The sequence below is a fragment of the Xiphophorus hellerii genome, chromosome 7 (assembly GCF_003331165.1).
Source record: "Xiphophorus hellerii strain 12219 chromosome 7, Xiphophorus_hellerii-4.1, whole genome shotgun sequence".
In the NCBI taxonomy this organism is placed as follows: Eukaryota; Metazoa; Chordata; class Actinopteri; order Cyprinodontiformes; family Poeciliidae; genus Xiphophorus; species Xiphophorus hellerii.
Window position 1 is genome coordinate 3,677,532 of NC_045678.1, and position 138,419 is coordinate 3,815,950.

The 138,419-nt window shown below is 40.4% G+C and overlaps 2 protein-coding genes across 8 annotated transcripts; one reads left to right on the forward strand and one right to left on the reverse strand.

Moving 5' to 3' along the window:
- Positions 1-291: 291 nt before the first annotated feature.
- dgkh (diacylglycerol kinase, eta) lies at positions 292-65,489 on the reverse strand. 7 transcript variants are annotated; one of them, XM_032566993.1, is made up of 31 exons: positions 65,244-65,486; positions 64,252-64,419; positions 48,558-48,668; positions 47,090-47,248; positions 42,372-42,452; positions 34,965-35,069; positions 31,267-31,399; positions 25,908-26,014; positions 25,607-25,732; positions 24,331-24,433; positions 20,875-21,037; positions 20,635-20,743; positions 19,057-19,278; positions 18,792-18,883; positions 17,862-17,961; positions 17,431-17,752; positions 16,708-16,839; positions 14,581-14,715; positions 14,363-14,480; positions 13,479-13,589; positions 12,701-12,797; positions 12,203-12,310; positions 10,727-10,840; positions 10,516-10,650; positions 9,242-9,402; positions 9,052-9,157; positions 8,077-8,169; positions 7,815-7,934; positions 5,546-5,651; positions 4,127-4,257; positions 292-2,268 (listed from the first exon to the last, which is right to left on the reverse strand). In XM_032566993.1, the coding sequence occupies exons 1-31, from the start codon at positions 65,289-65,291 to the stop codon at positions 2,182-2,184; spliced, it is 3,903 nt and encodes a 1,300-aa protein (XP_032422884.1). In that variant the 5' UTR covers positions 65,292-65,486; the 3' UTR covers positions 292-2,181. The 7 variants fall into 7 exon arrangements, with proteins under 7 accessions (XP_032422884.1, XP_032422888.1, XP_032422887.1 ...); XM_032566994.1 differs by having other exon boundaries at positions 2,138-2,268; positions 5,546-5,673; positions 65,244-65,488; XM_032566997.1 differs by lacking the exon at positions 4,127-4,257 and having other exon boundaries at positions 5,546-5,673; positions 65,244-65,489.
- A 1,109-nt stretch (positions 65,490-66,598) lies between these two features.
- On the forward strand, positions 66,599-138,072 carry vwa8 (von Willebrand factor A domain containing 8). Its single transcript, XM_032567591.1, has 45 exons — positions 66,599-66,886; positions 68,285-68,362; positions 68,457-68,587; positions 69,419-69,529; positions 75,597-75,764; positions 75,894-76,058; positions 77,298-77,347; positions 77,428-77,536; positions 77,636-77,740; positions 77,834-77,962; positions 79,706-79,840; positions 79,950-80,027; positions 82,430-82,590; positions 82,709-82,822; positions 85,078-85,273; positions 85,363-85,440; positions 85,527-85,642; positions 86,348-86,448; positions 87,384-87,490; positions 89,037-89,108; positions 91,862-91,938; positions 94,879-94,954; positions 95,078-95,213; positions 95,433-95,552; positions 96,395-96,600; positions 98,844-98,995; positions 102,091-102,199; positions 103,469-103,607; positions 104,615-104,802; positions 111,869-111,988; positions 112,130-112,194; positions 112,684-112,809; positions 112,889-112,998; positions 113,076-113,227; positions 113,910-114,114; positions 114,203-114,284; positions 115,128-115,332; positions 123,256-123,364; positions 123,494-123,650; positions 131,053-131,161; positions 132,266-132,391; positions 132,812-132,970; positions 135,193-135,291; positions 135,970-136,208; positions 137,112-138,072. The coding sequence occupies exons 1-45, from the start codon at positions 66,748-66,750 to the stop codon at positions 137,218-137,220; spliced, it is 5,718 nt and encodes a 1,905-aa protein (XP_032423482.1). The 5' UTR covers positions 66,599-66,747; the 3' UTR covers positions 137,221-138,072.
- The last annotated feature ends 347 nt before the right edge of the window (positions 138,073-138,419 follow it).

The following is a 138,419-nucleotide window of genomic DNA, read 5'->3' on the forward strand; positions in this document are numbered from 1 at the left end:
TTGTGATGGAAACTCAGCTACTGCAAAGCTAAAATTAACCAACTATTATTCCCTAGCCTCAGTTATCAAATGTCAGTTTGTATTGGAAGAAATAAAACAAGCTTTATCGTCTGTCTTCCTCTGTTCTTTCATAATGTCTTATAGGCCTGAAATGAAGGGACGGATACAATATATTAGATTTGCACATGAATGTGCAAATCTAATAAGGTGTCATAACCTGCAAAATATTGATTCGTTTTTGAAAAAAAAGCCAAAAAAAAAAAGAGGTAAAAATAAGGATTATTTTGCAGCTGAACTTATACAACTGCTTGCATGTCAGGCTACTGACTGTCTGTGCACACAAATTCACAAACAAACATTATGATACGTGATAACACAACAGTCACGTCTGCCTAGTCAATCCATTCACAGACAGTCTTATTAAGAGTATCATCTTGGAAGCACAAAGGAGCGAATCTACAAACAAATCAACCACTGGAAGAAGTCTGGACCATGTAAGAAACAGCTGTGGGGTCGAACTTTAAAAATTCTCCCAGACTAACAAAATATAGAAACAAAAAACCATAAACATAAATAAAAACACACGTTTTAGAAGTTTTCCCCCCCATAGATAGAGATCATTTTGCAAAGTTTAAGAGAGAGAAACAAAACAAGAGATCCGATATTGCACCATCATCAGATTACAACAAAGTCAACATGTACAAGAGAGCAAAACAAAATCAGCAATGCACGACTGTTTAAGGTGTTTCACACTTTGTCCAAAAGGGGGAGCTCTTCACGAAAGCATGCCAAGTCAGCAAAACTACAAAATGCATAAGGCTACAACACTTACAAACATCGTTTGCATCCACTTGTTTACCGTATGTACAGTGCATAAGTATGTACAAACCTAGCATCACATCTAGAAATATACCCTGTAATGCCATCAACCTTAAATAAACTAACAGGAAAAAGTTTCTATCAACGTGGAAATAGAAGATCAACTGCTTTGTTACATATTCAAAACTGGTTACCTAATTGCTATCTTGCATTAGTTAAAACTGCCAAAAGATACAAAGTTGAGGTGATTTTTTGTTGTTGTTGTTTTTATTGTATGTAATGATATGAGGATTTGCACTTGCATAAAGCAATATGTGAAAAGTGCCTTTAAGGTATTCCTAACAAAAAAAAGCAAAACAAAAAAAAAAACTGAACAACCCTATAATATATTTGTCTGGCCCCTGACCAGCAGCGTCTCCTTGGAAACCGTTAATCCCAGTCTGAGCGGAAGTGAGACCCCTCGCGGTCCTCGAAACAAAATCATCAGGTTTTCCTCCAACATTCACTTTGGTTCTGTTTTCACATCCACGGACAACAACTCCACCAATTCTTACCTCGTCATTCATCTTTCTATGGTGACTGCCGTAAAGCACGTTTTACAACAAATAACCGAAAGTATGGCACTTGACAGAAATCTTTGACACGTCATAGTCATGCTAGTAAAAATAAATTAAATCGAGCGAGAGAGGGGAAAAAAGCACACCATCTTGGTTTCAGTAGTAACAAATGGCATCGTAATACTTAATAAGACATGTAAAACTTCTTCAAGTGTTATCTTGCACACCAAAAAATCAAGACACTAATCATGCAGTTAAAGATACTTAAAAGTTTAGCAAGCGTAGCATGCGACCGCGACCCGATGGCAGATGGAGATGTTTGTTTTTCTGCTTCGGCAGAATCCTGACGGTTGCTTTAATGCTCAAGAATCATCTGCAGTTCAAGCTCAACTCCAACTAAAAGTGAACCCCGAACTCATGGAAGTCTTATTTATGCTACTAGTTCATCAGACAACTAGTTATTAATATGGATTCTTGCATACCTGATAGTGTGCTTGAGTGGTTATTAACTCTGAAATGGCTTTTTTTTTTTGTTGCTATGAATTTTCTTGACTTCCATTTTGAACTTTCCTCAGCTTTCTGGACTGTCATGTTGGCACCGCAGCACAAACACACACACGCAGGCACACCAGCACGTCCTGGTCCCGTCCGCACCGTCACGAAGGCGCTCATGGCGGAGCAGTTAAAGCCGGCTCGACTTGAATACTCGTCTCCTCTCTCTCGCTGTCTGCCTAAGGTGCTCCCAAACTCCCACGTTAGGGGGGAATGTGTGGCTTCCCCGTCTCTGGCAATTATTGCTTCCAGGTTAAAGGTCGACCATGGAGACCTTGGCCAGCTCCTTAGTTCCCTGGAGGATTCTCTTCATATGACCCACCTTCGATATCCCCAGATCCTGAGATCCAACAGAGAGACAAAACAGAAGAAGTCAAGCACTGTGACCAAACACAAGCCAGTATGAGGAGTTGTTAGGGATTTCTATGGTTCCTATTTCCTATTGTGTGTGTAAAGTTGCAAAACACTACCACTATAGAACAAAGGAAGACCTGCTCTGCAACAATGACTGCGTTTCCATGGACCGTAAAATTGAAAAATAGGAATTCCAAAAATTAGCTTAATGGAAACATGCCAATTACAAAAAAAAAAAAAAAAACTTAAAATGTTTTTGCGATTGGATGTGGTGGTTTTTCATCTGCATCAAAATTTGTATTTTTCACAAAAGTGCAGTGGAAAACCTTTCTTGCATCACGTGAGTCACATGACCAACAGCCGGATGTTACCACCGGCGGAAAAGACAAAAACGGCAGGAAGTGGGAGGCATGTTTCTTAATGACTTACTGCGTGAACAAACTGATTTGCATGTGATTTTGATCACGTTTCTTGTTTAATGAAAACACTGGAATTCTGAAATTGTGGAGTTTTTTACAATAGTGGAACATCGACAAAGTTTTGTGTACATTCATAAAGGAAACGCAGCTATTGACACATTTCATGAACTAGAAAGTACAAGCTAGAATTGAGTGCTTTTCTTGATCCCCAGTCATTTTTGGATAGAACATTGCAAAGTTTCTAGACTCAAAATTGTCCAATCCAGGACATTTAAAGTAAAAAATTCTGTAAATTTTTAACTCAACTTTTTTTTTTATTTGGATATACATTGCTTAAATACTCATAATGTGTATCAGCATCAGATTAAAACAATAAACATGAGAAACAATAAGCATCAGTTTATTATTTCTCTGACACATCCTAGACTGATGCAGGGATTTATTCACAAGCACATGTATTTTCATCTTTTAACAGTTGGATATGAAATAATCTCTTTCCCCCCATTTTTATCCAAACCTGAAAGGTTTGTTTTTTGTATTTTGAAGGTTTTTCAAGCAGGAAGGATCACACACCAGACTAAAGGCCCTTTTAGAAGAGAGAAACTCAGTTATTTATACACAAGATAATAATACAAAAACACTTTCGAGTGTGAATTATAATTTAGTTTGTACACTAAAGAATTTAAACAGAAGTAGAGCACAAACAAAAATCCTATAAGACATTTTTCATTCAGTGCAGTGACGCAATTACAATCAGTTATTTAACAGAGACTTAAAACACAATAAACCTGTAAATGAAAAAATATGAATTGGTCAAAAGTAAAAAACAGTCATCTGGCTGTCAGATATTTAACAGAAACACCCTTACATTATTGGTGCATGCTAAATTTGATGTGTTGATACATCTTTGTGTTTTAGGAGGAGCTCGAAGGCGGTGCTCGGTCCAACCAGTCGTTTTGCACGTTTTGCACAGCTGAATTGTTGCCATGAAGGATTTCTCAGGCATCCATGAAAGAGTCAAGGCAACACTCCAGGTATGTTATTGATGAGCGAAAAACATTATAACATGATGTGAAGCTCAAAAAAGATGATTTTACTCAAAACTGCCCCTTTAAACATCACAGGTCATCAGATTGTGGTCTTCAACAAGTCACTCAACCTAGGCTTGAATCCCCTCCCACCCCCCCAGTGTCTTCTGCTTCCCTCCTGGTCAGTAAACACAGCGTTAGTGGGTTAGCAGGTCTTATCACCGAGCAACACCAGACAGTGGAAGCCAAGCAGAGCGATGCAGCAGGGAGACATGGGACAGGCCACAGAGCCATAGAGAAGCAGCACACCGACAGGAGACAGGAAGAGCTGATTGTTGGACTCACTATGAGCTGTAAACACCAGTGTGTGCGTGTGTGTGTGTGTGTGTGTGATTACCTTTAGGTCCCTCCTCTCCAGGTGCAGCAGCTCTGAGCCTCGGATGTCATGCCGTATGAAGGTGTCTCTGTACTCCCCGAGACTCAGCTGTTCCAGCCAGACGCCCACCTCCTCTGTGCCCCACCTCTCCACTACTCACACACACACACACACAAAGCAGAGCAGAGCGGGGCTCAGAGCGCCTCACAGGTACCACTTCACCTGAATCTCTGACTCATTTCACCCAGGATCTTTCTCACACACGCACACACACGTATGGAGATGGTGTCACAAACAAGCACACACACACACGCCCAGTGCACACCCCCACACACAGAAAAGCTCACAGATGGGCTCAAACTGGTAAATTACAGATGAGGAAGAGAGGAAGGATGGAGAGAAATGCAGTGGCGGCGGTTTGGCAGGGAAAGGATGAAGAGGCTGATAGGTGGTAAGAAGGATGCATTCTGTTTCAGGTGAGAGTTTGGGGTGAGTACAGGTGAAGGAGGAGGTCATGCTTCAACTAGGCCTGTCACAATAACAAATTGTCCCAGTAGTTATTGTGATAAACGATAATATTCTTGTCTTGAGACTATTTTCAATTAATATAGTCATAATGCCATAATAATGCAAGTTCACCTGCTAACTAACATTTAACCCGTTAACTGGCGGTATCCTATCCATGGGACAAATCTAGTGTTTGAATACTCTGCCTTTTTCGTCACCAGTTATGGGGTTAATACTGAAACTGGAAGACATTTTAAATATTCAAAATAAATAAAGAAAACACCTAAAAGGAACAAACAAATTGGACGCTCAAGTCTTTGCAAACTAAACAGATTTTTTTTTTTAAAAAGGGACAAATTGAGACCAAAGTACCAGACTGAAGACTTTCAGGCATCTAGTGTTTGGTAGAAAGAGAGAGAGAAAGGAGAACAACGCTGAACCATGCAAATGTTTTTTTAATTCATCATGAGATTAACTGATTTATTGATTATTGCAACAGGCTTAGCATCAACTGGGGTTGGGACACAGAAGACGGAGGAGGAGAGAGGAGGCAGAAGCCTGAGTGGTCTGCAGGAAGTTCAGCCTGCGGTGACAGGAAGATCCAACCCCCCTCCCCCCCAACCCATCTGGACAACTGATCCAGCCTGACGAGCTACAACCGGATCACCTCCGCTCTTCCACAAACCCGGACGGGAGCATGAATGAAGGGGTGGGGGTGCAGGTTGATGGTTCGGGATGTAACACCTCAACCACACGCCGTCACCAAGCATTTCCACCTCTACGTGTCGACTTCATGCATGTCCTTATCTAAAGGAAGCAACGCGGCCTCCAAAACACCATGTTATGCTTCGGGGCTAATTGACCTTTGACCCTTCCTGAGCAGCTGTAGGTACATGTGTCTGCTCAGAGAGGTGACGGTGCGAGCGCCCCTACCTGACTGAGGGCTCGTCTTCTTGGCGGCCTTCTCCTTCTTGAACTTGGGCACTATGCGGAACACGCTGCTGCGACTGTTCCTCTTGCCGTAACCCAGAGAGGGGTCCTGGTACATAAGCACAGTCAACCTATAGCCTTTCATTTAGCTACTCAACTCTCTTGTTCTCTGGAGCAATGCTACATTTTAGCAAGACTAGCAGCAAAATCATGGTAACGCTTCGTGAATTAGATGGGGGAGCTGCACCGTGAAACATTGTCTTTATGGGGCCTGATGCAGCCTTTTCCCAATCAATGGCCGCAGCATACACTAGCTGTGCTTCCGTTACAAATGTGAGAGCAAAACATTGACGATATTACGCTAATGTCGAAAAAACAACATTTTGCAATTGCAGTGTTTCTGTTGAATAAGAAATGCAATCACAATCACATGTGATAAGTTGTTCAAAAACATGCTGCGGCGTCATCCTCCTGCCACTTCCTATCTTCTTCTTCTTCGTCTTTTTCTGCCAGTAACATCTGGTTGTTGATCACATGACTTGTGTGATGTGAGAAAGTGTTTCCATTGCAGTTTTACGAAACATACTAATTTCGATATAGCTGAAAAGCCACCTCATCCTAGTGCAAAGCCTTTTTGAAATTGTCGTGTTTGTTTTCTTAAGTCCAATTGCCGCAATTATTTGGTCAATGGAAACGCAGCTAGTGACTATAAAAAGTATTCATGGCACTTTGATGTCTTATTTTTTTATTGTTTTTGGAAAATCAATCATGATCAACCAAATGTGGCCATTTTGACAAAGAAGTTTAAAAAAATTTTTTTTTTATTACAGTAACATATCTTGTGATTTATGAAGGAAGTGGCTTGCACTAATCAGAAAGTCAAAGCTGAAACTTTACATTTTAAAATAACCTGCAAAGGTACATTAGTTTTAGAGAAAAACTAAATGCTAGGGATGTCCAGCAGTTTTCAAGAATTCCAGTTTTTAATGCTGGACACAAATGTAAACCATACTGGGGCTGAAACGATTAATCGATTGATGAATTGACTATTGAAATAATCAACTAATTTAATAATCGAATAATCATTAACTTGAGTACAGACACAAAAAAGCCAGTTGTCAGATGAATTCTTTGTTATAAATGGTTAAGTGTTCACTAAAGAAATGCTGTGATTGCATTTTAAGAAAGAAAATGTTTATTTTCTTTCTTAAAAAGGAATTGGCTTATTTGTTTTGCACATTTGAAAACATATACTGTATAAAATAGGCATAAGTGGTCAAAAGAAAAATTTGCAGAATATGTAATTTTTTTCACCGATTACTTGCCAGAATAATGAATAGAGCAATCAATTATTAAAATAACCGTTAGCTAAAATAAGCTCGACTATAAAGAGTTCACAGTCTTGCTATTTGGTTCTGTTTTCATTAGAACCGGGTTGTAATGTGTCACTGTTGCCTCAAGGTGTCAGACTGACACTGACCAAGACTTAAGGACCAGACTCACACTAACTGGGTTAAGATGGATCCCTGAGATAGAAAGTTACAGAAACTTCAGCTGGATAAAAGGTTGACAAATATATATATATATATCACCTGTTAAAAACAATTTCTAACATGACTAAATCTTATGGTGAACAAATCTAGCTTAAGCTAAGATATAATGGAAAAAATGCTCTGACGTTGTTAACAGGATTTACACAGTAAACCTTTTAAGGTTTAGTACATTTCTTTTGGTACACTAAGTATTTCATGCTTATTTTAGGCTACGCCACCTGCTGGCATGAATGCGTAACTGTAATTACTCAGAGTGGCAAAGAGGCCAGTTCCATGTTTTTGGATGTTGATTTCCACTCAAACTAGTTTCAATAAAAGGCTCATTTTTAACAGTGAAAACATAAAAGCAAAAAATCTCTAAAAAAACCACAAAAAAAACTAAAACATGTTTTTAATGGCTCTAGGATTAGTCTTTGCTGAATAATATTTTTTATCTCCTTTACAGATTTATATTTTCAGTTTTTAAGAGGACTTTGGCTGTTTTTGCAACATAAGAACAGTTTCTACCAATTTTATTTTGACATCTATAACTAAAGAGTGAGATAAACTTCAATTTCTGTTTGGATTTACATGTTGCGTACGGATTGTAATGGTTATTTGTTTTAGACGAAGGGTTCACCTACTTCCCTACCCTGTTTGTTAACATTGTCTTTTGTTTACGTCTGTGTACATGAGCAGACCTGTCTCAGCTGTGAGAAGTGGGAGCAGAGGCTGCTTACCTCCTCGTCGTTGGGCTGCAGTATGTGGTAGAGCCAGGGGATTTCTCCCAGTTTGCCCAGTTCAACATCCAGACTCTGCAAAGCACTGGACAGCTGCTCCTCCTCAGGCGGGTCTAGTTGCTGCCAGAAGCAGGAGAAGTCAACTTTTTTTTTTGTTTTTTTTTTAAAAGCAATACAACTTGGAATTTTGGTCAAACCAAAACATTATATATCTACAGTATGTATACAGTATATATAGAAGACAATCAATTCCAGAACTAACCAGAGAGACTCGGCCCAACAGAAGAGACTCGGTCTCGTTGTGGAGCGCCTTGACGGTGCTCGCCACCTCGATAGCCGTGTTCCTCGTCAGACTCTGGAGAAGGAACACAACCGGTGGTGAGGCTCACGACACACAATAAACGGTTCATTAAACATCCTCAACATGAGCAACAACACATGTTTCCTGTTACAAGTTAAATAATCTGCCAGTGGAAATAATACTTTTTTTTTAATCAACCTTAAGGAATTATTGATTCAAAACAAACTCCTATATTTTGCTGAAAAATTACTTGTAAGTTAGTTTTATCTTATTTTAAACGCAGAAAGATATTTGCACTGGAAACTAGACAAAAATACTGAGTAACATTTTGTGTCTTTGCAGTGTAGAAACATGAGAAACATGGCTGGAGTAAAAAAGAGGCGCAGTTTAGCTTTAAAGTTGCAGCATGTTATTTTATATATTTGTTATAACAGTGACAGTTTGTTATGAGACAGATAATCGATCTCCTCCACCTCCTCCCTGAACTGCTACTGCCGTCTGAAGAAACACACCTCCGGGTCAAAATCAACCAATCAGAGCCAGGAGGCGGGTCTTACTGCTATCAATCAATCTTGTGAACGCGCTGTTAAATATGCTAACGGTGGAGAAACAGTTCAAAATTACAGGAAAACCATTTATTCACCATCATTGGTGGTTATGCTAATTAAGGAGGAGTGGGTGAGAGGGGGCACGACATGCAAATAGGCATGATTGACAGCACTAAGACCCTCATTCAGGCTCTGATTGGTTGTTTCTAGTTAGCACTGGGAGAAGGCACAGGAGCTTGATTTAGTCACATTTATCTACTGTATGTCGTATTTCTTACAAATACGTAAAAAAATTTATTTTTAGTAAAAGTTACATAGTGCAGCTTTAAATACGCTGTTTTAAAACAGACTGTAGTAATGTGCTGTCCTGGTTGTGTTAGCTGCTTACCTCTGGGAACTTGGGGTGCATTTTGTTGATGGCGTGAGACGCGGCGTTAACAGCATGAGCCAGCTCCTGCTCCAAAAGCCCGTTGGTTTTTGCAGCTTCGCATATCCTGCAGCCACATGGAGAGAGCGCTTACAGGACCGGAGCCAGGGCTGTGGATTCGGACCTGACATTCTGGATCAAGCGTTCCTACCTTGTGATGAGCTCTTCGGCCGCCCGGGCGCACATCTGCATCAGGGCGTTCTCCTCCTCTGTGGCCAGATCCACAGACTGCTGCGGGTAGAGGTGAGGCCGCAGGGGAGGCTTGTCGTACTTCAGTTTGTCCTCCCATGACTTCAGTGTGTTCTCAAACGCCTGCAGGAAACAGTTTGAAAAGATTCAGCATAAGTCAGAGCTGCAATAAAACCAATACTAGCATTAAATACATTTTTGGTTTTTGAAGATTTAAGATTTGGGAAATCTGGATTTTCTTTTTTCATCAAAGCACTCCTTGGGTTCCCATAGTTCAGAGTGATGTCAGCAAGACTAGTGTGGCCATCTTGTTTTACAAGTTGTTGTTTTTTGGGTTTTTTTACTGTTTATATCTATTTGGACTTTGGATTCAGGTCATGACAAAATATAAGGGTCAGGCTAAGTTCATAACGTTACAGGAATGAAGTCATGACAATAAAATTGAAATAATACAAGAATAAACTCTTAATAGGTCTCTAATAGGTCATTTAAGTAGTAATACTATGAGAACTCCAACACAAAAAATAACATAAAATTTAAACAAATTTTTGCTCCTACTTTTTATATGTTCTGGTAAAATTGCATCTTTATTGTGCTAAGATTATGACTATATTCTCATAATTACTCTGTCATACAGAATGGATTATTGAAGCACTGCAAATACCTAAACTCTTACCAAGTATTTTTGTAGTTTCTAGTGTAGATATCTTAGTATGCTTGAAATAAGACAAAACTAATTCATTAGTAATTTTTCAGCAAGAAATAGGAGATTGTTTTAAGTCAATAATTCCTTAATATTGATGAAAAGTACTAGTTCCACTGGCAGATTATTTCACTTACATAATAACATGAAAAAAATGTGCCAGTGGAACAAGTACTATTCATCAACATCAAGGAATTTTTCAGTTAAAACAAGCTCCTATATCTTGCTGAAAAGTTATTTGTATGTTAGTTTTGTCTTATTTCAAGTGTGATAAGATATTTGGCCTAGAAACTAGACAAAAAATACTTAGTAAAATTCTGCAGTATAAAAATCCACGTTTTAAACGTATTTTCTGACACTTTTAATTTCTTTTTGAGAAAATAAATGACAAAAAAAAAAGATTAAAATCGAAAATTGAATCAAGTATGAAAACAAACCAGGAGATTTTATTTTTAAGCCGTGTCATCCTGCCCATATCTCTTCCACATCTCCTGTCTCCATCTCCTGTACATCACCCAGCGTCTCTCCCTCACCCGGTCTCTGGTGAGCATCTGCGCTCTGTTCTTGTGCTGGATCTTGATAACTCCGGGCGGCTGGATCCAGGCCTCGCCGTCCACCTGGATGGGAACGCCCTCGTCTCCCAGGATGGTGATCTTCACCGTTCGACACTGATTCAGACAGAGATGCGGGTTAGATGGGAGGACGCTCACTGTCGTTCTCGCTGTTGTCCGTGTTGCTGCTCACCTGGGCTATGCGATGATGTTGCAGCTTGATGACTCTGGACACGGCCATCTGCATGCTCCCGAACACGGCCACCACCTCCAGGATCTTATCATCAAACGACGGAGCGCAGAAGATCTGCACAGCATCACAGTACAATGTGAGAGATGTGTCTGCACGCCTCTGCTGCATTTGAAGATGTTTCTCAGCAAAAATACTAAATCAATCTGCAGAGATGAAGTACTTTGGTTTTTTAAGATGGCTGCAACTGCAGGTGTGCATTTTTATTCAGGCACCTTAGATGGATCATTTATGTACTTTACATAAGTAAAGTACATAAAGTATCTACTGTTGGTAGGTAAATCAGTTTACTTACGAAGTGTTATACTGATAGGTCATAACTGGAAGTTTTTAAATAACATCCTTGGAAACACAAAAATTAAAAACCATCCTGGGTTTACTAAATGACCGTAAAACTCAAATTTACCAAAGCAGTTCTTCTCTACTTGACTCCTGGAGTTAATTTTCTGACGTTGGCAGCTAGCTGTGCTGCAGTGCTAATGCTAGCCTATTTGTTGCTAGAAACAATATATTGTGATTGACTAACATGAACAGGCAGAAATACATAAAGATAAAACCAAGACCATTAAAATCTGAAAATGAAATATGATACAGTATTTAAAACAATAAAAAATCCATTAGAAAACTGAAAAGTTGAAAAATATCAGCGAAATTCAAAATGAGAAATTTAGAAATGCTAACTAAAATAAATGCCAACCCTTTTAAATGCACTTCAAAAGTAACACAATACATTTACTGGGATTGGAATATAAATAAAAACATTTTCATAGAAAAAAAAGAATGATCATCAAACAGACAAAACATTGGAATATTCTTAAAATTTAAATCCGAGTCATATGAAGTGAATCACATATTATAAAATGTTTGTTTTTAAATGTAATTCTCAATTATCCTCAAATCTAAATCGTCCATGTTTTGTATTTGACAATGTTGTCCTTCTGCACATTTTCAGCTAGAGAGCGTTCACATCATTTGAAAAAATAAAATAAGGAAAAATAACAAACTGCATCAATGCAGGTTCATCTTTTGCATACACATTATGATTTACTCTCAAAATGTATTTTTGGATTGAGAAGTAATTCAAAGTTTTATTTTGAAAGTTTTTTAAAAAATTATTATTATTTATTTCAATTTTGAAACATGTTCTTTTCTTGGATTAATTTTTCTCCTTATACGTCAGCACCACATTTACATAACAGCACAGAGTGTGTGAGTGTGTCTTCTCCGGGGGCTGTTTGCAAAAGCTGACACTTTAATCCTTGGGCAGCCATTGTTCTTTGAGCATTTAACAAACAAGCCCACGTAGCGGTCCGGCCTGCAGGACGTCAGGGTCATGTCAAACCAGCGTCCGTCCGCGCCGGCACTCATTAGCTGGCAAAGGAGGAAAAACAGAGTGGTTTTTACTGTGAATGTACTCACATCATCCTCCTTGGTGCCGCCCCAGAAGTTGGTTCCGCCTGCGTAGCTGGGGATGTTCAACACGGCGATTCCCTGCAGGCTGGGCAGGGGGATGTACTGACCGTCACACTGGAAGACACCAGGGCAAAATGTAAAGCTCGGCTTCAGGTCGCTTCAGCAGCGTCGCTCCATGAACTCTCCATACGATTTTGCAACCCACATGCCGAATTAGTGGGGTACTGCAGGAGACTTGCCCAAGTGATACTCAAATGTTGCAGGAATGACATCGAAATAAAATGACTTAATCTCATTGTGTGGCGTGCAGATGCTTCGCTTGCACTGATAAAGCCACCATGTACGGTACGCTGAACACTTGGAGTGAGTCCAAGCGACGGCAGCCTGATCTGCAACACGCCAAGACACGCGGCAAGCAGATGATAGCTAATGCTAGGGTTCAACGTCCATCAAACACTTTCAATAATCATTTTGAAGCCTATTACAACACCATCGGGTCCTCACCTCCAGCTGCACTTTTTGCTCCAGGTTCTTGTAGGTTCTTTGCAGCAGCTCTTTGGTGCCCAGAACACCATACCACATCATGTTCTTCGTACGACTCCTGGATTGGGAAGGTGTAGATGGTGCATTAGTTGTTTTATTGATAAGGCCAAGGAAAAACATTTGTATTTAATTTATTAGTCTGTCAGGAAAAGGAAGCGCAGAAATTACAGACCACAGGACTAGCTAAAAAACAAAATTACAAATGACAGAAAATATTTTTTAAAAGTGGCTTTTATTACGAGAACATAGTCATAATATTAGCAGAAGAAAGATGAAATTTTACCAGAAGAACGAGAAAAAAGTGTGGATACTCTTTTTGCATATGTTGTTTTTCATATTGGAATTTTTCACTGTCCAAATATTACAACTTTGTTCTGGTAATATTAAGATTCTTTTCTCGTACTATTTTGATTTCATTGTCATATGACTTTATTATCTCACTGTCACTGTATTCCTGTAACTTAATGAAAATAAAAATAAACATTTGTGGCCTCACTCTTATATTTTGTCATAGAATTGAGCTGAGTTCAAAGTCCAAATAAACAGAATCTGTAAAAAAAAAAAAAAACACTTGTAAAACAAGATGGCAGCCTTGGGCATGCTGACGTCACTCTCAGCTATCAAACGTCAAACAGGGCATTGTTTGAAAAAAATCCAGATTTTCCATGAATAAAATCTTCAAAACCCAAAACTTTGATTAATCGATAAAATCGATGTATCGCCCAGCCTGGGGTCTCACCTGCATTTCTCTGGATGCTCCTCTCTCTTGTTGTTGAACTCCAGAGAGATCTTGGCGTCCAGGCCAATGCCAAAGTAGTTGTTCATGACACACTTCTCCATGTAGCCCTCTCTGCCGCACACGGAGACAAAAAAAAACATCTGTAAGCAAGACGGACACTAGCTACATTTCCTTTAGCCATAAAATTGCACAAGTTATGAAAATGAATTCGCTTAATGGAAACAGCAACTTTGGGGAAAACTGATGTTTTCGGTAAAAGGTTTTTTTGCTCTAGCATGAGATGGTTTTTCAGTTATATCGAAATAGATGTATTTCACAAAACACTTTTTTCGCATCACAAGGGTCATGTGATGAACAGATGGATGTTACTACTGGCAGAAACAATGAAGGAGACGACAGGAAGTGGTAAGAAGATGATGATTTGTTGCTTCTGGCTCAATTAGAGCTCTCACAGCATCACAGCTCATAAAAGGTTTTGTCATTCTAACATATTGAATCCATAGTTCTTCTGTAAAATGGCCGACAACAACTTCCTAAAGCGCCACTCCCAAGTACGTGGGGCTTGTCACGCTGCTGCCTGAATAAAACGCAGATTGGCTGATAGATGATGGACGCTAGCACCACGGATAAATAATGATTATATCGCATCATTTCTCTGTCACAATTTTTAATGTCTTATCAAGTGAACAAGCTTATCCACGTGTGATTTAAATTTGATTTCTTATTTAATGAAAACCCGCAATTGCGAAATGGTGTTTTTTGGACATTAGCGGAATATAGACAAAGATTTGCGCACATTTGTCATGGAAACGCGACTTCAGAGAGCAACCAGAGAGAACACAGACGTGTGAACGACAAAGAGAAGTGAAGGTAGTGACTCTCACAGCGAGTCGAGGTCGGGGTCGATGAAGGGCGTCGCGCCGAAAGGGTCGATGTTAGCCAGCAGCATCTTGCTAATGATGGAGCTTCCGGCGATGGAGGCGGCCAGCCCGGCTCGCAGCCCTGCACACAAACACAAAGCATCCGTCAGGAAACAGCACCGGGCTGTGGCTTCTGACGGAGTGGGGACTTTTTGGTGCAACGGGTTGAAGTGTGTGTTTACCAGGGCAGATGATGCGTGTGTTGAGCACGGGGAGGTTCTCCTTGCTGGTGGTGAAGGGTGTGATGGTGAAGGGGCCGTACGACTGGGTGCTGCGGCTCACTCTGCTCTCTGTCGGGGAACAGGGACTCCTAGCGGCTGAACACACACAGAAGCACACAGGAAACGCTTCAGTCTTTTCTCGACAGAACTGAATGGTTCCTAGGGTTCAAAACGACACGCCATGTAAAATATAACCTTTTTCATCTAATACTGAAAACGTAACTCCGCCAGGCGCTGTGATAGCAGTTAATTAAGCAGCCGTCAGCAAGCAGGAGACAACCGAATAAACAAACCCTCCAAATACATGCTAATTTGTACAAAACTAAACGACTAACCATAATGTCTACTTTTACTAAGATGAGAACGATTAGTCTAAAAATAGATAATACATATCAGCTGACAGTGACCTACTTCATAGCAGATACTTCTAGGACAAGATCAATTTACACGTCTATGACTGTTCTTACTGTGACTGTGTCAGCATCTGCTTTGCTCCTAAAAGCTTATCGCTAAACTGAACCGATCCTTCTCTCTCATGTCTTTGATGGCAGAAATAGGACGTCTGTGGACTGAAGAACATGCTCCACAAATAAGCAACTTATAAGATTTCAACTGTGCTGTATCACAAAGAAATGTAAACTGAAGCTGGTTTTGGTGGCCTTTTTTCTCTGAAGGTTAGTGTTGTTTTCTTCAGCTCGAACTGGATGTTTTCTAACCCAGCAAAAATGAGTTCAGCTTGATGGTTTTTATAAAACTGCTTACATCGAGCACAATTTGTTACTTTGTGAAATATTTTTGACTAGGTGTGCACTGATAAATAGCACCCAATTTTTCTTCATCCTACCTGACTAACTTAGAGACTTTTCAGTCAAAAAAAGTGATGGGTCAGAAATCTGCAATCGGTGCATCGCCATTGTTAACTCTAAATACTCCTTTTCTTTTTTTTAATTTCTTGTCACAATAAGAATTTTGATTTATAGTTGTCATGATAAATTTCTGCTAATTTTTAAAAAAAGCTAACTAACATTTTACATTTACAGTTTTCTCATTTTTCTTTTCCCCATGAGAACATCAATAAATACCAGTAAATTTGAAAAGATGATTACCTGAAGTCTCTATGTAATAATCACACTTCTTTACGCATGTGGTGCCTGTTTAAGCCTGTTTCAAATAGGAATGTTTGTTTAAGACTGGCATTTATGTTTGTGATGCCTTTATGTTTGTGTGCCATGCATTTAACCTAAAAAATAAATAATAAATTAGATTTTTATCATAATTTTAATTGTTATTGCAGTAGTACTACAGAATATTATGCTAAAATTCAAAGCCCATATCACACACCCATAGACGTTAGGTAAGAAATAAGATATAAATGCAGAAAGGGATCATTTATCTAACTTAAACACCTAAAACCGTCTTCTTGTTTTCAGATTCCGGTGCTTCCAAGTTAGAAAAGTCAACATGCAGTGAAAGGAAAGGTGGCAACACAAAGCTGAGCATTCGAGTGCTACAGTATGTCGACTAACTGTAATAAAAAGTGAGGAAGAAAGGAAGCAGAACTCGGATAAACAGGAAGGCGTTCTGCCCAGCAGAGGTTGAAACGTCCTGTGGTCGGTCCAGGGGGGGGTGTCTCTATGGTAACCTGTCTGGACTTGGGGGACAGCTTCAAACAGCAGCTCTACCCTGCCGTCAGGTACACTCATTTATCACCGGAGAACTTCTCCGTGTCAACAGGCCGTTGTGGAAAACTGCAGAGGTGAAGATGAACAGCTCAGCCTGAAGCAGGAGGTGGAATACCACAGGAGGGAAGCTCCTCTGCACTCACTTTTAGCACTAATCCCTGAGTTTATTTATGACAGGAAACATGATTTGCGTCAGCAAGAAAATTTTTCCATGAGGCCTCTGATCCCTACGCTGCGATGAGTGGAATAAGCACAAGGTGGCGACATTTAAATTCCCTTTCAGCAACAAGTGAAGTTTTTTTTTTTCTGGAAATCTATGCAGAATCGGTCAGTGAAAGGTTTGCAAGCGGAGTGTAACCTGGACGTCTGGCAGGTCAGAGACCGGAGTGAAGGAGTAAACACTCACACGACACCGCCTCCAGTTCCTTGGTGTCCTCGTCCTTCTCGCTGTCCCTGTTCTCGTCCTCGCTGTCCTTCCTGAACTCCAGCGGCGACGGGAGCTCCGTGTCGTCCGTGTGGGCGTTCTGCTCGTCCACCACTGCAGAGAGAAAGTATTCGCACCTCTTTTACTGGCTGGGGCGGGAAAAAAGGAAGAAGTCTCGTTTGCGGTTTATCATGAGGCAAGGACAGTACTGGCATCGATTTGATTAATTGCTTATCAATTGTTCACATTTTGGGTTTTTGAATATTTAATGAAATTGATTTAATGTGGATTTTATTCAGCAACACACACTTTTAGAGTGAACAATGAAAACCAAAGTGTTTTTTATTTTCATTTTATTTCTTGTTCTTGTTTGTCGCTTTATGTAGCATATTTAAAATGTCGTCCAGGTCTAGAGTGAACAAAATTACAAGTTTATTGGTCCTTGAGAGAGCGGACTCGCATTAACGTCCCACTATCAGTTTATTACTTGGAAATGATCTCAGAAACAACAACATCATCTTTTATCTCAATATCTGCTCGGACAATTTATCATCCGACAAAACTGTTGATGGTGACAGGGCTAGCTGCGAGTGCTCGTGTTTTCTTATAAGCCTCCAATAATAAAACAATATTTCAAACACGCAGAATCCTTAATCATCAGACAAGTTGAACGTGGTTCCTTCAGGAGTCATAAAGTAAGTGCACCTCTCACAGCCTGGTCTATGATCTGCCGGACGGCTTTCTTCAGACTGTTGGCCCTGAGCATCAGCTGCTCCCGGCTTTTAAACAGCTGCTGAGGGGGCCCGCTGCCCCCCCGCCCCTTCTCCGTCTCCTCCTCTTCCAGCTTCCCCTTGAGCTCCGTCAGGCTCTCCTCACTGGCTTCCTCCTCCTCCTCCTCTTCCTCTTCCTCCTCCTCTTGTTCTTCTTCCACAATCGGAGGGGTGCAGTGGGGAAGCTGCGGCAGGGACTGGCATTCCGCGTTCAGCGTCTGCAGGAGGGAGTCCAGCTTCTCGTTCAGGATGGCACACTGATGGGAGGGGGGAGGCAGGCAGTTAGAGACAGTAAGAAAAAAAAGACTAGTTAAAGAAAATAAAACAGGAAAATGGTGATTCTTTTCTCTTTTTTTTTTGACTTACTTTGAGAGACATCGAGTCGCACTCCTCAACGTTCTCTGTGCTTTTTTCATATGCTTTCCCCACTTTGGCAATAAAATCCTTCACAGTTTCGCACAGAATCCTGAGGAACACAAATAAAAATGTGTCTTCATTCCTTTGCTGTTTTCAGATACAGAAGCTGCAATAACGCCAGAGATGTCCCAATCAGAATCGAATCTACTGTATTTGGTCTAATACATTGCAAAACCACAAAATCTTACCAAGTATTTTCAGTCAGATTTTAAAGTTCCAATTGTCTCAATGGGCTTAAATAAGCCTGTGTTGAATTTTTCTTCACTGCAAATCTTACCAAGTGTCTTAGTATACTTGAAATAAGACAAACTTACAAGTAACGTTTCAGAGTGATATAGGAGATTGATTTAAAACATCCATTTTCTAACACCCTTGTCCCTAGTGAGGTCCTGAGGGGTGTTGGTGTCTATCTCCAGCTAACGTTCCGGGCGAGAGGCGGGGTTCACCCTGGACAGGTTTCCAGTCTGTCGCAGTGATTTAAAACAATAATTCTTTAATACTGAAAAAGTACCAGTTCAACTGGCAGATTATTCTTCAAGGCAATAATCTGTCAGTGAACCTACTACTTATTCGCCAGTATTAAGGAATTATATTCTTAAATCAAGCTCCTATATCTTGCTGAAAAGTTACTTGAAAGTATGTTTTGTCTCATTTCAAGTGTACTAGGACATTTGCACTAAAAGCTAGACAGAAATACTTGATAAAATTTACTGTTTTTCCAGTGGTAAAATAAACTTGTGCTCCCCATAACTTGCTTTCCAGACCTGGTTTTACTGATGCAGCAGCAGCTCTTAAATTGTATTTTCTGTTGACATTTAGTCCAATTAAAGGCTCCTGTGAGCTGGTTCACAGACTGAGTTCTTACAGTGGAACACTTACTTGGCAGAAGAGATGACCACAGAGTGCTGCTCTGAGCTGAGGATCTTTGTGAGGTGAGTGGTCACTGAGTGTTCATACGCTGAAATGTGAAACTGCATAAAGAAAGAAACGGATGAATGGTGTCAGTTTGTTGCGGAGGGATCATTCTTATTATTCGTCTTCTTCTTCCTGTTCTGAACCTTAGCTGAAGTGAAGCAGGATTAAAAAAAACAAAAAAAGTCAGGCGCTCTCCGGCCTGTCTGTGCGTGTCGGCCGTTCCGTCTACCTGGCAGTCGTCGGCTCCCTCCGGCGTGGTGGGGCAGCTGTGTTTGGGTGGGATCTTAATCTCGTAGGTCATGATGCTCCAGCGGTCCAGCATCTTGGTGCTGGCCCGCTCCAGCTTCTCCAGGATCTGAGGCAGCTGGGTGTCGTCGTCGCACGAAGGGCCCCAGCCCAGCACTCGGGCCAGATCGTTGCCGGTGCCGAGGGGCAACACCCCCAGCTGGCACTGAAAGGCAGCAGGCACAGGGGTTTACTGGGCAGCGCGGTGACATTGCTGGGGTGCGTTTGGTCATGCATGCTCCGGTTACATGACTGTGCTTTATGGAAGTTGGCCAGCAGGAAAGACAAGCCATCTGCTGGGAGTCCACAGAATGAGGTTCCCAAAAATCCAACATGGTTACAGGTCAGAGGAAGGAAACAGAGCGAGGTTGCTTTGCTCCATTCAGCCATCCTGTTTTCTACTTAAAGCTGCAATATGTAACTTTTGAAATAAATCTTGTATTTTGCATATTTGTTAAGACTGTCATCATGACGTGACATTATGTTATGAGACAGATGAATCTGTGTGTAATCAATCTCCTCCACCTCCTTTCAGTGCTACTGTAGTGATCTACAGAAATTCCAAACTCCCGGTCAAAAACAACCAATCAGAGCCAGAAGGTGGTTCTTAGCGCTTTCCATCACCCTAGTGTACACTGCTCACACCCTCCTCCTTTGCTCTCTGCTGCTACAGCTGGTGCACCACTATGTAGCCTGCAATAAATGTTAATGCTAGTTAGCATAGCCACCAATGGCAGCGGAGAAATGGGGCCTCAATTAGCACATTGAACAGCACATACAGGAGGATGATTAACAGCTCTAAGTCAGGTCAAACCACATAGTGCAATACGATATCACTGGTCAATCTATTCGCCAAATTCTTATATTTTTTTTGTGCTGTATTTATATTTACTTATATTCTTATATTCTATATTCTTATTCCTTGTTTCTTGCATAATTTAAGGTTTTTCTTGCATAATTTAAGGTTTTGGTTACTCACATTTGGTGTGTACCTTAGTATTTAATTTGTATTTTGTATTCTTTTGCACTTTTGCTTACTGTGTGTTATCTTTGTTTTTTGCCTGGGAGCTGCTGGTAACTTCAATTTCCTGAGGGAGTCTTCCCAAAGGATCAATAAAGTACAAGTACAAGTCTAAGTCTAAGTCTAAGTCTAAGTCCTGCCTTCTGGCTCTGGTTGATTGTTTTTGATGGGTGTCTCAGGAAGGGGGTGGAGAAGCTCGATTTTTTTCAAATTCTTATGCCGTCACAACAGCACAGTGACAATATTAACAAATATATAAAAAACATATTTTATAGAAGTCACTTTCTGCAGTTTTAAAGCACACAACACTTTCCAAATGTCTGCTTTTGAAAAGTAAAACAACATATTTTCATTAAACTTCACTTTTGTGTGCGATTGAAGACATAAAAACCTTGATTGGATATATTGAAATATGTGATTATAATATGAGAAACTTCGAGGGTGTTAAGACAAGACTAAGTTCAAACGCATCAGCCCACACATTCCTGTCCTGTGGATTACCTGCTTGTGGAGGTTGAGTTTGTCTATCTCTGACAGGACCCATCCCACGCTGCCGTCCCCACCACACACCAGGATCCGAAAGTTGTCAAACTTCTGGAACAGACGCAGGCTGACAGAAACAAAACCAGTTCAGGTCAATTCAACTTTATTTGCATAGCGTCAATTCACAACTAATGTCATCTGAAGGCACTTAACAAAAAAAACCCCAAAACCCATATAGTGTCGGGTTTATCTCCTCACCCGAGGTGCGGACCCCCGTTGACCAGGTCGAAGACTTGGGCCGGGTTGAGAAGCTGCTTGAAGCGTCGCAGGAACTTCACCCCCTGGTTGTCTCCGCTTTTCGAGTTGACGAAGACCAGGAGGGGACTGGCACACGACGGGGGACAGGTGGCCTTCCAGAAGCCTGCAGAAAATCCACCGTTTCAGTTTGAACATGCCCACCTGCTCCCCTTTATACTGTCAGCAGTTCAGCAACAAGACCGCAAGAAAACAACAGTGCAGTTTGACGAGGGTTTCTTTATGACGGCCTATTTAAAGCGTCTCAATCTGGTTCCCTTTGTGCATCATGAAGTTTAGAAAGCCTTTCTATTTAATCACCTACCGACGCTTTTGTATAAACTGACTTTCCGGCTGATGAAGTGTTGTTTGAAAGGGTGATAAATACGAGGGAGCAAAGTGGTGCAGGTAGAGTCTATCACATGGATCCGACCCTGCTCTCCATCGTTCATCGAAACCGCGTGTGACGGTGACATGAGGTAAAAACACGTGCTATATGCCGATCTGTGGGAGGCAAAGCAGCAAGACGCCCTGATCCTTAAAGAAAACCTTGGCGATGACAGCTTTGTGCATACTACAGCTCCCCTCAAACCCTCCCTCTGTTTTTCCTCTTTAGTGTCTTCATCTGCGCTCCGTTTTGATTTCCCCCCTTCTTTCTGCCTCACTTTCTCTATCGTGCTGTTGCTAAGGAATGGAGGAAGAAGAGGGTGAGTGGTAGGGGAGAGAGAGGAAGCGAAGACAGGGAGCCACGGCGCTCCGGCACGTGCTGCAGCTCGTGTCCCCCCCTCTCTTCCCCAAACAACACACACACACACCACACTCCCTCAGCCAGATAATACCAACAGGGTTGCCAGATCCCACTGACAGTTTCCAGCCCAAAAACAACGTAAAACCCAACCTGACTCCAAAAAAACAGCGTGTCTCAACCTCTAATGAAATTCATGCTGATATAGTCCCAATAATATTCCAAACAATATCCAAAACAGATTTGTAAAGAGAGCAAGCAAACACCACTTAAAAGGAAGTGAAATTTTAAAAAAAAGTACATTCTGGACTGAGACGATTCAATTAAAGGTGTCGGTTTATGGAAGGATCCTGACAGCGAAAAAAAAAACTATAGCTGAAAACTGAATCTCTTTCTGCATTTGCATTGTATTTTTTGTTTGTTTTTTGTGTATTTGAAATTTGTTCATAAAAGTGGGTTTGTTGCAATAAGAAATAAATCAATTAATCACATGCTCAATCATTTCTCAATCATTTCTCTCTTTTCCACCAAAAACTAGATGACAAAAGTCTTCAGTCTGGTGCTTTGCTCTCAACCAGCTCTTTTTCTGAAGGACAGTTTTCTTGACAGAAACTTTATAATCGATTTTATTTGTTGTTTTGTTTATTTTGGATATTTTAAAATGTCTTCCACTTCCAGTGTTAAATGTTCCTTAGAATTTAAAGTTTTTTGATCTCTGAGAATGTGTACTTGCATTTTTGTGCCAATATCATTATATTATTTGAAAATGGTCTCAAAACAACAATATTATTGTTTATCACAGTAACTTTTGGGACAAACTATCGTCCAGCATTTTCACATGAGTTCTTGTCATCTGCCCCATTTATGTGAAAATGGGGCAGATATAAATTTATGTCTCTTTCTGTTCCTCTGCATTCATGATTTCTTTTGGTTGTTACATGAACTATGAAATAAAAATGAAATAAAAAATAAAATGGAATTTTATATATATTTTGACAATTCACAACATTTTTGGTTTTCCTTTATTATATTCTGAACAGAACCAGATTCCGTTGAGACTACAAAGGATTTAACTCTTTGAACGCAACGAGACTTGAGAGATATTTCCTTTGAAATCATGATGTTGCCCTGGGATTTTTGTTTTACAATGCTACTACACAGACGCATGACGAAGAAATGACTAGTGACTGATGATGTCACATTCGACACATTCTTGAGATTTCAGATAAGTGCAATAACATGGCATTTTATGAAAAGTCTTGTGCTTTTCTACAGAAAACCTGCAAAAACACAAAATCCTACAAAGTACTTTTGGTCTGGTTTCTAGTGCAAATATCTTAGCACACTTGAAATAAGACAAAACTAACCTAAGTAACTAAGTAATTTTTCAGCAACATATACAAGCTTGTTTTAAGTCAATTCCTTAATACTGATGAAAAAGTAAGTTAGTTTTATTTTAAAGATATCAAGATGTTTGCACTAGGAACCAGACCAAAATACTTAGTATGGTTTGGTGTTTTTTGCAGTGAATATAATGACAAGTACTTCGAAAGAGCTTTCCTCTGAAACTTTTCTAAAAACTTGCCATAATGTTGTGAAAGGCAGCCCAAATATTAACAACCTGCCCACAGCTGTCCAAACACAGCCCAACTGGGCGGAAACCCGCACAATCTGGCAACACTGAAACCCGAGCGGTCCCTTCGCTCTTCTTCTTCGTGTAAAGCAGCGGGGATCCTCGGCACGTGAGGACAGAGAGATGAGCGCATCGTCGTCGTAGTTTCACCTCTGCGTTACCTTGTCCTTCTCTTTTCATCTGGATGCTCAATCCCACCACTTTTCTATTATTCAGGTGCCACTTAGAAGATGGCAGCTTTTCAGACGCAGCGGTCCGTGTGTGATTGCTTCGGCGGCAGTAATCTAATCCAGCGTGCTTATCAGGGTTCGTCTCGCAGGTGCTGAACTAGAATGGATTCACAGTGAGATCTGGCAGGCTGTCCAGACACCTCAGGGTCAGGGAAACAGAGAGGCTGCCTTCCCACCCCTAACTTTACTTGGATTTTACATACAGGGACACACACACACACACGCACACACACCCCTACACACACACCCACACACGCACACACACAAGCACACAATAGAACATGATTTTAAATGGAAGGAAAATGGCGCATGGTCAAATAAAAATCTAAAGATTGCAGTGTTCATTCGTATTCAGTAGTTCTTGTATCCTATTGTTTGTGAGTGTAATGCTCTCATTTTCAAATCTATTTCAGAACTGTCCAGTCTCCCGTTGTGTCCACTCCAACCACCAAACCAACAAAGAAGAAAGCCATCGCTTAAAGAAAGACACAAGAAGTCTCTTACCACAAACAGGAAGCTCATTAAAAATAACCGATTAAATGATGACAGCCAGCCTGTTCTTAGATTGACAAATAATGACCTTAGAGGTCGTGGATGGGTTTATCGAATCAAATCGAATTCTGCTCTCACACCACATCACTCCCACAGCAGGTCAGAGGTCAAAGAAAAGAGATCAGCAGATCAAATGAAGTGAAAGCTCCAGTGTTCACTTGTGAGAAAGAATGGTTCCTCACAGGTGGAGTCAGACTTTGACCCCCGACCCTTCAGATTGAGTTATTGTACAGGTTACCGCGTGCGCAGTCATTGCCTACCATCTGAATCGATGCTGTTGAGCGCCGTGGGGGGAATGATGGAGACTTTGCATTGACCGAGAGGACACTTGCGAGGGTACAGGTCCATACAGGCTGTATGCACCTAGAGGAAGAAATAGAAAAAAAACTGTCATTCAGCATTCTACAGTCCAGACAGAATCAACGAAACGGACAACTGAGCTGTCATCTTGCAATTAGAGGACTAGTTGATATGCCAAAGATGACTCATTTAAGGCATTTGTAGTTTTATTGGAAAAAAATTACTTGCTGAAAAATATTTATTCCAATAACAACCTCCAAGCTATAGAGTTGTACGGTGACCCCAAGCTACATCAACAAATCACTGAACACAACTATGCATATTCAGAACACACGACGACTTTAACAAAACAAAAGAAGTAAGACTCAGTGGAAAAACCTGACAGATCACTGATTGGACGACACCACTTTTGGCTCTAGGATGAGAAATTATTCCTGAATTCGCTTTCTCTCTGTTTAGACAGAGAGGAAGGCAGTCACAGGAAGGCGCTATGTATTTCCCACATTGTGAAAAACAACAGAGCTGAGATTCAAAGAATGTCTAATGACTCTAAATCAGGGGTGGGCAACTCCAGGCCTCGAGGGCCGGTCTCCTGCAACTTTTAGATGTATCTCTACTTCAACACACCTGAGTCAAATAATGAGGTCATTAGCAGGACTCTGGAGAACTTGACTGCACTTAGGAGGTGATTCAGCTGTTGTATTCAAGTGTGTTGGAATAGGGAGACATCCAAGAGTTGCTGGACACCGGCCCTAGCGGACCAGGATTGCCCACTCCTGCTCTAAATATGGCGGTAGCTGCATTTCCATCACCGGTAACATTTATATTTTCAGCAAATGCCCTAAAGCCAGCATAACATCTGGTTCTAAAGCTAAAAGTGGTGTCGCCCAGTCACCCAGCCAGCATACCTGACCATATCCCACATGGGGCCCATGCAGGCTGGCCAACAATGTCTCAGGCTTCCCACTAGGACCTACCTCTTCCGTTTTGTTGATGTCGATCCATTTTCTTAACTTGTAATTGTGCTTACTTGATGTTTTTGTGTTTTTGAATGTGTTGTGTTTTTCATTATGTGTAGTAATTTGCTGGTGTGGTTTGAACTTCAGGGCAAACATACAGTTGAGATGAAAGTCATGCTAAGATGTTCCCATGCTGCCCAATCTAACATGTTCCTAGACGCACCATCTTCTCTGCACGCTCGCTGCGTTCAGCATGAGGGTGTGACAGATGCCTTACCATGGCTTTGCACCAGAGGCAGCGCCAGTCCTGCAGCCTTAGTACGCTGCCACATGTCTTATCACACACGGCACATTTGGCACTGACAGGCAGGTTGCCCTCCAACCACTGATGAGGCATGGCAATCTGGAGGTTTAACACACACATGTTACAGAACGGGATAAATACTTCTCTTGTCGAGACATTCTTTTTACAATAGGTCGGCATTGAAGGTTGTCTTTGCAAAATGAAAGAAACGTAAATTACTTTGTGATGGCTCTCTATTTAAAAGTTAGTAAGAACTTGCTTCAAACCAACTCACCCCATCCTCATCTTCAATGATGTCCTTCCCTATAGAGGCCAAGGTCGTCCATTTGCAATTGTTAGTGGCTCTTACAGCACAGCGTTTGTGGGCTTTGAACTTGCACACTGAAAAACACAGAAACACGAATAGAACTGAAAAGGTTTCCACACTTTATAGGGGCCTGCCACTCAGCAGCAGCAGCAGCCTGCAGTAAAACATCAGCTCAATATGTCTGGAGGCAGACACTTCAATAACACAAACCGCTATTTATTTATACATAGTAAAATATTAATGATGCAGGGGTCATGTTTCATCCTTTTGTGAATGTATTTTATTTGTGCAGCACTGAAAACCTGTGGCTCAAAAACAGAACAGAACTGAAAATTGTAGAAAATAGACCTGCTGCCTTGATTACTCTCAGAAGAGGTAAAACCAATCAAATAACTCTTTTGTCGGTCTGAATTTATTTTCAGATGATTGTTTATGTATTAAGTTGTACATGTTATTTTAACTAGTGAGATTTTTAGATAAAAAAATTGATAAACATTCTGATGTGTGTTGATGATTTTGGTGATGGCATTTGACAAAATGCAAAATTTGTTTCTGGTTTCACACCTGGTGACTGTGTGATGTCTTTATGTGTGAGCTCTACTTCTACATTCGGCCCAATGCAGAGCATGTCTTTTTAGATATGTGTGAGGAGCGGGCTAAGAAACTGTATGACAGCTAAGCTAAGCTGCATGTCTTCTGTTTGCTTTAATGGAAAGAAACAAGAGGGCTATCACAACCTACTTTTCTGACACAGGCAAAGTGAAAAACACAATCTCTCTTAACTAATTTATTTCGTATTGTCACAAAGTGACTTTGACGTTCATCGGCTGTGTCTTAAGGCTCGCTGGGCGTGAATGAAGAGATGCACCAACTTTTAACGCGTTGAAACCGACTGCAGTGATTAACCGATCAGAGTGGCATGTAGAAAATATAGCGTGAACATTTCCCTCCTACACGCCCCAAACAGAGAGACTGCTCTCGCCTTTTCCTCCAGAAGAGACGAAGCTCTTAGCAGACTCATGAATAATGTCCGTACTCTGGAGAACTTTCCTTCCACCCGCCCCACTCCACTCAGCTCATGTACAACATTAACACACACACGCACGCCCACACATAAACTAATACACACACACGCAATGTTGTCATCCTGCAGACAACACAGATACTACAAGTCCAAGTCATATCCGGGGGCAACAATCAATGTTTCAATCTCATCTACCACAAAATGCTGTTAGAGAGCATTAGCAGAACATTAAGAGAATTCAGGGGACATGATACCACAGATTGTTAATGGCCAGGCGTCCACAGACCAGACTGGAAGCAAATGCCGTCTCTGGGACTATGAGTGTCTGTGTATTAAATATAAAGGGGCAGAGGACGTAGGTAGCACAAATCAATCCCCGCTGACTGCCCTGCTCAGGAAATCGAAGGGAAATTTAAGCCGTGTTGCTTTGCTGTGATTGGTTGCCTGCACTTGAAGTTTGACAAACATATCTCTGCTTTATTTTCTCCTCATGCTGTCTTTTCCTCCAGTTTTATTGAGTCGTCGCTCATGCTGCCACACACTTACCTTTTGCTTATTTTCATTATATAATAAACACCAGCCATGTCTTCAAAAACAGTGTGTTGTGGGATTTAGGCCAAATCTAAAGTTAATGCTTCTGGATCGATATGTTCAATAAGAAGAGATAAACAAGACAAAACGCAGCTAATCTTCTCCTTATAGAAATCTTCTCTAAAACTGGGACAAAGTGTCTATAAAAGGATATTAAACATTATTATTAAGTGTTCAAAAACAGAAAATTGTTATTGATTGTTACATTAAATGAAATAATAAATAAAATCAAACACAATAAAAGTTTTTTGCTCTCCACAATTAAGCTTGATGAGATGACACTTATTAATAATATTGAAGAAAGCTGAGGACCTTGTAACGTGGTACATTTTTTAGATATATAGTGAGTTACAGTTTGTTTTATAAAGAAATACCAAAGTTTTTTTTTTAATGGGTTTTATTAGTCTAAATAAATCTGTCACAAAACCCGGATTCATTGGCTGAGAGAATGTTTTGCAATTTTGGTCTGTTTATGGATAAATTATGGTTTTATTTCACTATACAGTGAACCCTCGCTATATCGCGGCTCACCTTTCACGGATTTGCATCGTGCATTGTGTTCTGCATTCTGATTGGCTAAACAGTCTCTCCGCTTCTTCTCTACCTGTGTGTCAATAACGTTGCGGTTTAATATGTACACGTACATAAAACAGCTTGCCATATTTAACATAATCGATGGTGGCATGTCGGTTTATAAGAATTCTTTTGCCCAGAAGAAAGAAGAGCGACAACAGCTACCGATAACTATGTTCTTCTCTCGAAAAAACACACCTGCACCGCTGGCTTTAGAAGAAAAGAAAAAAAACGCTACAGAGCGGAGTCAGGATGCAGCGGCTCAGTCAAAAAAGCAGTGAAATACACGCGAGTCACAATTTGTCCTACTGTACTTTGTATTTTTTTTTTTCAGAATCATTTTTTTATTTTCTCCCGTTCTAATCCAATGACTCGGGTCACGGTGGTGCGGCGCCGATCTCCGCAAATCGGGAACGGGAATCCGCCTTCAGTTCGTATATATGATTAAAATTATTATTCTACAGTACGGTAGTTATTTGTAAAAAAAAAATAAAAAATTTATACAGTACTTTTATTTGTTAAACAAATGTTTGGGCCTGTAAAAAGGTTTTGTTCTTTGGTTTCAATGTATTATGGAGTATTTTATTGTATAATAATTGTAAAAAAAAAAAAAAAAAAGGTTTCTACTTCGTGGATTTCGCCTATCACTGGTTCTTTTTGGAACGTAACCCCCGCGAAAAACGAGGGTTCACTGTATACACGGTATTGTTATTTTATCCAAGTAGAAAGAAGATTTGTCATCTATTTATCTATTAGTATTAACTCCCTTAATAATAAATAATAGTATCATCATTCTACAGTTTAACAATGTGCATTTTAACAGCAATCTAAAAATTGCAATCGGTGCATCTCTAATGTTTCTAATGGTTACACTTTGTCTAACCATTACAGATGTAAAACATATGAGAATCATCGGCATGTTCCCAACATAATCTTGTGATTATTGGTTTTGTATTTAAAGGGGCAGTACACTTTCACAGTATATTTTGAAAGAGAATTGTTTTTGAGCTTTACATCATGTTATAATGTAATTCCCTCATAACAAACATTCCTGGAGTGTTGCTTTGATTCTTTCATGCATGTTTGAGAAACCCTTTAATCTCCATGGCAACCATTCAGCTGCGCAAAACACCTGGGTGGACCTTCCAGTCAGTGCTATGTTTCAAAGCTCGTGAGCTTCTGCCTCACAGAGTCACTCTCCCCCACGATTTCCCCACTCAGCTCCTTCAGACTAGCTAGCAGCAATTAGCAAACAGCTGCTGGACCCGTGCATCTACTGAGCTGTTTATAGGAGCTACTTCTCAGTGCAATGCTGTAAAAATGTTAAGGGCTTAATAAAGGAGCCATGTTGTGATGACGTCCTGAAGGTGGAGTTTCAGAAAGAGTCGGAGGCTTTAAAGAGACAAAGGCCCATTTTCAAGGCTTTAAATATTAAAATGTTAAATTTCTTTTGAGTCATATTTGACATATGTAGAGCTCTTATAACAACTGAAGGACACACAGTTACTTGATTGTGCTATAAAATGGCATTATGTGGCTGGAAAATGCATAATACTGCCCCTTTATAAAATTGGCAGTTCTCAAGTGCTATGGACCAAACCTGACCTCGTTGGAGATGATGATGAGAACCAAGAAGAAACTAGGTTTCTTCCTCTGATATTGGATGGATGCACTTTCCCACACCTCACAGGTAAAAGTTAGCTAAAATAGCATAAGGAACATGCCGATGGTTCTCATTATGTTCTGCTGCGCATCAATGCCACGTAGCACCAACTACCAGCAGGCAAAAAGAAAAATCTCATTCTCTCTTGTTAACCTGATTCCCTTCAACACCTCACCTTACACTTTCCTTCACAGAGAAGGTGAAGAGGTATAATGTCAGCCACAAGATTAGCAGTTTTCTCTCCGCTAATGACAAAGGGGCATGGTGTGAATGCTAAAAGAGTAACCGAGTCAACGATTATCTAACACACAGCATAACATGAAACCTATATGGCATGGCATGTTTAGTTTTAATGCCAGCACCTTCCTGTTCCTGCACCTCAAGCCGTGATTGTGATAGGCATCCCGCTCCACAGCCCAGAGCGCTGCCAAGGTTCACGCTGGCTTCACTAAACCTAATCTGCTGCTTTCCAGCAGACTTTGGCAAAAATATAAATAACTTCTTCCTCTTTGTGACTTGAAAGGTCTTGTGCAGCAGTGACCTTGCCAAAGTAGCTATGGGTCAGTAGCTTGGCCGTCCTTAAAGATCTGATGCCAAAATGAGCCACCAAGAGGTTGAGCCCTCCTGCAGTCAACTATTGTGTTGGCTGCAGGAGGGCTTTGTTTGTTAGCTGATCCTGTGTTTGCAAGGACAGAACATGACATTGGTAACCAGCAAGGTAGCATTATGGGTAATTTGGGAGTCTTAAATTTTGTGTATGGAAATTGAAGTGATGTATCCAGAGCCCAATAAAGACTAATCTGTTGTTATGGACACTGTAGTTCTACTGGGCACCGCCGACTGCTTTTTTCATGCTAACTCTTTTGGTGCATGGAGTGATGACGAATGTCATTTGCAAAAATACACAGCCTCACAAATGTATTCACACCCTTAAAGTTGTAGTATGTTAGCAGCTAGTTAGCAGCAGCAGCTAGTTAGCAGCAGCCTCAAGCGCGATGAAGATGTCTGTGTGTGACTCAAGCTTCTGTCTAACAGAAAACTACACATCCGAGATCAGAACGTCAAAATGTAAGACCTGTGATTGACATATTGAAGGCCAACTTACTTTTTTTAATGCATCTATGAAAGTTTTATTTTAAAAAAAGTTTTACATATTTGTTAAAACTGTCACTATGTCATGACAGTGAATAGAGAAGTTCTCAAACATGCATGAAAGAATCAAAATTACACTGCAGCTCTGTTTATAATGAGGGCGTAACATTATAAAACAATGTAAAGGTCCAAAAAGTCAATTTTACACAATGCTGCTCCTTTAAGACTGCACATTTCAGCTGAGACTCTTCATGTTGTGCAAATCATTCCCAGAAAAACCTTTTGTGACAAAATATGCAAGTTTGAAACACAAGAAAGACAGAAAGCAATAATCCTACTTTGTTTTTGGCGTGTGTGCGTATGTGAAGCATTGTGGCGTTTACCTTCGCAGGAGAGGCCATGAGATGTGACCCCAGACAAGCTGTCTTTACAGACGTTGCAGAAGGTGGGCCGTGCGTGGGAGCAGGCGTACCAGTTGTGCATCCCTGAGAAATGTTCCACATTAAACTGTGCCGTCTGACAAAGGAGAAGTTAAAACAGGTTGGCAGCACTGAGAAAAAACAGTCAGAGAAGAGCAAGTACAGTGCACTAAGTGATGACAATCAACACATTCTCATTCCCAGCTTGTCATGGGGCGACAGACTGCCAACACCCCCACCCCTGCCCTCAGTTTTAACGCATGGGCTGCTCCTTTCCCATCACTGTCTGATGCACAGAGAGCTGCTCTGCAGCGGAGCGTCGCTAGTTAGCGAGCTGCAGCACACAATGACGTATTGGTCGTGCAAGCACTAAATGACAACTTATAATGCAGGCTGACATATAGCGGACATCTGATTATTTTTTTAAATCTTTCTTCTGCTGCTTTCAGTCGACCGCATAAAGATTTTGAACGATGTTAAAATCCACACGTTTTAAACGCAGCACATAATAAAGTTGAGATATTTCGACCAGTGAAGGGCGCCATGTAACATAGATGTTAGTTAGATGTTCAAATGTAGAGTTTAAACAATGTAAGTCAAATTTAAGGCTTTTTTAGACCTTTTTAGCAACACATTGAATTGAATTAAAACAATCAGGAAAAGCATGACTTTTGACATTTCTGGATATGTGAAATGTATGTGGCTCTTATGAGCAGTTTTGTGCTTTTCACACTTCAAGGTTCCCTAAACCCTAAACCCCCATTGTGCCTAGTTTAAAAGACATTTTGTGCACAGAATGTACACAGGCAAGTGAGCCAGTGGCAAAAACAAACGTCCAGTCAACTGGCGATAAATTTACACTTACCCACGACAGATGCAAAAAACAAAAAAAAAGAAAATGAACTAGCTATTGTATGTTAGCATCTAGTTAGCGGTAGCTCAAACTTTTGCCTGCCAGAAAACTACATATACTAGATTAGAAAGTCCTGCTACAACATTTAAGACCTATGATTGATGTATTTAAGGCCAACTCACATTTAACATTTTAGGGCCTTAATTTTAGATACATAAATTGAAGACTTTTAAAGACTTTTCAAGGAAACATGAACAACCTGAAATGGTCAAGGTTTCTCTGTTTCATGTCTTACTAACCTTTCCTATTTCAAGGACTAGCAGCAAGTGGAGCCAATCACCATCATTTAAAAGAAATCTGTAATAATATTGATAACCAGGATGTATTTGCATCCATTAAACTGTTACCTAGAGGGTGTTAGTGTGTGCTACTGCATAAAATGATGCAACTTTTACAATGTTTTAGATTTGTGGCAGCCATGTTGGATTTCAAAGGCAGAACTCAGATTTTCTAGATTTTTGAGAAGAAATGGAATAGAATCCAGACTGGGTGTCCAGACAAGCTGAGAATGAGATTCGGCAGTAAAAAAAAAACACACACACACATTGTTCCAAGATAACAACGCATGAAATTCTGACACAAAAATGAAATAATTCCAAACAAATCCAGCTTCTGTCAATTCTTTCTTTACTTTGAAGCATTTCCCATAAGATAATAACTGCAGCTCAATCAGTTCAGTTGTACTAGAACATGGGTGTTAAACTCATTTTCATTTTGGGCGACATCAAGATCATGAATGCTCTCAAAGGGTTGGTTGTAATAAATAAAATAAAATAAAATAATAAAATCCATCAGCAAACTGTTAAAATATTAATAAATAGCTGTGTATGCATTTGACAAGTACTACTTATATTTAAATAATAATAAACATCTTTTCACAGTCATCAGTCCCTCCAAGATTTTGTGATTGTTTTTGTGGTTCTTTTTTGCAATCAAAATCACAGATTTTGTGGTGCTTATTTAGAAATATTTGCAAGAACTGTTGCGATATTTGTCCCATACATGAGAAATAGTGAGGCCGAGTAAATAGTTTAGTAGTGGAAGAAGGAAATACTGCCATCTGCAGGTGGGAGTAAGTAGTAGAGGCTGGCATGTATCGTATCGTTTATAACTGATCATTTATCATGTATCATGATACATTTCTGATCAGAATAAGAATTTGTATTTATCCCCCCCCAAATCTATGCATATAGTAAAGCTTGTTAGATTGGCTATTTTCGCCACATTTTTTTTAATTAAGTATCAATAAATTTCAATAAATTTTAAAATATGATAAAATGCAGTTTAGTGATACAAAGTTTTTGTGTTGGTGGAGTTAAGGTTGAGTTGCCATGTAGTCGCATCCAAATCCAGATTTACATGACAAAGAAGTAATAAATAATTCTTATTGTCACTTTTATTATCACAATAATTCCACAAAATACTGTCAAAAAATAAAGTCCACAATGCCCCCGCCCCTTAGTAAGCAGACACTTAGAGCCAAAGTTTTTGACAATTTTTTCAGAAAATCTGCAATAAATTCAGCACTACAAAGTGTGGGGATCTGTTGATTTTGCATGAATTTCCATGACTGGGTAATCGCAAAAACAGGAGGAAATGATTGATGAAAACTACTTTGATTTGGTTGGTGAAATAATAGCTAACAGTTACAGATAACAGTTGTTATCTTGAAAGTTCTCTTTACATGTTTCAGAGTCTAGAGGGTCACAGAAAAAGGTACGGTGGGCTGGATTTGGCCTCTAGGCCTTGAATTTGACATTAGCAGCATAGAGGGTTTCCATCAGGACTCCTAAACGTGTGTAACCCGTGATTCTGCAGGAGCGGCTGGACCCCCGGAAGCTTCCATGCATGTGGAAGTTGGAGACCACAGCGGAGGTGATGCGAGCAGCGCAGCATTCCAGCGTGGGCGTTGCGTCTGCAGCAGTGGGCGCAGCCCCCATCCCAGTTTGGGGGGGGGGGTTTGTTGTAAAGTGCAAACTGTAACAGGTTCCACTGCTAAATGGGACATCCTCACAGCACCACTTTTAAATCAAAGCCTGTCTGGTCCGTGCAGCTCAGCTTGGTGTGTGTATGTGTGTGTGTTGTGTGCAGGGGTGTACATGTGTGTTCCCCGTGGCGAGCCAGCTCTGGGGTTGCTGCTGCACTGCGGTGCAGTGATGGGGGGTCTTATATAAGATCTCCCCTCTGAAATAAGAGCCGCCGCGCGCCTGTGCTCCTGTCCCCCGGCCCTGAGCCTGCCACAACCTGTCACCATCAGTGCTCACATCTCTGTTGACAGCAGGGATTTCCGTACAAGGGGGCTTGATTTTTTTCTTTTTGTATGTGTGTGTGTGCGGGCGTGCGAGGGTGTGTGTGTGTGCAGAAAAACTGCTCAGATAGAACTCAACTGTTGTGCTGCAAGTTTGTTGGAGATGGGATCCAGTGAGGCTGCAACTGCAAAACAAAATTTGCTGTTGACGCTTTTATCCCTTTTTTTTTTTTGTTGCCCACACAGTTTATGCACATGTGAGCACACCAGATCCATGTGATACTTTGAATATCTTCGAACCTCCACACATGAAGCCAGATTTCACTGCAACAAGCTACGGCTTTTATCCCGCTTTTCCCCGACAATATTCAACTGTCAACCGACGAAGCGTCCCACGAGCGGAGAGGACACGCCTTAACGTCAGATCTGCTGTCGCTCTGACGTTTGGAAATCCCAGGACGGGGGAAGAGGCTCGGATCTCGTTTAGAAAGCGCCCCTTACCTCGTAATGCTCCCTGGACTGGACGGACTTGAGCGAACTGATCCAGTCCTCCATCTCTTTCCTGTTCTCGGCGCAGAGGATGAGCCTACGGAACGGGGTGATCACCTGGAGAGAGAGAGGAAGAGATGCTGTGAGGCAGGGAAGACGTACGGACGGACGGCGCTGTGGCTGAAATGACAGGGAAGCTTTTCCGTCGCCTTCCCTCCTCCTCCCAGTGGTGCCTCTGAGCCAAGAGAGAAAGAGAGAGAGAGGACGAGGAGCCCCCACCTTCCTCCTGTCTTCCCTCCCTCTTTTCCTCCAACTCCTTTTAACTCCAGCCCACTCACACCTTCTAGAGTTGGCAGCTTTCTTCGCTTCTGCCAACCTTCTCTCTGCGTCCGCCCTTTCTGGCAGAAATGTCCTGGCAGGCGGAGATCATTAGTGCGCGTTTAAAGGACGCTCCCTGGAGACAGGCCGCCTGATTCAGCTTCCGTTCATCGCTACATCACTTATTCATGCCACTTCTCTCTGGATTGTGCTTCCCTTTTGCACAGCAGTGAGAACAGAAACACCAGCGGTTGACCATAAAATCACGCATATTGAAAGTAGGAAAATAAAATTGCTTAGCGGGCAGTTTCGTAAAAAATAAGTTTTTCTATAAAACGTTTCGTCGTTAGGATGAGGTGGTTTTTCAATTGCATCAAAACAGATGTCCTTGGTAAAACTGCAATGGAATCACTGAATGTGTTGAATACTTAGTGCTTCAGCAAAATCACAGAGAAAGAGCTTGGAGGACGTTCAGTGCCACCAGGTGTTTGCTAATTGCTGCTGGCTAGTCTGAAGGAGCTGAGTGGTGGCTGCTCTGTGAGGCAGAAGCTTGGAAACTGCAGCTCAGAGGAGGAGCTTCGTCCTCAAAGGCGGGGCTAGGATCCACCAAGCGTTTTGCACAGCTGAATGGTTGCCGTGGAGATTAATCAAAGAAACACTCTAGAAATGTTTTTGACGAGGGAATAACATTATAACAAGATGTAAAGCTAAAAAAAAGTTGGTTTTACGTAACATTGCCCCTATAATTTTTCAGCTTCATTGACATCTTAGAATCTTTAGCCAATAAACAATCTTAATACCATGTCTGCCTGCGGTTTTGTGTTGTGTAAATCGCTGATTTCTCAACATGCAGTTCAAGAATTACTATTTACAATAATTTGAAGGCACAGATTCAGCTGCTCTGGAGGTCCATTCTCTAAATTACACTCCCTTTGTGACAATAATTGGAATAAACGTGGGAGTGTGTAGTCCACCTACCCAGCAGCACAAACACACACTCGCACACATAACAAACCCCTGGCTTCTTGACCACAGCCATGTCTGAAGCTGCACCTGAGGCTCTCCTGAAAGTGTGGAGAACAGCAGGTAAACACCATACCGTGTGTGTATGCGTTTGTTTGTTTGTTTGTGTGTGTGTCAGTGTTAGCTTTTCATTCTGCATGCTGGAGGTCACTTGCTAGCCATCTGCTTTAAAGCCACACGTTGCCATCGTGTATCAGAAAAGCCTGATCAGAAAACACGGTCGATAATAAACAAGCAACAAACGGCAACTTAGAAAAAAAAACAAACCCTCAAAAAAAAAAAAATAGTAATCTATTTCTAAGCAACACATTTAAGCTTCCTGAAGAACACTTGGTCTGTTTGATAGCAAAGTCACAAGCTGTGCAGTGCAAACCAGGAGGAAATCATGTGTGAACGCACATATGGCGGAGCGGGGTTACATAAAACTCCCCTGTGTGACGCAGCGTTTATGACATCTTCCTCCACTTTGGACCCTGTGGGCCTGCAGGCCGGTTGCCTGGAGAGTGCCACAGTTTATTGGGGAGTGAGGATTAAAATTCTTGTGATCCTTAGAATTTTTACCTTCTAGTTGCACTGTGACTGCGATTGTAAAAATTCCCTACAGACACGAATGTAGACACACCAATCAGAGTCCATACGGCTGATTTACATTCTCTGCTTTTTGTGAAGCTTTTTTTCCTCCCAAAAATGATTCAGAACTTCAAAATATGCTTCTACGCTGAAATAAAAATGTTTCTTCGAACCAACTTACAAAACCTACTCTATTTTGTAGCAAATTGTATCAGTTTTACTCGAGCTATACGTAATTCTGAAATCACAATTAGGAGTCATTTTCTAAAGTCGGTTCAAAGAAACATGTTTATCATTGCTGTGAGAGGTCAAGTCAGTTTTATTTTAATACTGGAAACAAATGTGACTTCACTATATGTGAGCATGAGAGCTACTACTATTTTTAAACAAAGACAAAAGGATCACATAGTTAACATTTCAAACTATCTTAAGCAGCAGATACATTTTAAGTTATATAAGAGATTTGAAGAGGAGTGGCAAAAGCAAATGAGTTGGATTAGTGGTGCCAACAACTGATGGTGTCATCCAGGACATGCTGAAAAAAGAAAATAGGTGATCCAACTTAAATATATTGGTAATAAGTAATTCAATTAAATTTGTCCAAGTTAACTTATTAAGTTTTCAAACTTGTCATGATTCATGTTCTGTCCTGTCCATGCTGTGCTTAAACACTCATTCAGCTCACCTGCCACGCCAGATTGCTTGCCTGTTCCACCTGGTCCCCGCCCTACTTAAACTCCTCTCAGCCTCTGCCTCCTAGCCAGATTACCAACAGCCATGAGCCAGTAGAGATCCAGCGTTTCCTTTCAAGCCTTCCGTGTTTCCTCGACCCTTTTCTGTCCACGGATTGACCCCCCCTGCCAAGCCCTTCACGGATCCCAACTGTTCTGGATTTCTGGACCCTGACCCAAGCTTTGCCTCACGACCACCGAGTATTGCCTGCTCCTCAAGCTAAGTTTGCTCTCTCTGTCTTCCCGTGTATGACCTCTGCCTGATTACCGTCTCAGTTCCTGGGTGTTGCCTCTTGGTTCTCCTTGTAGAGCGTTTAATTGATTCCACAGCAACCTGTCCTACCTGGTTTCTCTGCTCCACCCGTCCACTGCACTACAGGTCAGTTAAGCTGAACATTTCTAAGTTACCCCTCCTTTATCAGTGCATCACCAGCCTTCTCCCCTCTTTTCTCAGTGCTGTGTTTGACATCCTGAGCAGCAACCAGAATCTGAAAATTAAATTAAACTTGTTTTTTCCTTTGCAAACTCCTGTGTGGTTGAATTTCCGGGTCCCCACAGAGTGTCCTTACAAAACTTCGTTCAATCACTTGAGCCCAATGAACACAAATTTTTTTTTAAAGTTGATCCTTATTTCTCTTTTTTTCTGCGCATGTTACCGTGGAACATGAGCTGCAAACACATGCATGTGTGACTGCTACTGGAGGACTTTCCTGCCCACAGCGTCACCACTGACAAAAACTTTTTGAAGATAAGAGTGTTTTTGAAATGAAACTTGTTGAATTTATCGATTGCTTTCATTCTTCTGTTAACCAACTTTTCAGTAGCACCTGAGAGCTGAAAGGAAAGTCTTAAAAACTTCTCCAAACAAACAAGGTTTTTAAGCACCAGGCGTGTTTTTGTCATCCCTCCCTTTGGTAACAAAGCTAATTATATTAGCTTTCTTCCTCCGTTAAGTGGAGACGACGACTTCTGAATTACTGACAGTGACACTCCATTCACGCAGCTCTGTGTCTGTGCATGTTAGGAGAAAATGCAGGCATTCAGTCGGCTACAATGCACAAGTGGCTGTGCTGTTCTGCCCGCCTTTCCCCCCTCGTTTGTCTCTGTTGCTCCTTAGAGAAGTCGCTCTTTTGTTTCTCCGTCATCACAACACGTCCTCACTTCTGAACAGTAACCGGGAATGTTGGCGTACACGGCATGCATTCCTGTTTGCGTGTGCGTGTGTTTCTTTTCTGATGTGTCCGACGTGTGGAACGGAGCGGTGATAAGTCTGGTTGCCAGGGGAAACTGGGAATGGCTGTTTTGAAAAAAAGCAATGGTGCCAGGCGTCCCTCAAGTGTAGAAAAGCACTCTTGATGAGTGACCTTCAGAGATGAATGGGTCAGACAAGTGTGCATTGTGCAGTAACAAGTGGCGCCAAAAAGAGGCAAACTTAGCAGCTCAGGAATCTAATGAGAGAAGCTGCTGTGAAAATGAAAACTTTCAGTTCAGCGTGTTTTTTTGCTAATATTTGAGAAAAACACAGCTGAGTAATATCAGCTGTGTCTATGGCATAGATTTCCATAGCAACCCAATAAATTACAACTATTGACACTTAACCACCCCCAAAAAACTGTCCGCATTATTTTGATTTATTTTCTGAACTGTTCAATGAGCGCCATCATTAAATTTGAAAATAAGATTAAATGCAGTTACTGTGAGCAGCTTAGTGACACAAATCACACTTCTTCATGTGACTGGCGTCCATAAGAAGCGTATTACACATCGGAATGTTTTTCAAGTGCAGTGTTTGTGTTTGTGGGGCTATAACTGCTGTGACACAATCGCAAACATACAACTAGCTAAAAAAGAAGAAACAAATACCTCTTGTCACTTTCATCACAAGAGGCTCACAAAATATTGTGATAAAACTTGAAATCTGTACCACCCACCCAAATAGAGATAACGAATGACACCTGCCTCATCAACAGGGAACCCGTGTGAGCCTTTTAACAATTACTCAAAATCTTTATTAGGTTCTTGTAAAGATACTAAAGTTGAATGCAGTGGATGATCACAACTCCCTAAAAATAACTTATTTCATAGCAAGAAGGTGACTGGAAAACACAGAGGAAAACGGAGCGCTTTGTTGTGAATTTCCCTGTAAATTCACTAAGGGCCGACGTGGAAGCCGAGAGGCGGGCTTTCCTGCCCACAATCTGACCACTTCAGTGTTTGGGCTGGGCTGAGTGCTGCTCCCTCACGTGGAGCTCAAGGTGCTCCATCTACAAGCTACAACAGCCTCATCAATACACACACACACACCCCTACACATACTGTAGCTCTGCTTTAATCCATGCATCAATATTATAGCTTAAGAGAGTAAATATGATGAAACAGAGAAACCATGGGCTGAGTTTACAGGGAAGACTACTTCAAGTCAGGTCAGGACTCGCCCGGATGGAACATTTTGTTCAGAGGCTTCACCCTAAATATCTAATAACAAATAATTTTCTCAACACATTACATTATTCATATTAGTACTTTATTACTATTACTGTGTTTGTTTAGTTACATAAAAACTGTTGTAGGTGGAAGCTTTAATAGGTGAGAGTAGAATGATTTGTGTCTCTGTAACTTGTATAATACGGTTTCCTGATGTTGTTTGCACATTCAGAATGTCCTTGCTCTGCCCTGAGGAGACTTCTGCACCACATGCACACACACACACACACGGATGAGCATGAAGCGTGAAGCATCTCTGCACAGACATGACTCAATGAATTCTACCAAGCAGCAGCACCAAGCAGCGCAGAGAACGGCGGAACGTCAGTCATCCTCTCGACGGCGCAGAGCAACACAGACAGGCTGTGCGGATTTCCAGAAGGCAGCCGTGTCTCTGCTATGAACAGTGAAGCCTGGTGTTCCCCTGGTCGGTCGGCATGCATAAGAAAATATTAAAAAAACAAAAAAAAAAACAGCTGCAGGTGAACAACAAATCCGGCTGCGTTACCTCTCTGCTTCACCATTCCTCCTCTTCCGTCTGTCTTTCCCTTCCTCTTCCTCTTCATCGGTCCCCTTGCTCTCCCTTTTCTTGTCTTGCCGCTCGCTCCCGCCGCGATCTGGCTCGAGACTCCTTTCTCTAACGTCTGCCCCCCCCCCCCCCCCCCCCCCGTTACACACACACACACACACACACACAGTCTCTCCTTTCCCCTCGGGAGCATGTGTACGAATGCAGTCAGCGGCAAAGTGACATCACTCCAGGATTTCCTTCGCTGCTCTCCCTTTCGGAGTGTTAGCCTTTGCACCAATAGCACGTCCAGTAGGCGCTTCCATCTCTCAACATTCTTGCTTATTTTTTGTTCACTCTCTCCATCACTTCCTTCTTCTCTTCGTTCTGATCACCTTAGCTACTATTTTACAGTATTTACTCAACCTTTGCCAAACCGTGACTTTCCGTTGTGGCTCAGCTCCATCAACAGTATTAAAACATCCGTGGATTTTCTTTCTAAATATCTAAAATATTGAACTGACCATCAACATCCTGCCATCCCTGTGCGTGATCCCCATCATAACACGCATGTAGCAGGCACACTTAGGCACTCAGCGGAGCGTTTCAAGGCAATGCTAAAAATAGCCGCACGCTCCCCTTGGGGCAATGCTCCCAAGCCTTCCTCCTCCTCCTCTTCGCTTCTTTTTATAGCAACATCCCTGGGGAGGAAGAGTCATTTATAGAAAGCAGAGGGCACCGCAAAGTCTTTCACTTTCTGCTTTTATCCTCTTTTTTTTTTTTTTTTTGCTCATAATTCTCAAGTTCCTCCTACACGCAAAATGAGCAACAACTCACATGGCTTTGTTTCCCTCCAGAGGAAATGTCTTGGTGAGAAGCGTGTAATGAAGTTATAATGGGAAATGTAACAAAATGTCAAGCAAAGCCCATTTTCCTGTGCGGCAGCCTGATAAAACCCCACCTCAAGGCGTAGAGAGACTGAGAGAGAGCGCATTCTGACGGAATAAAGGCTGACGACATTTGATGGTACATTAAGCCAACGTTAAAGGGGCAGTATTATGTATTTTCCAGACACATAGTACCATTTCATAGCACAATCGAGTAACTATTTTACATTCAGGTCTTATAAAAATGTTGTCAATTTTCTAAAACATTGGAAGAGATGATCAACTTTAAACCGGGCCACTCAGGGCTGTCTCTTCTTTCTATGGAATCGTTTATAACAGTGCTAGTTACAAACAATCCTGGGCTGATGAGCTTAACATAGAACTGAGTGATGAAATATGGGAAGAATGTTTAAGAAATATTCATAAATGTTACGTAAATGCCAGACGTAACCTTATGCAATTTAAAACGATCCACCCACTTTATTTTTCTCAGGAGACGTTACATAAACTCTATCCTGATGTTTTCTATTCATGTAATCGTTGACAGGTAATCTGGCACATTCATAATCTTTTATTGCTGTGTTTGGTTACCTGGAAGTGTTTCTGCTGTTACTTGTTGTTTTAAACCAAAAATAGTGTCTGCAGATCAGACTAATATTGAAACTAGAAGTGGTCTAAAAAATGCGATCGCTATGAAAAACCAAACAGGTTTTAGAGTCTAAAGCTGGCGTTGGGTAAGGTTTCTATTCCCGTTTCCCCCCAGACTGCAATGTAAGCCCACCAAACCTTCAAAATGTGAGGAAAATGAGTCGAACAGTTGGTTGTGACTGTCTTCATTTCTACTGTAACTCTGTGTGTGTGTGTGTGTGTGTGCATTAACACAACAAGAAGCACTCACCGTGAAGCTGTTGTTGACATTCTTTGTGCTGGACTCTGCAACACTGGCATCTGATAGATCCACCTCATCGAAGATAAGGGACTGCAGCGAAGAGAGGGGCCAGGCATGAAGAGGAAGGAGAGAGATGAGACCGAAAAAAAAAAGCTTTTTTTGCAATTATGTACAACACATCAGGTTAAGCTGAGCCTGTTGTGATCTGCGGTATGAGGACAAATGTGATGCAAAGCGTAGAAGGAAACTTTTTAGCATAAAATGGAAACTAATAAATGTCAAATATTAAGGACAACACTTTCTGGACAATACAAAAAAAAAATCTTAAAAACATTTCTCACTGTCTTCAAACATTTTTCTAAGCCAGCATAAGCTGAGTATTATTGCAATAGTTTAGTTTGTATCATTAATTTCAACAAATGCAAAAAAAAATAAGCCATAAACAACACTAAGTGAACCATAGGTTTCACTTACTGTCATATTACACATTCTGGACTATATGGAGTCCTCCGTGATCAAAACTAATCTCATAGAAGGGATCAGGTTATGGCCACATATCATTAATTGGTGCCATCTGTTATGATATTGTCAAACTGAATCAGCACACAGCTTATTATTAACCACCCACTAGCAGGATTAAGCTTCCTTACTAGTCACTGTCTCTTAAACTAAATGAAGTTTTCGTAAATGTGACACAGAGGTAATCCTTAACACAGGGGTGTACGAGCTTTTTGTGACATGGGCCAAAATTGTCAAAAGGAAAAGGGAGGGGGGGAGAAAAGAGGGAAAAAAGGAAAAACAAAGTACAGTGATTTTTTTTTTTTTACCTGCTCAACAATAAACAAAGCTGTAAAACTTGAATTAAATCAGTAGTCACAATTTTTGTTAGAAAGGGTTGTAAATTACTGTCGAACCGAAACATAAAAAGGGTTTTGAAGGCTCACCCCTTTAGAGGAGACGGTCCACTTTGTGAATTTTTAAAGGACTTTTAAAGCTCAGAATTATCTAAAAAAAACTAGAGCTTTTTCGTCAATTCTGAGCAACACAAACAATATTTGTGTCACTTTAATTGAAAAGCCAAGTTGAATAAATTCATTAAAAGCAGATCGGGGTGCATCCAAGCCTGCTGGATAGATGTGACACAAAAAGCCTGGTTACTGAATACTTTGTGCTGTAGCCTATATTCTATTGTAAAATGTCTATTTTATTTGTAATTTTGCCCCGATAAGAAATAAAAGATCTTCAGAATTTGTATCGTTCTTGAATTGCCATCTTTGGACACCTCTGGCTTAAAGGAATAATTCAGATAGTTAGTATTTTTTAGAAGCTTTGACGACTAAGTATTAGCGTCTTTGCATTCAGAAAGCAGAAATTATTATTTAGCTAACAGCTAGCAAGCAGAAGAAACAAAGAGTCTCAAGAAGTGTTTGATATTAATGCTTTTCACAGCAATAAACCTTCACATTGCAGGGTTTTTTTTTTAACAAATCAGACCGTGGTAGGTCACAACCTGAAAACCTAACATAAAAGTTTACAATAAGTGAGAACATGTTAGGTTGTTAGCTGCAGAAATGTTCACCACAAATTAACACCTTTTGAGGAGCTAGAGCTCCCTTCTATGTTGTTTCGCCTCTTTCCCTGTATGACAATGGCCTGCGTATGACAGTGGTGGATGGGCCTTGTGTTATTAAACGTTGGAGCTGGAGCTGGAGTCAGGCATGGAGGAGAGCCGGCGACTACAAACAGGAACATGATATGCTACGTGTGCTGTGATGTGTAGGGCATGCCACTGAGCTGAAACGGCTGTGGGCCAAAACCCGATGCCGTCAAAGGAATGCCCTCTGACTCTGTGTGCGTTTGCGTGTGTGTGCGTGTATGGGTGTGTGTGAGGAGTGAGCTGCTACAGCTGTCAGAGGGAATGCCCAGTCAACAACACTCTCCACAGGCCTGGCTGGAGAGGGAGGGATCCCAGCCAACACTTACTCTGTGTGTGTGTGTGTGGGGGTGTGTGTGTGTGTGTTTGGGTGTGTGTGTGTGTGTGTGGGCGTGTGTAGGGGTGTGTGTGTGTGTCAGCATTTCCACATACAGCTACAAGTGTGTTCATAGAAGTTGCTGGGATGACTGTGAGCGTGGATGGTGGCTGTATGGAAGAGACATGTTATTGTAACTTCTCTTGTTATTTTTCTATGAATGTTCTCACCGTCATGCCACCAGCGCTACTCACAATATCACACACTTATATATGTGTGCATGTACTGTATGTGTGTAAAGCCGTGGTGAAAGTTGAAAGATGGGTGGACAGATGCAGACATTCAGACCTGTGTTACCCATAATTCCACAGTTGCGCTCAGTGGCAGCATGTCAGCAATCAGAGCTAGCCTCCTTTCCTTCATCCTTTCAGCTTTCACAGCTTTCATTCTGCTGGGGACAAAACCCGGATACCGGCCTTCTGGAATGGACTGTAGAACCACTGAGGCTCCAGTACAGTCACTAACTCGGACGGACGGACTGATGGATGAATGGATAGGTTCTTTGTTGTCATGGTTCTTTTCCATGTTGGCTGTGTGTTTCTTTGCACTGAAGCTGATTTTGTGTCTAAGTCAGGAGATGCTTGATGAAGGAGAGGAGGACGAGTTGAAGGCTGCTGAGATGAAGCCTCTGTGAGGATCAGTGAGGAGGTTAGAGTTCCTCTGTACGGCAGCACAGCCAGTCAGGCCATCTTAGAGACACTAAGAGGATGGATATGTTGGACAGTGGACACTAACTACAGCTATACAGAAGGACAGAACCAGCTCGAATACAAGATTTTACTTCCTTTTACATTCCACTTAAAATTAGTCTACAGGAAAGTTTGGAGGTTTTCTGAAATGCAGTAAGACAAACAAAATCTGTATTCTCTTAAATGTTCTAAGCTAGCATTTATTTATTTTTTGTCTTCACTGACCAACTGGTTTGGCTCATAAATTTTTAGAACAAATAAAAACAAATTTTTTTAGTCACACTTTCTTATTGGCTGAAATTTTAAAATAACAATAGGCGGATTTTTGCAGCTTTTCAGAAAACCTAAAAACTTTTCAGGGAACAGAAAAACTGTGCAGCAACATGGGTCAAAAAGAAAGACTACTGAGAAACCAAATGAGGCTAACAGTGATAGTTCAGTAGTGGAAGACATGATTTCTACATTCTAAAGGAGTCTGAATAATGAATGAACGGCTTGTTGGGTGACTTTTTCATTTGACCTTCAGCTGATCTCTGGCACTTTTGTTTGACCTTCACAGACAATTAAAACTAAAAAATAATTGTTATCTAAGCTTTGTTTTAAAGTCATATCAAACTGAAAGTATTTTTCATAGTTTTTATGACTTTTTTTTTTTTTTACATTTTATAACCTTTCAAATTTAAATAAAATGTTCCTTTCATACATATATTTGATTCTAGATGGTTTTGTTTCTGGACTGACTGCTTTTCCAGTATGTACACCATCTCTAATTTTGTTCCCAATTCCCATCTGAAGGAGGCTTGCTGTGCCTCAATTATACTGTTGTTTGTTCCTATTTTTGTGTCTTGGATCAAACATAAAATCGATAGTGAAACAAACAGCCACTCTCTCAACGAAGAGCTCCTTACACCTGCTGACACACAGCTGTGTGTCATTATGCGTTTGGAAATATTGTTTTTACTTATTGATAATGGGGTTTGGAAAGAAATGAACAAAAAGCTGGGAAGAAGCAGAGTAAGGATGTTAATTTCTTAGTATTTTTTTTTACTGACATTTGATCAATTATTGTTAGACTGACTGATTTATTATTTCATTTATTCGTTTTTATCTTCATTTTGATACCGTGTTAAACACTGTTTCCACGCTGCCTTGCGCAAGCAGCTTGCATTTCATTGGAACAATTTGTGTAATTTTAAATTGTTTCTTTTTTATTTCTAAAAAAGAAATGACACAAGGCCACAGAGTTAAACTCATATTTTTGTACCTGTTTCAAATGAATTATTTTACTCTCATTTCAGATTGATCTGGGATGTAGATCAGCTTCCTTTAGGATTTGTCCTCCACTAACTGCGTTGACCATATAACTGCGCAATTTGGAAGTTCGAAAATAAATTTGCCTAATGAAAACATGCCAATTTTTAAAAAGTTTTTTCGATGTTTTTCGGCTGCATCAGAATTAGTGTATTTTGCAAAACTGCAACGGAAACACTTTTGCCGCATCACACAAGTCACATGATCAACCACCAGATGTTACTACTGGTAGAAACAACAAAGAAGACAACAGGAAGTGGGAGAAGAATGATGGCTTGACATGTTTTTGAATGACTTATTAAGTGAACAAAACTTATTTGTGTGATTTTAAATATGATTCTTATTTAATGGAAGCAATTGCGAAATTGTGATTTTTGACATTAGTGGAATATCAACAAAGTTTTGCGCACATCTGCAATTTAAGTACAGCTACCGTCTTCTCAGTAGTCTTGATTTGGTCCCCCTTTACAGTCACAGAAAGCCATGCTATTCTCTTATTCAAGATTTAAAGTCTCTAAACCCCTTTGGAGCCAAATCTGGACTTATATGTTAACATACAGTGCATTCATGCCATCCAGAAAAACCATAAGGGTTTATTCTGTTACTTAATGAGCACTGAACGCTTCTGCAGCCTTATGACATGAATGCAGCACTACTGCATATTGTGGGTCTGGCCCCGTGGCTTAGCCGTTCTGACCCGAATTCTCACTAGGCCCTCCTCAGATCCACTGGCACCAAGGGGTGGGGGGGAGCGTCGCGCGCCCGTCCAGCACACAGACATGACTCGCCAGCACACGCGGCTCCTGGACACCCTGCGCAGCGCCCGCTCCTGCCACCGCGCCAAGGCGCTGCCAGACTAGTCCACGTGCAAACACACACACACACAAACACACCCGTGTTTCATTCCATGAGAGTTAGGTTAAAAGACAGAAAAGTAAAGAGTTGTTCACAACTGTGAATAGAGAAGTTGTTTTTGATTCAAGTGGGTAGCTGGTCTCTTACCTGCATGAGACAAAGCTTAGGACGAGCTTAATTTACAGATTCACGTGAAATTTTTACGTCTTGATGCTATACACAGATATGCTAATTGTAGCAATTAGAGAAAGCATTGAGTTTGACAAATCCTAATGATATTACTGTAATTTTGATATAATTACTGTTAATTTACATTCAGCAGAACCAGCTTAGTTTGATTTTAAATGACACAAAACAAGAGGAGATCTACCATTCCAGCTTCATCTAAAACTAACAAACACACATCAAAATGCTCCTAAATTAACTCATAATACTTCCAGTTGCTAGGCTACTAGAACAGTTCATATAGAGATAGTCATCCCTATTAGCAGGTAGCAAATTCTCACTTTCTGATTTTATGAAAGACTGAAGGAACTAACTCTAAGGGTGCATACATACCTGGCCTGTTCAGTCCAATTTAATGCAACTCTACTTGGTTCTTCTAGAAACGGAAGTTCTTATGGGGAGGTGTGAATGTGTAATGAAACTCTGATGTGGACCAATAAAACAAACTCTGGTCCTTCTAAAAACCTCAGTCTGGGTTCAGTTGGAAGTGAACTCTGGTGCGGTCTGAATGCGTATGTGAACACCAAGCGAACCTGACCCCACTCTAAAAGCAGGGAACGCACTATAGGGAGAGCATTCTGGGTAAATACAACCAAAACAAACACTCAAGTGTAGAGCTAGCAAGAGAAATGGCTCGTTTTTGGGGAGTTTTACCAAAGAGAAATTCTACAACCGCTGGAATCTGACTCTGCTCTATTTTTGTTTACATTTCGTGAAGTCTTCTTCAAAGGTTTCGTGTTGTTTCCTTCAGTGGTTCTTGGTGCAGCGCCACTACGAGGGAGCGGAGGAACAGGTTTTTCTTTCACACAGATCAGTGTGAAACAGAAACACAACTGAAAATGTAAAACATGTTGCAATTTTGGTCCCAAACCACACCAACTGGACCGAATTGTCAGGTGTGAAAACACCCTAAGTTTGAACAAACTGAAAAGTGTCTGCAAACCCAACAGTGAACTGTTTGAGGTGTTAAAAAGACAGAAATGAGGCTGGTCTTTAAAAGTAGTTTGGTCTTCCCATCTAAACTAGACTGCATTACAAAATGCTGCTCTCCAGTGTACGGGGGGAAGGGGAGTGAGTGGAGCTACCTTGGCATCTTTGGCGTAGTAAAGAGTTCGGCCTCTCAGTTTGAAGTAGCGCTTTTTCCACCTCTGGAAGGAGCTCGTCTGTTTCAGCAACAATCCTTCCTTTATGCTGGTCTGCAGGGGGAAAAGACACAACGGTTTCATGGACGCCCCCCATCACAGAACAACACAAAGCTTCACTCTCACATGTGGAACACCTTCTGGGAATCTGTCAACATAAAAAAGTGCCTGCTGTTTTGTGTGTAGGGAGGGCTGGGGGGGGCGGGTGTGCGTGTGTGTGCTCTGTGTGTGAGCTGTAATTTTAAACATGGGAGGAGAGGAACAGGCGAGAAGAAAAAGACCTGTTACACAGACACACACACACACCCACGCACACACCCACCCCCACACACACACCAATCTCTCATTTCTCTAAAGACGTTTAAACACACATCAGGCAGTGAAGCAATGGGTCAAGGAGAGAGTAACAAACAAAGATAGAGTGAACAGATGGAAGGGAAAAAAAACCCCGAGAAGGCAGCAACAGCTTTCGGATGAAGAATGAACCCTGGAAGTATCAGCTTTTAAACACAACAACATTTACAGAATATTACAAACACTGGAGGAGGCCAGTTTGACAATCCTAAAAGAGATGCGTCACATACTCAGTGACGAATAAATAAGAGACTAGAGACTCCACCAGTTGAATCTTCGATTTAACTTTTTTTCATTGCATTTGGACATGTGCCAAAAATGTCAAATTCTGCTTTTATGTTTTACACAATGTCTCAACTTCATTAGAATTGGGGTTGTAAAAGCATCACTTTACCATTTAAAACAGGCGTAAATTATTTACAGTTAGTGATGCACTGATCCAATATTAATATCTGTATCGGTTCTGATTTTGAAAAAAAACTCTAGATGTGCCTAATCCATAAGGGCAGATCTATTCAGTCTAATTCTATACTTTGTGCTCTGAGTGATGCTATGCTTTAATATTTGTTTTACATTATTTTTAGAATTCCTAATTGCATCTTTTGAACCACTTGAAACAAGACTTGATGCAGTTTAGTTTTTGCATGTTTGACCAAAGTAGAGGAGTTATTGTTTTTGTCGATTTCAGTTTATTTATTATCATTTAAAGTACATTGGCTGGTGTACTCCTAATTGCACTGACTGAACAAATTAAAGTTGTGCTGTTTGTACATGACCAAGATTTTGAATCTATTGGATTAGTTAAGTGTTATATAAGACATTTCTAATTCAGTACATTTCTGTCTGTTTAAAAGCAAAACAAAAAAATGGTTTATATCAATTCAGTAATGTTTTTCTGTATCAGATCAGTGTCGGCCGATACTAAACCTCAGATATCGGTGTCTGTATCGTAAGTGAAAAATATGAGGGGCCGTTTAGGACAAAATTTACGTTTTGTCTCTCACACACTACCAAAAAGTCTCGCATACTCCAAAAAAGTAGCCACGCACACTCCAAAAAATTACGTTTTGTCTCTCACACACTACCAAAAACTCTCGCATACTCCAAAAAAGTAGCCACGCACACTCCAAAAAATTACGTTTTGTCTCTCACACACTACCAAAAACTCTCGCATACTCCAAAAAAATAGCCTCGCATACTCAAAAAAATTACGTTTTGTCTCTCACACACTACCAAAAACTCACGCATACTCAAAAAAATAGCCTCGCATACTCAAAAATTACTCACGCACATTCAAAAAATACTCAAATTGCGTATACACACACTACTAAAATGTCACACACACACACACACAAACGTTAACTTTCTCGCTCACATACACTGCTATCAGCTCGCTCACATACACTGTACTAACAGCTCGCACATTCACAAACGTTAACTTTCTCGCTCACATACACTACTACCAGCTCGCTCACATACACTACTACCAGCTCGCGCACATACACACAAACGTTAACTTTCTCGCTCACACACACTGCTAACAGCTCGCACACACACAGACGTTTATCTCTCACATACACAAGACTAAAGTTGAACACACACACAGTACTAAGACTCGTTTTATGTATGTGTGAGAGCGAGACTTTTTATGAATGTGTGAGAGCGAGACTCTTTTTGAATGTGTGAGAGTTGTCACGGAAGAGGCGGGGCATAATTTTTGGATCAAACTGCGCATGCGTAGATCCTAAACTATAAGTGTCGATTGTTGACTCACTGTATGTTCTATTACTTAGTATATTTGTGCTTTTAAATATATATAGAACGTTTAACTTTCTTGTAGATTAAATGTGCTATAGAAATAAATGAATCTGATTGATTGATTAAAAATAGCAAAATTGCTGTAGTACAATCTGTCCACTGGGTGCCAGATTGTAGCACTGCGGGCAGTCGTTGAATCGTTTAATGCGCCTGTCAAAGTGCTGGTTGCCTCCGGAGAAGATAGAATGGTGTTTAAAATGGCAGCTGCCTGACCAATTCTCTCTCGTTTCGAATTAGAGTTAGCCATGTTCGGTATAGCAAACTCTTTCTTCTTCGGCACTAGTTGGCGCCGGTTAATAATTCCTGTAATACTGGCACCCAGTGGACAGATTGTACTACAGCAATTTTGCTATTTTTAATCAACTCTCACACATTCAAAAAGAGTCTCGCTCTCACACATTCAAAAAGAGTCTCGCTCTCACACATTCAAAAAGAGTCTCGCTCTCACACATTCATAAAAAGTCTCGCTCTCACACATTCATAAAAAGTCTCGCTCTCACACATACATAAAACGAGTCTTAGTACTGTGTGTGTGTTCAACTTTAGTCTTGTGTATGTGAGAGATAAACGTCTGTGTGTGTGCGAGCTGTTAGCAGTGTATGTGAGCGAGAAAGTTAACGTTTGTGTGTATGTGCGCGAGCTGGTAGTAGTGTATGTGAGCGAGCTGGTAGTAGTGTATGTGAGCGAGAAAGTTAACGTTTGTGTGTGTGTGTGTGACATTTTAGTAGTGTGTGTATACGCAATTTGAGTATTTTTTGAATGTGCGTGAGTAATTTTTGAGTGTGCGTGGCTATTTTTTTGAGTATGCGTGAGTTTTTGGTAGTGTGTGAGAGACAAAATGTATTTTTTTTGAGTATGCGAGAGTTTTTGGTAGTGTGTGAGAGACAAAACGTAATTTTTTTGAGTATGCGAGGCTATTTTTTTGGAGTATGCGAGAGTTTTTGGTAGTGTGTGAGGGACAAAACGTAATTTTTTGGAGTGTGCGAGGCTATTTTTTTGGAGTATGCGAGAGTTTTTGGTAGTGTGTGAGAGACAAAACGTAATTTTTTGGAGTGTGCGTGGCTACTTTTTTGGAGTATGCGAGACTTTTTGGTAGTGTGTGAGAGACAAAACGTAAATTTTGTCCTAAACGGCCCCTCATAGAAAAAAGTGCATCTCTAACTAATACCATAAGGAATGTCCTTTTATTGAGCAAGTAATGTTTTTTTTGTCAACACTTTGCAAACTGCTGACATTTTCACATCTTAATCAATAAATTTTTTTTATTTACTTAGACATCTAAGTAAAAGCCGTATTGTAAATCTTATATAAAAACAAGCGAATTCAATTCCAAGATATTTGTTGCTTTTGTAGCTCTAAGCAACTTTTGAATAGCTAAATCAATGATTAAAGTAGCCTACATCTATGCCTGAGTTTAAAAAAAATCCTTTTAAGACAACTCGACCATGTTTTTCCATATTGGATCGGTATCAGTCATTAGCTCAGATATCAGTATCATAAGTGAAAAAAGTGGACTGGTGCATCCCTATTAAGAAGCCCTGCTTCTCTTTCCGTTTGCTGAAGTGAAGCCTTGCGTCTGAAATCCAAAATTCAGCATAATGCTGTCGTGTAATGGTTCCAGCTGATGATGTTGACACACGTTACAGGAGGAACATAAAGTTGAGGGATGGCAGAGAGATAATCAAACAAAGGTCGACAGAAAGGTGCTTGAAAGAGGTATTTTCAATAAAAGAACATGGGTTTCCTGCCCTCTGTGGCGTGTCCGTGTCACCGCGAATCAATCCCCATGTGGAACAGTACACAGAGCCATCATCATTACGACCAACATCAACTTTCACACGCACGCATACACACGCTGGACGTAAACAGCAAATAAAGCAGGGCACGGTACAGTGGGCGCGTCACAGACTAAGCACACACAAGCGTGCAAACGCTCAGCATCAAGAACATCATTCTCTACAGGCGCAGCGAGGCGAGGCGGGTCGCACACAAACACACACATGCTGAGGCTATTTATAGCAAAGGAAGGGCGCTCTGTTAGGGGAGAATTACAAACAGACGTAGAGGTCTAAATCTGACATCCTGCCCACCAGCTGTGTCAACTTAAACACAGAAAACACCACAGCAGAACACACATTCACACAGGTACGTCTGTGCAGACAAGATGGGAGATCATCGTGTGCTTCCAAAGCACATGATGATAAGTATTTTAATAAACAAGGGCAAAAGATGAAAGAACTTTATTTTATTTTGTCATTCTGGATATGAATGAAGAGCAAGGAACGAAACAAAGCAGAACAGGAAGAGGACGGAGAGGATTTTCCTAAACAGCCAGCCATGCCTGCATTGATTCCCTCTGTTTCTGTAAGTTGTAGGACCGAATTCTTGCAGTGGATTAAGGTGAAATACCTCAAAGTCGACTGCCGTATAAGGCTTGAGCAGCTGACCTGCTGCTACATTGAAAGTGGGACCGTAGCAGCCAACGGATGAAATCATGTCCTCATATAGACCTGTAAGAATTCCAGCAAATAGCTGAGCTCATGAGGTACCTTCAGGGTCTTCCCTTTCTGCTACTTAAGCTGAGTAAACGGGAGTTTAGGGAATTCCAAGGCAGAGTGTTGTTAATGACAGCGACTTGACAATACAAGTCAGTTTAAAACGGGCATCTGCCAATACTGAGCCAGTAACCAGAACCGCCTCATGTCACAGAACGCAATGATTATGTTAAGTCCATGAGAAACAAGATTATCTAGTCCTGTCAGGAACAAAATTTAAGACCTGTGACAAAGATTTTTAAAATTGATTTAATACATTTTAAAGCCTTAATTTTAGATACATGAATTTAAGACTTTTTAAGGATGTGAGGATACACAGTATTAAGTTACAATAAATAAAATATGCTACTGTCATACCTGTCTGTCAAATCGTATCAAATGCGTAATGATTTTACTGAATCTGGCCACCTATAGAATAAATAATCAAAATACGAGTGTCTATAAAAAAGTATTCACCTCCTTGTATGTTTTACCCTTTTATTGATTTTATAAACAAATCACAGACAACACGATTTGGTGTCCTTTTTTTTTTTTTTTGTCAAGCCTTCCTACCCCAAAACAAACAAAACAAATCTCTTTAACATCAAAGTGAAAACTGATTTTTAAAAATAATGACATGCAGATACAAATATGAACATAAAACAAGTGACTGCAGAAATATTCACACCTAGCCTAATTCAATAGAGGTCCAGCCAACTGTTGCTAGTCATCTCACAATGAGTGGAATGGAGGCCACCTGAGTGCCTCCAGTGGTTATAGTTTAAGGAAACGTGCGTTTTTATACTCCAACATAAATACTTTGGAGCGATGCCCGTCTCATTTCCTATTGGAAACAAACTTCTTTGTTGAATGGAAATCATTTTCAAATTTAATATTCAAAGGATATGAACAATTTGGAGCTTAACTGCAGATAGTTATGGGATATAGCATTAATTAAACCAAAAGAATCATGCATATGGTCTATGTAGAAATCATATAGCTTTGCAAGCTGTCCAAACAAGAATAGACTGGAGTTGCCTTTATTCATGTACTCTTAATACTGATCATTGAAAGATGACTTGATAATCTAATACTTGCTGACTGGGTAGTGTACTGAGCATGTTACATGTGACTGAAACAAAACTGAGTAGAGCTGCATGAAAACCTCAATATATATTTATACTGAGGATTTAAACTTCCAGAAAACTTTAAAACAGCTGAAACAGTTCTTTTAAATTAAGGCTATCCCTCAAACCCCCTCTGTTTAGAGTTGCTTTTAAACAAAAATAATTGGAATATTGACTAACATATTCTATGAGTATTGATGATTTTAATGATGGCACTCATCAATACGTAATGTTTGTCACTGGTTTCTGAATTGTTCACTGTATGTATTTTGCATAACTTCTTATTCTTGTGTTTTTATGATGTAACACTTTGAACTGCATTGTTGCTGAAATGTGGTATACAAATAAAATTGATTGATTGATTGATATTTATGAACAATATTTCCATCCACCATCTTTGAGCTTCCACAGTCCTAAGTTGGAGTCTTGATTCTCCATGGCCCACCATTCTTTGCTCCAGTTCTATTTTCTATTTTGCTCCTCCTTGGCCTCCATAGTTCCTCTCCTTGTCTTCATCTCCTTCCTGTTGCCAAGTAGGCCAGAAGTGATCTATAAATAGCCCGCTGCTCGCCTCTGTGCTCTGCTCTTCTCATCTGCTAAACTATGAGACAGAGAGCAAGTCCTGTGTTGAGGAGAAACCAGTAACCTGAGCAACATGTACCTTCCACCCACACCGTGTCTGGCTCCTGGCAGGGTGACACACGGCCTCCGAGCAGCACACACACTTACACAATGGACAAAGGCCCAGGCGGCTCAAATGAATCCAGCAGCTGTTGCTGCTGGATAAGAGCAGCGCTGGAGTTCCCTCATAGGAAAGCTGAGCGGGCCCATGTCCTGCCTTTGATAACACCCAGACAGGCAGCCAGTCAGAAAGCTACCTGTTGACTGCAAGAGTGGACCTTTCATGAAGCTAAGCCGCAGCAAACTGGATCAGCCATCCGTCCTTCTAATGGGATAACTCCTCTGTCCCAGATTGCTGTCCTAAACCAATTGCTTTTTCTTTCTGAGCCTCACAGAGGATTCAGTCTAATTAGACTGATGAAATATGCCTGACTTGTCACCCCTGTCTCTAGTCAGAGCTTACTTGTGCTCTGAAGAAACTAAGGTTAAATGTTCTTTACGCTAAGCCCTTAGAGGGGACGACATTTTAAGCCTGAACCTCCTTTACGCTGACCTCCAGTCCAAAAGGGCAACATATTCTGTGTATGGAGGGATTATTTGTTTGTAAACACTGAGGATGTGCACGAAACTTGACTGCGGAGAGAGCCAGCCAGACTTTAGACTGTCACCAGTTGCCGTGGTTATCTGCCTTTATCTTGCTGTTTTAGCTAGAATGTTGTCACCGAGTGGTGAAATTACTGAAGCTACCAAATTAACAGTGAATTGAATGCGTCTTAATGACCTATAAAAGACGGCCCAAACTTCAGTGGCTGGACATTACTTTACATAGAATATTAAAGCAGTCATTTCAGCTCTAAATGATTTCCTGGTAAGACGAACTAATCTATGGTGAGAAAGGGTGCCAGAATACAGTTTGTCTAAAATTGTAAATTTTCATAGTGAATCAGAATTCATGTTTAGCATACAAAGGGCAAATGAATTTATAATCATTTCTAACTATTTTGGTTACAATTAGCAGTCATTTTGACTGCAGAATTTTTTTCTGCTCTGATAGATAAATTCTAAATATAGATACTAGTTTTCAAAACGTATCACAGTGCTTGGTCAGCCTTACATATTTTCACAGATGAAAATCTCACACGAAACTAAGTACCATATGAAAAATGAACATACAGCTGCAGGCATCAAGGCAGGTGGAAAAACTAATGCATCAGAAACCAAAGGTGCAACAGGCTGAACAGCAGGTATGGAGACGCTGTACTAGAAATAAAACATCTGCCATCTGCAAAGCTGCATGTGGGAGTCGCAATGGACGAACAGAGGCGATCTGCCCTGGCTGAGAGTTGTAAATAATTTTATTAGCCAAATTGTAAATAGTGCAATAATATATTATTTATTTGACGACCATTTTTAAAAATTAATACCATGTACTATCCTTTATTTTGATTTGTTCTTTGAATTTGTATTGAAACAGATATCTTCAAAACTAAGATCTTAATTTGAAACCACAAAACAGTATGATCATAATTTTGTCCACATCACCCAGCTCTTGTTCTGGCTGTGTGGAGGAATGCTGAACTATTTTACTTGGAGCAGAGAGTTTGATGTAGCAGGTGGCACGTCATGAACAAAGAAACACAGCAAGATCGTTTTGAGCGAGACAGACGATATAATTTTACATTCTACAGCACAAACATTTATTCACATTCGCACGGATTCATATCCACTAACTGCACTCATTTAAACAGAAAAGCAGTGAACACATACCTGCACCTCCGCTCCAGGCTTCCTAGCAGAAAGCCTTTCCCTATTTGGCAGTTTCAGGTCATGACCTTTAACATTAAACTTCTTGCGACTGCATCCATAAAGCCGACCGGCTACACATCTGTCATCTGTGCTGGAAGGCTGCTGGGAGAAGCCCGCTGTCTTAGCAGTCATTCCTAGAAGCAAGGCTCTGCTGTGCATCTGTCAGCAAACGGTTTATCATTGCTGAGTCCAGCTGGAGTACAATCAGGTCTTTCAGAACCCAGCGCTGAAATGTTTCAAATTCTCTCCTCATTAATTCCTTGGTTCCACCACGCTCCTGTGATTCTCTCAGCGTATTGTCCTCTCGTTTCTGTCTAATTGTTACTCTGTACACTTCCTCCCCTAACTCCCACAGCCTGCTACAATTTCACTGAACTGATGGTTAAATTACAATCCAGAAAGTGGGAGAGGGGTAATTCCCCTGTCTAAGATCTGCTTTGAGAAACTAGACCACACATATGGGCAGCTGCATACGTATCAAGTTGGTAGAGGGGATGATGAAGGATGCCCTCACATCCTACCGTTATTATGTTTCAACTTTATGCACCAAGGAGATGGAAAGAGTTCTGCATGGGCAAAAATCACGCAGGAGTCTCCAGATTAATCAGATTCACAATTATACTTCAGAATATCATTCATCAGTCATAAGGGCCAGATACCTAAAGCTCACAAGAGGAGACACGATGTTGAATTCTCAAGAACAAGACATGATTTTTGTTTCAAGAAAACATCAAAGATTAAATTTATGCTACAAGAAGGCCTTAATTGTGCATTTTTATAGATTTTGTCATAAAGTTCAAACTGATGTGCTTCTTTTTCTGATTTTCTCAATTTCTTCAGACCTTAAGAACAAGGTCTCAACTAGACATATCATTTATTCTGATAAATTTGTTATCATGAGTAGCTCTCATCATCATTTTTATCATCATCACAAGAGTATGGCGAAATATTGTGATAAAACTCTAAGTCCATATTGCCCACCCTTAGAATATAGTACAACATTTTCCAGTTGCTATTGACAACGTGCACTGTGATTGTGATGTAGGTCAACGTAGCCCTAGTCAGCCAACCATATTGGTTGCTATAGCGATACTTTGTGCCTCCTTGAGCGTCTGAACGACTTGCAGACCTTAGATAATGTTTGTTTCTTGTCTGTCACTGTCACCATTTTTAATTTTCATAAACTGCCTCAGAAAGACAGAAAATGCCAGAACTGAGATGAGGAAAAAATTTACTCAAACTTTTTGCAACGCTTTTCTTTCTAGTGGAGGATTAAAATATTAAGATGGAATAAAGAAGCAACAACTCAAAATCGATTCAGTACCAACTAATGGATCAGAAAAACCTTTCAAACACTTTTTTCAATATCCTCTAAATCCAAGATTATTAATTATAGGCATTCTTTTATGACATATCAAAACTAAACTTAGGGCTGGATGGAGAAAATGAAAATTTGTCCTGCTACAGTAACAGCTTCAAACTTTTATGATAGTGTCAAAGAGAGTTTCACCGCAGACAATTTCCTTATAAATGTTTGGGGCTAAATTGATGTGGGCAAATGAAAATATAAATGTGATTAGCAGTAGACTGATAAGACTCCAAATGTTTTTGGTTAATTGTATAGGGGGCGCTGAGAATCCATTTTGCAATCCTAAGTGAAGATTTACAGGTCAGTATATTTGTTACATGCATCTACTAAGGACAAGGCCCACAAGACTACCAAGAGTTTGCGTCAATGAAATATGTGTGTGTGCGTGTGTGTGTGTGTGTATGGGTGGGGGTGTGTGTGTGTGGGTGTGTGGGTGTGTGTGTGTGTGCCTTTTTAGTGTGTGATAAATTTGAAAATGAACTGAAATAAATTTGTGAGTTTACGTATTGTTCTTCTAACAGACAAATATCAACAAAACTTGAACAGCGCCCTGAATGTGGTTTTTTTTTCCCCCCAACAACCTCTTGTGGCCTTTCTTCCACTGAGGGGCAGGTCTAAATGGAATTTGCCAGAATTGCCAGAATGCTTGTCTGAGCCTGTTTGCAGATGGGAAGAGAGAAAAATACAAGGTAACCGAAAGGGGCTGGCGAGAACATTGGAAAACACTGAAAAAAAAACTACTGTCCTTATAAAGAAGCACGCTTTTATTGAAGTGCAACATCCTGATCAAAACTTCGTATCTAAAATGGTAAATTAACTCTCTCACGCACATCGATGTGTAACAGGAGTGAGAGGGTAATGAACCCACGACTTTCCAATTCCAAGCTTACGACTCTCCCCACTGGGCGAGATAAACAAAGAATTTTCATCTAAAAAGAAACGTCTGTGCATCCCATAAATGGAAATACCGGTGTCACCTCGTCCTGCAACACCTCCTTCCTTTTTTTCCTCTGCAAAAAAACCCCCCCGAGCATGTATCTTCTTTGGATTACTCAGAGGCTCACGGAGCAGCAACAGGAGCAGCGGCGCTGTGGAACGCCATTAGCTCTGCTTTCAATCACAAACCACAGTATTAGTCACACATTTATAAGATCTGTTCTGCAACAGAATGGCAGGGTGGGAGCTGAGAGTGGAGAGGACAGCAGAGCAGGGGCAGTGAAGGGACTTATTCACTCTTACACATGAGGCAGTCTCATGCAGAGCAGAGGTCCACTTCTGAAGGATAATAATCTGTTTTTGCCTGCTCATCAGAAGCATTTGAGTTAATAAGTTTAAAATGCCTTTTTCATATTTTGTCATGTTAGGACAACAAACTTTCGTGTATTTGTCTTGTATTTTAGGAATGATAATGATAATGACAGACACAAAATGGTGCATAGCTGTAAAGTCAAACGAACCATACCCTTTGAAATTCCTGTTCCCCTCCTTGCTTGTGGGGGCGCTGCAACAAGAGCCATTGAAGGAAACGAAACAAAACTCTCTGAAGAAGACATTGAGCGCAACTTCCTTCTTCACAAAATGTAAACAAAAAATGAGTGGTGTCAGATTTTAGCTGTTGTAGCATTTCTTTTTTGTTTTTGGCTAAAGACACAAGCCATTTCTCCTGCTAGAGCTAAACTGTCATATTTGTTTTGGTTTTATTTACCCAGAATGTCCTGCACTATAGTCAGCTTCCTGCTGTCGGAGCAGGAAGCTGACTATAGCTTCATGTTCACATTTGCATTCGAACTGTGCCAGAGTTCGCTTCAACCAACATAGACCTAGGTTTTTAGGCGGACTAGAGTTCGCTTTTTTGGCTTGCATCAGAGTTCAATTACACATTTCAGGGTTTCCCCCAGTATATTATAGGCCTGGTGGTCCGCCATGCTTTACAAGCCCCACCGCCAGGCTGTCTTTCTTGTTTATGTTTTTATTAAAATAATAATAAATAAAAAAACACTATTTCTTTTTTTTTAAGCAGGATTGCAAGTGTTTCTATTGCTTCACTGGTGGAGCAGATTTATTCCTAAAAGATAAATAAGATGGTATCTAAAATGGTAAATTAACTATCTTCTATATTTATAGAAGATAGGTTTATAGTTTATGCATTTATAGCAGGACCAATCACACCGCTGGCGCCTCTGCGCGTTGCCTCAAACGCTGCAGCAGCTGGATGTCTTAAGTTACCTCAGAGCAGATTGCGCGCCTCCTTTCACTCAAACTGGACACAGGCTGACCTGTATTAATATTTACATCAACCCCCTGTGAGGAATTATGTTTCTTTCCAGAGTTTTTGATCAAGGTAGGAGTTTAAACCCCGCCGCGTTAACTCTGGGTGAGCAGCTCTACATGAACCGCAGGAATAACTTGGAATAACTTTCAGAGGTTCGTTTAACGAGTGGTGAGAATGATTTATATTTGTGGACAAAGAATTTTGTGAGGCTTTTCCATCTCAACACGCTGCCCAGCGCCCGGCTCTGTCTGCGCTGATTAAGTTTATGTCTGGTCCTGGTTAGTCGGAGCGTTAGTGGTTAACAAACCAGCGCTAACCTCATCATGCAGGTTCAGGCCGGTGAGGAGCTTTCACACTCGCCTCATGGGACCACCGGTTGACCGCCTCGGCACCCCAACCACCAGGCTTAGCAAGTTTTCCAGGGGAAACCCTGCATTCACACCTCTACAAACAAACCAGGTTTTGTAGGCAATTGAACCAGAGTTTGATTAAAGCAGGCTAAACAAGACTGGTGTGAATGCACACATAATAACAAACTGCTATAAGGTGATCCCATGACTCCATCCACATTATTTGTACTTATATGTGTCACTCATGGCTGAAAGCCGAAATAGAGATTTTTCAAGTTACCATTTATTACATACTTTCAGAAAAATATAACTTTATAAGTATGTCAACAAGAGTCAACCAGCTTGGATATCTCATACATCATGGATATCTCAAGCATCATAGAAGCTTTTACGCAACTTCTAATGGTTTGTTAAGTAGGACATCCCTGCCATGTTGTTTATTTCTTATGCTCTGTCTTTTATGATTTCCAGTCATGATTGCTTCAATCATCCTGCAATTCAGGCTACATTAAATATGTGAGAATCTGAAAAGCAGCTCTAAGAGCCACAGAGCGATGTGTGTGCGCCCCTCACACATGTCAGCCGCTGAGATGACCAATATGGAAGAAGTGGTTGTCTGTGGCAACCAAAGAACCGTGGAGATAGCAAACAAAAGAAAAGGAGTGGGCGGGGACAATGCAGTGGGCACACAAGCACCCCCCCCCACACACACACACACACACACACGCATGCATGCGCCCTGGTCCAGAGTTAAGCAAACAGTCCAGTGGAACAACACTTGGTGAGTCAGTGCCTGCATGATCCATTTGGAAGTCACAGGACACGGACACACACACGCACACCCCCACACACACACACAAAGTGGAAGACCTCTGTTGTACAATGTCATCATGCTGAGCACGCTGATACAATTACAGCAGAAGTGCTTCATGCTATTGTGGCGGTAGGATGAAGAGATTCTTGACTGACCTGCAGGGTGGTGTAAAGTGGCAGACTTTGGACTTGCTGAAATCTGCGGATTTCAGCAAGTCCATTTTAAGACTTTTTAAGATATTTTTTAATGCCACTTTGAATGAAATTTTAAAACAGGAAAAAAAAAAACTATAACTATAGGGCATGATTTAGAGGATCCTGCAGGGTTATATGGGTTGGCACCAGAGGTGAGACTGTGACAAAAACTAACGTCATTCACCCAGCTGGTGATGCATTTCCACTTACCCATGACAAGATGCAAAAAGGGCTTGCTAGCTATAGCTAGCAAGGGTATATTAGCAGCTCGAGTCACAGAATACACTGAAGATATCTGTGCACAATTGAAACTTTTGCCTGGCAGAAAAATCCTGTGAGAAAAAAACCCACATAAGGGATCATTTCTGCCACAACTACATTTAAGACCTGAAATTATGCCAACTTACCACATTTTTTTCATTGAATATGTGAACAGTTTAAGGCCTTGAATTTAATACATGAATGTGAGACTTTTTAAGACGTTTTTGTGGATGTGCGGATAGAGCAGTGTGGTTCCAGTCTGTCCTTGCATAAATCCTCCCACCCCTTCCATAGGAGGTTCACCTTCCATAGGAACAGCATCCAGATATACAATTGGAGTGCATGAATATGTGTTCTAACACCATGTGTTAGAATGATACAGTTCTGGCATTCATTCAATTGAAAGCCTGAAAACTGGCACTCTGTCGTCAATTTGACTGAGACTGAGCTGTTTGTTTCAAAGAAGAATGTGCAAAAATGGTCAGTTTCTATATCAGCAATATACTATATATTAAAATACTGATACATGCTGCAAACACAAATTTTCTCAATTTTCTCAAATTTGATCTAAAACCTTATAGAACACTTAAATTTTTTCTTTCTCTTCAGAAGTATGCATTACTTGGTAGTAAAATCTCAACAAACTACATGAAAGAATTTTTTAAAATTCAAGGTTAGTCTATACTTTTGTACCACACTTGTCCAGCTTGATGACTCATATCAGCGTAACCTTTACTCACTCTCTCCTAAAACTCCTGTAAATGCGACAGATTCATATTGGTCACATGGTGTCACAAAGCCAAAAGGAGGCGTATGAGTTGTCCCGTCAACTGTTGCTGCTTTAAAAGTTTGGGCTTTTGTTTCAAAGAAAACATGAATGTTTGTTTAGGAAAGGCCAGAGACTGCTTTGCCCAAAGTTACTAAAAATAACTGCCTTCATCCTGAATATTGTAGACGGGGTTGAGTGGAGCAGTCAATAATTAAGTGGGTCCTTTGCTGTGGGAGGACGGTACTCATTTACAGCGTAGAGGAGAAGTGTGCCAAGTGAGCTTAGGTGTCACAGAATTAGAGCAACATCCGCTTATTAAGTCCTGCAGGACAAAAGCAGATCTGCAACGAGTCTTTTGACTTGACAGTTCACTAAGGGAATGACATTTTCAATTTTATCCACTGTTTTATGAAAGTTATCATTGGGTTGTGGGAAAGTCATAATTGCGGTTTGTTTTAAAAACTCAACTGTACTTACAGGGTGATGAAATTAGCGACATGCAACCCATAAAGCAGCCTTTAGCAACAATAAATCCAATAAGTTTGTCTCATACAGATTTTCTTGAGTCTTTGGGATCATTGTTCTGTTGATGACCCAGTTTGAGTTTGGACAAAAAGTCAACAGTCAGACAGATTACCTTACATTTGATGGTAGAATACCTTACAGAGGGGTTTGTAGCTGACACCACGGTGTCTATGTCTTGTGACTATGTCTGATAGGTTCTTTGGGTTTCTAGCTGTGCTACTTTGCATCATGTGCTTTCCTCCGGCCTGTCCAAAGAACATTATTGGAGGTCAGCAGTCCGTCAAAGGACAACGACAGAAACAGCCATGCACACACTCACAGATCATTTAGAAAGAAAAGACCAGCTATTATGCAAGTTTCTAGGACAGCGAAGGGAAGTCGAAGTACCAGGAGACAGCCCACGCATGCATGGGGGGAACATCCAAACAGAGGTCCTTGCTGCAGGGCAACAGTGCTGACATATAAATACAGGGTAAACCTGAACGTTGTGACAGAAGCAAGGATGCTTTCAGGTCCACTAGAAAATGTACTGAACGATCCTGGATGAGATCAGCAACAGGTTTTACCAAGTTTCTCAAGAAACTAGCCTCTTAATGTCTGTCTGCAGAACAGAGAATATCTCTGGCACAGTAATGTCCAGACATTATGCTTCACGCTTCCTTAACACCAGCAAAAACCCATATGCTAAAAGTCATGAACGCGGATTGAACTGTTGAATGTTTGAGGCAGTAGTTTGATCAGCCCGCCTGCCGAGGGAACACCTGGAGGAGGTGTGATGTACATACAGAGAGGACGTTCAAATATCTAGACAGATGTTTCTTACCTTGCTCCTGATCTGTCCAGAGGTGGACACTTTCCGGATCAGCTTCTGGGGGCCTTCCTGCTCTGCCTCGCTGTCGGAGGACTCGTCCGCCGCCCCGCTGCCGGCGACAGCGCCCACCACATGGGCATGCACCCCCGCGGCGGACGACACGGCCCCTTTCTCCGGCTCCTGTCGGGGAAAGGGGGAAAACCAGTCGGGGTTAGACTTCGGTCGGTCGGCGGCTCCCTTCCTCTCCTTAAGGCGGGAGGAAGCGTCTCTCCTCGCTGTCATCTCTCCACGTCTCTGAGGTAATGATGCTTTCTGGAGCCTGAGTGGGCTGGCGGACGCATAGGGGGACACGCTCGGGGGTGGAGAGACCACAATTTCCCCGCAACTCGGGTAGACAGATGGCTGCTATGGCCAGCCAGTACCCACCGACTGAGGCTGGTGGAGACCGCCTCGTCCACTCCGTCAGCCGGCGGACTGGTCCGTGGCAGGGCAGACCCTAGTGGCGGATTCACTCCAACACCCACAAAGACACTAACGGGAGTCACACTACATTTATTTATCAATAACTCAAAAGAATGCTGCGGAACTCCGTGACTGTGTTATAAGCAGCAAATAAAGACAACTAAATTGAAACAGACGTGAGTAAAAAATAATTATGGTGTTACTCGTAATGTAGCGGACAAAGCACAATAGATTAAATTGTACATTTAGCATTTGCTAGTTTGTTTTTCTTGAACAAACAAAAGACCCCTGGCGATTAAATCCTATTTAGTTAAGACACCCCCATAAAAATCTCAGCGACAGAAGCATACGCTCTAAACACGACCGCTCTCAGATTGAAGTAACACTTCCACACTAAAACCGAACAGTTAAAGCTCAGTGTTCGTGAAAACAAGTCCAACTGTTCACTTTTCTTTGGAGAAACACCGAAGACGAGCCACCGAAGTGAGGAGTGCGCGGGTTAAAAGCAAGTCCCCCGGCCGGCGTTGGACTTTTTTACTAACCAGTTCCTCCCAGACTGGGCTGCGGCTGTAGGGGTACACATCCTCCATAGTCCCAGGCTTCGTTCTGCGTCCGCTCCGGGGAAGAGAGAAGAAACAAAACAGGGGTAAAGGTGGAGGAATTCAGCAACCTGCTTCGCCGCCCTGGCTCTTCGCCACCCCCGTGTGCGCACCGAGGAGGAGAAGCAGGACGTGGAGCCCTGACCGTGTCCTCCCACCGCTCTTCTCTCTCTCTCCCTCTCAGCTCGGACCGCGGCCTCTCTTCTCCCCCTGCTGCTCGTTTTCTCTCTTTCTTCCTTTCCTTCTTTCTTTCTTTCTTTCTTTCTTTCTTGTGCGCGTTTTTAGCGCTGCGCGTGACAAAAGTGAAACAGCATTAAAAGTGATGGAAATATTTGCTGAGCATATTAATAGACGAGATTGGCTTGGGGTCTTTTATGACTGTGGCTGTGGATATTGTCAAAAATCTTTCAGTTGAGTTTTTTTTTTTACCCTCATGATGTACTTCTGTCCAAAACAAGGTTGGAAGAAGGGCGTTTCATATCAATTAAAGATAAGATATAGATATACTCAATAAAAGCATTTTGGTTTTTAAGGAATTCCCAAAACATTAAATGTCTCATTTGTGATGCAGATTTTATTTGAATGTATTACTGACTTTGCGCTATTGCATATTTTGGTACCGATCTGATACCAAAATGATAAATTATGGTATCAGATTTGATGAGAAGTTTGATGATAAATCTGAATTTATCATCAAACTTCTGGCCTTTAGGTATTTTGTGGTTTTTCTTTTGACTTATTTTTGCTAGAATCTGGGACGGAATTTGGAGAAACCTGGGAAATAAAAGCAAATTCTGTTTCAATTTAGCCTTATTAATTAAATTATATTATCCTCGTTAACTTCACGATATTAGTAAAAACTAGATGAAAATAATGTAAAATACATTATAAAAAAGTAGAAACAAATGAAACAGAACTCAAGATAAACTATTTAACATTTGAATAGTTTATAGATAGGTTAAAAAAATTAGCTAATACAATTCAAGTAAGAATATATGCTTTTTATTTTGCTGGAATAAAAATAGTTATTGCTTTCTAAATAAGCAGACTAGACTATGGGCATTTGAATTTTATACTGGCTTTTGTGTAATAAAAATGTGCCAGAGCCCCTTTTTCCAAGACAATTTCAGCTCACATTCTATGAGCTCAATACTCAATATTACTGTGTGTTTTGACTGTGTAATAACAGCTCAAAAGTCTAATCAAAAATGCGTTGTGGAAATGAAATTGTTGATCAAGTTGAGGGCCCAGCGGAACTATTCTTTAGAGAGCTGGACGCAACGGAATTCTTTAAGCCTCGGACTCCTCTGTCCCTCATTTATTTTCCTCCGGCTCCTGCAGTATGAGCCGACAGATGTTATGAAATGGGAATAAAGCCGTTCCAGCCCAAGGAGTGACCCAAACCTGGGGCTTTTCATCCCGAAGGAACAGCACAAGCAGCGGCAGAATGCATTACCAGCTGCTGCGCGGCGGCACCACGGCGGCTGTGGCCGCCAGAAGGGTGCGGAATATTCTGGGTTCGGTCTTGGGTCGGGACGGCTGGATGTGGAGATTCCACGAGGTCAAACTTGTGAGCACATCCTCAGGTAACCTTCAGGCTGGACTGCAGGGGTGACACTTTCAGAAGGCTCAGCAGTGGAAGAATCAGGGGTTCTGTTGGTGTTTATTGTAAATTCATGGACCATTGTTTGGGACTGCAGCAGCAGCTTGCTTCTCTGTTTTACTTCTACACAAAGTCCTGATTGGAGTTTGACTTGGTAAATTTCTGTCCTCTGTGGTGATCAACGCGAGAATAAGATGAAGGAGAAAGCAGGGTCAGCACTTGAGCTAGTTTCTAGGTGAAAGGTCATTGACTCGCTACTGTTGTCGTTGTCAGTTCTTTCAGTTTCAGTGGAAAATAATTGGCAGACTAGTACTTATGAGATTACTGATTCATTTCGTACTTCTGTCACAGTATTACATATCCTGCAGTCTTGATAAACATTTGGGCTGATGGTTTGCTGTTTGTATATATAAAACTACTGGTACTAGCGGCACACCAGTAAATGGTCCGATTTAAATCATTCAGTGATTGCCGGTCAGCTGATACTTACATGAGAAATCGATCTTATCTACCGATCTATCTACCTCCACTAAGTTCTGAAAATCAGCCACTGTCCCAGTTTGCGGTATCAATGTTGCTACTTTGTCGCCATATTTAGCGATTTTGTTTTTTTTCAGACAAAAAATAAATAAATATTGATATCGGCCAAAGTCTGAATCGGCGCATCAGGCATTTCAAATATCGGTGATCTGCCAGAAAAATACCCGTAATTGCTAGATTCCAGTTAAAAGTAAACATTTCATTATAATATTTTTTTAACTGCAAGAAAAATTAAAACCTTGAATCTCATATGCAGAGGCGTGAAAGAGTGTTTACCCTGTTCACGTTTTGTCTTTTTCTCTCTCATTTTTTTGACAATTAAATATCTTAGAACACAAAACCAACTTAAATATTAGTGAAAATGCGTGTTTCAAATGAAGCTGTTGGTTATTAAGGGAGAACAAAAATTTTCACGCATACATGGTCTTATGTGATTTCACCTGAGCTCACTGTTTGTAGCCACACTCAGCTTCATTACTGTCACAGCTAGTTTGGTCTAAAGCTCATAAATGTGAGAAATGTTTTTAAAAGAGAGACAGAAAAAAACAAGAAATCAGAAATGGAGCAAACACTTTTCCACACCACAGTAGAATTTGTAAAGGGTTTTAAAGTGATGGCATTGAGGGCCTCTATTTTCATATTTAGACCTAAATACATTAAAATAACTCATTAAAATACCAGTGGACATTATAAAAAGCTGCTCAGCAATTATAAGAAGGACTTGATTGCTGCAGTGTCAGTGACTATTTTTTCCCCTTAAATATTGAGAAGTGTAAAAATAATTTTCAATGTGACATAAAAAAAGAAGTGCTTTTCAGGAAGACTCCTCTTCTCTTTGCAGGTGACACTGTGACGATCGGAGAGATCTCCTACAAACTCAAAACCCCTCAGAATCCAGAACTGGTTCCCCTCAAATATCGTATGTGATGTTCAGTGTGTGTCCAGCTGTTCACTGATCCACAGGCGTTGTGTTGTCGTCTAGATTCTTTAGCTCTCTGGTCTCCATTCGCCAGTTTCAGACTCTGTGCCCCAAACGGTGGCTCAACATCTCCGATGGATCATGCAGAAGGACCTTTTGGGCCAAGATGTGTTTCTCATCGGACCACCAGGACCGCTAAGACGATCCATAGCCATGCAGTACCTCGTGAGTAACTTGAGAACAAACATCTCTTTTTGCCTTTTATGCATACGAGATGCAGTGAATAATTAGTAGAAGTTGTATTTAAGAATTTATGATGGCTGAAAAAGAAAATAATCATAGTCTTCTGTGGCCTAGTCAAAGATCTGATTGAAATGCTGCAGTGGGAATTGAAGAGAGCTGTAGATGCTTCATAAAGAGGGGTGGGCAGCATGGACTTAGACTTTTATCATGATATGTTATTGTGCTATTGTGATAGCGATTAAAATAATGATAAAAAAAAAACAATTTATTGCTTCTTTTTTAGGTAACTGCATAGCTCAGTATTCACACCGCCACAAACATAATACTGCTTTTAAAAAACATTCCTATTTGAAACTTCTTCAGGACGCAGCATACTTAAAGAATTTGATTTATATCAATGATTTGCACACAGATACTTTACTTAATCATAATTACTGATATTTATTTATGCTCTCTTGGAAAAAACGAGAGAAAATAAAAACTTAACATTTTAGTTTGGTTTTTTATTTATTTTTTTACCACTAGCTGAAATTTATTGTGACAACGATAAATCACAATTCATGTCATGGCAAGAATTTTTTTCACAATAAATGCCCATCCCTATTCATAACTTTGATGAACTGAGTCGTCTATTTTCCTTCTTAGACGACCTGAAAAATGTAACGATTTTTGTGTAGTTCAGGCATGAAAGCATCTCAGTGGGAGACGTTCTGAGAAAAACAATATTAATTGTTACTGGTGCCGTTTTTGTTGTTATTCAGTTGTTCAATTTAATGAGTTAATGAGTGAATTTTATTTCTTGTTGTGATCTAGGAGCTGACGAGGCGTGAAGTGGAGTATGTGGCGCTGTCCAGGGATACCACGGAAACGGACCTGAAGCAGAGGAGAGAGATCCGATCAGGAACAGCCTTCTACATCGACCAGGTTCTTCTGATTTCCGTTGGATTCGTAGATTTCAATCAAGTTTGATTTTCTTCTGGTATTTCATCATTTTCAACTGGTATTAGTTTCACTTGAATGCTAAGTCACAATGCTAGGATACAAAGGTAAACTACAACTGATGATCAAATCAACTCTGTATGCTGCATGCTTGAACACTCAGTAGAAAAATGACTTTTACTAAAGATATGAGTGTCATCTGCAAATGCAGTTAACATTAGTCCATCAGTGAAATTGATAAAGAAATGCCTTGATTTCCATACAACATGGTACAAAGCCATGGGCCTAAATCAACTGCTTGGATAAAAGACTGGATATCATTATAAAAATGTCTGCAATTGTGGAAGTTCCTCCTTACAAATAGTTTTTCATGTAGATAAAAGTCTAATACCATAAGCGCGTGTGAAATTAAATGTCAAATTAAAGAGGCAGTCATTTAAAAAAATCGTATTCATCCAAGTTTTTTCCTTTCTGAGTTAAATTTCAATAGCTGCGTTTTCATTACAAATGTGCGCAGAACTCTGTCGATATTCCGCCAATGTTGAAAAAACACACTTTGGCAATTCCATTAAAAAAGAAACGCATTTAAGTCGTTAAAAACTATGCCACACCATCTTTTTCCTACCACTTCCTGTCATCCTCTTCGTTTTTTTCCGCCAGTAGTGACATCCGGTTGTTGATCACATGAATAGTGTGATGCAAAAAAAGTGTTTTCATTGCAAATTTTTGAAATACACAAACTGTGATACAGCTGAAAAACCACCTCATCCTTGTTCAACAACTTTTTAGATTTTTAGACTTAGAAAAAAATGTGAGTTTTTTTCTAAATTGGTGCCAGGTGCAATTTATTTGCACAGGAATAGGTACAATTTGCACAGTTTTATTCTCTATAGAAACACAGTCAAGTGTTAAGCCTTTTTACTAAGTGCTAATACCAACGACATAATACTTCCAGGACTATTGGAGAATTTAAAAATGACCAACAATGATTGCTTTGTCAATGACCACTATGCATAAAAATAACACACTGCAGCACTTTTTTTCATATCAACTTACATATAAATATATATATACCCTGTACTGGGTTCACTTGAGTTTAGTAACCGTGGAAACGAGCAGCTTCTTATAATAAATATTGGCTCTTCTGACTAGGACCCTCTGTTCTTTCTTCATCTCCTTTTGCTTTGAAATGTGAAAATGAAGGTAAGGTACATAAACACATTATCATTACAAACTGGAAGGTTATACAAAAGACCTAGTAGATTTATAACAGCTTAGACATGACATTCCTGTTGCTCATAATGGCACCATGTTTGATTAACTGTGTTAATTTGTTCTTTTGTTTATCATTCTTTTAGCTGAGGCGTTTCTGTTTTAGACAAGTATTACCCCTGGATTTGAATGCTGTGCACCTGGAAGGATTTTTGCTCTTACCTTTTATTTTTCCTTCCTTTTGGACAGTTGCTATATATATAACCATGGCAATAAGGCAATTAGTTTTTTTTTTACAACTGTGAACAGCTGATTGAAATCTCTGAAACTCAAATAATACCTGAACTACGACCCAGGAGCAGAGACAGACGGAGAAAGTTCAAACCATCTTTTCCATCGATCATTTGAAATGTTCCTCAGGTGATAGAAGGTCAACTTTGTAGCTGTCTTTATGTGGCTCTGAAGGTTTAGGTCTGAGTCCGGGCCTGAAGCTGATCTCTAGTTTCTAACTGTAATAACTGAAGCGGTACTTTGACTCTAGATTGTTCCTCAAGTCAACAATCTTGAGGATTGTTGACTTGAGGTTTTCTGAACAGAAACAAAACTGAATAGTTTTGTTACCTTTACACTGATGTAAAGGTACCAAAAGTCCTGGAACATCCAAGCATTGATTGGTTCTCAGCATCTGTTCAGTTCTTGGTTGGGTTTGTAGTCCCACATCTGGTAATTATGATCTATTGTAAATTGAGCTAATATGAGAATGTAGATATTAAATCAAAGGTATCACAGTTTTGAATCTTGGAGAACTACTTGGACAATGTCACGGGACAGCATGTGATTTTTGTCCACTCAGATTAAAATGTACCTATTGACATGATGCATATTGAGAGAAAACACTTTATATGTCCCCTAGGGGAAATTTCTTAGTTGTTGAGCTACTTTTATACAAACTGTTAAACATCAGCAAATATAAATGTAACAATAGCAATATAAAATCTATAACACAAGTGTGAAATTACAAGTCGTTAAGTATGACTTAAACATAAAATAAATTCAATAAATGAATTGAAATAAGAATGAATGGCCCAGTCAAAGTCCAAATCTAAATCCAATTGAGAATGTCGGGCGACACTTGAAAGTTTTTGACAAATAATTTGTTTCTGCAAACGGGTGGATTCGTAAAACTCAACTTTATTGAACAACATTATTATTTATTGCAGTAATTACTTTGACCATTTGTTGTTCAGCAAAATTTGTTATTGCGACATTCTCAGTTGCCACAGAAACCATAACAGGGCATCCACACGTTTCAGAATGTCAAATATAAGACTTTTTAATGCCTCAGCCACCATAAATAATCAACCGTCGCCTATTGTTTCTATGAAAGCGTTATGTAAAGCAGTGTTTCCCAACCCTGGTCCTCAAGGCTCACTGCCCTGCATGTTTTAGGTATTTCCTTGCTTCAGTCCAGCTGATTTCAATTGATGACTGATTAACAGGTGTTTGTTGAACTGCAATGAGTTGAATAAGGCACATTAAATCAGGGAAACCTCTAAAACATGCAGGACAGAGAAACACTGATGTAAAGGTACCAAAAGGTTTTACGCGTTGCCTTCCTCAGAACCACCATCCAGTGTGGCCATGATGAGTTGGCATGTTTGTTTTTTGTTTTAGGAGTTTTATGTTGTAATTTCCGCCTGTGGGTGCAACTTTCTGCAGTGTTGGATCTGATTACTGTTTTAGGGATGATAATGTGTGGGTGTGGATTGGAAAGCTTCTCTTTCTGAGGGTAGTTTGGTATCGTAGGAGGTGTTAACTAGAACATCCAACTATTCCTCTGGGCCCTGTGCTGCTTTGTAGCCCTATATTCATGCTTAATGTGTCAATCCCCGCATATCCACTGTCCCTCCCCGCTCCTTAGCTCCTCTCAACCCCTCTCCTCCTGCCGTCATCCCACCCCTCAAGTTTCCACGCAAACCGTAGTCACATGGATATAATCCCATTCTTGTTATAATTTTGACATTTGAAGTCACCCCTGTGCTGTTGCCAAGCTCTTATGTAAGGCAGCTTATCTTTCCACCTCCACCAGAGCTGAATTTAAAGTGCAGTCAGTTCCATCTAATTATGAGCTTCAAGCAGAACGTCTGAGAAACGTTTACCTTCTGTTCCAGCAGGCAGACCCTCCCAAGAAATCAGCGTAAAGTCTGTCCACCAGCTTTCTTTTTCCTCTCAGGTTGTCCACACCTCCTTTAAAAAGTCTTAAAATTATTGTATCTAAAATTAACACTTTAAAATGTCTGAGTTTGAACATGTTTGATTGTAACACAGCAGGATCTCCCAGCAACCACCCATATCTATAATAGTTTTTCAGTCTTAAATTTAATTCAAGGTCTTTGTTTTTGAATTTCACATTCTGAAACATGTGGATACCCTGTTCTTGTTTCTGTTTCTGCGGAAACTAGGCCTGTCACAATAACAACTTTTGCTGGACAATAAATGGTCAAAATAATGAGTGCAATAAATAATAATGTCTGTGTTTCGTGAGAATTTATGGGATTTTTCAGTAGCGTTTGATTAATGTTGGACATCAAAACTGTCAGATAGCAGAGAAGGTCGTGGCTCCTAGTGTTGAGTTTGCATAAAATTCAGAGTACCGCAAAAATATACTCAAGTAAAAGTAGAGATACTTTGACATATTTTTACTCAAATAAAAGTAAAATGTAGCCGTCCAAGAAATGACTCCAGTAAGAGTAAAAAAGTATTAGGTTAAAAATGGATTCAAATACAGAGTAACTAATCCAATTATCAATAACAATTATTTAAATAACAAAATCAAGCCAAATAATATTTTTTTCCAAACCAGTTTCTTTCAATAAAAAAAACAACAACAAAAAACGGATGAAACTTTAACTGAACACTGCAGGTGTGTGTCTGTGTCTGGTGAACTTTTGGTTAAAACATGTTTGTCCTTCATTCAGTAGGTAGAGAATCCAGAAATTTTACTCAAGTAAGAGTAGAGATGTTTCACAATAAAATTACTCAGGTAAAAGTAAAAAATACAGCGTAGTAAAAGTGCTACTCAAGTAGATGTAATTGAGAAAATGTAACTAGTTACTTCCCAACTCTGATAGAATGAATGCTTTGATTTCTTTTGAGCCTGAGAAAAGCTTCAACTTATATAGAGACTCACTCCAAGTTAAATCCTGGCCTGACCCCTGAGTAGCCTTGACCTGGTTTGACCTCTCAGATGGTTCTCCTCTATAGTTACCATGGGCTTGGATTTTAGTGAAGTTATCGCCTACAGACCTTAAGATAAAAGTGCAAGAGAGCCGTCAGTAGTTAAAACTCTTAACGGACAAGATCAGCCAGGATCTGTTTCTGGTTCTTCTGGGATCCATTCGGGACGGAACAGAAGGCCCGTCTGTGCTCTCTCAATCCTGCGTCACTCGCATTTCTAACAATTATCTGATTACAGCGTTGGTTCCGAAAATGGACCAAGAGTTAAATTTAGAGCATCTGGTCCCCACTACGGCTTTATAGCTCTGCTTCCCACACAACCTGCCACACATTTACATGTTAACCTAATTACACGGCCGCCCGCTCTGTGGTCCACCCAGACAGCTAAAGTTTCCTGTCTCTTGACGTCAAGATGGGCTCTTTGAATTCTGCTGAAGAGTGCGCTCGCAGTCAGACGCACATGTGCTGCTCGACAAACTAAACGAAAAAAAAAAAAAAGTTTTATTTGGTGGCCAAAAATAGGTTTTCCTAAAGGAGTTTTGTTTAGAATGTTTTTGGGACTTGTTTGGAGCATACCCAGCTGGTATTACACCCCAGGTTAAAAATAGTAAGGCGTTGCAGGATTTTAAAACGAAACGATGATGATGATGGTTGCTTTTGAATTATTATTTTTTTTAAACAGAAAATGAATCAGTATTCCTGCTGCTGCTAAAATAATAGAATAAATTCATTATTCCCGCTATTATAATACTAAAACAAAGTTGTTGTTTTTTTTTAATTTTGATGCATAGTTTTAAGTAACAGGGTGAAACTTTAGTTAATTTGAAGTTGCTAAAATTAGGCATTTATGCCTTGTTGCTAAATTCAGCATTTTTCAAAAGTTTGTAAGGTATTTTTCCCCTTTTGCCTCTATGTTCTCTCTACAGTAACATTAGGAGTCTACAGGATGTTACTAGCTGTTAATTAGCTGGGCTATAATCTGCTCGGGTAGCTAGCTAGCAGTGGGTAGAGCTCACTAACTTTACTTAAACGTGTCACTGATAGAAAAACTAGCTGAGTTCACTCAGCAACAACATTCACACCGAGTAGTGTCGATTCTAGAGTGACTTGGTTGTGCTTATGTATGACGCAATTACTAATCGTAAAAAAAATATCTATTTCTATGATGCTAATTGGCTATTAGCATGATTAGTATCACCAAAGCAAAAAAAACAGTTACCGGTACTTATTTTCCCATGAAAATGTCAGTCCTGTTACTTTTACAGCAAAGCGTCTGTCATTGCTCTATAACTTTTGTTTAAATGTGACTTAAGTTGTAGGAACGACATTCAGGAGAAAGTTTGTGGTTTAAAAATGATTAATTTATGTTTTTTTTAAAGAAATAACTAAACTGATTTTCAGACAGGAAGTAGGAACCCGAAGTTCGAAAGAGTTGAACATCAGGTGGCCGTGTCACTAACGACCTTCACATAAGCGTCACTGAAAGCTTAAATCGTCGACAACTGGACATTCAGACTCGTGGTTGGAGTCTGTAACAAACTAGCTCTTAAATAAATACTGTAAGATAACAGGCTTCATTTTACTGCCTCTACCTTTGCTCCAGTGTGCCGTAAGAGCAGCAACACAAGGTCGCGTTCTGGTCCTGGAGGGGCTGGAGAAAGCAGAGAGAAACGTCCTGCCTGTCCTCAACAACCTCCTGGAGAACAGAGAGATGCAGCTGGAGGACGGACGCTTCCTGATGTCGGCCGAGCGCTACGACAAGTTGCTGCAGGTCAGGACGGTGGCACGCATGTCAGTCACCATTCTCAGTCAAAACCTTTTGAGATTTGGAAATTTGGCTCCCTGAGTTTGGAAAGTGAAATAGTGAAAAGTGCTTTCTTTCTATGTCTGGGCTTTTAAGGAGCACACCAAGGAGGAGCTGGACAGCTGGAAGATTGTCCGCGTGAGTGAGGACTTCCGGGTCATTGCTCTTGGTCTGCCGGTTCCCAAATACAAGGGCAACCCTCTGGATCCTCCTCTCCGCTCTCGCTTCCAGGCCAGAGACATCTACTACCTTCCTTTCAAGGTTAGAGCGGAGCCCTCCACTCTGTTAGAGCATTTCAATAAGGACTTTGACTGAGGAAACTGTACACTGACTCGCAAAAGTGACACTAAAGAGAACCACTTCCCCAACATGAAGCTGCCACCACCATGTTTTAATGTGTGGGTGGTGCATTCAGGGTTTTCCACCACCATGTTTTAATGTGTGGGTGGTGCATTCAGGGTTTTCTACCAGACTTGGCACTGTGCGGATAGACCAACATGATGAAATTAGTTGATAAGTAGGAATACTTAATGCCTCTAGGATGTTGTGATGCTTTTTTGTCATTGTTGTGGCCTAAAATTACAGATTTTTGCAGCAACTTTTTTCAAATAGCTGCAGTCACAGCTGTGAATTTTTGTAAAAGTTTATTTTTGCCCCACATCAGTTATCCCCATGACTGCATACATGGTATAAGCAGAACCTACAGAACATCTCAAAATCATGTTTTGTACACACAAAAAACCCCAAATGTTACCATTAAGTGTTGTGAAACAGGAAGTTAAATTAGAAGGGAGCTAAGGCGATAGGTCAAATTCTAGCTGATTTGCAGTGATTGGTCAGAAAAGAAGGAAATACAGGAAACGTTACAGTGATTGGTCAGATTCATAGTAAAGTTCTTTGACTTGCGAAAAGTGCAAGTCTGCGCACAGTTTGCAAATGATGAGTGAATTTGCGTTAATAGTTGCGATCGCAAGATCACAACTTCCTGGAGGGAAGTGTTCTACTTTATTAAGGCGCTGAATAGTTGATAAATAATGAGAACAGGCTTTTAAGCTTTTAAGTTTTTGAAAGGGTGTGCACTGCAAAAAACAAAATCTTACCAAGTATTTTCTTTAGTTTCTAGTTCAAATATCTTGGTACACTTAGAATAAGACAAACTAACTTATAAGCAGCTTTTTGGCAAGATGTAAGAACTTGTTTAGAGTCAATAATTCCTTAATATTGATGAAAATGTACAAGTTCCACTTGCAGATTATTTCACTTATAACAAGACAGTTTTCCCATTTTATAATTTCCCAAACAAACTAGTACATTTTCATCAATATTAAGAATTATTGACTTAAGCTCCTATTTCTTGCTGAAACATTACTTGTAAGTTAGTTTTGTCTTACTTTAAGTATACTATGATATTTGCACTACAAACCAAACCAAACATGCTTGGTAATATTTAGTGTTTTTTGCAGTGTGCCTCCACTTCAGTTCTCATCTTTCCACTCTCAGGACCAGCTGGAGTTGTTGTACAGCGTGGGGCCAAATGTTGCTGCTGAAAGGTGAGACGTTATGTTTCGAATACTTTTCAGATAAGTTCTGAAGTGTCTCATGAGGAACCTCGTGTTGTTTGGCGTCGTAGGGTTTCCCAGCTTCTGTCACTCGCCACAACGCTCTGCTCCCAGGAATCCTCCAATCTGGGCCTACCCGACTTCCCTGTGGATAACCTGGTTGCTGCGCTTCATGTTCTGGTAGGATTTAGGAAGATGAATCAAAACTGCATTAAAAAAAGAGAAAGAGAGCAAAAAAACAAACAAACATGCGTTATTGTTTATGTTTTGTTGCTGCAGAACACGTTCCCCATGCTGTCCTCCCAGCAGCTCGTCCAGAGACTTTATCCCTACAAGAGCATCCTGGGAAAGGACGGACACACTGCGGTGGAGAGTGTGTTGAGTGTGAGTGCAGCAGATTCGTGTGGTTTTAAGTGGCTTCCTTCCATCAACATATAATGAAAACCTGACAGATGTGTTGCTCCTTGTCACTCGCAGCGGTTTGAGCTTCTGGACGGCCGTCGCCAGGCAGCGCCCAGCAACGTTTTGAGCGTCTCCTCCTCCAGTGACCGTGAAGGCCACGCGGATGTCACAGTGCAGGCTGCTGATAAGGAAGTCACCTTTCAGGTATCAGGACAGCAATGTCTGTTGCCTTTCATGTCTACCTTGAGTTAAAACTGTTTTCGTTTCTTTCATTTGATCTTAACTTGCCTGCCGTTCTTGGATATGTCTGGCTTTAGCTTGGTCGATCTTCCCTGTGGTTTTTTTCCCCTCCCTTTCTTAAACATGGAACACTGTGTTCTGTGTGTGTGGGGGGGGGTGAATGCATTTTTTTGGTGTTTGTCAAACATGAGGTCATACCATAGATTTTCAGTCAGGTTGATGTCTTAGGTCATGTAATTAATATATTCTTGTCATGTTACTGCATACTTTTATTATGGAAGACCTAATTCCACAGGAAATACCACCCTCGGTTGTTTTCCTGTTTTGGAAACTAGCTGTATTTCCATTACAAATGTACGCAAAACTTTATTGATATTCCACTAAAGTCGAAGAAACACAATTTTCGTAATTTTGTTTAAAATTAGTTCAACTTGTATATTAGTCCATGCATATGAACCTACTGGCGCCATGTTTGTTTCCTAATAGGAAGCTACGGTTGTTTTGAAGCAATCTCGTGGGCTGACATTGGTTTTAGCTTTGCGCTACACCGCCCCCTGTGGGTGTGGACTGTTTAAAACAACACTCAGGGGCGTAATACGTTTGGGTTTATGTGGATGAAAACTTTTCTGAAGCCAGAAAAGCTTCAAAGTAATATTTTTGAAAAATGTGGTGGAGATATTTGTTTTTATAAAGATCTGGTTACATGTGGACAAAGCCTCAATTACACAAAGGTCCACTGATAGTAACTGGTACCAACCAGATAGGATTTAATTGACTTTCTCTTGTGGTTTAACTTCCCAAATATATTACAATTAATATACTTAATACAACACAATGCAATTTTATTTATAACGCACTTTAAAACAACACCGTTGGCCAAAGTGCCGTACATTATAACAAAGAAAACAGACAACTAAACAAAACAACAACTAAGCCATTAAAGCCAACACCTCTGTCTGTGTCAAATAAAGTAAGATTTAAGAAAAGATTTTTTTTTTAAAATTGAATGAATTGACCTTTGTAGTTTTTCATTGGATTTAAATTACTGATTTAAATGTAATTTAAATCAGTAACAACATCGTAAGAATGAGAAAAATGAGAGTTCTCTGGTGTAGATGTTTCAGCCAAAAATGTCTAATTTCATTGGTACTTGATATTTCAAGAAATATGATAGTTATGATATATAACTATCAAGAAAAATATGATATTTCTTGATATTTCAAGAAATATCAAGATCTCAAAATAATAAAATATCAAGATCTCAAAATAATAACTGGACAACTGAAATGTCAACTGGACATTTCAATAAAATGTCCTGTTGTACTACATGGTATAAACTTCCCTTATGGGGATAAGAGAGAAATAGCTTATCATCAACATAAGTACAAGACTTTAAAAGAGTCCAGTGGAGGTAAGTCCATCAAACTGATTATCTGATTGCTTTAGGCAAATAATGACCTCTAAAGTACATCAAACTAATCAAGAACGTCAAGGCGAGAGCTCTGAATACAGGGATGAAGGCATCTGGACATCCCATAATGTCCAACAAACATCCTGTATCGTTCTAACAGTCCATGTTGGAGGTCACTTGTTGGAGTGTTTGATTTATCAGTCCTGAGCATGGTTAAAACTTCCTCCAAAGAATGCCTCTTCCAAAAATTCCAAACCATTTGCTACCAAGGCTTTGATGCGGTGATGTAATTTCAGGTCCCAGCAGGCAACAAAGAACCGCGCCCACCCAACAGCAGCCTTACCTTCATCAACACACCCAGCCACTCGCAGCTGCTGGCTGAGATGATGCAGTCGCACATGGTGAAGGATTTGTGCCTGATAGGCGCCAAGGTAGAGAACACACAGCTTCCACACACACCCCCACACCCCCACACACAGCTTCCACACACACACGCACACAAACGCTGTCTGATGTTTCTACCGTTGTCATGGTTCCCAGGGATGCGGGAAGTCGGTGATAGCAAGAGAGTTTGCCGAGATGCTGGGATACAGCATAGAGCCGGTCATGCTCTACCAGGTAAATATGAAATGTTAAATCTGCTTCATTTAGCCATTTTTTAAAAATCTATGAAAGTTGGTGCAGACAATAGGAACATCTTCGCTACAGGAACCATTTATAGGGACTGTATGGGGTAGTTTTCTGGGGGCAATTATTGCCAACTACTGTATGTTGCTGTTGCAATTACCAGAGTTAAGTACCACAGTACAAATTTACCCCAGGAGAGAAGCCTGGTGGTGAGGAAGTAGTTTTTCCTTCACCAAGAACTGTTTAGAGGGAGGGTATGATGTAAAATTTACTTTTTTGATATAATGTTATAATGTTGTACCATGATCAAAACTATATGTTTTGAATGAAATCAAATGTTGATTTGATTCTTTCACGCATGTTTGAGAAATCCGTTAATCTCTCTCAGTGGCCATGCAAGGGTCCCACCAAGCTCCGCCTCCCACTCAGCTCCTCCAGACTAGCAGTAGCAACAGTTATCATACACCTGGTGGAACTGAGCATCTGCTGAACTCATCATAAGAACTTCTTCTCAATCCAATGCTCCTAAGAACGTTTGTTAACGGCTTTACTGAGAAATCTTGTGATGACTTACTGAAGGCAGAGTTTTTCATAAAAGTTGAATGGGACTGAGAGCAGTGCTTTCTAAACATTTTCTGGTAATTCAGGGATTACTTGACTTTGTGTCTACAGTAAAAAAAAAAACTCCCTGTATAAATAACGCCTTTGAGGATTTACGTGACCCTGGAGCTTCTGCTTTGATCGCAGTTCCAGGACCGGTCCGTATCTGAAGCACCGATTCGGTGCAACAGGACGGTCAGTCGCTCTGTAAGGAGACGCTTCCAAAGCTTAGCAATCACTGCCTGGAACAAATGACCCAACTCTGCTTGTCTTCCCACTTCTACCCTTAAACTCTGCTGTGACATGTTAGCACGATATTAAATATGACAGGGTTGCTCAGCAGCGCCCGCCCTAACAGAAAAAGTGCCATTAGGTGTTATCTGTAAAGCAGAGATATCCTGTTTAGCAGCCGGGTCAGATCATGTGGGGACAGAGTTAATAGAGTTGATGGAAAAAGACCCTCAGGTTTCTGTTCTCATTCACAGGGTGGGATTGTTGGTATGCATCTCTTTTTTCAAACCATCTCTTTTATCAGATTTTAGATTGTTGAAAACCAGAATCTGTGTGTTACTGACTCTCTGCTAAAAGAGCCAAGTTTTGACGTTATGTATGGCTACATGAAATAAATCTGTCACTTAGCTCAGCAGTCCATTGTCAGCCAGTCAGCTTTATTTATGTATCACTTTTCAAGTTCAGGGAACGTGCTTCATAAAGATAAACAACAAACCTTCTGCAGAATAAATTATGATATGATATGAAAAGCTGGACCAATATCTGATATCTGATATTTATCGATATATATATTTCTACCTTCGCAACAACATGAAAAAACAACTACATGGCTGACATTAGTTTTCTGCTTCACTTTAACGCCCCTCATATGGAAATGAACAATGGTTATTTTTCAGATTTTTTGTTTATATCCATATAGTCTACTGATCAAACTTCGTGTACATTTTTCTACAAGCTCAAAATTTCACTCGTGCGAATTATGCCGGTGGCTTGGCTTGACGAGAACAAACGGCTGCCGCCTCGTCGCACAAATTTCATAGGAAATGAAGGGAGAGAAACATTTCTAAATGAACAAAATGACTTCCTTTAAACCTTCCTGAATATAAAACCCTTTAAAACTTAGGATCTTCAGACATGTTTGGCTTGACAAAATGAAACTTTAAAAAAAAAAAATCTACAGACAGTGGTGGTTTTTGATACATGAGCAGTTGTCCAGGGCGTCATCAGGAAGGGCAAGGGACACCCAGGAACTAGGGGAAAAAAATCTTCTCTGTACGTCATCTCCTCAACAAGTACGCTACTACGTTCATGCATGTGAAGCGAAATAAGTTTTCTTAAGTTGCTGTAGAGTACAAAGAGTCTATATTACCTGCTTTCTGCAGGAAAAAAATAAAAATAATTTCTTGTATTTTAATTGGTTGGAGTGCGGCAGAAGGAGGGGCTTACCCAGGTTACTATTCCTGGAAGAACCACAATATTTAAAGCTTACAAAGTTAGTCAAAGTTCGTCATAGTGATTAATTGTGATTAATCACAGCACTAAAGTGATTAATCTGATCGAAATTTGTAATCAGGTGGCAGCACTAATAAAAATCAGGGTCTGTCCAGTTCTCATCTTTCAGTTTGTAAGGAATCTGTTGTGGTCAGACATGACTTTGAGGAAGACACAACATCCTCTGACTTTTTGCTATTTTTTTACACTTTTTCTCCATTTTTTCCCCCCTTTCCCAGTCACCTTTATTCAACCCACCTGACCTCTGCTACTTGTCGCTTTCCTTCCAGGATATGACAGCCAGAGACCTCCTGCAGCAGAGGTACACCCTCCCTAACGGAGACACAGCGTGGCGGCCGTCTCCGCTGGTAACCGCCGCCATGGAGGGCAAGCTGCTGATTCTGGACGGCATACACCGGGTGAACCTGGGAACTCTCGCCGTGCTCTCCAGGTACTCCTTCGTTTATTTCCCCATCATCCTCAAGGAGTCCGGTGCGAGGAGTATCCAGGATCTTTTGCGTGACACACGGCGGGCATCTCAGCTCACTCTGCAGTGTTTTGTCTGGCAGGTTGCTCCATGACAGGGAGCTGGACCTGTACGACGGGACCAGGCTGCTGCGGTGGGACAGGTACCAGGCGCTGAAGGAGCAGCTGCAGTTTAGCGACCAGCAGCTGCAAGAAAGGTGTGCACAGACTCAAATACACAGGCTAGCAGCAGAGAAGGTGGATCCACTGGGTTTTTATCAGCATTTTAGAAATCTTCTGGCAGCAAATGTCTAAAAGTGCTGTTCCTGTTCGACCTGCATCGTCTGTTAGTCCCAGAAATGACGTGAATCTATGGAGTTCAGACCAAAAACAGTTTAAAGTGTGAAGGAATTAGGGTTAGTTAATTCTGACTAAATGTTCGCTTATTTAAAGCCCTAATCTGCCTAAAACTCCACCTGCTGCTCAAAAACCTCTGAAGAACAATTTTTTAAAACATTTTTAGATTATGTGGTTTTAATATGTTTGGTTTTTTTAAGTTATTGTTTACGTGTTATGTTCCCTTTTTTTTTCCTGATGAAATGTCCTCACATTCACCTTGTGTGTGTTTGGTTCCTAAAATGCCAGCCAGGCAGCAGGAAGGAGGTTTGTGGTGTCTGGCTTGGTTTAACACACTTCCATTTCCTCTCCTCCTGTGGTTCAGACTGCTCTGTGTGTTATATATAAGTGTATGAGCGCGCACGCGTTTGTGTGTAACCAGTTTGATTTTACTTGGTGTCCATAAAAGTTACATTTTTAGCTTTTGCAATGTCCATGTTAACAACACCTTGCCACATAATTAGGCTGTGAGCTCTCCCAGTTTATCTAAATGAATAGTGTAACAAATCAGTAAATGAATGAACTTCTGATTTGGAAGACATTAATGAATAAATCTCCTTTTAGCAAATAGAAATAACTGTACGCATTCTAACTAAAATGCGCACAAGTTAATCACTGTCTGATTTCAGACAGTGAGAAAAAGGTGGATGTGTTTTTTATATTGTGTATGTAAACTTCTAGTTTCTAGCTGTATATGTTGCGGCGAAAAGTAAATCAATTTGTTCACACATCTTTAAAAAGACTTAATTTCACACATATAAAATTAAGGCATTAAAATGTCTAAAAGGTAATTTGGTCTTCAATACGTTAATCACAGGTCTTACATTTTGTTGTGGCAGGTCTGTTTAATCTCAGATATTTTATGTTTTTTTTTTTATCAGGATTTTCTGTCAGTCAAAAGTTTGAGTCACCATCTTGTGACTCAAGGTAGCTGAGGCTACCGCTAACTAGTTTCTGATATACCCTTGCTAGCTAGCTAGATCATTTTTAAGCTAGGAACTGTTTGATTTTTGTGATGCTTGATTGAAATACAGAAGAATCCCCTATATTTTTAGGTTTTTGTCTTAAATTTCATTCATGGTGCTATTAAAAAAGGTTTTATAAAATCTTAAGCTTTACTTGCTGAAACCTGCAGATACCCTGTTGAATACATTTGAAACTCTCTCTTTGAATTGAATAAATTAACAAAAATAAGTGAAATGCAAAAGTTACAGATAAGTGCAGTTAAAAAAAAAGCTTCGTCCTCAAAGGCAGAGCTAGGTTCACCCAGCCGTTTTGCAGAGCTGAATGGTTGGCATGGGAGGCGAAAGAATTTCTTTAACATGCATGAAAGAATCAAGGCAACACTCCAGGTACGCTTTTGAGGAGGGAATAACATTATGACATGATGTGAAGCTCAAAATAGTCGATTTTACATGATACTGCCTCTTTAAGTAAAAGCCAGGCACCTAAGCTAACCTAATACTGGTAACTTAAGTTACAGAATTTTATGCACAAATTTTTATGCACAAATTAAAATTTTTTAAGTATAAGCTGACGGACTTTGATACAGTATAGAATTTATTTAAATAAATGTTCTATTTGTTTACGCTGTCTTTGTTCCTTTTGCCAGTCACATAATGGAAACAGAATCTCTAGAAAAATTGGTTTCTGGATCGAATCGTGACGCTAAAACTCGGATTCGATTCGTTAGGCACTTAAAGACTGCCATCTCCACTTCCTACCCTGATCACAGCCAGCGATGAAGGCGATGGTTAGCGGCCGCCTCGGCCTGCGGTGGCTGCAGAGTAAATATATCTGGCGTGGGCGTCTCTGTGGTTTGATGGAAATGGACTTTGCTGTCTTCTTGAATCAGAGGAGCTCACAGCCAGCTGTCACAAGTCGTCCTTTCAGTTCGGACATAAATTGGATAGACAACCACACACACACACGCCCACACCCCCACGCACACACACACACTCATTTAGAGTGGTAACCCTCCCTCCCACTTCCTCAGCTTGGACATGGCTAAACAGATGTTGGACGGTGTCCTCTGCTGCTCGTGTACAGCTGTTACTCAGTATGTGTGTGTTTCCAGGTCCATTTTTCCCATCCACCCGTCGTTCCGGGTGCTGGCCCTGGCAGAGCCCCCGGTAGTGGGGGCCAGCAGCAGCTCCACCAGCAGCAGCAGGGGCCATCAGCAGTGGCTCGGCCCAGAGCTGCTCACCATGTTCCTCTACCACTCCGTCTCTCCTCTGGCTAAAGCAGAGGAGTCAGGCCTCATACAGGGACTGGTGAGTCCCACACACTAAAACTTTCTTATTTTCTTTCCGTCTGTCTGTTTTGTTTTTTTTCTCCTCAGTTTGTCTGTCTCCGTCCTCAGGTCCCCGGTGTTCCAGAGGAAGCAGCGGAGCGGCTGCTGCACCTCACACACAGCCTCCGTCAGACCAACGACCCCACCGTCAGTCTGTCGCCGCCCATTATCGGTGTCCCCCCAGCCTCCTAGCCCTCCGTGTCGTCATGGTAACCTGTAGCATGTCTCCGCAGGTGCAGTCTCTAGCCTCGTCCCTGTCCACCAGACAGCTGCTGAGGATCTGCCGCCGCCTCTCCCAGTACCCTGATGAGAGCATCTCTCACGCTGTCAACAAGGCCTGTCTCTCCAGGTGAGGCTACACACACACACATGCACACACACACATCATGGCACCTAAAAAAATGTAGGCTAATTGATGAAGAATCGGAAGAAACTTTCTTCTTTTAAAACAGAAAGTTAAACAGCTTAGTCAGCCACTTCCTTGTTTAATAAAGATCATTTGTTGAGATAATTTTGAAGTTTCATTGCTTCAAACAAACAGCAGTTAGTAACAGTGTAAGGGCCCACATTTTCATTATTTTAGAGATAAAGATGAGCTTCAGTTACAGAAACAAGTTCTAAAGTCTCAACAAGTCGTCTTTTCTCTCTTTTTCCTTCTTTTCTTCTTACTTCTTTCCTTCCTTCATTCCTCCTTTCTTCCTTTCCTTCCTTCCTTTCTTCTTCCTTACTACTTTTGTTCCTTCCTTCCTTCTATCCTTCCTTTCCTTTTTTCCTTTTCTAATTTCATATAATGTTGGAACAAGTGCTTTTTGAAAATGAGAATTTATTTTCTCATTGAGGTTTGTCTTGTATAAATAAAAGGCCACATAATAAGAAGAAAAAAGTCTCAGAATAAAAGCCCATAAAGAAAATATATTGCGCTTTTAGTTCTTTGTTGGTGCTGGGATCCGTTAGGCAAATTGTTCATGTGTGTTTAGTCACGTTTCAGTTTGAATGAACATGATCTTTTATGTATTTTTGCTTCGTCTTGTAACGTTTCTAAATGTGTGTTTAGGTTCCTGCCCAGCCTGGCCCGGGCCTCTCTAGAGAAGGCCCTCAGCAACTGCTCCATACAGGACGCTGCAGATCCTGCTGGACAAACACGGGACCACAGCTGTGAGTCCCACCTACTGCTACCGGATCTCAAAGACTATTATTCATAACTAGAGGTGCACCAATTGCAGTTTTCTGGCCCAAAAAAAAACATAACAGAAAAAAAAGCCCATTTTGACCAAAATCCTTTCAGGTGTTGGAAGGTCACAGCACACCTTCAGTGTGCCAGTCAAGAAAAACAGTGAACTGAGCAAACCTGTTCACAGAAAAAGAACAACTTTGGACATTAAATAAAAATAGCAATAGGTATTTTGTTCCATATAACACAGTAGGAGTAAACAGGTAAACCTTCTATGGACGCAAACTCGACTAAAAACCCACCTGTTCAGGATTGTATTTGAAACGTAATCAATTACAAATGTATTGATGGAACTTGACTTAATGTCGTGTTTTGATTGTTGATTCTATGTTGCATTGTGTTTCTGTGTTTGATATGATGTAAAGTACTTTGAAATGCTTTGCTGCTGAAATGTGCTATGCAAATAAAATTTGATGATTTTTGATATTATTTTGCTTTTATAAAATCACAAAATTTGAGCTCAGTTGAGGACAAACTAACAAAACAACTGAAGCCACCAATAGTTTCCTGAGTTTTAGGTTCCCATAGCATTGCTTCTTGTCTTCCAAATGTATTCTTTGACATGTTGGAGTTAAAATCAAGTTCTCATTCACTTTTTTTCATCTGCTCCACAAGAATGCAGGATTCAAACTCCTTGGACCTGTTTGCATTACAACCACAACTTAAAGTTGTCTTCACCAAAAAAATTAACTTTTTGTAGCTATAACCTGATGTGTGCACTAATTTTCTTAGACACCTTTCACTTCAATCTATGTCAATTGAAATATTAGAAAGATATTTACAGAAAAACAAATATTGCCACGTTCAACACTTATTTTACCAGCTGTGTCCATCATGGCTACTCTCCGTCTGCCTCCAGGTGTGGTCCAGGATGGCGTGTTGACCATCGGCAAAGTGTCCGCTCCCGTCTACAACCCCGACCATAAGATGAAGGTTCCAGACGTTCTCTTCTATGACAACCCTCAGGTAATCCAGCAGACAGCAAGGTTGCTCTGTCCATTCACTATAAAAAAAAAAAACACAATTTGTTGAACACTAATTGAATTTTTTGTGTCACTTTTCATGTCCCTAATTATGTAGATTTTATAGACTGGATCAGGATGAGGTTCTTTTGCCATGACATCACCATCTAGTTTTTTATCTTTTAGGCATCAGCTGATAATCTGCGGGTTTAAAATGTAACTAGCCTCCAAATCAACTATTTTTTGTCGATAAACTGGCTTAATAAGTTTACTACGGTTCTATATTTTTGTTTTTGTGCAAATTTTGACATTTTTGGGTAAATTTGTTTAGTCCTGCATTATTTTTGTCTAAACCCATCTCAGTTCTGGCCCTTTTAGTCAAACAGTGCCAAAACAGTTGAGCTGCAGAGAGTTGTTGCTATAAAAACTGAAGTTATTATCTTTGGACCTGAAGAAGAATGATCAAGAGTCAGTGAAGAGATTATGATCAGGTCTGAAATTTGGATGTAGTGAAGTCATCCTTCTATCACCTGAAGAATGTTTGTAGGATTAAATGACTATCATCCTGACAAGCTCTAGAGAAAAAAATAACTCAGAAATGTTTACATTAATCCCAGAAATGTTCCAGGGATAACTTTTAAATTTTTAATTTCAAAAGTTGAAAACTTTAGACTTTTGAAACTCTGAAGTTCCCAAATTTTATCTGAAAACTCTCTGTGATTAATCATATAGATTTTTCTAGAACATTTTCAACTTTTCAAACTCAGAAATGTCCAAAGTTTTTCTAGAAAATTTCGGAGTTTTTTTTCTACTAAGTTTTGGACTTTTCAAACTCAAACATTTCCCTTTTTTTCCAGAAAATGTCCTGAGCTTTATCTAAACATTTAGATAAATGTTTACATAAAAACATTTATCTCAAAAAATTTTAGATAAATGAAAAAATGTTTGTAAGCCGAAGTTTTTGGCACAAATGTATTCCTTTTTTTCTATCTACAATGGACCTAATACGCCGTTGTAACTGGCAATTATAGCAGTGAGGAAATATTCCCAATCTTTTTATGATCTCTGTTAAGGTTCATGTTCAGGTATGATCCATTGCTTGGTTGTGACCAAAGATGAGCTGCTTAAACCACCACATCTATCAGCTCCCTATGATTAGAAGACAAAACCTGCAGAGTTCACCATATATCTAGATATGTGGAGATCTAGCCATCTCCACATATTCTGGTTTTTGTTTACTTCGTCTCCGGCGTTGGTCGGATTTGCCCACTGCGACCAGACCGCAGGACGTCCAGAAACGGGCCAACACAGCAAATAAAGCTCGAGCCGAGCCGTGCGACCCAGATTCATGCCCTGCTCCCAGTCTTCGCCCTGCCCCTTTTCTCCATGTTGGAGGGTGAAAAAGCACAAGAAAGGATGAGTGGAGAGAGGGTGCCCTACTTTTGCAGTGACCTAGCTTTCAGAGTTAGAAGCATATTTATGAGAAGAAGAAGGGACACGGGCGCGGTCCGTTCTGAGCTCCTACTCACATGTTGTGTTTGTCTATGCAGCACATGACGGTGATGGAGGACATGTTGAAAGACTTTTTGTTGGGAGAACACCTCCTGTTGGTGGGGAACCAGGTGGGTAAAACACCCCAGTGTCATGTTGTCATGCACGCCGACGTTTTCAGGGACAAAGCTGCAGTTTGTATTGCTTTCAAGACTGAAAGCAATACAAAAAACACAAACGGTCATTACTTCAATGGAGATTCCTGTAACAGATGGAAAAAAAAGTCCTTATTGCTGTGGAATTGTGCAGAACCTTTCACTTCTTATAGCGTTTTTTGTTTCATGTGTATTTCTAAAGCATTTTTGAAAGGGGGGGTTTATTTTAAGTTGAAAGCATGATTCTTAGATTTGCTCACAATGTTTGAGGTCTTCAGTAAAATGAGGGGGGAAACATTTTTTAACATCTTGTAAAAGTAATGTTCACAGCCGTTTGTTTCATTTGTGATACAGAATAAGAGGAAATTAAACTTTTTGGCTATTGATTGGTTCATTCTTTTTTCATTTGCTCCATAATGAGCAAATGGGTTAATAAAACAAACTTGTTTTTGGGTTAACAAGTGGTTAAAACGCGGAAAAAATTGGAGTTCAGAAAAATAAAAGGGGGAAAAAAAGTAACATTTATTAAAAAACATGCGTCAGAATTTGGAAAATGTATTTCTTATTTTCATTCACACCATAATTACGTACATTTTGGGAAAATAAATGGATACAATGGAAAAAATAGAATTCAGAAAATGAAAAATGGAAATTGGAAAAAAATCAAATAGATTTCATAGAAACAAACAGCCGGGATAGGGGACATGTAGACCTCTAGCTCTTGATTTGTTATATATTTTTCATTCACATTATAATTACGTACTTTTTTGGTTGAAAAATATGGACAAATAAAAAAATATATAATTTAGAAGAATGAAAACAGAAAAAGTTTAAATTAATGGAATTTTTAATTTTTAAAAAAATATGTAACTAATTTACAAAAAACAAACAGTAGCTTGTTTCATTTGTGACACAGAACAACAGAAAATATTGACCTCAATTGATTTAATCATATTTTTTCATTCGCACCTTAATTATGCACTTTTTAGGTTAATAAATGCGACTAAAATGAGAAAAAAATGGAATTCAGAAAAATTGAAAGTGAAAAAGTGGAACTGGGGAAAATAATAAAGATGGCGCTACATAATTCTCAGCCATATCAGCAGGGTTAGCTGTTTCTGTTTGGACCGTAATACAGGACACACGTCAGCTCTACTTGACTGTGGAGGGAAGAGTTATGAAACAGGCTGTAGTCACCCTCCAACACGCACTGCTGGTAGAAGGACACATGTACCACCGCTTCCAGGTCCCAGAGTGTCCCCCACAGCTCTAGTGGGCAGGGTTAGAGAGAAGTGACCGTGGTGTGATATCCTCCCCCCAGAGGAGCTCCGTGCGTGAGAGCGGGAGAATCCATTTGCAACCCAGAGCGCACGAACATGCAGCGGGGCGACGCTGAGACGCTAAGAGCTGTCAAAGCGGCTCACCGGCTCGGTGACGGACCGGCCCAGAGGTTCCGGAGCCTCCGCGGGAAGCCAGCGGGAGTTCCCCTTTACCCCGCTGTCAAAACAAAGCACCGTCAAAACCGGGGGGACACCACAGGCTCTCCCCGGAACAGTCTGCTGTCAGCACACTGATGGTGGATCTCCTAAAAAGTTCCTCCACAGCTATGGCCCGCGTAAAGAAAGATTACGGCCTGTTTATGCCTTTGTCAGAGCGGAACAAATCATGAGGCTGCAGACCAAGGCCTGGTTTATGGAGGGTTATTCTGTGATGCGTGAAAACAGGACAAGGTTATACATGACTTTATGCTCTAAATTAGCCACCATGTTTTACTTAGCACAGGCTTGGTACAGTCTTGATTTGCTTTATTGGAAATATAAATAAGTCGGAGAAAGAACACCTGATGGACGCAGCTGAACACTCCAATCTGAGGCAGACGTTCTTCCTAAAGCAGAATGACGTCCCTAGACGTCCAGCGCACACTTTTCATTCATTTGTTTTAAAAGATTTTGAGAAATTAAAAAAAAAAAATGTTCAGGTTTAACACATTCTTTTAAAATGTCCTGTACGGCAGTGTTTCCCAGCCCTGGTCCTCAAGGAACACTGCCCTGCATGGTCCAGGTGTTTCCCCGCTTCAGCCCAGCTGATTTCAACTGATGGATAATTAACAGGCATTTGCTGAACTGCAAACACCTGAGTTAGGAGTTTCAAGGCAGGGAAACATCTAATATACACAGGACAGTGTGGCTTGACAACAGTGACAGTCATATTTAGAGTTTTCCAGACAACAGTAGACACACAAAAACACTCAACAATTACTAAAGTCTCCCCTTCAGTTCAACCTTATAAGTGGAGATACATTTTTGATGTTGCCATTATAAAACATCACTTATTTATATAACTTGCAATTATATAAGTATTTGCAAAACTCAATGTAATTTTATATTAAGGTGTCAGAGTGTTGTTGTCAGCAGCTGCTGATAGTAACTTGTAATCTAACTTAGTTACTTTCCAAATCAAGTAATCAGTAATCTAAACAAGTTACTTTTTCAAGGAGTAATCAGTAATCTATGGTAATTAAAGTTACTTTTTCAAAGTAACTGTGCCATCTCTACTTGATGACCAGCATGGGAAACACTGCTGTCCAGTCTCAGTAACCGTTTGTTGACATCCATCCATGACGCCTGCTGTGGTTGACTGTGTGTCCACAGCGCCTGGGACCAATGTGAGCTCATGTTGTTTGAATTTCTTTACATTATTCTGATTTCTGTGTCTGCGTTCCTGTCCAGGGCGTCGGTAAGAACAAGATTGTAGATCGGTTCCTGCATCTTCTTAACAGACCCAGAGAGTACCTCCAGCTCCACAGGTGAGGGTCACCCAAAAAGGCTTCCCCTGGAAACGTGCTTCAACTTGGGTTCCCTTTGCTGTCTAAAGCTACAAAAGGAAGTTCAGTTTGCCATACCACACACACACACAAACCCCCACACCCCTTCACACACAAAAAGCTCATAAACCGGCGACCCCCCAGAACCGTGCACACAGAAAAAGTTCTGGCAGGATCCAAATGACCAATCTTAGAACTACGGGAGGATTCAAACTCCGCTCGTTCATTTTTAGCTTAGAGAAAAAGCGCCAAGCTGGCAAATTGACAAAAGTAAACTGACCAATAACATTTAGGCTTTGACATGCGCACCTCCACGGACTCACCCCGACTCGCTACATACAAGATGTTTTGACACAATAGATCTTTTTTTCTCCTAAATGTTAATAGTAAAGAGGGTTAGATAATTAAAAAAAATTCAAAAATGATTCTTTTCTGTATTACCAGTACTTAAAAAAAAATCTCAAAGTACACACAGTGCGTACAGCTGTGGGCGACCTGTTCTCAGCTGCTTGTTAAAAGTTCAAAATACACACAATACAACTATGCCGAGGAAAGATAGATATGACAAAAATCACGACTGGTCAAATATTTGGAACATTAAATAATAATAAAATAGATGTCAAATATACTCCAGCAATGCTAATTTAGAGCAGCAGGACAACCTAATATTTCCCCCTGGCCCTCCGCCGTTCCGGCGCCTATGCTGTCAATCCATTAATTATGGAAATATAAATATGCATGCTTTCAAAAAGTGCTTAAGAAAAAGCCTTGTTGTCTCAAACCAAACATCTGTTTTCCAGGTTTTTATATTCAGGAAGATTTAAGAGAAGCCATTTTGCTTGAAACTTAAATTTAGAAATGTTAATAATAACCTGCTTATGCTTTGGTGGAAGGATAATTCATTGTTGCGATTTGTACATAATTACTAATATCTACCTACTCACCTTGGTTTTATCCAAACATCCATCAGGGTGTTTTTTAAAGTGAAATTTTCCACTAAACACACCAGTCTGAATTTCCTCGCTCCTGCTTTCACTTGTGTTTGCGTCTCTGCTTTGCTGACCGCAGTACAGGATAGTGTAACTCGCTGTTGTGAACTAAGTAACCCTCCACAGGAGAAAGTCAAAATAGATATTGCGATTAATCTGTACTATGTTAATAGTAAGGCGTTAAATGTTTTAGTCTAGTCACATCCATTAATGTGTTAATGTTGAAAGCTTTAATATAGTAGCGATTAGCAAGGCTGGCATGAATATAACAGCGGCCTCCGCATGTATACCTCAGAGATTGTGGAACCATTACGTAGACTTGGAGTTCACCAAGAATCTGTCAAACTTTCCAAATCTGCCATAGATGGAGGCTGAAAGTTCAAAGTTTTTGTTGCATTCAAATATGCAAAAAGCCTTCAACTGAAAGTGGGTGTGCTTTCTTTTTTGCCACGCCTGTAGAAAATCAGCTTTGGTGTTTGATCTATTGGAAGTAACAACATCATTTTTTACATCTCGATGAGCAAAAATTCTTTTGGAAAAAAATTCCATAAAAGATCAAAATCCCGAAAGATTCCACAGTGGCAAAGCAACGTCCGCCGACGACACATCCACATGCACACACGTTAGACCAGTTTCCGCTCCTATATGTGTACTTGGTCAAAGTCTTGTGAAAGTCAAAGTGGAGCTGAATATAACCGTGTCCTGGTTAGCTGCTGTAGCAGCAGCTAATATTAGAGCAGGACAGAGGCAGGAGAAGTTGTGTGTGTGAGGCTTTGGGGAGCTTGTGACTGAAAGTCTACAGAGATGTGGCTCAGAAAAGCAGGAGAGAGGCTCCCTGCTAGGGAGGAAACTGGGACAGCCTGGGTCACAGAGCAAGACGGAGCGGTTTCAGAGGTGTGACGGTGGGAGGGATGACGCTAGACACTGGTGAATCACTGGCTTTTATAGTGTTTATGTGGCCGATGGTAGTCAATGTTCATGGCCAGGCGATGCTCTGTCAACATTCTGCGTCTTCTCAACAGGAAGTGATGCTTCTTTGCTGTGCTATTGGGATTTATTGGAGCCTCGAGTGTTGATTCTCATCCCCTTTTCAGTCAGCAAGGCCTAAAAATATTACTGACCAGCTTTCACTGCATCCTAATACCCTCTCCTGTTGAGCTGTTATTCCGTAAGAGGAAACAACGGACAAAAAGAATCTTTCAGACAGACAGCTGGAAGCTTGGATAAAAGTTAGAGGGCAAGCACAAAAAGTTACATTAGTGTTAATTTCCATCCATCCGTCTGTTCTTCAGATGATTCCTGAGACATTCCCAAGACAGGATTACTAAACCACCTCTGCTTTCCATTTGGAAAGCTCATAACAAAAGCTGCTTTTCCATCACAGATGTGCGCAAAACTTTCTCAATATTCCTCTGATGTAGAAAATATACAATTATCTATCGCAGTGTTTCCGTGAAATAAGAAACGCAATTAAAATCATGTGAATCAGTTTGTTTGCGCAATAAGTCATTAAAAACCATGCAGCACCATCATCCTCCTACCACTTCCTGTCGTCGTCTTCATGGTTTTCCCCAGTAGCAACTTACAGTTGTTGATCACGTGACTCGTGTGATGCGGACAAAGTGTTTCCGTTGCAGTTTTGCCAAATATTTCAATTTTAATTATAGTTGGAAAACCACCTTATCCTAGCGCAAAATATTTTGTTTCAAAATTTTTTTTTTTTTTTTTTCGAAATTGTTGTATTTCTGTTAAGCAGATTTATTTTTGGAATATCAATTTGTACCATTCTATGGTTAATGGTGTAAAAAATGGTGGGGTTGCAAATAAAGCCTGGTGACCCGCCAGTCTTATAATGCACTGAGGGAAACCCTGGCAGTCCATCTGCCTCTTGTTGTTCAGTGCTATACCTAAACCTGTTCATTTCCTCCTTCAGGGACACAACCGTTCAGACTCTAACCCTGCAGCCCTCTGTGCGGGATGGTATCATCACCTACGAGGACTCTCCCCTGGTCAGTTTGAAAGACACATGTTAACTCAGGAATCAATTTTCTATTGCTTCTTACCCCGATTAGCTTTGTTTTTTGTTGACTCGTTAGCGAACAGTCGAAGTCAGGTGTTGGCCTTGTTTTCAGGTGAAGGCAGTGAAGCACGGCCACGTCCTTGTGATCGACGAGGCCGACAAAGCTCCCACTAACGTCACCTGCATCCTGAAAACTCTGGTGGAGAGCGGAGAGATGATCCTGGCTGACGGCCGCCGGATCGTCTCAGGTACGTTTGGAGGTGTTAGCAGACAAAAAAGCCAGAACTAATGGTTCCATATAAAGGAACAAAAGCACCAAAAGTGGGAATCTTATGGTGCTAGAGTGAGGTGCTCTGAGTTTTGTGTTTAAAATTTTTAAGCTAGCAATGACACAATTATACCTAATGTATTTTTGTAATTCTCTGCTGGTTTTGATCATGCGACTCTTTTACTTTTTTTCTTTGTAGATCCATGTGAAGCCAACAGGAGGGCCAACGTCATAGTGATGCACCCAGACTTCAGGATGCTAGTCCTGGCTAACAGGCCCGGCTTCCCGTTCCTAGGCAACGACTTTTTTGGAGCGTTAGGTATGCAAACGACATCATGGGTCGAGTAACCGTTTTGCCTTTTGACGTCACCTGATTAGTAGAAAGATTGTGTGTAACTTTAACGTATTTTCCAGAGAAATGCATAAAAACAAAAATAAAATGACAGGGTCACAGTCACAATTGGTGACTGTACAATGTTTTTATGATGTAAAGCACTTTGAAGTGCCTTGTAGCTAAAATGTGATGTACAAATAAAGTTGAAATAAATGACTAGAACTTGACTGGAGCCTCAGGAAAGGCTGAGCAGTCAGAATTTATTTCTGTGTAAGCTGTTGAATGTTTTATAAGGCGGCAACTAACAATTATTTTTATAATCGATTGATATAGCGATTATTCTGACGACTAATTGGATAAAAGATTTACAAGTTCTAAAGCGTTTTCATTTACTTACTTAGGCCTTTTATAAATACATTAAAGAGGCAAATACATATTTCAATTCCCTTAATAAATAAGAAAATAAATGTTCTATTGCTTAAAATGCCATAAAATAACATTCCTTTAGTCAATTTTAACCAGGTGAATGTATGAAAAATGCCACTTGAGGAGTTTTGGGTGAAAGACAAAGATGTTTTTCAACCTTAAATTTACAATGTGTACAGTTTGGGGTTATTTACTACTCTGAATATGTTGGGTTTTTTCAGTAAACGGCCTCTTTTTGACTCTGTACTCCAGTTAATGATTAATCAATGACTAAATTAGTTGACAATTAATTCAATAATCGATTCATTGTGCTTAAGCCGATTAATTGTTTCAACCCTACTGTTTTCCGATGTAAAATGCTGTAAACGAACAGAGAAATCCCTTGTGTGTGTATTGGACAGGCGACATATTCAGCTGCCACGCTGTGGACAACCCAAAGCCCCAGGCAGAGCTGGCCATGCTGAAGCAGTACGGCCCCGACGTGCCCGAAGCCACGCTGCAGAAGCTGGTAGGCGCCTTCGGCGAGCTGAGGTCCATGGCCGACCAGGGCACCATCACCTACCCATACTCCACCCGCGAGGTGGTCAACATCGTGAAGCACCTGCAGGTGGGAGGAGTCACACCTGCGAGCCTGTAACCAGTTTTCCTCCTGATCGTTTAATGTCAGACGGCTTTCTGTGAATTATTCAGCGCGTTTGTCCGCCTTCAGTCCTGCAGAGCGAGACGCTTTAATAATGCAGGAGAGGGACCTCACGACTTTGCCACACCGCGGAGGGTAGAGGCTGTTCCCTTGCCCCCGCAGTCAATACTGAGAAAAACCCCTCACACACATGCACAGCGGAAAATATACTGTCGCACAATAAGGTGTGATGTCTGGGTTTCACACTATCCTGGTTATATAAGACAATCTCACACATAGGAGATACCTCACAGGATCATTTTTAGGTTTTGTTTTTCTCAAGAGGCATCCATAATGTTGATGCGGCCAGCTTTGGAAAACTTTTACTGATTTTTCGCTCAATAAGATAAACCTGCTCTTTGTCTATGCTGTTTGCTTTGGTCAAAGAGAGCTTGTCCCAAAGCTGATCCTTTAGAAGATGGGCTGATCTGGTGGACTCCACCCCTCCCTCCCGTATCACACCGTAGAACAGTCAAGTAACTTCACAACTGTTGGTCCTGGATGAGAAAGAATATACAGGGCGTCCACATCATCCTTAAAATGTGTGACAACTTCCTGAAGGCGGAGTTTTAGAAAAAGCAGGAGTTTTTAAAGAGACAGAGGCCCAATTTCAAGGCATTCAATTACACAGTTAAATTTCTTTTAAGTCATGTTTGATGTATATAGCATTTTTGTTGCAACTGCAGGTAACATCGTTACTAGATTGTGCTATAAAATGGCACTAACTGGCTCCAAAACACATCATGCTGCCCCTTTAAGTCACATAAAGTATTGATATGTGAGGTCCACCTGCTGTGTGGATCAGCATTTATTGAGAATATATAAAAAAAATTATCAGAATTTTCTTAGAAACCCTTTATGTAGCTCTTCTGTTTCTATCTTGCACTGCTGAGTCTCACTAATCCAGCCCACAGAGACACACCCTTGTGTCTTATTTTCCCACTGAGACCATAGCTCAGTTATACATCACCTCCGTTATTGATATCTGCTGGAGTGGGGTAGTTAGGGTGTAATTTAGTGGGAGTGAAAATGGCTTCCTTAGAAGTCACGGGTGCTGTTGGCTGTAATTACTGTTTCACCTTTTGTCATAATGATCCCTGCGTGGCAGCAGGCAGTCTCAATCAATAGTCTGTAGTCCTTCAGACGTTCATCTGAAACTCATCTGGATTCGGCTGCTATTAATAGTGGAAAAATTTATTGCCCTGTTTAACTGACATTAATGTTGTCAGTAAACATGGTTTGAATGTTTAACTGTCCCTTGGTGCTTATTATAGGTTACAATACCCTTATGAAGTCTGTGCTAAAGTGTATTTGGTCAGATGAAGATGGCAGACTAACACTGATTTGAAATGACATACTAAAGCTGAAACTGTTGTTAGTTTACAGTCTGGTTGGAATCTTGCTCCCACTCAACACGAACGTTGGGCTTTTATTGGTTTGTATTGTTTCGCAGCATAGAATTTTGAAAAGCACACATTAATTGCAGCTTTTTAAATTATAATTTCTCGCTCTCTCTCACTTCTATGCCAGCCTGAGTCATTGAAAATGTTAGAAAATAATCAAATTTGAATCAACTTCTTACATTTCTGTTATTCCTCTGACTTCATTTTAAAGTGAAAAAAAAAAACGTTAAAAAAAAATTATAATAAAACATGAATATCCATTAGTACAACATGGTAATGTTTTGGTAGGGTGTGTTCAATGACCAAAAAAAACAACTAATTTGCTTTCTCTATAATTGTTCTGGCTTTTTATAGCTTTGTTGTTTGCATCAAATGTGAGATTTTCTAAAAAACAATTAAGCTAGTAAGTAAGCAATGAAAAATATTTCTTCTTTAAATAAATCCTTTAGTTAAATGAAAGTGAATCTTTTTTCTAATATTATGACTATATTCTCCATAATTACTTCATCGTACAAATCAGAAGGGATTATTAAAATAAAAGACACATTTTAGAAATATTTTGTCATTTTTCAATTTCTTTTTTAAAAAAGAAAGCGAGAAAAAAACAATTAACATCAGACGTATGAAAAAAATCCGATTTTCTTTTTAAGTCGTATCCCCTAACCTTGGTAAATGTATACAACAAATATGAATGTTTAATTGCTCACACGCTTATTTATTTATTTATTTTCTTGTATTTATTTCGTCTTTGTTTTCCCTTCTCGACAGAAATTTCCCAACGAGGGTCTCGCCAACGTGGTCAGGAACGTATTCGACTTCGACTCGTACAACAAGGACGCGCGGGACGTTCTGATCGAGGCTCTGCACAAACACGGCATTCCCATCGGAGCAAAGCCAACCTCTGTCAATCTGGCAAAGGAGTAAGACCCCAAAAGCAGCTCATGCTAGCACATTCAGGGACAGGCACCTCACTTAACTTGCTGTTCTGAAAAAAAACCCAAAACATTTAGGCTGTACATTAAAATTCTTGATTGATATTTACATCAGTCCTGCTTTATTACCTCTCTTATTCTGATTGGTCAGCTCCAGTGGTGCAAGAAAATCCCCCATTAGTGATGTGAGACAGATTTCAACAAAGTACAAATGATTGTAAAGTATATCTACAATTAGATAATGATGGCAAAAGTCTTATAATGTTTGATAAATTCAGTAGATTTCATACTGGTTTAAATTAAATTTTCAATTCTTTATGATTTGCTAAACCACACCTCTATTTCACATCTTAACCATCAGTAGTTTACTATTTGACTTCTTGACTACATGTATAATATCAGTCAAAACAAAGAAGAAGGAAAATAATAGCAACTCTAAATTCAGGTTAAATTGCATGTTCATTTCTTAAACTGTCAAGCTAAGCTCTAAAATAATTAGTCTTTGGAAATTTTGGAAAGGATGCAAAACTACCATCATTCAACTACCAACAGCTCTTTAAAGACTCCCTGTTTAGTGTGTAGGAGGATTCATTCCTTACATGACGAGTTCCACTGGAAGTGGCTTTTATCTTTGTGTCGTTTCACACAGAAACCCGACTATTTGTAATCAGGCTACAGGTTAATATTTTGATTTAAGATGGCCAGAATTTCTTTTAAAAATACAGAAAAATATCCAGAAGTTAAGTAAAAAAATAAAAAAAATGCATCAGAACCATTACCGACATACTTTGCATCAGAACATTTGTGGAGGATTTCCTCCTACTTTGAATACATTCAAAGTTGCTGTACACCATCTTTATTATTTTATTATGAACTACATAAATGCCTTGACTTGTCCAAATTCTCTAGAAATGAAGCCAGAGGTGAGAGAAGTCATTCCGCAACACTTTTCTGAGACTGAAAGTAGTAACCTTTAGTCTTCTTTCCACAGTAACAACATCTGCACTGAAGAGTGTTGGTGTCAGTGTAGCCTGATAGCCTTTAAGTATAGTGTGTTCACTGATTAGAAAATGATTTTCCTTTTCTGTGCATTTCTACTAATTTTCTGTGGCTGGTTTGTCAACAGAAGGTTTCCGTAAATACTGACCGACTGATAACAGTGAAAATCTGAGATGCTTGGAAGAGGCTCGTGTTGCCTGCATCTTTCACATATCGTTCTAATAATAACAGTTTTTTACTAGAAGTTATCGTTCTAACAAATTGCTATTTATTTATTATCGTTCTAATAAATTGTTATTTATTAGAACGGTAAAAATTATTCCACTATCCACTAAATGTCTCAGATAATGTACAGATTTGTTCTTTTAAATAAAGGAAAATATTTGTTTCTTCTGTCTCCTGTGGTTTTATTTGACACATTTATAGTCAACATTCAGTTTTGAAAGAAAGAAAACATAATGAGCAGAACAGAAACAAGTATTTTCCTTGAATGACAATAACCCAATATTTAGATTGGGATTTGCAACTTGAGGCTCTTTGTTGTGGCTCTTAATAGATTTACCCAAATAACTAAGCAATGCTTTAAAATTTAAACATAATTATTCTATGAATGACAGTTTTAGCTGTTTTTTTCCCCCAGACATTTTCATGCAATTTATAAGCAAAACATTTTCCCCAAGAATGATGCTAATACCAAAGATGCACCGATCTGATATTAATATCAGTATTGGTAATGATATATTTTTTAAAATACTAAAGCTCAGATATTGGCATTGGTATCAAAAGTGAAAAAAGTGGGGGCGTGCTGTGGTGGCGCGGGGGGTTGGCGCACCCCACGTTTGGAGGCCTTGGTCCTCGACGCGGACGTCGCGGGTTCGACTCCCGGTCCCGACGACCTTTGCCGCATGTCTTCCCCCTCTCCTCACCCTCCTTCCTGTCTGCCTACTGTGGAAAAAATACGAGCCACTAGCGCCGCAAAAACTCTTCAGAGAAGAAAAAAAAAAAAAAAAAGTGGATCAGTGCATCAATAATTAATACTATAAAGAACAACCTTTTTTTTTTTTTAATCATTAAGGTGCAAACTGCTGACTGTTTTTTACATCATAATTTGCAAAAATGTAATTTCCTATTGAAAAAAATGCACTAAATCTACAAAAAAATTTTACAACTGCTCTTTATTTAAAAAAAATTCAACTTAATCTTATCATACGTCTTATAAAAGCGAGCTGTTTTATTTCCACAAGTTTTGTTGCTTTTATGGCTATTAGCAACTTTTGATTAGCTTGATCAAAAGCCAAAATGGCCGTCAGGGCCGTAGAGGTCACTGACCCCTAATCCGGATGATGTTTGCTGCCGTTTCTGTTATCCAATCCCCCTTTTCTTTGCTCCATCTTGAACAGTTTATGTCAGCCGTGGCCTCCGCTCACATCTTGTGTACATGAAAGCAAATATTTTGTCTCCTGATTTCCAATTTTGGACATGGAAAACATGAAACGGCTCGTCTTGCCCGTCTCGCTGCCTTTCTATTCATAGATTTATTTACGGTGGTCGGAACCCTCCATCCTCTCGAGTCCACCTCCCCTCCTCTCCACCAACACACACCAACCCTTCCCCAATTTCTTTGGAATGTGTGTGTTTTGTGGTCAGGATGCATCTTTTCACCCCACCTGCAGCCAATAAGCCCCTGTGGCCGCGCTCCAGCAATGACTCATGGGAAAACCAGTAAACATCTGCTCAGACATGACTGAGCACATGAGGATATTTGTTCTGCATATATTGGCTTTTCCATCCCTAGGGAACGCGGGGATTAAAAGACGAGCATGTGTTTTCTAGGAGCCCCCGTCCCAGCAGAGTAAAGCTGTCATCTGATATCATTTTGCGGTTCCTGCTTTGAGCCCTCGAAGGCCAGAAGTTTGTTTTTCATTTTATGTGGGCATCAAAAGCAGTTCCACCCATAATTATCCAAGATGAAAAATCAGAACACAGCAATTTGTGCGCACATGTAGGAGCTCTTTGTTTTAATCCCCTAGGAAATGACTTTTTGTGTGCGTGTGTGTCCGGCCTGACTCGATTATTGTCTTCAGGTTGCCGCTGCCGGAAGTCAGGATGACGGGATACTGGACGTTAAACCAAGGTGGCAACGCTCGCCGCAAGCTGCTCTGTCCTACTGAGACACGCCCCATAGATGTCAAGGTACATAAAGCCCGTCACAATAAGCAATTCATCAATTAATCGTATGATAAATTAAAATGAACACAATCATTTTCATTTGGACAACAGACGTTAAAGAGACGCTCCCCTTTAATGTCATTGAAAAGCCGCCATTTTGAGAAAAACTCAACGATTTGCTCGTTTTCCCTGACTGATTATTATGTTTTGACATTTTGGTTACCAAGACTTCATAATCCATTTGAATTAACGCTGTTTCCGTTATTTTATTTATTTTGGATATTTCTAATGTTTTCAGGTTCCAGTGTTACATGAAATGAACGTTTCTTGATCTATGATTAGGTATACTTGCATTAACACGCTATTATTATTATGTTAGTTGAATATGGTCTCAAAATAACAATATTATTGTTATTGCAATCATTTCTGTGACAATTTATCTTCCCTCAAAATGTGTTATTGTGACAGGGCTGGATATACACACAGCACATGGGACCAGACGGAAGGAAAACATGAAGTCAACTTTGCTTTTTATTATTTTGATGTGCGCAAATAATGATCAAAATATTTACCCCTTAAATTCATCCACTGTTTCCCACATGATGGGACATCTCAAGTTGTGTTAAAGTGCAATATTTCTTGCTAGTCATCTGAGAAAGTGAGTGAATCCTTTTATAGAGATTTGTTACAAGTAGAGTAAAATATTTAATGATTAAGGCTTACAAGTGAAGAAAACCCAAAATAAGAATATCACATTAGATCAAAGCATGTTCCTGTTTCACAACGGACTAGTCAAAGTAAAACACAATGGAGTACATATGAAGAGACTTGGAAAATGATGTTTCCTGACGCTCCACATCCAGTCTAACTGAGCTCAAGCTGTCTGTGTTTGCAGTTTAACACACCTGGTTTCCAATGAAGTGGTTCTAAGATTTATTCATCCCGGAGAACTACACGCCACACTTTTCAGATTCTTATTAGCCAGGCTATTGCAACTTCTATCGAGTAAAAAAATAAAGAACTGAATCGACTTACATCCTCAACTTTGAAACACTTGCCAGCAGAAGGATTTTTTTTTCATACAAACTTTTGTTTTTCCTTCAGCTTTTCATTTTTGCCTGTAATCAGAGCCATAGTTCCCATGGTGACAAAGACAGAAATACATTTGCTAATGCAGTCATCTCTGCACAAACAACAAATTTCAAGTCTGACTTGTAGAAAAGAAACTTCATCTGAAGCATTAAACACCAGCGATGCTGCCATCAGCGTGTGTGTGTGTTTACGTGCTTCCAGGGCCCGGCGTTCCTGCGAGTCCAGAATTATCCCAGCAGTCGGCAGGAAAGCAGGACTCTGAGTTTCAGCGAGGAGAAGGCCCACTGGCAGATTCCCATGAATGAAGTGAACATCATCTGCGACGTGGTCAGCTCAGACGGTACTGAACGTTTAATTCCGCATTCATCTGTCACACACACAACTAACAAGTCTCAAGTAATAAGTTTTTATTTTATTTCACTGAATTTCTGAAGTAAAAGCCAGAAATTCCCTTTATTATTACATAGAAGATACAAAGAAGTCAAGGTTTTAAAAATAACACAATAATAATAAATTCTGAATTTTTCCTGCCTAGTACAGGAATCAACAACTTTTCCATCCTGAGAGCCATTTCTGTCTTTGCTCCAGCTAAACAAAAGATTTTAGCTTAAAAAAGGAATGCATAAATAAATTCTCTCCTAACTCAAAAGTTTAAAGCTGGGTTGTCCATTTTTTTTTGATGAAAGAAATACTTTTTTTTTAATAAAAAAAGACATCATCACACTTTTACACAAAAGGAATGAGCAATTTTTTTTCAAGAAAAGGTCACTTTTTTGTCTATATTTGATGGTTTATTGCAGCTTTTTTTTAATATGTACATCTCCTCCAGCCCCCAAGAGATCTGTTTGTTTTTAGTTCTGTATTTCAGGGTATATCCATAACAAATTGTCATCATAATATTTATTTTTATGATAAATGTTTACTGTAAATTACACTGCTTTTAGGTCATGTATGTTGTTATGCATATTAATTGTAGGTTTTTAATCCCTTCCATCAACCTGCTAAGGGACTACAGATGAAAATTAGCCTCTCTGGCTAAATTTAGGATACTTAAGTGATGTATTTATGTAGTTAATATTTATTGTTGTCTTAATGAAAAAGAAATTAATCTAAAATCTCAGATAAAAGGTACTTACAGTTTAATCTGATGTCATTTTTTTTTGCCTTCCTGACATTTTAACAGGCCTGACCACACTTTTAAATCCACTGAGCTACAGAAGAAACAACCTGGACATTTTATGACCTTTCATTTGCTGTCTGAACAAAAACTTGATGAAGTGATGGAAGGATTTAAAGGTGTTTCCACAGAGCTCCAGTGTGACGTCGCCGCTGCTCGTGTTTTTGCAGACACGCTGTACGTGGCCATGTGTAACCCCGTGACCCTGTACTCCATGAAGGAGCGTGGGGACAAGATTCAGTGCATGGAGCTCTATGACGTCTTCCCCAGGACCATCAGCGGCGTCTGGCAGCCGTTCGTCACCGTGGCGCCGCTCGGGAGCCCCCTTGATGGGCAAGTGGTGCTGCACGAGGAACAGGTACGCACTCGCAATCTAAGTAGAGATGATGAGTTAATCTAAAGCTGAGCAATCTTATCGATCCATTAACGATTAATTGATAAGCAGCAATTTTCTTAAAAACCTGAGTTTTCTCTTGTATCCAATCTTTCCATAATATGAAGGGCTAAAATGTTCTGAATTAAAAATAAAAAATAAAACATCTTAACATTGTTTTCCGTCAGCTGTATCAATACAATTGTCTGTTTACTGAATCAGTGCAGTTGTGGTTTTCTCACATTATTAAACACTTCTAAAACATACGACGACAAATAAGATGAAAAGAATAAAGTGTGTGACGTGCTGTCTGTGGTCGCTCTCAAAAGAACGTTAAAATTTCGCTTCATGATGTGCAGCCCTCAAAGGTCTACGGTGCTTATTGGCGTCTTTCTGTCGTGTTACAATCTTTCTGCGTTGTGTCCTTTTGTCATCACATCCTCACCATCGTAGCACATACATGTCATTCTTCAATTAGAAGTTGACGCCCACTGACTTCTTCTGTTTTAACCGTTTCTCTTTCGTATTCTGGCTCCGCCATCTTTAATTCTGTACCACTACCTAACTTCGCTTCAGGAAGACAAGCGGCGTCATCTGCTGGATGTCGGCCAAAAAACAACACTATGCAGACTTTACCAGTTAATCAATTTGAACTATCCATCCATTCATTCATTCATTCATTCATTCATTCATTCATTCATTTTCTTACACCCTTATCCTAGTGGGGTCAGGAGGGGTGCTGGTCTTTCTCCAGTGGGTGAGATGCGGGGTCGCCCTGGACGGGTTGACAGTCCATCGCAGGGCAACACAGAGACAGACAGGACACACAACCATACACACACACACCTAGGGAGAAGTTAGAGAAATCAATTAACCAATTAGCTGTAGTACCCGGAGAGAACCCACACATTCTCAGGGAGAACATGCAAACTAAATGCAGAAAGACGCCGGGCCGGGAATCGAACCCAGGACCTTCTTGCTGCAAGGCAACAGTGCTACCAATTGTGCAGCCCAGATTTTAATTTGAACTTAATAAATCATTCATCGACAATTAATCATAAGTTTTATTGTTTAACATAAAGTTATACACACTGGTATGATTCAGCAATCACAGAAGAGACGAGATGGTGTTTGATCTCGAAACACATTCCGTCACAGTAAATATTTCACTCTGAGGAGTTGTTTTTTTTTTTTTTTTAAGTGTATTTATGTCCACACCACGTAATGTATGCTCTTTAGTTTGTCTATGTCCATTTAAAGAGAAGATGGAGCCATGCTGGGATTTCTCAGCAGCTCCCCCACTTGGCTTGTTAACACTGTGGAGATCGGAGCTTGACCTCGCGCAGTCAGCAGTGTGGCGTTTTTAGGTTTTTTCCCCGCTATGGTCAGAGTAATTCCAAGTGCTTGTCATCAAACAACAAATAATGAATCATACAGGACCGCTGGAATTCCCAAAGGGAGAATGATTGCTGATGTTTTAACCACAGAGCGTCATGAATCCATTCTGGGTGAATGGTAGTGAAAACAAAAAGATAGTGTGTCTTATTTATTTATATTTTTAAAATAACAGATGGCCTAAATAGAACAGCTTTTAATAAAATGGTGAACACTGAAGAGGGACAGAGCTTTTAAAAGTACTTCTGTACTATTAAATTAGCTACAAATCTGGAGGAATCAGGAGGAACAAACCAGAACTCCAGCAAACTTGTGGAAGGAAACCCAAAAGTCATCCAGTTCAAACGCAATGCTAGCAAATACTGAGTAGATGTAGATCTAGCATGTACACTTCTAAATTTGAAGACATTCATAAATAAATTTCTGAGATATTTTTCTCTCCTTATTATGGTGTTTAGCAAATAGAAATCTTTTTTGTGATTCTTACTGACCTGAAACATAAGAGGTTTGGTCTGATTTAACTTCAGACAGTCAGACAGAAAAGGTGTTTGTGACTTTTTAATTCGTATGTAAACTTCTGGTGTCAACTTTCAAAGCAACATCATAAAAAATTCCACTCTTGCAGTTTATTGCTAGGATTTATACCAGCTTCCAAATTGCGGATATGAAAATAAACATTGTAAACATTTGAAATCTTAAATAAAATATTTTTTTCTCACTTTTTGCTTTCGGTAGACAATGGGTTCATATGTATGAGGGACGTCGGTGTGACATCTTCATATGTTGTGCTTTCAAAAACATTTGGATTCATATTTCACAAATTGACCTAAAACCCATTAGACTTCTTGAAATGTGGGGTTGGAAAAGCATGAATCAGTGAAATGTTTTGCTCGTGATTTCCAGATAAAATCTTAAATTCTGGCAGGTCATGCTTACATTGACACACCAAACTATAGAGGCGCGTTACATCAGAATTGGAAGATGTGTTCGTAAGTCCTTTCTCTGCTGTTTCTCATGACATATTTGTACAATTACAACCACAGTCTCTTCAGGACGAAGTTCATCTGTTGTACTTTGACTTTCTTTTTTTTATCTATGGCAAGACAACCTCGGATACCTCAGAGTTTAAAAATAGCTGCGCACAAGTCTGTTTCTTAAAACGGCCAGCGGTTGTATGTTGATGGACGTCTTTTCGCCCCGCGGGACCCGGACCTACGAGGACGCCGTGCAAGACAAGAACAATGCTAGTTAGGTTTGTCCGGCAACCAGAACCGCTTTGCACAGCTGCTGCACATTAGGCAAGAGGAGAACTTCTAAAAATACAGTTGTGACGGATCGGGTTTCGTCTGTCTAAAAATGAGGAGGCCCAGACGAGAGGAGGTTCATTCACAGGTCGTTGTCCTTGCAAGCGTGGATAGAAGCGGTTTCACGCATGAATGTGTGTGTGAAATGAACCTTTAAAGGTTTCATTCAGAGTAAACGTTCAATGACGTCATTTGTCCGGACTGGATCTGAGTCGGAACACGTTGACCTGCCGGGAGTTCATCTGACTAGAAGAGGGTTCCTCTAATGGCAATATACTGTATGTTTAGAATCAGGAAATGGGGTTTACCAATCCTTATGCAGCTTTGATTGTGTGTATGTACTGTATGTATGTGAATGTGTGTGTGTGTGTGTTTGAGGAATGGGAGGCCATAAGGAAACCATTAGTGTGAATCCGGGTATCAGGGGCCGGGGACAGCTCCCCTGTGGCTCCGACTCATAAAGCTCAATTGAAGATGAATCCTTTTGCGTCACAAAGCCTTCAGCGCGGTTCATCCGAGACACACGCACGGAAACGGAAACGTCTCGCACACAAGCGCGGACCCCATGCGGACAGCGTGCCTCTGCAGGAGCCGGCTCTGTCTCCAGGAAGGCAGCACCGCGTCTCCCTGAAGAAGACTGCCCTCTGCTGGCTGCTGGGGCCTGGATAAATATTTTAAATGGAGGGATTAGCTTGTAGTGCTGTGCTGCAGTATTTGGGCCAGGGGCACTGCCAGGAATCTTGGGCCCCCTGACAAAAAATTCGATTGGGCCCCCCCTGCACAGCTGCTTTTACAATTTTTTGAGTCTTTTTGACCCATAAAAAGCGTCACAGTTTTAAAGGCTTGCAACTTGCTTTCTTTGGTTCAATACCGATACTAGCACAATATTTACTGCTCATGAATTTTACAGCCAACTGTCCACATACAGTATGCAAGTAGGTTGCTTACATTTTTTCTGTTAGTTTTAGATTACTGAAATATCTCTCCACAAGCAACATGCAAAATGTACATGAAGCAGTTCAGATGTTTCAAGAAATGCTATGTAGTTACATTTTATTCCAGCTGCAGTATATAACTTTAATAAAAAATATGTTTTCTCCATATTTGTTAAAGCTGTCACCATGTCGTGCCAGTTTATGAGATCGATAATCTGTGAAAACAATCAATCTCCTTCACCTCCTCCCTGAGCTGCTATTGCTAGCTAAAGTAATGCAACGTTCCGACCAAAACAACCAATCAGAACCAGGAGGAGGGTCTTAGTGCTGACAATCAACTTCATTCACTCACTGCTAAATGTTCTAATGGTGGAGAAACAACATATCATTACAGGAAAAATGTTAATCTGTCATTGGTAGCTATGCTAACTTAGGGTGACCATATTTTTCTTTTGGAAAACCAGGACAACCTGCAGCGGGGGGGGGTGTTGGGTAAAGCAGAACACCAAGGGGGACCAGAACGCCTTGGAGCGGGAGGGGGGGTGCGGGGGGGCGGCTATCTTTACTTTTCCTACACACACTCGCACACATAATGCAACGTGATTGGATTTGGGGAGAAGGGCGTGACTAATTTGCCATACAAAGAAACCTGGAATGGAGTAGTGGAACGGAGTGGCAATGTAATCACAATGCCCTGTACGCTGTGTAATGTGTTTTGAGGCAGTTGACCAAAATCCCGGACGATTTTTAAATTTCCCCCAGACATCTTTTTAGGTCTGAAAAATAGGACATGTCTGGGAAAAAGAGGACGTCTGGTCACCCTAGCTAACTAGACTAAGCATTTACAACAGGCTATGCTAGCTGCAGCATAGCACAGAGCGAGGGGGAGGAAGGATGAGCAGCACCACATGAGATTGTGATTGACAGCACTAAAACTCTCCTGCCACTGACTGGTTGTTCCTAGATAGCACTGGGAGAAGGCAGAGGAAATAGATTTTTCACAGATTATTTCTCATACCATACTGTCACAACATAATGGCAGTTTTAACAAATATGTGAAAGAATTTTTTTTAATTATAAAAGTTACATACTGCAGTTTTAATTTCAGTTAGGAGAGGGCAGGTCAGGAGGGACGTGGATTAGAGCTGCTGCTGACTGACACATCTGTAAAGTGGTAAAAGGTACAGGGACAAGTTAAATATATGAATATCTTGGTATTTCTTTTCCTTAATTCATTAAATGCTTAGTGAAAAGGAGGCAAACAGTCTGTAGCTAAGCCAACTATGCTGAATGGTTGATAATGTCACACCGTCATTCCTCTGTGAAGAGAGGAGAACCTCTCTTGGAGAAAAACTGGGTTATAAATTGACACTCTTGCCTTTTTCTCTCTTTCCCTCTATTTTTTTTTTAAACTTGGTTTTATTATTTTTGTTAGTAGCATAGTAACTGCAACAGTCATTCGTGTTTTGCACTGACTACTGCTGAACACCGTCACCATCAAGTGCTCCAAGCAGGAACGAACCATTTCATGCAGATCCAGGGGGGTTTGGGGCAAATATGGGTGTGTATTTCTTGGTCTGGGGGTGGGAACATAAAATTTTTACTGCTAAAAACAAAATTCAAAAATACAGTATGATTAATTTTGTAATTGACAGGGCCCCTTTTTTTTTTATTTCCATGAACAAAAAATGTATAAAAATATTGTGGAGGGCCCCCTGTTGGTCAGGGGCCCTTAGAATTGTCATACCTTTACCCCCCCTATACGGTGCCCCTGATTTGGGCTAATGTAGATATAAAAAAGGAGTACATTTCATTCAAATAACTTGGAAATTTATAAGTTTCAGAAATTTTCTATTTTTTTTCTAGAAAATTTCAGAATTTTTGAGCAATTTTTAGATTTTTCAAATTCAGAAATTCCTGATAAATTTCTTAGATTAATCTAAAAATTTCAGTTTTTTTCTGGAAAATGTTAAACTTTTCAAGCTCTGAAATGTCCTTGATTTTTTCCTACAAAGTTTCTGGGATTAATCTCAATTTCTGAATTCGTTGGCTGAAATGTACTCCTTTCTTTTCTGTCTAAAATGGCCCTAATACGCCGTCATAAATTTGCTCATGGACTGCAACTAATTATTATTTTAGTAATTGATTATTCTATCAATTATTTGGACCATTAATTGGACAAGGAAAATGCCACAGTCTGCAGATTTTTCATTTACAACTTAATTATTTTTTTATACAATATTCAAAATATTCGAAATGCCTAAACGAACAATTCAGATAATTTTTTAAACAAGAAAATAAACATTTTTCTGCCTAAATGCAAAAACACGGCATTCCTTTCATGCATCCTTAATCATTTGCAGATCAAAGCTGCCGATTTGTCACAGATAAAAAATAAAAATCCTGGTCTGGCAAACCAAAGCGGTCCTCCCACTGGAGTCCCAGTTGTGCGCGGCGCGGCCCACCTCCTGAGCCAAGCCAGTTCTCTGCAGATATGTGGGCACAGAACTTGGACGCTGCACTGCATGTTCCATCCAAATCACATGCTGTCCATATGATTGCAAAAAAACAATAGTCTGAACCAACCAAACACACTCTCATCTGAGCACTCTTAAGCATCAAGCGGAATGCTGAAATATATGCAAAAAAATTTGTATTTAGGGTAAATAACTGTTTTCATACTTTCTTTGAGCGAAATGTTAAAAGTGTTTTTGCAAAATAATACGCTAATCTGCCCAGGTTTTTCTCTTACTAGATCAGGTTAAAGGTGCACTTTGTAACTTTAATTAAAAAATTGGATTTTTTTTTTTTTTTTTACATATTTATCATCAAATATGTAAAAAAAATCCAATTATGTTATCGGACAGATAATCTGTAAAAAAAAAAAAAAATATGGAAAATTAAATCAATCTCTTGAGCTATTATTGTCACATGAAAGAAATGCACCACTCCCAGTCAAAATCAATCAGTCAGAGCCACAAGGCAGGTCTTAGCGCTGTCAATCAATCTCATGGGCACACCGCTAAATGTGCTAATGGCTAATTAGAAACAACGTACCGTTATGTGGTCATGCTAACTAACCCGATGCTAACAACCGGCTATGCTAGCTGCAGCGTAGCAGAGAGCAAAGGGGTGATTGACAGCGCTAAGTCCCGCCTCCTTGCTCTGATTGGTTGTTTCTAGATAGCAAAGGTATTGGTATCATAGCACACTGTCGTAACATGGTGACAGTTTCAACAAATATGTAAAAAAATGAATTTTTTCTAAAAGTTACAAACTGTAGCTTTAAAAGATCCACCTTTATTTGACAGATGTTATCACTTACATGTTATGCTACATCTTATTTAAAGCGTAGTTGTTTCGCTGCTGTTTTAATGTGTGTCTCTGTCCGACCCGTCTCTCCCTGTGCCATGTCAGAGTAACACAGTGCTCCATTTGGACCTGGTGACTGGGGCCGTGCGGAGGCTCATGCTGTCTCCAGGCGGGGACCAGACTCCCTCCAGAGCCTCCCACTGGTGGAGCAGCAAAGAACAACAGGTCAGAGGTTTCACCGTCTTCAGAGTTAGATATTAATGTTTGGCTCCCAAGCATCTCCTCTGTTCATTCACAATAATAAAAGAGTTTGGTATTCTGTTTGCTGAGATTTTACTTTCTACATGACTGTTTGTTTGCTTGCAGGGAGGCTATAAGATGTGTCGTGACTTTTCTAAGAAAAACTGGCTTCTCTTTTATAAGGAGGATGGGTAAGATGTTCAGATCCAAGCTAAACTGTCCACAATACTGCTGAAAATTCTGATCTAAAAGGGGCTACATTATGGAAAATGTACTTTTTTAAGCTTTATATTTTATGTTATGTTTTTTCCTCATCAAAAACATTCCAGAAGTGTTTCTTTGATTCTTTCGTGCATGTTTGAGAAATCCTTTAATCTCCCATGGCAACCAATGCTCTCACCACCCGCTGCCTTTTCCACTCAGCTCCTTCAGACTAGTCAGCAGCAATTAGCAAACAGTGAAATGCTCCTAAAAACGTTGTAAAAGGCTCAATGGAGAAATGTGGTTACGGTGACTTCCTGAACACGGAGTTTCAGAAAAAGCAGGAGTTTCTTAAAGAAACAATTTCAAGGCTTTAAAATGCAACGTTTTTTAAGTTGCATTTGATAGAAATAGGACAGTGTGCCTGAAAAATACATGATACCGCCCCTTTAATGGCCCCCTGGTGTTCGTACACGCAGAAACCAGGTGGAGGTGCTGGACGTGCTGGAGGGCCGGGTTCATGCCATCTCGCTCCCAATCAACTTGAAGTCAGTGTTCCTGGTCGCAGAGGACCGGTGGCTTCTGCTGGAGAGCAACACCAACAAGTAAGGGAACCATTTTAAATTCTCTTCTCACGTTCTTCAGGAACAAACTCCAAACGGCTTTTTTTCTGCACAACTTCAGGAAGTTCCTGCTGACCAAGCCCATGCACACGGCAGCTGAAGACTCTGGAGTGTGTCAGCTTCACAGCATCGGTGAGGACCCGGTCAGCTCTGGTCATGGAGCTGCTTCAGGTATGGGACACACAAAGTAAGAATATGTTTATTATTACTCTTCCTTCATGTTTGTTTTCCATTTTGTCCCCCCTCAGCCGAGGTTATAGTACCCCAGATGCTGTCGAATGAGCAGCTGCCCAATGAGAACCTCAGTGCCGCTTTGGAGCAGAAGATCGTCTCCCCAAACCGGGTGCTGGCTGACACCAGCTGCTTTGCTCAGATCATCGTGGGCTTCCCAGACCTCATGGTGAGACATTAAAGTGTATCTAACCCCCAAATCAACTGTTCTTTTTCCCGATAAAACTGTCTAAATAAATTATTTAGAGTTCCATCTTTCTTTTTCTGTGCAAATTTTGACATTTTTGTTTAAATAAGTTTAGTTCTTTTTTATTTTACCTAAAACTGTCTCAATGATGCCCCCCTTTCCTGAAACTGCACCTAAGCAGTTGAATTCTTCTATTTGTTTAAAACAGTACTATTTGTTACTTAGTAAATAAAAAGTTGTTAATCTTGCCAAGTAAGAAACGAGACAAGAAACTAGACCGAAGTCTAATTTCTTGTGCAAATATCTTAATACACTTGAAGTAAGACAAAACTAACTCATAGGTAACATTTAATTAAGATACAAGCTTGCTTAGAGTCAATAATTCTTTAATGTTGATGAAAAAGTACTAGCTCCTCTGACAGATTATTTCACTTAAAACAAGACATTTTTACCATGTTACAAGTGAAATAATCTGCAAGTGGAACTAGAACGTTTTCACCAGGCTCCTGTATCTTGCTGAAAAGTTACTTATAAGTTAGCTATGTCTTATTTCAAATACTGAAAACAATCAAGAAACTTAACCAAGTAAGTAAATAATGTCAATAACTAACAGATGAGTGCTGATATGTTTTTTTTATTAACTATTGTGTTTTTTTTTTAACAGTCCCCTAATGAGGTTTACAGCTTTAAGAGGCCGGTCGACCTGTCGGCCATGAAAAGCGGTGACAGCGGCTCTCACGCGTTCTACAGGGGTGCGCTGCGGAGCGGCTCAGCCAAACGGGAGAACTGTGTCAGTCTGCTCTCAGCCAATCAGGTGGTCCGAGCCATCCCACCCACCAAGGCGCCCCTGAGGGACATCTACCCTAAAGGTCACAGTTCGCATCGTATGGGCGATAGTGAGCGAATGCATTCTGAGAATGTCGGAGTTTGTGAATACTCGCTTCCTCCGTCTTGCAGATGTTACTCCTCCAATGGCAGCAGCATACCTGGAGGTGACCGACCTGACCTCCAAGAAGCTCAAGTACATTCCGGTTCCAAGGTAAAATCAGCATAGAATAGTTCTGCATCTTCTGCTGCCACCTTGTGGGGAAAAAGCATGATTACATGGAGGAGGATGACCTCCAGAGCTGTTTCTGTATGTTTACTAGTACATCAATTAAATTATTGAGAAGTTCACTCGTTTCAGTAATTCAATTCAAAAACTAAAACCCATATATAAATTAATTACATGGATGTATTTCTAGCCTTTAGTTCTGTTTGTTTGGATTATTGTAGCACACAACTAATGGAAAACTAAAATTCAGTCAGAATTCAATCAGAAAATCACAATATAACAGGAGATTTCAAAAAATTAATTTTTTTAAATAAAGTTTGATAATAACATCTACAATCATGGGGAAGAATACTGCTACATGACAATGCACTGCAAAAACACAAAATTTTACCAAGTAATTTTGGTCTAGTTCTAGTCCAAATATCTTGGTACACTTGAAATTAAACAAAACTAACTTACAAAATATAGGAGCATGTTGAATTCCTTAATATTGATGAAAAAGCACTAGTTCCACCGGCAGATTATTTGATTTATAACATGGGAATTTAAATTAAATAATGTAGGACTAATTCTTTTTTCCTTTTTATAAGTCAAGGGAATATTGACTTAAAACACGCTCCTATTTCTTTCTGAAACATATAAGTTAGTTTTGTCTTGTTTCTAGTCCACTAAGATATTTTAAAACCAGACCAAATTTACTTAGTGAGATTTTGCGTTTTTGCAGTGTGTAAGTTAAATAAATCCAGTAAAACGTTCTTTGTGATATTTTTCGAACAGATCTATTTCATACATCCTGACCTGACTGACACCCTGTCTTGTGATTGGCAGGTCGATGACCGTGTCGCCGTACACCAACTGGTTGTCGAAGGTCTCAGACTGCGACGTGCTGCTGGCCGCTTTGGGTTCCGGAGGCGTGGTCACCGTGGACATGGGGGGCTACGTCCGCCTGTGGGAAACAGGCCTGGACGCCCTGCAGCGCTCTCTAATGGAGTGGAGGAACATGATCGGCTCAGAGGACGGCAGACCTATTCAGGTATGAGACCACATGGAGGGTGCAGTACCTCTCGGCACCACTGAGGGGCGGCGCTGTGCTGCTATAGTCTTGATGTCTCTTTCCCATTCAGGATCTTTTCTTGCTCTTGCAGGATATTTTTTATTCATCTGAACATTCCTGATTTAATAAGCAGTGGAATGCTTTCCAATTACAAAATTCATAGACTGTTTTTTTTTTTCCTGGCATGGGCGAGCGTGAAAGAGGGGGCATTGTCATTTTGACGCAACAGGTCAGAACGGTTTGAGCTTTTGCACTGAGACAGCATTGTTGAGGAGCCCACATGCGGACGCAGACAGATGAGTCCTGATAGTGTATCTGCAGATCTTAGTCTCGTGGAAGAAAGGGGAAAAAAAGAGAGCAAACACGGTTTGAAAGGATTCAATTGACTGATCAAGCATTTGTTTCATTGTTCCCAACAGTCAGTGTCCAAGAAAAATCTTTAAAAACCGCCTTGAACGCAAATTATAGACCTTAATAGAAATGTAGTGCTGCAGCTGAACACCTGGGCCTCCTGCTGGTCGGGATTCCTCCAGTCGCCTTGCAGGTCACACTCTGCCTGTGTTAGCGTTTGCTTTCTGCATCAACAGAGCTTCCACTGTACTACACACCTCAAACATTCTCCATCTGTTTGCATATGTCAAGTCTGTTCAGGATGACCTGTTTGCATCCAGGATTTGTGCAATATTTACCACACGCCTTGTTTTAGGTCATCGCGACAGTCGACACTCAGGCGTTTTCCCCCTGTACATTAAGCAGGAAAAGAGGAACAGATGTCCTTTTATTGGTATTGGTTGACTGTTGTTCCAATTAAAAGCTTCAGATCAAAATGACTGAATGTGCAAAAACCTCACACTGCAAAAACACCAAATCTTACCAAGTAATTTTGACCTAGTTTCCTGTGCAATATCTCCTATGCGTTGCTTTGGCAGGCCCCACTAATCTGCCAACGGAACTAGTACTTCTTCAACAATATTAAGGAAACTCTTTCAGTTTTAAATAGTCTTGTTTAAGAAAAAACTAAAAAAAAAAAAAAATCAACATAATTCACATAGATTATTAGTGGAATGATACACTGTTTAGGATCTTCCTACTGTTTAGTTCGGTAACATCCACAACGCCTTTGGTAGACAAATGCATCCATCTCAGACAGCCATCATATCTGCACACAGTTCATGTATTCACTTGTGGTTCCCTGCAGGCTTCCAGCTTCCCGTACTGACAGTCAAAACAAGCCAGCCAGTCAGCCTGCCAATTAACTGCACAATATGTTTGTGTTTTTTTTTCTGCCTCTATTTCAGTGATTTCTTTTTACTTTCCGCTGGCGTCGTTGGCCACACGCCACCGTTTTCCTTCCCTGACTACTGTCTCGTACTACAGCAGGTTATCATGCATACACATGCTGGATCCCGCAGGGCTCAGCACCTTCTTCAAATATGGGTAGATCATTGTGTAATCGGCATCTCTCACGGACAGTATCTCCACTTCTAATCTCTCCAATATTTGACTCACTCATTTTTGTATTTTTAAACATTTTCCAAAAGTTTTCTCTGGAGATGTTAACAGTACAGATAATACATTTCAATGCAGATGTGCTGTATTAAAGAATACTGACCCAAACTAAGAGTCTGAATGATGAGTAAAATGGTCTTTGGGTTGTACATTTTCTTTCAGTGTGAATATGTTTCAGTCTATGTAAAGACCTGCAGAATTGTACACCAGTCGTAATTATTTAGTCAAAAACATATAAACAACTTCAACTTAGCAACATGTTTGGCATGCCTTAAATGGGCAGTATTATGGAAAATTGACTCTTTTTTTTTTCTTGCTTTGCATCATGTTATAATGTCATTTCCTCACCAAAACATAACTAGAGCCTTTTTTCATTCATTTCATTTTTAGAAATCCTTTTTAACTCCCATGGCAACCAATCAGCTATTCAAAACACCTGGGTGGTCCTAGCCCCGCCTTCGAGGATGGAGATCCTCCTTGGACTTTTCAAGGAGGATCTTTGCAAGCTTCTATATTACAGAACTCAACTCCCCCGCAACTTCCTCCACTCAGCTCCTTCAGACTAGCCAGCAGCAATTAGCAAACACCCAATATAATTGCACATCAGCTGAGCTCATTATAGTAGCTATTTCTCAGTGAAACGCCGGTAAAAAGATTGTTAAAGGGTTAATAGAGGAGCCATGTTGTGATGACTTCCTGGAGGAGGAGCTTCAGAAAGAGCAGTAGTTTCTTAAAGAGACAGAGCCCCAATTTTAAGGCGTTAAGTCAAAACGTCAAATTTCTTTTAAGTCATATTTGATACATTGAGCATTTTTATAACAACCAAAGGGAACATAGTTACATTTTTGAGTTATAAAATGGCACATAATACTGCCCTTTAAAGGAATATGAGTGATCAGCTTCCTTTGACATTTCTGGTCATTCTACATTGTTTTTATGATTTTTTTTTTGTTTGTTTTCAAAAGCAAACTGTGCAACACCTTCATGTAGCACCTTAAAGTGTGGATTACAGGAAATCAACTGAGACATTAGTAACATCTCTGCCTGCTGGCCTGAATAGTTTTAATCTCAACAGGCAACATCTGAAACATTAAAAACAATAAAACTGTTACTTACATTAATACTTTGATAACTTCCCTGCAGTATTGCTGAGTGGACTCATTTGTACATTCAAATGCTGTTTTTTGTGGCTGTTATAACGTCCCGCTATTCCATATAGTACATCGCAAAAACCCAAATCTCACCACGTATTTTGTCAATATTTTCTAGTGCAAATAGATTAGTACAATTGCAATAAGATAAAAAAAACCACTTAATCGTTAAGTAGAGCCAAGTCAACCCACTCTGAGTTGGTACCAGGGTTATAATAGTTTGGGGTTTTTCATTATAGTTTAGTTTTATTTTGTTGTGCCTTGTTGTCTAAATCAGTTTTAATGAGTTTATTAGCTATAATTAGTTAAATATTTTTTGGTTTAGTTTTTAGTAGTTATGGTCATAGTTCTACTGGGCTGTAAGGTGAAATAAATCCCTCCTCCTACAAATGTTTAGTTGTGTTAAGGTCTTAACTACAGTTGGAAGCTAGTATTGCCAGCAGTCAACTATAGCAATACTAGCTAGTTCAGTGCTCTGTGTGAGTAAAGTCAAGAGACTTTAGGACAAAGTTTTACTAAAGATTGTTTTCTTCATTGAGCTTCTGATAGAAAAACATGTCTTGTTGTACAATTTCACAAGCATGGTCTCTGTCTGAATCACACCCTGCTGTACGTTTAACCCACTGCTACATGTTTAAACATTCATGTAGCGACATGATTTATGCTAACACACACACATTGGGCCATATATAAATATAGTCACATAAAGCACTCAGGAGTGAACTAATATGTGCTTGGTTGCATACGCACACACACCCACACACACACACACACACACACACACACAAGGTGGCTCTCAGTCTTTAGGCGTTGAAAGACAGAATCAGAAATTTATGAGGCTATTAATCCTACAAGACCAGGCGTGGACCTGAGAGGAGAGAGAGAGGGCGCCTCGGTGTTTGAAGGAAAGAAAGATGTGAGGGAGGAATCTGACATTGATTCCCACAGCCATAAAAAGGAGATTTTCCTCTCAGCGCCACACATCCAAGATCCATTCACCTTTCTAATTCGGATTTACTTCTCTTTCTTTGTGCTAGCTGTCAATGTTAGCCTTTTATGTACAGATGGATCCTTTATCATCAGCCTGATTGATGACAGTCTGGTTTACGTCATCCTATCAGAAGTCTTACACATTTACTTTGGTGGAAATCACTAATCTGAAGTGACCTGAAATCTCTGAGTTCACGTTATGATGGCTGACATAATAATTACACAATAATAATTTGTTGTTTTTTTTAAATAGAGTTGTTTATTGGATGATATTAACAAGCATTCAATAAGTCTGTACTATTTTAAATATCACTTTGTTTTCTTAACTGTTTTGTATCATAATTGACACATTAGACTGTAATTATAACAATAATCATAACCAAAAAGATGAATTTAATAGTCATGTAAAAAGATATTGCACACTTAAATGTTGTTTTTCACTTTTCCATTTTGAAACTATAATTACATTTTTGGAAATGTTGTTTTCTTATAAAAAAAAAAACAAAACATGAATCTTAATTTCACATCCTCCCATAACACCAAGAGAATAGAGAGACTAATTAAGCGCGAATAGAGAATAAAGGAAATGTATAACATTTTAAAAATGAATGTCTGGAGAAAATATTTAAGCTATACAGTAGAATAAATTGTTCTTTTAACTCAATACTTTCTGCTCAATGCATGGACATGATTATGCAATAACACAACATCATGCACACCCCTGTTAAAATTTGAGGTTTTTGACACTTCAAAATTAAGACCATGATAAATTATTTCCAAAAATTTATGACAAATAACCTGTGCCATTCAGCTGAAAATTGAAAACTGATTAAATTGTTTTTTTTTTTTTAAAACTCAGGAACTGGTCATGGATGCTGGCCAATCCGATGTTAATCCTCGTTTAAAAGACTTCCTTCAAGTACAAGTTGTGTTCTATTTGATACAACTCTGTTGATTCCACATATTTCTGGGCTGAACCACAGAAGCATTTCCTTTCAAAGAAAACATCCAACATTGGCTAAAGTCTCCTGAAGTCTTGTGAGAAAAGATCTCATGTTGTCTGTAAGTACCAAACGGACACTTTGGTAACTACCCAGCAGTTACATGTTTTCAGTTGATGCAAATAAAAACTGTTCAAACTGCATCTTCAGATCTTTTGTTGATGTAGCGACATCACATTATATAAGACACTGATCAAGAGAATAAAATTATTTGATTAGGGAGTTTTACAGCTAAATCAGAATAGTACGATGCAAAAAGAACTTGATGACAAAGGGACACTTTTAAATCAGTCGTGTCCATACTTTTGACACCCATAATTGTTAGAACTTGGTCCTTTTTGTCAGATCTGTACATTAGCATTCCAGTGGTACACATCGTCTCTCACCACCCTGAAGTGTTGGTGCTTCAGTCTTACATCCAGACTTGAAACTTAAAGTGATCGTGGCGTCTCTAAAAGGACTTGTTTTAAAGCATCACTCGTTTTTATAACCCAGGAGTCATCAGGTATTCATCGCCTCCTTTCTTTGACAAGCCCCGAATGGAATCCACTACCAGCTCATGAAACAGTCGTGTGTTATTCTGTCAGATCTATGTAAAGCATGAAGACAAGTGTGGATTACTGGAACAAGATGACGTAGAGGAAATCCTGCTGGCTCAGTCCCCCCCCCTCGTGATTGATGGGTTTTTACGGACGTAGGGGTTTCAGGAACCGGCCGGTGCTGGACCGGACCGTGGTGGTTTTATTTTTGGCCTGGGTTGGGGTGGGCGGCTCACACCACATTCACAAAGACTCGCTCAGAACATGTGAACCCGGAGCAGCCGAACATTTAAAGCACGTTTATGCCAGAGGCTCAGACCCCTGACCCTTTACCTAACCGCAGAGCTATGAAACCAACTTCTCTCTGGTTACTGAGCCTAACACTAATTCATCTGCCTGCACACACACTTCCTGTTGATTGTTACTAATACTGGAGTAATGGAGGGCTCTGTTGCTACACAGAAACCCTTTCTGTTCAGACACTAATGTGACATTAGAGACCAAGTCCTTCTTCTTCTGGTGCTTTTAAGAGCAAAAAGTAAAAGTTTTTCTTATCCAAGCACAAAGTCAAGAGCCAGGTAAGCCGAGTGCTGCTACTTTGCTGTCAAATACCCATTCCAGAACCGATGGAAGGATTTTTCTTGATGCATCAAAAAAAAAGTATGTTGCAGTTTTTTCTGTTTAAATCACAACTTATCAATGGCTCCGTTCACACGGCAGGCAAAAGAGACACAAATCCGCTTTTTTTGCCCTGATGTGACATCCATTTGGGTTTTTCATCTCAGTCTGAACAGCCCAACTCCGACCTTTTCAACCCCCTCAAAATCAATATTTTTTTTTTTGGCTTTAGTGGCTTTTATTTCACAGTAGATTGACAGGAAAGTGGATTGTGAGAGAGAGGGAAGACACCACCACGCTCTTATCCGATTGTTTTCAAATCGTCTGCTAACGGTTCTGTCGAATTTCATCTTATTTTCAGTTTCAGAAAAAATAAAAATGTGTTCTTGCGACACTCTCTTCAGTTTTTGATACTTCTTAGTGTCGGCACTAAGAGTCGGTTTTAAATTATTGATTTTTAAAAATAGAATGGAGGATCCTTTTTATAACACATCAATTTGTGTTTCTCCAAAATCATTTTTTGCTCGGACACTCTGACAGATGTAGCCAAATACTTTTCTTCATAAACCTGTAAAAGCCTTTGTCAGTGCCGTTCAGTTCAGGTTAACTTGTCCTAATCTGAGATGAGACTATGTGCATCAGACTGACTCCTCTAATCTAAGCTAATTATGGAGATCCCTGCTGACTCGGCAGCATTGGATCGGAGCTCCGAGCTTCTCTGGGCAGCAGCCCGAGGAACTGCTGCTGGATAAATCTGGATCAATTTCGCTGGGTTTCCATTACAATTGTGCACAACTTTATCAATATACTGCTAATGTCACAAGAACACAATTTTGCAATTGTGGTGTTTACGTCAAATACAACACAGTTAAAATCACACGGGAATAAGTTTATTCACGCAATAAGTAGTTAAAAAACAGGCTGCATCAACATCAACCTGTCTTCGTCTTTTCTTCTTGTGGCAACATCCGGTTGCCCGTGTGATGCAATAAAAAGTTTCTTTTGCACTTTTGCGAAATACACAATTTTTGATATGGCCGACAGACCATCTCATCTAATCAAAATTTTTTTAATCAAAAAACGGGAGTTTTTTCCAAAATTGCCATGTTTCCTTTAAGCAAATTTATTTTCATAATTCCAATTTGCGCAATTTTATGGTCAATGGAAACGCAGACTCTTTGTATCTCCTCATACACAAATTAAAAACTACAGAATCAGTAGCTGCGTTTCCATTAACCATAAAATTAATTAAATTTTGAAAATAATTTAGCTTGATGGAAAAAAGCCAATTTCAAGAAAATTCTTTCAGCCATATTGAAATATATGCATTGCACAAAACTGCAATGGAAACGCTTCTTTCACATCTGACAAGTCACATGATCAACAACTGGATGTTACTACTGGCAGAAAAGACGAATAAGACAACAGGAAGTGGTAGGAGGATGACGCCGCAGCATGTTTTTTAATGACTTATCACATGAACAATCTTATTCACATGTGATATTAATTTAGTTTCTTGTTTAACAGAAGTTGCAAAATTTTGTTTTTTCGACATTAGCGGAATATCGGCAAAGTTTCGCACACGTTTCTAACAGAAACGCAGCCAATGGATAGAAACATCTGGGTCAGAGCCATCCTCATTTTCAGAACAATTCCATCCTTCAAAGATTCCTTCCGCTTGTAAGAATGCAGCTGAGCCACAGGCGGCCGTCAGAGTCTGGCTGCCTCGGCACACAGTCCGAGCCAGAATGCTGACTTTGGGTCTGATGGAGAAATCGACCAAAAAAATGTATCGTTAAGCTCCGTGTGGATCCACTTTTTCCCCTCCAGTGTTCTCCTGCAGAGAAAGAGACGGAGCCCGCTGCATCTTTCCTTCCCAGACCTCAGTATTGCGTTCACTGTGTGGTCAATTACATATCATTTGGGGAAGTGAAGAGTGCACAGTGATAGTGTGAGCTCGGAAAAGTAAAAGGCTCAATTATTTGTCCCTCGTAAAATTCAGTCTGAAAGCCATCTGGAGCGATTTTTGTTGATTCTTCGTTTTAGAAGTACTTCATCCAGTGGGAGAAAAATCTAGTTTCGTTTTTGTTTCAGATCACGATTCAGAGGGACAGCGGTTTGGACGTTTCTGCACCAAAACACGGCAAGGTAGACGCCAGCAACGCTCCTCACGTTGGGGGAAACCAGTGGGCCGGAGGCACCGGTAACAAGTCATCCTTACTATACGTTCACCGTGTACAAATTTTATCTTACTCCCAATGTTTTCCCTTTATTTAAAATACAGGATGCAACACAAACTGTGTCCAGTAAAAATGTTTTTCTTTTCCCTCAGGTGGCAGAGACACTGCAGGGCTGGGAGGTAAAGGCGGGCCTTATCGCTTAGATGCTGGACACAAAGTGTACCAGGTGTCCCAGGCTGAGAAGGACGCTGTTCCAGAGGAGGTCCGCAGAGCCGCCCGCGAGATGGCCGAGAAGGCCTTCAAGGAACGGTAGGACACAGGAAGTCTGCATCCGTTTCATGCTTGTATAGGTTTTAGTCCATTTTGTGTCATAGACTCGTTCAGTATTTTACATTTTTCAGATTTTGTCACAATAGAATCACAAAGTTTAATGTGTTTTGTTGCGATAGTGCATAATTCCAGATCGGGGGGGGGAATATAAATTTTTTCCCAAATTTTTTACAATTACAAATCTGAAAAGTGTGGCATGTATTTATGTTCTTATATTTTTTTTGGTTTTGTAAAGTTTCTCAAACTTCCCCATAACAGAAGGAGAGCGTCTTTGAATGTCAATTTTCAGACTTCACCAGATATTCTCAGTTTCATTTTGGTCTGGAATTTTTTTTTTTTCCCCCCTCCAGGGGGTCTTTTTGTGGGCTCTAGTGTCCCTTAAATCACAGTAGGCTGACAGGAAGGGGGAAGGAGAGGGGGGAAGACATGCAGCAAATGTCGCCGGGTCCGGGAGTCGAACCCGCGCCAGCCACGTCGACTACTCAAGGCCTCCAAATATGGGTCACGCTATCCCCTACGCCACCACGGCACGCCCTTTGGTCTGGAATTTGACTAGGCCAATTATAACACTTAAACTGGCTTCCATCTAAACCGTTTCACTGTAGGAATGGGCCTCAGAAAATTTGGAGAGAAGATGAAGGAAAAGAAGAAAGCAAAAATGAAAATATTGACTGTGATAAACTTTTTAATCAAAATTTCTTTAACTATATATATTTATTCAAAAATGATCAAATCAGTTTTTCAGTCACTGCTATGAAATATAACTTCAGCAATATTCAAGTGTTATTTCTCATGCTCATCTTTCTGATTGGCTGACGGTTAAATTTACAAGCTGCTTTGCTCCTCAAGCTAGCATAACTAGCACGGCTAGCACAGATAGCCAATGCAAAATGGACAAGTTTGTGACCAGAAACAGACTCCTGCAAAGAAACCCTCCCAGGACTCCTGGATGTCTAAAATCAGAACATATGACTCAGCATTTATGCTAAATTCATGTAATAATAACTTAATTAAAAGTGAGGAAAAAAAACAAACTTCTAAAAGTCGTTTGGGGTGGGTTCCTCTGTCTCCACCCTGGAACCGTCCCTCAGTGTGTAAATGTGGAGCAGGTGTCAGTTCTGGAGGTTCTGAGTGGAGGAGCTCAAGGTCTGACAGGGTGATCCCACTGGGAGATGTGTGTGTGTGTGGGGGGGGTGGGGTGAGCCCTTACATTCAGTCTGGAGCAGAGGGCACCCCTCTCACCAGCTGAACCATGAAGGCCGTCTCTGTTCACTATGGCTTCAAACATCCCCCCTTCCTCTCCCTCTCTTCCTGCACGGCCCTCCAAACACACTGGCTGCTTTCACATGAGGAGGACAACTTCTCTGCCTCTTATTTTTTTCTCCTTCTTTTTATCTCCTCTTGTCACTAGCTTCATTTGTCCAGATTCCTCCCCCTCTACATTTACCGCCTGTCTGTCTATCAACGTCCCGCTGAGCTCAGAGCAGATCTTGTTCTAACATGCGGCTTCTGATATCACTCACTTTGAATGTTCTCGAGCAGAAACGGTTCAATAACTGGCTGCTCTGTTGTTTTTTCTCTCTTCCAGTCAGTGACTGGAAGGGTTTTCAGAACATCTTTGCCTGAGGTCTCACAATATTTTTATTGAGCAAGTGTTTTTCTCTCTCTGTGCTAAAACTGTGAGCCGTCCAGAAAGTCTCTGACATGTGACACACAGTGGTGGAAACACAGAGGTATTCCTGAAGAGATGTTTTTGGCCAACATTCTTACGTATTATTTGTGTAAACCAAACAGGCCAGAATCCTTAACTAACCAAATCTGTTCAAACTTTAACCTTAAAGGGGCGGTATGATGAAATTTCCAGGCACATAGAGCCATTTTATAGCACAATAAATAACTATGTTATCGTCAGTCGTTATAAAAATGTGATATACAGTACAGACCAAAAGTTTGGACACAACTGTGTGTCCAAACTTTTGGTCTGTACTGTATATCAAATATGTCTGAAAAGAAATTGTACCTCGAAATTTAAATCTCTTATTTTGGGACTCTGTCTCTTTAAGAAGCTCCTGCTCTCACTGAAACTCCAATTCAGGAAGTCATCACAACATGACTCCTCTATTAACCCTTTAAGAATGTGTTTTTTTTTTTTTTTTTACCAGTGTTGCAATAAGAAGTAGCTCCTATGAGCTCAGCAGATGCTCAGTCCCACCAGGTGTTTGCTAATTGCAGCTGGCTAGTCTGAAGGAGCTGAGAGGGGAATGGCTGCTCTGTCATGTGGAAGCCTGGAAGTTTTGGAGGCTGCAGCTCAAAGGAGGAGCTTTGTGGAGCTTTGTGAAAGCAAGCATTTAGGCAACCCGTGGCATTTTAGGTTGCCACGGGAGATTAAAGAATATTTCAAACAAGCATGAAAGAATCAAGGCAACACTTCAAGAATGTTTTTGATAAGGAACTGACATCATAACATGATCTAAAGCTCAAAAAAGTCGATTTTTGCACAATACTTTAACCTTTAATTGTGTTGGAAAGATGCCGTTATGGGAACGTCCTGTTCTATTATCTGAGACGGGGAACGAGAGATGAGCATTCAACACATCATTTATCTAATGCAGTCCAGTCTCAACCTGTGTTTCCGCTGTGCTGACATTTCCCAATCCATATGACCAGCCTGAACCACGGACAGGAATCTCATTACTGTGTCACGTTTAGCACCTCCTCCTCCTCTGCTCAGTGATTCAGTGAGACTGCAGGGATTCTCACCCTCCTTTCAGTCGACAGTTGCAGAAACAAGTCAATAAGCAATAAGCCACAGTAATGTGTCGCAGCTCAAAACGACCTCCAGTTTCATCACTTTAACCAAACTGATTTGTTTTCAGCACAATTTTGCAAAAACACAAATATTACTACCGGTAGGTGTTTTTGATCTACAGTAGGGCAAATATTTTTAGCACACTTTAAATAAGACAAAACTAACTGACAAGTAACCTTTCAGCAAGAAATAGGAGCTTGTTTTAAGTTAATAACTCCTTAGTATTCAAGAATCCTACTAGTTCCACTGGCAGGTTATTTCAGACATTATGTTTGGATGATTTGAGCCACTTGAAGGTTTTGGATCAAAACTGGCTGATATTCAAACATAATTTCACTCCATTCAAAGAAAACCTCTGAAAAGAAGTGAACCCAGAGCATGATGCCGCCACTATCTTGTTTCACTCTGAGTGTTTTACTGACATGCAGTGTTATTTACCTTTTGGAGTCATGACTCAAAGGTTCAAAGTTGACTTCATCAGACCATAACACTATCAGATGGAGTCTCTGAGATATAAACCTGCTTCTTTTCACAGTTATTAATCTAAAACTGTTAGCGTGTTATGCGTAAAGATTGGTTTCGCATCTTAAGAGTCTCATGATTTTTAAATACGCCTTAAAACTCTCTGTTGCCTGGTGACGTTAAATATTTTCTTCTGTATAATTGAAAAGACAAAAAAAAAAAAAGAAAATCCAGTTAAAGTTTAGCAGAAAAACGTGTTTCTGTTTCGCCAGTTTTACTATTTTCAAGCAGTTTGACCCAACAAAGCATCTCTAACACAACGTGTTCCAAGATAACCACATGAAGCAATGTGTTCAACTTTTTATTGGACCAGCTCTGGCCCCGATGCCGCAGCGCAAACAAAACAAAAATGTACTTCAAGCGCTCTGCTTCTCCAGTTAAACGTTTCATAATGTGTAAAACAGAGACGAGTTTGTCAGCCCCGATGTTTTTTTGCGGTCGCTGTGTGTGAAATGTCGGCGCGCCTCCGCCGAGTTCCCCTCCGGCCGTTGCTGCTGCGCTCTCGGCTGTTTTCATCGAGGCTCAGGAATTCAGAGGAAATAGCTCCGGCCAGCCAGCCAAGACCCTGCGCTCTGCGCGCCGCTGCCGTGCGTCCGCAGACGCACGCAGGAATGCGAGGAGGAAGTGGCTCCGGGACGCGCTGTGCTGAGATGAGGCGATGTGTATGCCGAGGAGCAGACAAAGAATCTGTGTGTGTGTAGCTCAGAAATAACTGGACACCTGAAGCCCCAGCTGATTTCTCAGGATGCATGTGATGCGGGGAAGATGCACACTCTTGAATCACAAACTTTAATGTATTTTATTAGGATTTTATCTTAAAATCACATTTAGTTGCTGACTGGGATGGAAACTGTTTTTTCTTTCTTTCTTTTTTGCAAATAGAAGTGTGGCGTTGATGTTCAATAACTCAGCTGTAGCCCATTGTCCACAAATAAAATAAAGTACAACCACGTGTCTTCAGGAGTTACCTAATTTGTAAACGGTAGGGCTGAAACGATTAATCGTATAAATCTGTAATAATAATAATAATCGTCAACTAATTTATTAATCTATTAATCGGTAACTGGAGTTGAGACAAAAAGAGGCCATTTTCTGAAAGAACAACATATTCAGAGCAGTAATTAAGCAACTGTACAAAAAAATGTACAAAATACATAAACATTTAAACACCTTTATAAATATGTTTTACCCAAAACTCCTCAAGTGACATTTTTTATATTCAATCAGTTCAACTAAAAGGAATGCTGTTATTGCATTTTTGGCAATCAAATGTTTGTTTTCTTATTTGAAAGGGGATTTGAATTATTTGTACCAGTACCACCAGTACTTAGTTCCACTGGCAGATTCTTAATAATAAAACATTTTTTCTGTGTTCTAAGTGAAATAATCTAGCAGTGGAACTGGTTCAATTTCATTCATATTAAGGAATTATTGACTCTCAACAAGCTCCTATATCTTAGTGAAAAATTACTTGTAAGTTAGTTTTGTCGTATTTCAAGTGTGCCGAGATGTTTGCGCAAGAAACCAGACCAAAAATACTTGGTAAGATTTTGTGTTTTTGCAGTGTAAAAGAGGAAGAATAACGGGAGAATAAAATAATGGAATAAAGCACAATCAAAATGAAAGAGGGGAAAATAAGGAAATGTGAAGTTTTAACAGTTATAATCAAAGCGATGCTCTCCTAATAAATGGCTCCCATCTGTTTCAGTGGATTTTCGACAAGTTTTGGTCTAATTATGGTTTTAAAAATACCACCAGCCTGAATTAACCATCCAAGCTCCAACTCAGCTGCCGTTGATGTAGTGGAGGATAAACGTTGGGTTAGTTCAGGTTATCTGTACAGGTGTGTTCTTCTGAGGGAGTGCGTGGGTGTGTGTGTGTGTGTGGGGGGGGGGGGGGGGGGGGTTGTAGGCGTGTGTGTGACCTCCTTTGATTGCATGGCTGATGCCAGGACAGTCTACACATTCACACACAGATCCGTTACAAGCTGTGACATATTAAGCCAGAGGGACTCCACCCTTCCTCCAATCCCTGCTGGCGTTTTGAAGACAAAAAAAAAAAAAAAAAAAATCAAGCCTCCACATCGCCGGGGTGGTCACGGTCTGGCTGTCGCCAAGCGTTTCAAACACCTGGGAGAGATTTCACCCACGTCCCGCCGCCGTTTCATCTCTCGCACACACACACACACACACACTTCACGCATGGTGGTAGCACCTTTACATTAGCGAGGTGTGTGTACGGTTAGCTGATACCTGACTGACGGCTGCAGGGACCACCTGGGTCTTTACAGGTGGGGCTTTTTGAACAGATCACAACCACATGCTCCATATTTTAACCTTTAACCTTTCTGCCATGGCAACCTCAGATACCTTTTTCTGCACAAAGTTTGCTGGGAGTTCATATCCACTTATTGTCTTTGCTCTCTGTGTCTGAAAGACAATGTGAAAATATGTTTGCACGCTTATGGTTATCTTTAAACTTTATCTTTTCAAATATTTCAAATCATTAAAAACCTGGAATTAAATGGGATTAATCTCATTATTTGGGTTAAATTCAAGTAGCTACAGAACTAAACACTAAAGAAATCTCAGAACAGATGAGAAACAACATTAAACTAAAAATGAAAAATAAGGGAATTATTACATGTTTTCAATATTTGAGGACAAAGTAGGTGCTACCAGTCACTGATCCATCACACAGCCTCATGACCAGGATGAGGTTGAGCTACTGAATAAATACCTCCACCTCCCAATAAATAAATAATATTTAGAATGAATATTTTAGACTGAAGTAATGTTAAGTGTTTATATTTGAAAACTATCAACATATTTTCAAAAATGTAACCTTTTTTTGCGCGGCTGACAAATGCTGGTCTTCTACAGACAATGGGAGCCAGGTCCTCACAGTGAAGCACGGTGGTGGCGGTATTATGGAATTAACCACAATGAGCCATAAAAGCATGAGCATTGTTTTAGAAAAAAAAAACCAAATCCCCAATTTTAATAACTATAATGTATAAAATATAAGACAGCTTTTAGATCAATAAGTGATTGAATAATAAATATTCATCGCATTGAAACAATCCAAACAAATCAGTTTGGGTTACAGTAAGTTACCTTCCTGCTCAAATGACATGCTTAAACACAATATACATTTACATAATAACACTTTGAAATATGAAAACATATAATCAATTCACTTTTTACATAAGAAAATAAACATTTTATTGCCTAATATGCAGGAACACAGCAGTTAATTTGAACCAGGTGAATTTTAAAAAATGCCACTTGAGGAGTTTTGAGTAAAATATATTAACAGACAGAGATTTTGGATGTATCTATACAGTTTTGGCTTAACAGCTGCTCTTAACATGCTTTATTTTTCAGCAAATTGTCTTTTTTTAGGAGCCTGTGTACTCCAGTTAACAATTAAGCAATTGCTAAATTAATTGACGCTCTGCAAAAAACCCAAAATATTGCCAAGAGTTTTTGATCTAGTTTGTAGTGCAAATATCTCAGAACACTTGAAAAATGAAAAGCAAACTTAGAAGTAACTTTTCAGCAAGAAATAACAGTTGGTTTGAAGTCAATAATTCCTTTATACTGATTATTATCTTCATTATTGGCAGATAAATTCACTTAGAACAAGAGATTTTTCCTATTTCGTAAATGAAATAATCTGCCAATGGAGCTTTTTCATCAACATTAAGGAATGAATTAGTTAAAACAAACTGCGTCAGTTTGCTGTAAGGTTTCTTCTATGTCAGTTTTGTCTTATTTCAAGTGTATTGAGATATTTGCAACCACAAACTAGACAAAAATACTTGGTAAAATTTTGTTTTTGCAGTTTATTTCAGTAATGGATACATCACGATTCATTTGATTAATCGTTTCAGCCCTATCAAGGATAATTGTCTTTTGAACTGAGTCAGACAGAAAACCCACACCTGCCCAGGATTCGAATCCAGGACCTTCTTGCTTCAAGGCAACAACGCCAACAATTCCTCCAGGCTTTGCTGACAGAACTGCGTCTCTCTTGTCTCTGTCTCAGATTGAAGGAGATCGATATGAGCGAATACGACGCTTCTACCTACCAGCGCTTCTCCAGCGCAGTGAGGAGGCAGGTTCAGTCCCTGCGGATCATCCTGGACAGCTTACAGGTCAGCATCCCTCTGCCCGTCTGACACTTTGCTGTTTATCGCGTACTTGAGTCCCTCTGTTGGGCAGCCCACCTCTTTCAGCCTCTGGACTCTAATCTCTTTTCCTGCAGCCGTTTATCAGCAACAAGCCTGATTATTCTTTGAAGAACACTGATGACTTTGATCCGGCTTTTCTGTCCAGTCCCAGTCTCATTCAAAGCCAACAACCAAGTTCAAACGCCTTCAAACTACAGCTGGGAGTTCACCATTGTTTAACCTGCAAATGGGTCAGAATGTTGGTGGTGTGAACATGAACGCTTTCTTTTGTCTTGCTGACGTGACCGAAGGAGCGAAGGGAAAGATAGGCAAAAAAAAAAAATCAGGGTTAGAGTCTCAGTTTCATTGTTTTGGGTTGAACTTTCCTCCTTTTGTTTAGGCGTAGTAGGCTGAGCTTCTCTGTGAGTGTGTGTGGGTGTGTGTGTGTGTGTGTTTGTTTGCGTGTTCATATGACGAGGGGAAAATCATGCTGCAGTGATTACAGAGCAGAGGCATGGAGGTTTGCTCTATTATTCTCCGGTCCAGGTGTGAAGCTGTGTTAGGATGTGTCGTGGTGGATGTTTGTGTGCGTCAGTTCAGCTTTTTCCATCCAGGTGTTGACAGCCACGAATGCTGCTTATTGTTTCTTCAGTTTATTCCCCTCACGGTAAAAATGATGACGATTCCTCCCGAAACCAGCAGACAAGACGCCATGAAGTCATGTTTTGTTGTGCCGTACCTAAGGAGTGATGTAAGGACTCCCACGCAAAATAGATGCAAATATGAATTACTGCTTACTGCAACTGGCGGATGTCCAATAAATGATGGAGGGTTGTTCCCGTTTACCTGAGGGAAGACTTTCTGTGTATTCAGAACCATAAACTGTTCTCTGCCCTCGTTCTTTGTTGAAAAAAATTTTTTTCCTTTACTCTGACTCTTCTAAAAAGAAAAGTTGTAGCCCTTTGTAGCTGTTAGCTGTCTTTTGGTTCTCTTTTCTGAAATGTTGCAATGTTTTTTGTTCTGATTTATTTTGTCACTACTGATGAGCGCTTTGTGTGTGTATGTGTTGTGTGTGTGTGTGTGTTTCAGGCTAAAGGCAAGGAGCGGCAGTGGCTGAAGAACCAGGCTATGGGAGAACTGGATGATGCTAAGATCATCGACGGTCTAACCGGAGAGAAAACCATCTATAAGCGCAGGGGAGAGCTGGACCCAGAGGTGTGTGTGTGTGTGTGTGTGTGCGTGCATGCTATTGTGTGTTTGTAGCTGCAGATATTTTTACACTTTGACCATCTTTGTTTTTATCACACACATAATTTCAACCCTTAACCGTTAAGTGCTATGTTTAGCCGTGTGTGTGTGGGGGATTTTTACTGCACCCTGCTTCCCTACCGAAGCTTACTCTCAGGTTGTAGTCCACTCTTGTGTGTAACTCACTCAGCTGCATATTTTTGGCCTGAACCAAAACGCCTGCATTATAATAATCACTCCAGGTTTTCGATCTCTGGCCTCGTGTCGGCAGGTATTTTAGGAAAAGCCGCTCCAAAAATCAGCAGCAGCCAGCCCAGTGTATTATTTAAGCTCCATCGGGTGGTTCTGTTGGCCCTGATTGTTTTTGGACCTTCTCCGTCCCTCCAGCTGGGCAGTCCTCAGCAAAAGCCAAAGCGTCTGCGGGTTCTGGCCGACGTGTCGGGCAGCATGTACCGCTTCAACGGGGTGGACGGTCGCCTGGAGCGCTCCATGGAGGCCGTGTGTATGGTGATGGAGGCCCTGGAGAGCTACGAGCACAAGTTCAAGGTGACGACACTGAGCAAGGAGGAGACTGAAATGTGACACAGAAAGGTGTTACATTCCTTATAGGATGTAGTGTCTTCAAGTTTCTCTGAATTAATCTCTGCAGTTTTTCGTGACGTTTTGTAAGCGGTTATGTATTTTTCATTTTGGGCTTGTTTTGTTATTTTATAGTAGTAGGAAATTTATACTGACAATCTGTCACGCCAGCTGTGTTTCCATTAATCCTAAATTTGCGCAAACTCAAATTACATAAATAAAGGTCCTTAATGAAGACGGCTATTTTGGAAAAGCTTTTTTATATTAAAAGGACGAGGTGTTTTTGCAGCTGCATTGAAACGCTTTTTTCACATCACACGAGTCATGTGATCAACAGCTGGATGTTGCTACTATCGAAGACGACAGGAAGTGGTAGGAGGATGATGGTTTGTTTTTGTCTTCTGTAAAATGGAAGACTACAATTTCCCCAAAACGCAGCCCCAAGAAGGCGGGGCTTGTCGCTCCTTCGCCTAAATCAGACGCCTACGTCTCCTCTGATGTGATGAATTATAAATTTGTTTCACATAACTGCTTACATCCACCGCTGTGATGATTTTTAATGACATGTCACATCAACAAATTTATTCACATGTGATCTTAATTTCATTTTTTATTTAACGGAAACACCGCAATTGTGAAGTTGTGTTTTTTTTTACGTTAGCAGAGCATCAACAAAGACTTGCGCGCATTCGTATTGGAAACGCACCCGCTGTTTGCTATCTTGCCACATATGTTGAGATATTAAAAAAAGAATCTTTGGTGCCTTTAAACCTAATCAAATCTTGCCATGTCTTTGGGTCTTGCTTTTGACACATTCCCTTTTTGAAACAGGAAATATTGTACTTTCTAAACATCCCAAAGGACGCATTTACGATCCAGACAAAATAGGGCCGAAGTTGGACCCTTGGGGTACATCGCAACAAACAGGATCTGGTGAAGAGAAGAGTGGCCCGCTGAAAACCAGAAAAAGACCTCACTGACAAATAAGATACCTAAAAGCACAGTAATGTATCTGTGCTCATCCAGCTACCCCAGACTGTCTGTATCACTTCTTGAAGCACTTGTCTCTCTGTCCGTGTCAAGCATGTTGTAGCCTAGAAAGTAGAGTCGTTGAAGAGAAGGAGACGACAGACAGGACAGAGAGGAGACATGCAGAGATGCGTCTGCAAAAGGGAGCAGCAGGGAGGCAGACTTCTTGGCCCCTTAGTGACACTCAACCCAGCCTATCACCCCCCCACCCCCAGCCCTCTTAGCGTGTCACATCAGACGGCAGTGTGACTGTGCTTTTTGCACAACACTCCTTGCATTTGATGGAGTGCAGTCACGCCCACGTCTCATGTCACCTATAGTCTGAGGTGGAAATTCTGCCAGTAATGGTTTGGGGAAGCAGTGGTGCACCATTAGCTGTGAGTGTTTTTAAATTCATGTCTGTACACAAACCAGAAATAGAACAACCATAGAAATGCTCTGTAAAAGATGCTTAATACCAAAATTGTATATCATCATCAGTTCTATAGAGAGCCAGGTGCTTCGAACAGGATCACCACTGGCTCCAGCAGAACTGGTGCATCTGTGTCGTACCTGGGCACTGGAATAGCTGCAAGTGTCCCTGAGTTGCATGCTGATCGTCACTGACCTCATTTCCAGTGACCATAACATTGTGCAAATTGGAATTCTGAAAATAAATTAGCTTAATGGAAACCTGTTTTGAAAAAACTGCACTCTTTGAAAATATTTCAATGGACACACTTTTTTTCCGCATCACACGAGTCATGTGATCAACAACCGGATGTTACCGCTGGCGGAAACAACAGAGAAGACGACAGGAAGTTGTAGGAGGATGATGATGTTTTTTTAAAGAATTATCACACAAAGGTATTCACATGTGAATCTAATTGTGTTTCTTATTTAACGAAAACACCACAAGTGCAAAATTAGAATTTTTCAACATCAGCGGAATATCGATAAAGTTTTGCTTACGTTTGTAATGGAAACACAGCTTGTCTCTCCTGACAGCGTTGAAATGCACTGGTTGGTTTCAGCCTGACTCTTCCAAAGTTACAAAGTCATGTTTCTGCAGCATCACACATGGTTTACGTGAACTATTTGAGAATGTGTTGTGACGAGGTTTTCGTGATATCATCCATTTTAGAGAGTTTCTCCTTATAGTCCCTGTTTTCTCCACTCAGTACGACATAGTGGGCCACTCGGGCGACAGCTATGACATCGAACTGGTCCCAGCGGACAAAATGCCGAAGAACGACAAGCAGAGACTGAAAGTCCTCAAGGTACACACTCTAAATCAGTTCAGCTGTGTGAAGTACCTGTGAGCTGCCGGTGTCGGCGGTCAGAGGGATTTATTTGACGATGTTGTCAATCTAGCAGCTGCTAAATGGGTCAATCTAAGGAATTTCTTTCTTCTAAAGCAAGGTTAAGATGCCAGAAATGTTCTGGAGCATTGTGGTATGATCCAACATGTTTTATGTGTAAAACCAAGCTGCCACGCTGTACACCACATGTCAAACTCAATGCTTAGGATCCAAATCTGGTCTGGCATAGAATTTTATTTGACCCACTAGACTCCAGAGGGACATGTAAATAAAACCTTTAAAATAAGAGTTGTGTGGTAAAATCTTATCTTCCCAATCAAATCAAATCAGTTTTTATGTGCTTATTGCTAAGTTACATCAATCAGATGTAATTTAGGTTTTTGCAGATTTTCCACAAAAATTAATATGTATTTGTTTGAGACTGTCAGAGTAAGAAGAGGGCTAAAAACAAATACATCAGACTCTCTAAATTGAATTTTTTGAGAAAGTTTGAGGAGAGTTATAGAACGTTTCAACTGATGTGGTGTAAGTCTTTCTGAAATGACCTTTATTGATTTAAAATGAGGTCTGATCTGTTAGATGGCATCCATGGTTGGTAAACGTTTTTTGAGCTAATATTTCCTTACCCGCGCTCAGACCATGCACGCCCACGCCCAGTTCTGCATGAGCGGCGACTACACCCTGGAGGCCACCGAGGCCAGCATCAAGGAGCTGGCGCGGGAGGAGGCGGACGAGCACTTCGTGGTGGTGCTCAGCGACGCCAACCTGGAGCGCTATGGAATCCGGCCGGAGCGCTTCGCCCAGGTCTTGACCTCCGACCCGCAGGTCAACGCCTTCGCCATCTTCATCGGATCCCTTGGCGATCAGGCCGAAAGGTGGGGGTTGAATGGAGCGCACCTTCACTCTCCAGTCTTAATGGGTTTTAGTTTGCCACGTGTCTGTACTTCACGTCTCAGCAGGTGTTCAGGGTGATTCGGATTTTTTTTTATTCTCTGATGGAAGTGAGTGACATCAGTGTAGTTTCTGTTCTCCTTCTGCCTGCCTGGGATTTTATGGAGCTTCGGTTTCCTCCCACAGTCCAGAAATATGAACGTTAGGTTAACCAACAGCTCTAGACTGACCAGAGGTGTGAATGTAAGAGCTGCTTCCTGTCTTCTGGGACTGATGTGTCATTGTTTACTGAATGACACTTCATGACAACAGTCATAAACATTTATGATGACTCTTTCATGTTCATGACAGGGGTTATGTCACGTTTATGACAATATCATGTCAGTGTTATGCACACCCCTTCAAATAAAGTGTTATCTTTTTGGTAGTTTTTTTCTGTTTGTTTACATTTTTATTATTGTTATTATTGTGAGAAAATGTCTTGTTTTAAGTGAAATAATCTGTCAGTTGAATTAGGACTTTTTCATCACTATTAAGCGTTATTGTTACTTAAGACAAGCTCCTATATGTTACTTAAAATTTACTGATAAGTTAGTTTTGTCTTATTTAAAAAAATATTTCAACCAGAAACTAAACAAAAAATACTTGGTAGGATTTATTTTTTCAGTGTAGATCGTTGCCTGGGTGGACGAATCTATTCCTAGAGTTACTCACCGTGTTGTTTTGTTGCTAAGTTTCTGTGTTTGAGGGACACAGACTGTAATTTGCTAATGGAAATGTCTGTCACACACACACCCACACACCCCAAACAAGCTCTGCTCTGTGTTTGTCTTCAGGAAAGAAAAAAAAAAAAACAAATCTCCAAACACTTCTTGTCTTTGTTTCAGACTGCAGAAGACCCTTCCAGCGGGGAGATCCTTTGTTGCCATGGACACTAAGCAGATCCCCCAGATTCTGCAGCAGATCTTCACGTCCACCATGCTGTCCAGCGCCTGACTCCACTAACAGATTCAACAGACTTTTCACAGTGTGTCCTTCAGCCGTCTCTCTTACAGAGACGGCCAAACTGCTCTGCTGCTGTCGCCGTGGTTTCCTTCAGAATGAGTCTGACATGACACAAACACACCGGTGATGACATCATAAATCCCCATTCTGTTCCTCTGTCGGTGTGTGTGTGTGTGTGTGTGTGTGTGGTACAGCATCAACATGCAGCAGCCTCTTCCTTCCTGGCTGCTGGACCGCGTGACGCCTTCCACGCTCTCAGTTCTGAAAGGAATCTCAGATCTGCTTTCATTCTCCAAACACACACACCCCAACACACACACACACACTGGTCACTGTGGGGTAACTATCGCTCGCATGCTCAGGAAAAGTCTCCACAGACAAGAGGCACGTGCTCACTCTGTCCCTGCTTATCATGTTTAACATTCACGCATCACTGTCTGGAGCAGATGGGATCAATAACGCAGCTGATTGATCAGTCCATATTGATTCCTCTGTGACAGTGTGACGGGTTGAGGGGAAAGAGACACTCTGCCAACATGTTGGGATGTTTCACCAGTTCAGTAGTGTGTCTTAACTCTTAGAATGATAGTTCATACTATTGCTGATGCAGTCACTTCTTTAATTGTACATGGTTGTTAATTTAAGATTATATAACATGTAAAAGTAATGTAAAAACAATCTCATAAAGCCATGTTGCTGTTTATGATCATTGTGCAAGTATGTCTGAAACGTGACAGAGAAACTTAGAGGCAGTATTATGAGTTTACCAGGCAGATAGTGTCATTTCATAGCACAGTCAAATATCTATGTTACCTTCAGTTGTTATAAAAGTTCTGGATGTGGGCTTCTGTCTCTTTAAGAAACTGCTGCTCTTTCTGAAGCTCTGCCTTCAGGAAGTTTGCTCCTCTACTAACCCTTTCACAGTGTTTTTACCAGCGTTGCACTGAGAAGTACAGTAGCTCCTATATTGAGCTCAGCAGATGCTCAGATCCACCAGGTGTTTGCTAATTGCTGCTGGCTAGTCTGAAGGAGTTGAATGGGAGTCGTGCTCTGTGAGGTGGAAGCTTTGAAACTGCAGCTCAGAGGAGGAGCCTCGTCCTCGAAGGCGGGGCTTAGTCCATGCAGATGTTTTGCACAGCTGAATGGTTGCCACGGAGATTCAGGGATTTCTCAAATCTGCATGAAAGAAT

Bases quoted from the DNA above. Each gene is read 5' to 3' on its own strand.
- dgkh (XM_032566993.1), bottom strand. From the start codon at position 65,291: ATGGAGGATGTGTACCCCTACAGCCGCAGCCCAGTCTGGGAGGAACTG. The intron at 64,420-65,243 runs GTTAGTAAAAAA...TTTCCCCGACAG, and splicing joins GCCCAGTCTGGGAGGAACTG to GAGCCGGAGAAAGGGGCCGT. The intron at 14,481-14,580 runs GTAAACACACAC...GTTTGTGTGCAG, and splicing joins CACACGCATCATCTGCCCTG to GGCTGCGAGCCGGGCTGGCC.
- vwa8 (XM_032567591.1), top strand. From the start codon at position 66,748: ATGCATTACCAGCTGCTGCGCGGCGGCACCACGGCGGCTGTGGCCGCC. The intron at 104,803-111,868 runs GTACGCACTCGC...GTGCCATGTCAG, and splicing joins TGGTGCTGCACGAGGAACAG to AGTAACACAGTGCTCCATTT. The intron at 115,333-123,255 runs GTATGAGACCAC...TTTTTGTTTCAG, and splicing joins AGGACGGCAGACCTATTCAG to ATCACGATTCAGAGGGACAG.